General features: G+C 52.9%; 8 protein-coding genes and 1 long non-coding RNA gene across 52 annotated transcripts in view; 2 read left to right on the forward strand and 7 right to left on the reverse strand.

The window, feature by feature from the left end:
• Positions 1–1,349: 1,349 nt before the first annotated feature.
• Positions 1,350–17,287, reverse strand: MED25 (mediator complex subunit 25). Of its 7 annotated transcripts, none has more exons than XM_082710253.1 (18): positions 17,084–17,278; positions 16,943–16,988; positions 16,580–16,704; positions 10,264–10,362; positions 9,776–9,896; positions 9,371–9,533; positions 9,116–9,246; positions 8,756–8,843; positions 8,470–8,663; positions 7,910–8,038; positions 7,442–7,527; positions 7,305–7,362; positions 7,076–7,183; positions 6,776–6,964; positions 6,351–6,422; positions 5,998–6,216; positions 5,510–5,690; positions 1,350–3,162 (listed from the first exon to the last, which is right to left on the reverse strand). In XM_082710253.1, the coding sequence occupies exons 1-18, from the start codon at positions 17,215–17,217 to the stop codon at positions 2,918–2,920; spliced, it is 2,388 nt and encodes a 795-aa protein (XP_082566379.1). In that variant the 5' UTR covers positions 17,218–17,278; the 3' UTR covers positions 1,350–2,917. The 7 variants fall into 7 exon arrangements, with proteins under 7 accessions (XP_082566379.1, XP_082566381.1, XP_082566385.1 ...); XM_082710256.1 differs by lacking the exon at positions 1,350–3,162 and adding an exon at positions 4,898–5,029 and having other exon boundaries at positions 17,084–17,287; XM_082710255.1 differs by lacking the exon at positions 8,470–8,663 and having other exon boundaries at positions 1,350–5,029; positions 17,084–17,283.
• A 669-nt stretch (positions 17,288–17,956) lies between these two features.
• On the reverse strand, positions 17,957–23,939 carry LOC309852877. The gene is made up of 3 exons (XR_014305438.1): positions 23,825–23,939; positions 22,821–22,974; positions 17,957–19,551 (listed from the first exon to the last, which is right to left on the reverse strand). It is a non-coding gene; the product is annotated as an uncharacterized lncRNA (long non-coding RNA).
• A 35-nt stretch (positions 23,940–23,974) lies between these two features.
• On the forward strand, positions 23,975–28,712 carry FUZ (fuzzy planar cell polarity protein). 3 transcript variants are annotated; one of them, XM_082710294.1, is made up of 11 exons: positions 23,975–24,277; positions 24,540–24,661; positions 24,946–25,030; positions 25,150–25,218; positions 25,416–25,520; positions 26,288–26,485; positions 26,622–26,717; positions 27,001–27,107; positions 27,183–27,247; positions 27,326–27,400; positions 28,206–28,712. In XM_082710294.1, exons 1-11 carry the CDS (start codon positions 24,167–24,169, stop codon positions 28,430–28,432), a joined length of 1,260 nt encoding a protein of 419 aa, XP_082566420.1. In that variant the 5' UTR covers positions 23,975–24,166; the 3' UTR covers positions 28,433–28,712. The 3 variants fall into 3 exon arrangements, 2 of the variants coding, with proteins under 2 accessions (XP_082566420.1, XP_082566421.1); XR_014305437.1 differs by lacking the exon at positions 27,001–27,107; XM_082710295.1 differs by lacking the exons at positions 27,001–27,107; positions 27,183–27,247.
• AP2A1 (adaptor related protein complex 2 subunit alpha 1) lies at positions 28,468–58,530 on the reverse strand. Of its 3 annotated transcripts, XM_082710268.1 has the most exons (24): positions 58,302–58,530; positions 47,227–47,295; positions 46,964–47,106; positions 46,621–46,814; positions 40,755–40,884; positions 40,233–40,334; positions 38,683–38,791; positions 34,984–35,134; positions 34,487–34,655; positions 34,224–34,361; positions 33,913–34,095; positions 33,351–33,448; positions 32,886–33,117; positions 32,629–32,796; positions 32,385–32,548; positions 32,028–32,093; positions 31,660–31,716; positions 31,470–31,552; positions 31,260–31,351; positions 29,964–30,085; positions 29,740–29,856; positions 29,577–29,646; positions 29,217–29,351; positions 28,468–28,907 (listed from the first exon to the last, which is right to left on the reverse strand). In XM_082710268.1, the coding sequence occupies exons 1-24, from the start codon at positions 58,366–58,368 to the stop codon at positions 28,830–28,832; spliced, it is 2,937 nt and encodes a 978-aa protein (XP_082566394.1). In that variant the 5' UTR covers positions 58,369–58,530; the 3' UTR covers positions 28,468–28,829. The 3 variants fall into 3 exon arrangements, with proteins under 3 accessions (XP_082566394.1, XP_082566395.1, XP_082566393.1); XM_082710269.1 differs by lacking the exon at positions 32,028–32,093; XM_082710267.1 differs by lacking the exons at positions 28,468–28,907; positions 29,217–29,351; positions 29,577–29,646; ... (1 more) ...; positions 29,964–30,085; positions 32,028–32,093 and having other exon boundaries at positions 30,813–31,351.
• A 7,015-nt stretch (positions 58,531–65,545) lies between these two features.
• TSKS (testis specific serine kinase substrate) lies at positions 65,546–79,561 on the forward strand. Of its 23 annotated transcripts, none has more exons than XM_082710279.1 (11): positions 65,546–65,991; positions 66,405–66,630; positions 74,324–74,419; positions 74,590–74,673; positions 75,012–75,095; positions 75,647–75,933; positions 76,467–76,661; positions 77,105–77,278; positions 77,975–78,110; positions 79,128–79,284; positions 79,382–79,561. In XM_082710279.1, the coding sequence occupies exons 1-10, from the start codon at positions 65,822–65,824 to the stop codon at positions 79,254–79,256; spliced, it is 1,581 nt and encodes a 526-aa protein (XP_082566405.1). In that variant the 5' UTR covers positions 65,546–65,821; the 3' UTR covers positions 79,257–79,284; positions 79,382–79,561. The 23 variants fall into 23 exon arrangements, 20 of the variants coding, with proteins under 20 accessions (XP_082566405.1, XP_082566396.1, XP_082566412.1 ...); XR_014305434.1 differs by having other exon boundaries at positions 65,743–66,063; positions 74,985–75,095; positions 77,979–78,110; positions 79,085–79,252; XR_014305435.1 differs by having other exon boundaries at positions 65,743–66,063; positions 74,985–75,095; positions 77,979–78,110.
• Positions 79,562–97,570: 18,009 nt separating this feature from the next.
• Positions 97,571–116,029, reverse strand: CPT1C (carnitine palmitoyltransferase 1C). Of its 7 annotated transcripts, none has more exons than XM_082710261.1 (20): positions 115,453–116,029; positions 114,835–115,068; positions 114,570–114,724; positions 110,312–110,451; positions 108,510–108,681; positions 108,150–108,251; positions 107,911–108,048; positions 104,165–104,242; positions 103,825–103,932; positions 103,625–103,709; positions 102,886–103,081; positions 102,560–102,742; positions 101,864–101,969; positions 100,521–100,637; positions 100,074–100,238; positions 99,703–99,837; positions 98,924–99,076; positions 98,371–98,484; positions 98,140–98,232; positions 97,571–97,889 (listed from the first exon to the last, which is right to left on the reverse strand). In XM_082710261.1, exons 3-20 carry the CDS (start codon positions 114,708–114,710, stop codon positions 97,704–97,706), a joined length of 2,412 nt encoding a protein of 803 aa, XP_082566387.1. In that variant the 5' UTR covers positions 114,711–114,724; positions 114,835–115,068; positions 115,453–116,029; the 3' UTR covers positions 97,571–97,703. The 7 variants fall into 7 exon arrangements, with proteins under 7 accessions (XP_082566387.1, XP_082566388.1, XP_082566386.1 ...); XM_082710262.1 differs by having other exon boundaries at positions 114,849–114,912; positions 115,453–116,027; XM_082710260.1 differs by having other exon boundaries at positions 114,835–114,912; positions 115,453–115,950.
• A 412-nt stretch (positions 116,030–116,441) lies between these two features.
• On the reverse strand, positions 116,442–117,012 carry ADM5 (adrenomedullin 5 (putative); the record flags this gene model as incomplete). The annotated part of the gene is made up of 2 exons (XM_082711150.1): positions 116,442–116,697; positions 116,909–117,012. The coding sequence occupies 2 exons, from the start codon at positions 117,010–117,012 to the stop codon at positions 116,442–116,444; spliced, it is 360 nt and encodes a 119-aa protein (XP_082567276.1).
• Positions 117,013–118,392: 1,380 nt separating this feature from the next.
• PRMT1 (protein arginine methyltransferase 1) lies at positions 118,393–128,842 on the reverse strand. 4 transcript variants are annotated; one of them, XM_082710296.1, is made up of 11 exons: positions 128,598–128,696; positions 126,385–126,438; positions 125,741–125,842; positions 124,802–124,957; positions 124,598–124,661; positions 122,128–122,270; positions 121,294–121,381; positions 121,071–121,186; positions 120,038–120,188; positions 119,671–119,792; positions 118,393–118,694 (listed from the first exon to the last, which is right to left on the reverse strand). In XM_082710296.1, the coding sequence occupies exons 1-11, from the start codon at positions 128,631–128,633 to the stop codon at positions 118,611–118,613; spliced, it is 1,116 nt and encodes a 371-aa protein (XP_082566422.1). In that variant the 5' UTR covers positions 128,634–128,696; the 3' UTR covers positions 118,393–118,610. The 4 variants fall into 4 exon arrangements, with proteins under 4 accessions (XP_082566422.1, XP_082566425.1, XP_082566423.1 ...); XM_082710299.1 differs by having other exon boundaries at positions 126,092–126,438; positions 128,598–128,677; XM_082710297.1 differs by lacking the exon at positions 126,385–126,438 and having other exon boundaries at positions 128,598–128,842.
• A 4,642-nt stretch (positions 128,843–133,484) lies between these two features.
• Positions 133,485–135,115, reverse strand: part of BCL2L12 (BCL2 like 12) — a 6,460-nt gene continuing 4,829 nt past the window's right edge. For all 3 annotated transcript variants that reach the window (XM_082710450.1, XM_082710448.1, XM_082710449.1), the window contains one exon: positions 133,485–133,706. In XM_082710450.1, coding sequence (XP_082566576.1) covers positions 133,656–133,706 — 51 coding nt within the window. In that variant the 3' untranslated portion in view covers positions 133,485–133,655. The remainder of the gene's footprint in view (positions 133,707–135,115) is intronic.

Below are 135,115 nucleotides of genomic sequence, written 5' to 3' on the forward strand. Positions count from 1 at the left end.
AGGAACAGGTTTACTCACTACTCGTGGCTTCTAGGAGTACGTCTGGCCCATGAGGACAGCAGGGGCTAAGAGCAGCTCTCCTGTGCAGAGGCCTGTGCTGGGCCTGCCATGTGCTCAGCCCTTTGGGGGAAAGCTACCACTTGACATTGGGGGAAACTGAGGCTCAGGGAGGCAGAGACACCAGCCCAAAGCTAGAGCTAATCGGCGCAGCAGCTGGAGTTTAACCCCTGCTGTTCTAAGTTTTTCACTATTTCTTCCACCATTCAAGTGGCTTTAATAGTAGTACCTTGCATTCCAAGAAAACCTTTCCCAGATGTGCTCCTGGTGTTGGCTGGTTCTAAGAGGCACATTAAGCACATAGCCAACCACCTCTACCCAGCAGGACTGGGAAATGTGCAGCTGAGTTCTAGGTGCCTGGACATTTCTTCCCTCTCTAGGCATTCTAGGAACCCCGTGCTTTCTTCTGCCTCGCCTTATGAACATGCACCCGGTTCAGGGCAGTCCCTGAAGGGGACCTGAAGGTCCCTGAGGCTGGTCCCTTTGGTTCATCTACCCAGGTGCTGAGGTCCAGAGAGCCTCACTGGCCACAGATGGACAAACCAGCAACTGGAAACATTTCTTTTTAATCAGTTTTTCCTGGACTCAAACCTGTGTCTCTCCCCTCCTCACCCCCGCAGAGCTATTCCTACAGGTGGAAACCACGCAGGCTGCTCGCCCCTTGGCTTTTCCTTACAGCAGGTTTGCTGATCGCTCTCTCCTCAGAAATGCTCAGCTTCCAGAACACACTTGCCTGGTCTGCCTACCTTCTGGCTCCCTGCCCGGCCCGGATTTGTGGATCTATCTCACGGCTGTCCTTGTCCCCGTATCTTCTTCTTCCAGAGGTCGCAAAATGGCGGCCCAATGGCCTTGTCAGAGGCACAAGGGGATTTTGTTTGGTCCTCACAGTGTTTGTTGTAGTTGCAATGTGAATGCCACTAGGTAGGGGGAGCACTCTGCAAGTTCGCCACAGTCCCCATCACTCCCTACTGTCTTACACCCGTCTGCTTCACGCATTTCCATCACCTGCCTGGTCTCTGAAGCTGAGTTTTCAAAAACTCCTGCTCCACCACTGCCTGGGAAACGCCACCCACTTGCCCTGGGACCACCTCCAGCATCTCCTGCTCCATCTTTCGCCTACACGAGGGCCACCCGGGGGGCTCGTTAAAATGGCGATTCCCAGCCTCCTTCCCGCCCCCAGATTCTGTGCAGCAGTGCCACGGCAGGGACGCTAAACTCAAATGCCGACAGGAGCCAGGCAGGCCACATAAATGAGTGAACTAGCCAGGCAGCAGAAAAGTCGACGGCCAGAATTATCATCAAATTGTATTTTTACTGCACGATGGTGAATGCATGGAACAGAATACAAACATGGATGATACTGGAGTTTATATTTCAAATTCAAAATTGAAAAAATACAAATTGAAAAATAGAAATATTTAATTATTAAAATTTTCTCTTTCATAATTCTTTTGCCCCTTTGATTTTGAAGCCAGACCTTACCCCTTTCTACACCAAGAGGTCAGTGTCAGGCCTTGGTTGTCATGTTGGGATGAGCAGTTTAGAATTCAACCCTGAATCCTTAACTGGGAACGGTTATGTACTTTGAATCAATTCTGTAACGGAAAACAGCGGTTTACAAGCGCGGGCACCTCCAAAGCCCGTGAATCAAGACCACTGTAGGAGGCCGGGGTAGGGGCGTGACCTCCTGGTTGGGACCCCGCCCCCTTGCGCCCTGTAGTTCAGTGGGTGCTGCCTGTGGTCTGCATTCACACGATCGACAATAACCGACAGAGGCAAACTGGACAGTGCTAGTTCATTTTCATGAAGTCTGGACGTGGAGAGCCTTTGGGGGAATTTGGTCTCAAGCCCACCAGCTGGGTGAATATGGTCCAGGCCTCATGTTTTGTTTCTGAAAACCAACTGCAGCGAAGGAACTGTTCCTTGCCAGTGGCTTCCCTGTTTTTGCCAGGACCTGGCAAACATGGTCATACATTCAAGTAGCTGTTTGTGAACGTCTTTGCAGAGAACTAGTGTTCAGAAGGTGGGGGTGGGGGGTTGTAGCCTCGACCAAAAGTCTTTGACCGACCTTCTCAGGGGAACCAGGTGTGGCTTCTGTCTCATTGCAGATGAATCAAGTCGACAGATTTCAACAGTGCAGATCCCTTCCACACCATCACATGACGACCAAGTCACAAAGCTGTCAAATACATTGGGTCAAGGTCACCGTCCACCTGCCCATGGTTGAAGCACAGGAGCATGCTGAGGACGTCCGCAATGTGTTCTGTGTTCCTTCTGAACACAATTCAATTCCTGGTGATTGAGGCAACGAGCTGACTTGCGTCCTCGCCGAGCGCTGCCTCCTGGGATGGAGGTGTCCTGACAAGGTCCCCTGTGATGCAGATCGTTAGCTACAACGGCCTGCGACTGTGCTTAGGAGTTCTCGTCAGTCTGTGTGAGTATTTCTGTCAATACACACCCAAAATAGCCCATCTCCCAGTGTTGGGCCTGCCTGGGCACCGTGTCACAGACTTCTTCGGTCGCATCCAAATTCTTCATACCACAAATAAATAAAGCTAACCGGGTGGTCAGAGTTCATGAGCAACGACAGAGAAGGCCACGACAGAGTCGACTCTTTCAAGCGACTGGACTTGTAAATCTTCTGGTTTCATCTTCGACTCACGGCGCAGTGCAAATGCCCGTCAGGCCGAAGGGACAGTGTCAACGGGCGGGCACGTCCGTCCAGGAGCCGCCGTCCCGCTCCTTTAAAAACCCGCCATCGCTGCAAGGCTTTCGTGCTCGGGCTGTGCTGTGCTCGAGACTCAAACTGCGCTCTGCAGCCACACTGCCTCTCAGACCTGCGTCCTTCCCGGAGCAAACCCTACTGACCCTTGAGGCCCTTTTTCAGCTCACTGAGGATTGCGTCTCGCATCTGTTCTGTGTACTGGTCGAAGCTCTTACTGTGCTTTGATTCGTAATGCCGTCTCAGGTTGTACTCTTTCAACACAGATACGATTTTTTTGCATATTAAACACATAGGCATGCTCTTCACTTCCACAAAGAAATACGCTCGCTCCCATTTTTCTCGAAACACGTGGCCCTCTCGGTCTCTCTTTCGTTTTGCCACTTTTGATAGAGACATGGGTACAAGAAAGATTTCACTTGCCTCTGGATGCTACCAAGAACAACCACAGTGCAAGCCCAAAGGCAATGACCCTCTGCCTCCCGGTGGGGGAGCCAAACGGGAGTGATGGGGACTGCGGCGAAACTGGAGAGCACACGCCCCATTGTAAGGGGCAGCTCCAGCCCAGTGTTGCTAGGCAGAAGGGTGGGCCCAGAGGTGCCAGAACTTCTGACTTGTCAAGAGAAGCGAAGGCTGCAGATTGGGTGTGTGTGCATGTGTGTATGAGGAGTGAGTGTGTATGTGTGTGTGTGCGAGAGACAGAAAGGGAGAGAGAGAGAGAGAGAGAGAGAGTGTGTGTGTGTGTGTGTAAAGTATCCTGATTTTTACAACTAACTCGTTAGGAAAAAATGCTACGTATGCTAACACAGGGAAGGCCAAACAAAACATCATCTGCAGAGTGGCCCAAAGGCCACCAGATTGCAACCTCTCTCCTGAAATGGGTCTCGGGAATCGGATGTTAGCTGGCATCCCAAACAGTGCGGATGCTGGTGGTCCATGCTTGGACCACGTGCCAAGCGAAGCTAGTCTAGAGTCTGACAACAGTGAACTCCCTGCCCCCGGGTGGGACCGTCCCTGCACTCCACATCCTGCCCGTAGCCAGCTGCCCCCAACCCGGATGTCCCTGAGGACATTCTTGCCTTGCCACGTCCCAAACCTAACCCCTACCATGTTTTCTGTCTCAGGGACTGCCCCACTGTCCACCACACCCGAAGCCCAGGAAGGTCCATCTCTGGCACCCGGGGCCAGTCTCTCATCACGTGTGATCTTGTCCACTCCCGTGACTCCAACAATCAAACATACCCCATCTCCTAACAACACTTCTGAACTCCCAACACATCCTCTGTCACTTGGGACACTCCCCGGACCGTGTGCACTCACTGCCGCTCCCTCCTCCGGGCCCCTTATGCAGGAAGCTCCACCATCTACCAGCACCCAGGCCAAGACCCGACCCTGACCCCACCTCTTCACCCCCAATTCCTCTGCATGGCATGCCGAGTCCCCAGACTCGCCCCTCTTGCCCCCTGACTTGGTCCAGCTGTTCCACCAGCCTCTCCCCTCCCCAGGCCACCACCCTGGCCTCCCCCCTTGTCTTGTCCCACTGCACTCGACAGTCCAGAGGCCCCGCCAGCCAGCTAGCCTAGACCAGCGCCCTGCGCGTGGCCTCCCCTGGCTCTCTTGCGTCCTCAGGACAAACCCTGAGCCACTCAGTTTGGAACCCGAGCCTCCTCCCAACATGGCACCTGCCCGCCTCTCCGGGTCCCTCCTTCCTCCTGCTGGGCTTGCACCTCTGAACACCCCAAGCCTTCTCCTGCCCTCACACATTTGCTTCTGCTGTGCCCGCACCTAGATCACCACCTGCCTTCCTTCTCGGCCTCGTCAACTCCCGCATCTCCTCCCGGACTACTGAGCCCAGCTGGCTCAGAGGCCTCTTCTGGGCACCTGCCCTATCTCCTCGAGGGCGCACAGCCCTGTGAGCTCTGCCTGCCTGCCTCTACGTCCCGCCCACCCCGGCCCAAAGCCGGGCTGCACCAGACTGCCTGACTCACTGCGGGGGCCCAGGCGTCACCAGTCCAGAGCCTCAGGGACATCTGCTGAAGCAAGAACAAGGACAGAGAGGTCTCCCCCAGGTCTCCTCCTGCCCAGTCCTGGGGGACGTCAGTGACGGGAGCCGGGGCGTGTGTTAAAAGGAACTTTATTGGGTGTCGGGGGTTCAGATGAGATCCATGAGGATGTCGTCCTCCATGACGCTGGGCTGCAGGCCCGGCTGGGGAACCGGGCCCCGGGGACCCCCGCTCAGCAGCATCTGACCTGGGGGGCAGTGGGGAAGGGACTGCATCTCCCAGTAGTCCCTGGGGCCCTAGAGGGCCCTGGACCTGCTTCCTCCCTCTTCCTCTGGGAACCCAAGGTAATACCTTTCCTAGGAAGCCCCAGGGAGACCCATCAGAGGGACCTTCTGGCCCCGTCTGGTCACAAATGCGCTGATTCCCATGAGCCTTTAAGAGCCCATCCCCCAAATTACTTCTCTGACCCTAAGACTATGTTTCCCATCAACCCCGGGACACACAGGAAAGAAATCACAAAAAGATCTTGTCCCACTAGGTCTTGACCCCCTGGGCTGTATTTTCCAGGAGCCCTCAGAGCCTCCCAAGAACCCTGGGGTGGGGGGAACCAGCTACCATTCTTGAATCCCAGCCTTCAGTTCCCAGGAGCCCTTGGTCTTGAGGCTCTAGCCCAGGGTCTGCTGGGACAGTCGGTCCAGACCCCTGCCCTCCCCGGGGACCTCCTTACCTGGCAGTGGAGCTCTCGGGGGAAGCTGTGTGGGCCAGGACTGGGCAGGCGGTGGGTGCAGGAGGGGGGGCCCCAGCTGGGGTTGCCCCAGACCCTGGTGTGGTGGGGGCAACAGTGCAGGAGCCCCTGGTGGCTGGAGGTGGTGGAGGGACGCTTGGGGTGCAGGCACCCCAGTCTGGGGCTGCGAGAACAAAGAAAGTGGCTCAGAGTCCCCACCCCATGGAGCAACCTCTTGCACAGAAGCTACTCAGAGAACATCTCTCCCAGTGGCTATGGGAGGGGGGGAGGGGGTCTTTCTTCAAAGGAATCTTAGCAGAAGCCCATGTCAGACAAACAGAAGAGCCAGACTGCCTGGACCCCTTGGCAGGGCTCTATTCACACCCTCTGATCAAAGCCAACCTCCTTCTTCCCAAACAAAAGGACCAAAACCATCAGGGCCCAGGGCGCAGCCCCATGACTCCCATCTGCCCCCCACCCCCAAGTCTCACCGGAGGTGGGTTGAGGAGGAGACTCCGCAGTTGGGGGTTGGCCCCAGGGTTCTGAGGCCGGAGGATGGGTCCAGGAGGGGGAGGGCCGGGGGTTGCTCCAGGAGGGCCTTGGGGGGCGCCTGGGGGGGCCTGGGCAGCACCTTGGGGCTGGGGCTGTCCTGAGGCTGCGGAGGCTCCCACAGTGCCCTGAGGCTGGGGTTGTGGTGGGCGGAGCTGGAGCTGGTGGGGAGAGTTGGGGGTAAGGGACAAGGCAGATTCCCCAGACTTCTTCGCCTCCAAGGTCAGGTCAAAATGACAGTGTTCCTTGGGGGTCTCCCCCGCCCTGGCCCTGACCCCACCGGCCCTCTCCTCACCAGATTCTGTGAGGGTCTCGCTTGGTCCTCCAGAATGGGGCCCAGCCCAGGGGGTGCCTGCTGTGCCCCCATCTGTGTGGGACAGGGAGCAGGTCAGTGACTGGGGGTGGCGTTGGGAGTGGGGGCCCTGTTTGGGCAGGGGGAGCCTTCTGAACCCTGAAAGGGAACCCGTCGGGAGCTAACGATGTTCTTTGGGAGTGGGTGGTCTGGGAGGTACACCTAACTCTCCCAAGCCCCCAAGAAGCAGGGCTGGGCCTCAGAGATTCGCTGCAGACAATGAAAGGCATACAAAGATCGAGAGAACATGTGGGGAAGGAACTGAACCCAGGTGGCCACGTCTCAGCCCAGGAGGGACACTGGGGCTCAGGGGCCCAGGGGGTGGGGGCAGGGGCGGGTCCCAGGGGGAGAGGGCCCTGGTCACTCACCCCGCGCTGCTGCTCCAGCTTCTGCTGCTGGACTTGCTTGTGGTTGGTGATGACCTGCCGGATGCCATTGACGAAGCCGCTCTGGTCGTAGGGGATGAGGCCCATGAAGATCTTCTTCTTGGACGAGTAGAGCAGCATGAGCACGCGCACCTCGCAGGGGGCCGTGTGGGGGAAGTGCACGCAGCCGGCCTGGCGGAGGACGAGCCCCAGTCACCCCTCAGGAGGAAGGGGAGAGGCACCCCAGCCCTGCTGGTTCTAGAAGCTCCACAGGTGCCCAAGCCCGCCCTGTGCCGGACTCACAAAGCCATTGCCCATGATGCGGTAGAGGCCTTTCAGGGACTCCAGGTCCTTGTTGGTGAAGTGGAACTGCACCATCCTCGAGTTCCGGAACAAAGGGCCCAGGGTGGTCTGCAGGAGACACAGGGGCCGGCGTGTGGCGTGGGGAAGGGAGGAGCAGGGATGGAGGCAGGTGCGGGGCAGGGAGGGGACGAGGGAAGAGAACGCGACCAGCTGACCGGAGGCCACTCACCAGCAACTGCTGCGGGATAAGCTGCATGATCAGCTTCTGGGGCCACTGCTCCGTCTTCCTGGAGGTGAGGGGGGAGAGGCGTCAGCAGGCTGTAAGCCTGGCCCCACACAGCCCCGGCCCTACCGTCCGTCACCTACAAGTTCTCGCCGTGATTCACGTAGACCTGGCAGGGCAGTGACCGGGTCAGTTTGGTGTTGGCGTCCACGGAGGCAGGTTTGGGCTTCTGAGTGGAAAAGCAGCACATGTCACGGCGAGAAGGGCCCCAAAGCCTGGGCCCCTCAACCTCTCCTGTCCTACCCTGGGGGCCCCGGAGCTCAGGACCTGCCCCAGCTCAAGTCCCACGAGCCCTGGGCCCCTCCTCCAGACCAGCGGTCCTGCAACCTTTGTCCCCTCCCTGCCCTGATCCCCTCAAGCCCATCACGCCCCGAATCTGAGACTTTTAGGTTCTGAACCTACAACACAATCCTTACTACCTCCTTCATCCTGAATTCAAGGCTTCCTTGAGACTCTCCTCAGGACCCCAAGTGCCACAGTCCCACAGGGACCCAGCCCAGCCCCGCATCCAAACAGGCCGTGAGGTCCCCGCAACTCTTCGAGCTACTTACCTCCTGCCACTCGAGGACCCCGCTCCAGGCCAGGAGTTTGTTGGAGACCGACTGCTGCCCCCCAAGGGCCGGGGCCCCAAGCTGGGCCGGGGAAGGGCCACTTACCCCACCAGGGGCCACTGAGCCCGCCTGCCGGAGGGGAGCAAGGAGGGCAGTGGAGCTGGGTCAGACCGTCTCCTGGGAGGGGCAACCCAAGAGATAGACAGACCAGCAGGAAGACTGGAACTCAGGCTCCTTCTCGACACCACCCGACGGTGCCTGGGACCACAAATGCTCTGACTCTGGAAGATCTGAGGACTCTAAGGACCCGTGACGCTCCAACTCCCAGAATCTCCTGGGGTCCTCTGAACAGTCCTTACCCACTGGGAGCCAAAGCCCCATCATTCGGTCCCCAGACCTTCCTGCCTCAGTTGTCTGTGGCACAAGCCCCCAGAAGCCCCGAGGACCCAGGATGAGACCCATGTACCCTCACACCCTCCTCAGGAAGGCAAACTGCTTGGCCTTGTCTCTGTAAACAGCTGGGGGGAGTAAGGCAGCAGGGCAGGTGTGCAAGTGCCTACCATGGACGGTGCCCCAGGTTGTGCAGGGGGGGCCAGGCCTGGGCCAGGAGCCACAGTGGAGACCAGGCTGGGCTGGGAAGCAGGGGGTGGCTTGGGGGCGCCAGGGGGCCCCGGAGGCAGAGGTGGGGCCGGGGCCTGGCTGAAGGGGGGACCCACTCCTGGAGCAGCTTGCTGGAGAGGGTTAATGGGTGAGACTGCAGAAGAGACCAAGAGAAAAGGTGGGGACAGATGTGCAGAGAGGCGGGGCTGATCCAAGCCCACCCCATGTCCCCCCCTCGGGACTCACAGCGTGGGCCCAGCCCTGCCTTCTGGTTCTTGGCAGCTTCCACTGCATTCTGGGCCGCCACCTGAGCCGCACTCAGGTTCCCAGGGACCTGGGGGTGGAAGGTGATGAGGACCACGCACTCCAGTCTGAGTGTCCCATGGGGCCACACCACTGCACCCATCCAAGGGATAGCTATCCTGGCCATCACATCACGCAGGGTGACTCCCATCCCTGCAGAGGGATGTGATTCCCTGACCCTAAGAGTCCCACCCACCCTGGGGTCCCAGTGGAGACTCCCCATTACACCATAAACCCCAACATCCAGCTAGGTCTCTCCCACAAGGCCCCAGGAGCACGTCCCCTCCCTGGCCACGTCCATACCTGATACTGCTGGGGGACAGGGGGAAGAGACTGCTGAGGGGCTGCTGAGAGCGAGGTGCCCGAGGGTGCAGCTGGAGGCAGGGGGACAGGCTGCTTTGTCTGGAGGGGGCCTGGGGCCGAACCACCCCCAACTGAGAGCAAAGGATGGACGACCGAGTCCCATGTGGAGGGATTAGAGAGGGGAGAGAAATCTAAGTCAGAGGGAGCTGGGGGGGGGCACCCCCAGTCGCTCCCCTGCTGGCACTCGGGCCTCACCCGGCAGCACGAGCCCCCGCACCAGCACCATGTGCCGGGGGTCCTGGCTCACATCTGTTGGTGGCTGCAGCGGCTCCAGCAAGGCGGGGGGAGCTGCCTTCTCGAATAGCAGCCTCAGGGCAGGCAGCTTCCGGGGAGACACTATGGAGAAGTGGATCCCTTGCTGCAGGAGGAAAGAGGCACAGTCAGGGCAGGGCTGTCAGGAGACCCCCAGGCTACCACACCTGCTGGGCTCTGAAGCAAAATTCCCATCAGGCTCTGAGCCAAGGGACCCTGGGCCTGTATTAGCTGCCCCACGGGCCTCTGGGTTATAGATCTTCCAAAGGAGTAGCAGAGGGGCTCGCAGCTCCGCAGACCCCAGGCCCCTCCTCCCGGAGCTCCTCCCTCAGACTCCAGAGTCCTCACCTCCCCTATCTTCTGCACGAGACTCTCCGTCGTGTACCCAGAGTACGTGGTGCTCTCGACGGCTGGGAGCAGGTATGGGGGCGAGTTGCAGATAAGGAGGCAGACTCGATGTGTCTGGCCGCTGCCAGGGAGAAGAAAAGACTTGGAGCAGGTAACAACAGAGGCCCCGGAAAGGGACAAACCAGCCCCAGCTGAGGGCAAGTACTCCACTCAGGAGGAATGGCCCCACTTCACAGAAGAGAACATTGAGGCCCAAAGACATTCCTGACTCCCTCTGGGTTGCCCAGCAGGTAAGGAAAACAGGAGGCAGACCCAGAGCAGGTTCCTCTTCCCAGTGAGGACACCAAGACCAGGCACTGGCCAGGGGACACGGTCTGGCTCCCGCCGGGAGTGCTTTCCAGGGCAGGAGGCAGTGGGTGGAGTCCCGCAGCAGACAAAGCCAGATGGGAAGAGGCACTGGGGGCCCCCCACAGGCCGGGAAAACTCACATCTGCTCCCGCATCTTCTTGAAGTCATCGAAGAGCTGCAGGGCCGTGCTGAGGCCTTCTGCAATGAGGCTGCAGCTCTCGCCGCCCCCGCCCATGAACCTACAAGGGGTGAGGCTGTCAGCCCTGGGGTCCCCTGTGGCACCCAGGGCTGCAACCTCCCAGCCCCCCACTCCGCCACACCTAAAGAGCCTGAGTTCACATCACCCTCCTCCCCACCCTGCACCTTGCACCTGGGCATGGGGTCACCGAGGAGTTTCCTGCTCCGTCCCCAGCCAGGCCTACCAAATGTGGACAAGGGCTGTTTGTCATCTCCTCTGACGGAGTCCCTCCGGCAGGGGTGGGCGGGGGGGTGGGTCCTACCAGAGCATGGACAGGCGAAGGCCCAGGACACCTGGCCTATGAATTCGTCCCATGCACCTCCCCTCGGGGCTGTGTGTTCCACCTTTAAAGCCAGCTCTGGCCTTAGCCCACCCTCCCAGGCCAATATGGGGGCCTCCTCTGTCCTCCCAGTGTCAAGGGTTGAATTGTGTCCCCCTCCCCACGAGATATTGAAGGTTCTAACCCCCGAATAATCCCAGAATGTGACCTTACTTGGAAACAGGTATTTACAGAGGTAAGGACACTACACTGAGGTCACAGGGTGGCCCATGTCCTTAGGGTCAAAACAGGAAAACGTGGATACAGAAGCAGACATGCTCAGAAGGAAGAAAATGTAGAGAAAGAGGGAGAAAGCCATATAGAGATCAGAGTGACACTACCACCAGCCAAAGATTGTGTGGGGACACCAGAAGCTGCAAGAGAAAGATCTTCCCCTACGGGCTCCAGAGGGAGCATAGCCCTGCCCACACCCTGATCCTGGGCTCCTGGATCCTAAACTGTGAGTCACTACCTTTCTGTGGTCCTAAGCCAACCAGTTTTTTTTTCTTTTTTAACTTAAGATTTTATTTACCTATTTGAGAAAGTGAGTGCTCCTTGAGAGAGTGAGTGTACCCTCTGCCCTTCCCCCTGCACACGAGCAGGGGGAAGGGCAGAGGGAGAGGGAGAAGCAGGTTCCCCACTGAGCGTGGAGCCCAAGGTAAGCCATGCTCGATCTGGGACCCTGGGGTCATGACCTGAGCCCAAGTCAGACGCTTAACTGAGACCCCCCAGGTGACCCTAAGCCGATCAGTTCTTACTACTTCATTTTGGCATCCCCAGGACAATCCTACAGTGTCACCAGTGACCAGCCCAGCCCATGTGGAACATGGCAGGGGGACAGCCTCTGAGTGGTGCAGCTGCTGCCACCGGGATTCTTCCCGTCACAGGGCTGTGAGGCCAACTCTCGCCACAGGTGCATGTGTGCAGTGACTGCAAGCTAGCAGAGCAGAGCAGGAGGAAAGATGGTGAATAGGGGCACCTGGGGGGCTCAGATGACAGGTTAAAGCCTCTGCCTTCGGCTCAGGTCATGGTCTCAGGGTCCTGGAATCGAGCCCCACCTCCCCCCACCCCCCCGCCCACCCCCGCCTGCCTCTCTGCCTACTTGTGATCTCTGTCAAATAAATAAATTTTTTTTTTTAGATTTTATTTATTTGTTTGACAGACAGAAATCACAAGCAGGCAGAGGCAGGCAGAGAGAGGAGGAAGCAGGTTCCCCGCCGAGCAGAGAGCCCAATGCGGGGCTCGATCCTAGGACCCTGGGATCATGACCTGAGCCGAAGGCAGAGGCCTTAACCCACTGAGCCACCCAGGTGCCCCATAAATAAATAAATCTTAAAAAAAAAAAAAAGGCTAAAGGAGAGGGTGGGGCTGGCTCAGTCGATAGAGCACACAGCTCTTGATCTCTGCGTCAGAGTTCGAGCCCCGTGCGCTGTATGGAATTTACCTACGTACGTACACCGTATGTACCTAACAAAGAGCTGCCAACCCAACCATGTCCGTTAACATCAGAATAAAGCCAAGCTCTCAGCTGGGCATCTGGGGTCCTCCACGCACAGGGGCTCTGCCCACCTTCCTGTTCCATCCTCCTCTGGTACAAGCCGTCCAGAATGCCTCCCATTTCCCTGGTCTCCGCACTCTGCCACATAATCAGTCTTCTGCCTGTGCTGTTTGCTGTGACCACACACACCCCTCTTCTGGCCCAGGAGGAAAATCCCTGCTTATCTATCCTATGACTTCCCCAGCCCAGCATCCCCTTCTCCGGGAAGCCTGCCTCAGCGACCACCTGGTTTTAGGGGCCACCCTCAATCATATCCCATGTCACTGGAGGCCGAGACTGTCAGGCTTCCCTCCACAGCGCACCTGATGCCCGGAGCCAGGGAAGCCTGCAGTGAAGGGGACTAAGTGGTCAGTCCGAGGCGTCTCCAGCTTGTGTGCAAGGTGCTCGAGGACACACGGGGCCTCCTGGATGCACGAGCCACAGCAGCTTGACCCTCTGCTCCCTTCCCAAGTTCTCACGCCAATTCTTACCAGCTCAAGGCTTCTGCCCCCTTCTCACTCTAGGCCCTGCGACCCCGAAGCCTTCGTTCTCCCTCTCCGGGCACGCAGGCCCCACTGCTGCTCCTTACCTCCACCCCTGCTCCCAGCCCTGCTCTTCCCTACCACTGAGATTGTTCCGCACGGAAGGCCAGTGTTGGGAGGCAGCCCCCAGTGACGGAATGAACCCCGTACCCGCCCTGCCACAGCTTCCTGCTCCCGAATAAATCAAACTTCTATCTTCACGAGGCTTTTGGAGCCAAAAGTGTCCTGGCTGGGCCTGGCCAGAAGGCTGAGTGGGGGGGGGGGGGGGGGGGGGGGCGCCGCACACAAACACACACAGATACAGAGCAGCTGCTTCACGTGTACAGATCTCCCTTTAGGGGCGTGAAAATGTTTTGGGGCCATGTGACTGCCCAGTGTACACACACTAAATGCCATGGAACTGCTCACTTCAAAATAATCAGCTCTGTTATGCAATTTAAAAAAAGCAACTTATGAGGGAACGTGTGATCAACCAATCACTTTGAGATCCTGGAACTTGCTTTTCTCTTCCAGAGCTAGGCTGCCTGTTACCCACTCAGAGAGCTATGGAAAGCATCTTTTGTCCGAGAAACGAGAAAGGCTGGAAAAATGGGGAGCGGAAATAAAACCCGGTCCATTCCAAAATACGTTTTGAATACCATCAAGTTTACGATAAGCCTTAATTCCAAACGAAGCCCTCACCGGTGCACACGCGAAGTAAGACGGCAGTGCCTGGTGCCAAGGGTGGGCTCGGCCTCTTACTGCTTCCCACACCTCTTGCCAATCCCATCCCCCACACCCCAGTCTCCACTGCCCACCCTCACGGGTAATGAGCCTTTGGAGGCCCCCCTAAGGTACTGGTCAAAATGAGTGACTGAACAGCCACCAGGCTTGACCCGCCTGGCCAGTCACACTGCTGCGAACACCACCAGCTCCAAGAGGGCCAGGACCTGGCCTGCCTTATATCCCCAAGACATCAGCGCCCAGGACAGTTTGCTCCACAAACACCTGTTCACCTGTTGAAGGAACGAATGAATGAACGAACACAGGGTCACAGTGCTAGGGAGAAAACACTCAGGGCTCCTTTTCCTTCTATCCTATTCTTTCTGATTCTGGGTCATTTGCTATAGGGGAGGAGATAAAACAAAAAAACAAACAAAAAACAACCAACCCTGCCCCTCTTGAAAGAAAGGAAATGGAACAGCAGAAATAAACCTTCCCAAAGCAAGGACGTTTCACAAATCACACTGCATGCTTTGTTCCTTAAGTTACGGACGTTTGGGGGAAGATAAGATTTCTTCTCCGAGTGTGATCAAAGCCCACAGTCTTTCTTTGTGATCTCTGTGCCAGACCAGCCGGTGAAGTCACAGAAAGTGAATTTAGATGGTTACACAGGACTTGCTGAAACAATGAGCACTGCCAACGTTATCAGCTGACTGGGAGGATTCCGAGGTGAGCACACAGCCTACAGAGCTCCTTCATTTGGATAAAGCTGATTGTAAGTTGATTAAGGAGGAGGCATGGATACGTGCCACATGTGCTCAGAAAGCATTCCCCTCTTCTCTTCCACACGCTTTGGAAAGACTTATTTACTTAAATATTTTTAAGATGTTTTTAAAGTTTTTATTTACTTATTTAAGTCCTCTCTACGCCCATCACGGGGCTCAAACTCAACCCGGAGATCAAGGCTAGCATGTTCTTCCGAGCCGGCCAGGCGCCCCGGAAAGCTGTAAATAAGGAGGTTTAACTGCGTGTCCTGACAAGTCAACACCACCAGAATGTTTGGTTTCTTGGTGATTACCTTCTCCATGGCTTTCACTCATTTATTTACTGTCAAGATCTCCTGAGGCCTTTTGGGTGCCAGGCCCCAGCTGGCAACAAAAAAGCAGAAGGGACACCAGGGACCTAGACGTTCACGCTTCAGAGTCATGGGCAGGGCAGTGTGACAGGGAAACAGCCAGGAGTGGCAGGCGCAGAGGAGGGAGCGACTGGGTGCCTGCCAGCATACAGGAAGGGACACCGGAGCTGGGTCTTGCAGCTTCGAGGGTCACCAGGAAGAAATCAGGCCAGACCCTGTGCTCGGAGCTAGGCACCTAAGGGTCATCACACTTGAACTTGGGCCTCAAAGAGCCCCCCAATTACCATTATCCAAGTCTCACAACAATCTATCTCAGTACTTCTCAGCTGGGGTGGGTTGTCCCCTCAACTCGCCACTCAAAGGACATCTGACATGTCTGGTGACATTTTTGTGTGTCACAACTTGGGAGGTGGCTCCTGGCACCTGGTAGCTAGAGGCAAGGGAGAATACTGAACTCCTGGGAGTGTGCAGGACAGCCTCTGCAACAGTGAATCACTTAGCCTGAAGTGTCAATAGTCCTGAGATCAGGAAATGCCAACTCTGTCCCGATTACAAGCTCCAGTGACCATGCGGGGTCAAACTTGGGTATCAACTTCCCAGGAAACAGGCAGCCCCCAGTCCAGCACATGCAGTCTGGAACCAAGCAGGCACTCAGCAAGCACGTGCTGAACAAATGTAGGAAGAGAACAGCAGCCACGAACCGGCACCGTTCAGTGAACTCAAACCACAGACCAGACACAGAGCCCGGCAGGATGAAGGCACTGCAGGAAGATGAGCTCCTCTGATCCTCTAAGACCACAGAGATCCGGACTGCCATCATCCACTCACCGACCAAGAAACCGAGATGTGAACCAACAGCGAACACGAACACAGCACTTAATACATCCCAGGTGCTGTCTGAAGGGGTCACCAACTCATTTAATTCCCAAAGAATGCCTATGAAGTCCTGGTAGCCAGTGCCCCCCAGTGACCCCCACCTCGTGGTATTTACACCCTTGGCATTCATCTCCGCGCACACTCCCCGCACTGAACAGGACTGACTTCCATACCCAACAGAATGCGGCAGAGGTAATGCTGTGTGACTTCCAAAACTTGATCATAAAAACCTGCATAGCCTCCTCTTTGCTCCTTCTGTTGTGCTGCTGAGGGAAAGCCTGCTGCCACGCTAGGAGGTCACTCCGTAGCCACAGAGAGAGCCACCTTGACAACAGATGGGCCAGGCCCCTGTATGACAGCCACCTCAGGGGACCCTGAGCCAGAACTATCTGCTGAGCCAGTCCTGAATTCCTTACTTACAGAGCTGGCACAGAATAATTAACATTTACGGTCTGGACCCACTAAGTTTTAGGACAATCTATTAAACAATTGAGAATAAATAATACAACAAATAAGTATGTACTATAACACCCCCCACCCCAAAGGGATAGGAGGTAAACTACATTAGCAGACAGAATAGGGACTCCTCTGAGTCCGGGAGTTTTGTCGTGGTTTAGCTGTGATCTGACCCGTTTAGCTGTGATCTGACCGCAGGCTGTCTGCACCCTCTGGGCCGGCAAAGGGAACATTCCACGTCCCATCCCAAGCACAGAAGGATCTGTCCTAGCCTAGGCCCACCCCGCCTCGCACTCAGGCTTCAAAGGGCCCAGCTGAAAAAGGAAGACTGGAGTACAGATGAGAAACACCCAAAGAATGTGGAGAATCACGCAGAACGCAGAACGTGGAGGACCCCACAGTACCAGATGGGCGCTGGAGCTCAACAGGCCTCCCAAACTGGGAAGATTTTTCTACTTCTACACAGGATGGCAAAACCGCTGAGCACGCAGAACCCACCGCGGAAGCGACTTATGGACAAAAACAATCCCTCTCAGCCCTTTCAGCCACCCAGTGTGAGGGACGGTTCCTGAAGCTCAAACCAAGGCACCATCCACTCATGATCCCTCGCAGGGTCCCCCAACCCACCGCAAGCACAAAAAAAAAGCTCACTTAATGCCATCGAGCCAGGTGACAAACTCATAGGCGCTGCTGGTGGGAGCATGACACTGTACGTAGGACTCGGGAGCGCAGTCCACCGTGTTGAACACCACGAGGCTGTACTGGGTTCCCCCATACTGGGAGGAGAGGACAGAGGAACTTTTCACCCGGGACCCCAGTCCACTTCCCTCCCCCCTCAGACCCAGAAGTCCACCCCCAGCTCCCTCCTCCCTCAAACCCAGGAGTCAGATCCCCGGCTCCCTCCTCTCTCCTCCCTCGGACCCAGGAGTACGGTCCCGGCTCCCTCCTCCCTCAGACCGGGGAGTCCCGTCCCCAGCTCCCTCCTCCCTCAGACCCAGGAGTCCCAAGACTCACGTCTCCCCCGAAGTCCGTCTCGGCAGGAGGACCACCATTAAAATACCTGTGAGGGTCGGAGGCAAAAGGTCGGGGTCAGGTAAGAAACCGTGGAAACTAAAGTCGGAGGGCCTGACTGGAAGTCGCGGAAACGGGACTCACTCGATGGCCGGAAGCAGGTAGTGCTTGCGCAGCCCTTCAAAGTAAGGCCCCAGGTTGGCCGTGCCCTCAATCACAAACACCACGTCAGCCACGAGGCCCCCGGCGCGGGCCGGGCCCTCCGACCCGGGGACCATGCCCCTAGCCGCAGCCGCCACCGCTGCCGCCGCCGCCGCCGCCGCCGCCGCTGCGGGATGGGCGGAAGTGCGCCTGCGCTGCGCGTGCAGCGGCACCGGATGTCTTTGTGCCTCCGCTCGACGCGCCTGCGGCCATGTTTGTGCGGGGCACTCAGGGCGCGCTGGTTCTGTGTCCATCCTCGTTGATACGCACCGCGTGCAAGATTAAGAGCACAGCGAACACCTTCGGGGGCCTTACGGGGAAGACTGAATCATTGTCAGGATGTGGAGTGACATATATTGAGAGAGGAGCAGTCAGCCGCCATCTTTGAGCGAGGCGCCAGTTCCGACTCAGGTCTCAGTGGGAGGGTCAGGGGACCTGGTTGCTATGCAACGCACACGCTGCCCTAGTTTTCTATCGGAAAGATTAGGTTTCTAGTTAAATTTTTTCTGGCGCAGGGAGATTGGAGGGGGAGGGTCGTGTGAAGGGTCCAATCACGTCCTCTGAAAAGGGTTACTAGGCAACGCTCGAGGTTGCTTTCCACGGGGGGCGGAGTGTGCAGCTGTTTTTCCCCCTCAAAGAAGCCTAATTCCAACCCAAGTGGCGGTTGCTAGGCAACACCTGATTGTTGTTTTCTGGGAGAGCGGCCAGAAACTGGCCTAGAACATAAATACATTCCAGGTGGATTAAAAATGTAAATGCAACAAATGAAATCTTAAAAATAGCCGAAGGAATAAAGAAACACACTGTACAATCCTGAAGCCTGGAAAAAAAGTTTATCATCACAGCAAAGCCAGAAAACGTAAAATATTGATCAATTTGTCCAAAAGACTATAAACCGAGTTGGAAAAAACACGATAAACTGGGAAAGTCATTTGTAACATATATGTTCACTGAAATTTACTACACAAATATATCTTACTCATCAATAAAAACTTAGGAAAATAGAAATATATATTTTTTAGTGGTAGGGAGACTCTCCCCCCACACAGAACCATTTAAAATGGCAAGTAAAAATCTGAAAACTGCTTATCTTCACCAATTAAAAAGCATTTTACCTTTGTCATGCTAATTAATATCGGAAAGAATAATGTCCGTGAGGGCGGAAGAGTGGGCTCAGACACAGTCTAGAGGGGCTATGAATCAGCACCACTTGCCCCAGTGTATTTTGGCAATGTACTTTAAGATAAAAGGGTGCCTTCTTCTCACATACAGTCGTATTGCCATTTTGTCACATTTACCTTTTCCAACCCTTTTTGCTTTTATTTTCCTTGCTGAAGCCTTTTAAAGTAGAACCCCAACATCCTATCATTTTACTTCTATATCCTTGGCAGACCTCTCTAAAAAGTTACAGACATGGGCACCTCTGTGGCTCAGTCCTTAAGCGTCTTCCTTCAGCTCAGGTCATGATCCCAGGGTCCTGGGATCCAGTCTCCAATCTAATCTGGCTTCCTGCTTCTCCCTCTCCCAGTCCCCCTGCTTCTGTTCCCTCTCTCAGTGTGTCTCTCTGTCAAATAAATAAATAAAATCTTCACACACAAAAGAAAGTTACAGGCATTTTCGCATACAACCACCATACACCCCCAATAAAATTATTTCTTAGTGTCATCTAACACTAAATCCACAATCAGATTTCCCCAGTTCTTTCAAAATGGCTTTTTTCCATTGTTTATCTGCATCAGAATCCAAAGACCAAACACGTATTTAGACATTATATCTCTTAAATTTCTTTTCTTTTTTTTAAGATTTTATTTCTGTGACACCTGGGTGGCTCAGTGGGTTAAAGCCTCTGCCTTTGGCTCAGATCATGATCCCGGGGTCCTGGGATCGAGCCCCCCATTGGGCTCTCTGATCAGCAGGGAGCCTGCTTCCCTCTCATTCTCTGCCTGCCTCTCTGCCTGTTTGTGATCTCTGTCTGTCAAATAAATAAATAAACTAAAAAAAAAAAAAAAGATTTTATTTATTTATTTGAGAGAGAGAGGATGAGAGGGGAGGAGTCAGAGGGGGAAGCAGACTTCCCGCCAAGCAGGGAGCCAGATGTGGAACTCCATTTGGAGACGATTCCAGGATTATGACCTGAGCCTAAGGCAGTCGCTCAACCAACTGAGCCACCCAGGTGCCCCTCTTAAATTTCTTTTCATCTAAAGCAGCTCCCATATTTTTTATATCAGTGTAATTCAATTTTAATAAAATTATAAGGAAGGGGCTCTTGGATGGCTCAGTTGGTTAGGTGTCTGTCTTCATCTCAATTCATGACCCGGGAGTCCTGGGATCCATGCAGCATGGCCTGCCTGCTCATCTGGGAGGCTGCTTCTCCCTCTGCTGCTCCTCCTGCTTGTGCTCTCTGGCTCTCTCTGTCAAATAAATAAATAAAGTCTTTTAAAAATAATAAAATTATGGGACGCCTGGGTGGCTCAGTGGGTTAAGCCTCTGCCTTTGGCTCAGTCCCCCTGATGATCCCGGGGTCCTGGGATCCAGCCTCTGCTCAGCAGGGAGCCTGATTCCTCCTCTCTCTCTGCCTGCCTCTCTGCCTACTTGTGATCTCTCTCTGTCAAATAAATAAATAAAAATCTAAAATAATAATAATAATTAAAAAAATTATAAGGAAGATTAAATCGGAGAAAGAAAAAATGATCAACAGGTAAGAAGATTAAAATGCCTCCTAGGGGCGCCTGGATGGTTCAGTGGGTTAAGCTTCTGCCTTTGGTTCAGGTCATGATCCCAAGGTCCTGGGACTGAGCCCTGCATCGGGCTCTCTACTTAGCAGGGAGCCTGCTTCCTCTTCTCTCTCTGCCTGCCTCTCTGCCTACTTATGATCTCTGTCTGTCAAATAAATAAACAAAAATCTTTAAAAAAAAAAATGCCTCCTAAAATTGGGTGCCTGGGTGGCTCAGTGGGTTAAAGTCTCTGCCTTCAGCTCGGGTCATGATCCCAGGGTCCTGGGGTCAAGCCCCAAATCAGCTCTCTGCTTGTCAAGGAGCCTGCTTCCCCCCATCCCCCACCTGCCTCTCTGTCTGCTTGTGATCTCTGTCAGTCAAATAAATAAATAAAATCTTTTAAAAATAATAATAAAGGGGCGCCTGGGTGGCTCAGTGGGTTAAACCTCTGCCTTCGGCTCAGGTCATGATCCCGGGGTCCTGGGATCGAGCCCCACATGGGTCTCTCTGCTCGGCAGGGAGCCTGCTTCCTCCTCTCTCTCTGCCTGCCTCTCTGTCTACTTGTGATCTCTCTCTGTCAAATAAATAAATAAAATCTTTAAAAAAAAACTTTTAAAAATATAATAAAATGCTTCCTAAAATTAAAATCTGCCCTCTTAACCAAAAGGAAGCCTTTCTTTAGATAAGCTGAGTGTATGACTGGTTGTATTAACTGATTTTTTTTTAAGATTTTATTTCTTTATTTGAGGGGGACACAGCTCAGGGGAGAGGGGCAAAAGCAGAGGGGGAAGCGGACTCCCTACTGAGCAGGGAGCCCTACTAGGGCTGGATCCCAGGCCTCTAAGATCATGACCTGAGCCAAAGACAGACACTTTAATTGACTCAGCCACCCAGACACCCCTAACTGATTTTTAATACATTTCTTTTAATGTATTTAATATACATTTCTTTTAATACATTTACTTTAACGTATTACAAATGATAAAAATGAACAAGTGGATATTTTAGCCTGGACTTCGGCTTCTGGCATTATGATGGATTAGATGTAATAATACTGTTTTGCCAACACTGGTGGTTTCTTAAAAGATAGACTTCATGGGGCACCTGGGTGGCTTAGTTGGTTGAGCATCTGCCTTCGGCTCAGGTCATGATCCCAGGGTCCTGGGATTGAGCCCCGAATTAGGCTCCTTGCTCAGCGGGGAGCCTGCTTCTCCCTCTCTCGACCTCTCCACCTGCTTGTGCTCTCTCATATATATACATGTGTTTTATATATATGTTTTTTTAAAAAAGGTAGACCCCATGAAAGGTCTTCAAGAATCCCTCCCCTATCCCCCCCCCAAACAGAGAGCCAATAATTAACCAAAAAAAAGGGCATTGGAATAGAACCACCTGCCCAGGGGCTGCGTTGGCATCACCTAGAGCCCAAATGTAGCTGCGAACTCGAAAATGGTACTCTTTTTCTCCAGGTAAACCAAGGTCTCCCGGGACAGCTGAAGTGGTTCCAGGTTGCTAACACTCCTGAAAATCTGTGGAACTAGAAGTACATACTCCTGACAGGACTCAAGTCAACATCAAGTAATGAGTTCAGAGTCAAAGACCACCAGCACAGAGGCAAGGGCTGTAAGTTAGAATCCCAAGCAGACTCAACACTGAAACCACTGAAACTGAGCTCCACACCGAAACCACTGAAACTGAGCCCACCATGGGATTCCATCCCACAACCCGGAGATTATGACCCAAGCTGAAATCAAGAGTTGGATACCTAGCTGCCTGAGCCACCCAGGCGCTCCTAACTCATTTTTTTTTTTTAAGATTTTATTTACTTTTTTGACAGAGAGAGAAAAAGACCACAAGCAGGCAGAGAGGCAGGCAGAGAGAGGGGAGGAAGCAGGCTCCCTGCTGAGCAGAGAGCCTGATGCTGGGATCCCAGGACCCTGAGATCCTGACCTGAGCCGAAAGCAGACGCTTAACCCAGGCTGAGCCACCCAGGCCCCCCAATGTAACTCATTTTTTTTAACATTTTATTTATTTATTTGACAGACAGAGATCACAAGTAGGCAGAGAGGCAGGCAGAGAGAGAGGAGAAAGCAGGCTCTCCACGGAGCAGAGAGCCCATTGCGGGGCTCGATCCCAGGACCCTGGGATCATGACCTGAGCCAAAGGCAGAGGCTTTAAACCACTGAGCCACCCAGGCGCCCCTGTAACTCATTTTTAAAAAAGTCATCTCTAGGGGCAGGACCCTGGTCCTGGGATCGAGCCCCATATCGGGCTCTCTGCTCTGAAGGGAGCCTGCTTCCCCTCCTCTCTCTCTGTCTGCCTACTTGTGATCTCTATCTGTCAAATAAATAAATAAAATCTTGAAAAAAAAAAAGTCATCTCTACACCAAACATGGGGCTCAAACTCATGACTCCAAAATTAAGGGTTGCATGCTCCTTGGACTGAGATAGCCAGGTGCCTCTGGACTCATATACTATAGTATTCACATTTTTTCCTCTAAAAGTTTGATGCAATTTAGTGTGTGACAAACATCCTAATATTATCAGCTACTAGAAATCAAATCTAGGGACGCCTGGGTGGCTCAGTGGGTTAAAGCCTCTGCCTTTGGCTCAGGTCATGATCCCAGGGTCCTGGGATAGAGTCCTACATCAGGCTCTCTGCTTAGCCGGGAGACTGCTTCCTCCTCTCTCTCTCTGCCTGCCTCTCTGCCTACTTGTGATATCTGTCTGTCAAATAAATAAAATCTTAAAAAAAATAAAGATAGAAATTAAATCTAGGGGCGCCTGGGTGGCTCAGTTGGTTAAGTGAATGCCTTCAGCTCAGATCATGATCCTGGAGTCCCACACTGGGCTCCCTGCTTCTCCCTTTGTCCCTCCCCACCTCAGGCTCTCTCTCTAATTCTCTGTTTCTCAACTAAATAACAAAAATTAAAATAAATTTAAAAAAGAAATCAAATCTAGAGAGGCACCTGGATTGCTCAGTAGGTTAAGCCTTGTCTGACTCTGGATTTTGGCTCAAGTCCTGTTCTCAGGGTTGAGAGACTGAGCCCCTTGTTGGGCTCTGGGCTCAGCTGGGAGTGTGCAGGACATTCTTTCCCTCTGCCCCTCCTGTTCATGCTCTCTCTGTAAAATAAATAAGTGAATCTTAAGAAAGAAAGAAACCAAATCTAGAATGCAGGCAAAACATGTATGAAAGGCAGCAATTTTTTTTAAACATTACTATATATTTCATAAATACATTTGGTTGAATGAAGGCCCCTGTTCTCACAAAAGAGAAAAGTTCTAGCTCATTATATTCAGAACTAAATGAAATTTTACTTTATCAGTTTAAACACACAGAAGAAGGAAACTAATGTATGTCAATCTGGAATTGGCTAAATTGATTTTGTTAGATCCATAATGTTGATTATAAAAAGACATTAAAAAAAACGACATATATTTATTTGGTCTAATGAGGAAAAGTTTGAAGGCAACATTAACATAGTGATCATATTTGTCAAAATGTGTTAATATTCTGGGTTAAACTGTCAAATTTTTATTTCGGGAAAGGGCTTGGGAAAGAGTATTTTCACGTTCGGCATGCTGCACTAAAGTGCATAAATTTATTACAGAAAGAATCTTATTTTTATGATTCTGGAAAATAAAGGATTTCATCCTTCTTTTTCTAATAACAAAAACAACCATCTCATTTGGTGGTTACTAGGCAACGTTGGCCGGACCAAACCATCCCGCAAGGGTGAAAGGGGAGATGGTATTTCTCTCGGTTTTGTTTGAGATTCGTCTTGCGGCCATCTTTGAGTGGGGCACAGCTCTCTGTACCTTGGACTGGAAAGTGGACGGAATGCGGTTGCCAGGCAACGCCTCGGTGGCAGCCGCCATCTTTGAGTGGGGCTCAGCTCTTTATCAATTTAAAATGTAAAAACATCTTAGCTTACCTGACGCTCGCCAGACAACGCCTTGGCGCCGTCCTTACCTTCAATCCGGGCTCTTCATTCTCTTCTTTAAATAAATGAACAATTAGGGAGAAACTACGAAGCTTTACAAGTACGATGGTTGCCATCTTTCTTAGGGGCATATGACTTCCGGTCGAGGCGGAAGAGCACCTAAACGGCTCGAGGGAGGTACTGAAATAGAGACTGAGGATGGGTTTGAGTTGGGTGAAGAAGGCGGGAAATCTACTTCTCTTCCAATCAGTTCGCCATCTCGCCCTCCGGCGGCTTCGGACCGCCAGCTGGCAGCCCGACTTAGTGTGACCACGGGCATGCTCCAAGGTGGTCGCTGACTTCCCCCACGAGGGGACTGGAGAGGGTTCCAGATGGACGAGGAGGGGACCGAGGGCACCGTACATCTGCTTTGCCTTGCGGCCTCCAGCGGAGTCCCCCTGTTCTGCAGAAGCTGCCGCGGCGGTGCCCCCGCCCGCCAGCAGGTGGGGCTCTGGACCCCTGGATCTTCAAAATAGAAGGGGGCTAGGCACTTGGACTCTGGGTCGTCAGGGGAGTAGGATCTGGAGAAGTTTCAGAGTCGAGTTTAGAGGGCCAAGGGTGCAATGACTGGTCTTATAATCTTGATTTCCAGAAGAGGAGGGCCAGGGGATGTAGAAAGAGGAGGGGGCTGGGACCCTGGACACTTGGGTCCCAAGGTGGAGGGGATTGGGGGTTCCTGTCTAATGTCCCCCAACTTTCCCCCAGCTTCCGTTCTCTGTCATCGGTTCCCTCAATGGAGTACACATGTTTGGGCAGAATCTCGAGGTGCAGCTGAGCTCTGCAAGGACAGAGGACACGACCGTGGTGTGGAAAAGCTTCCATGACAGGTCTCCAAGCTGTAGCTTTTGGGGCAGGGCCAGGGGCTGGGTGATGGTCCCTGTTGAAGATGACCCTGAGGCCTACCAGGTCTCCAAGGCCAGCTGTTTACTTGGCTGTGGAATCTTCGACAAGCCAGTTACCCTGTCTGATCCCTGAGTTTCTCAGTATGAGAAGCAGGTTGTGCCAGCTGGCGAAAGATGTAGCTTGCATCCAGGGTCAAGGGCAGACTCTCCTTATGGTCCTGCTTCCCTGGCCTGGAATCATTCTTTCTTCTCACCTTCCTTTCTCACAGCATCACCCTCATTGTGCTGTCATCTGAAGAGGGGGCCTCGGAGCTGAGGCTGGAGAGGCTACTCCAGATGGTGTTTGGGGCCATGGTGAGACTCCCCAGCCCTCTTCCCCAAACCTGGAAATCTGAGCTCTTAACATCCTCCTCCCTCACACCAGGAGAGGAGTCCAGATCCCCAGCTCCTGCTCTTTTATTTGGTTCTTCTAGGTTCTTCTTGTGGGACTCGAAGAACTGACCAATATTCGCAACGTGGAGAGACTAAAGAAGGAGTTAAGGGTGAGGCTGCAGTACGCAAGCACGGAAGTTAGGATCCCAGGTCACGGATATTCAGAAACTAACACTTCCCAGCTGCCCCTGGGGCAGCCTGGTCAACTGACCCTAGAGCCATGCCCAGCAGGGCTAGTTTTCTGAAGGGGAGGCAGCAGATCTGGAGCCCACCTGGGTCCTAAACTCATCCTTCCTCCCATTCCTAGGCCAGTTACTTCCTCATTGACAGTTTCCTGGGGGACTCTGAACTCATCGGGGACCTGACTCAGTGTGTGGACTGTGTAGTTCCTCCAGAGGGGTCTGTCTTGCAGGTACTGAGAATGCATTGGGGAACCCTTCAGCTTGTCACTGGCCCTGGCTCAGTCCTCATCCTCTTACCCCTGGATCGTTGCCTCAATCTTTTCTCATCCTTTGGGTTCCATCCCAACCCCCACTTGGCCCCATAAGGGTCTTTCTTCACGGAGAAATACCCCACTCCTACCCAGCTCACAGCCCTTCCATGGCTTCCATCGCCCCCAGAACAAGCTCCCGTCCCCCCAGCCTGGTGTTTGAGGACCTGTGGAATCTGAAATCCTCCAACGTGCTCACTCTGACTTCTGCTAACTCCACAATCCACCTTCACCCAACTGCCTTGGGGGTTCCTTGGACCCCAACAACTTCCCAACTTCTTTGCCTGGCACATGCTGTTCCTTTCGCTGGTGAATTTCCATCTATCCTTCCTTAAATACTGCTCTTGTCGATTCCCCTGGCATGGGCGCCCCTCCTGTGACATGACTAGGGGCAGGTGGCATGACCTCTCCCAGCAGGAGTAGGTGGTTGATTGTGCCCACCTGGCTCATGCTGTTGGGATTATTAACTTCAGTAACACGTGTCAGTCTAGGGAGCAGCCACAATAGCTGTTTAAATTACAGTGTGACTTGGGGATGGTACTTGATTGTGAAGGTGAAGGAACCCTGGCCCAGGGAGAGTGAGGCACGTGAGCATGCCAGCAGGCCGACTTTGAATTGTCTGCCTGTCTCTTCCCACTCCTGGCCACCTGGGAAGTCACTGCCACCCCTGTTCATGTCTCCTGACCCAGGAAGCCCTCTCTGGGTTCGCTGAAGCGGCGGGGACGGCCTTTGGCAGCCTGGTCGTGTCGGGCCGGGTGGTGGCAGCAACAGAGAGCTGGTGGCTGCTGGGAACGCCGGAGGCCGTCCTGCTCCCCTGGCTGGTGGGGTCCTTGCCGCCTCAGGCCGCTCGCGACTACCCGGTGTACCTGCCGCACGGGAGTCCCACGGTGAGCTGGGGGAGTCGGGGCGCGGGGTACAGGGGGCTGCGAAGGGACCAAGAGGCCAGAGGCCGGAACGTGAGGAGGCGGGGCTTCGGCGGGAAGGGGCGGAGCTCCGGCCAGCCCCTGCTGCGCCCCGCTTCAGGTCCCGCATCGGCTTCTGACCCTGACGCTACTGCCGGGCTTGGAGCTGTGTCTGCTCTGCGGGCCGCGCCCTCCCCTCAGCCAGCTGGATCCACAGGTGAATCCGGGCCGTGTCCCCGCTTTTCCCCCTGTAACACCCTCTGCCCGCCCGCCCAGTCCCTGGCTAACCACCTCTCCCGGCCAGCGTTCTCTACTCCGCACTCGGCCCTCGCCGGCCCCGCCCCCCATGGACTACACTTTCCCACCAGCCCGGTCCCTTTATCGCTCCCATCCCCTTTCCCTGGTCCCCTGGGTCCCCCGGCCCTTGTGGGCCCCGCCTCTCCACCCTGGCCACGCCCCCCGGTATCGGCCCCTGACCTCACCCACGGGCCTCGCCTCAGATTTTGGACCGCTGGTGGCAGCCAGTGCTGGACCCGCTGCGGGCCTGCGTGCCGCTGGGATCCCGAGCGCTGCCCGCTGGCTTCCCCCTGCACACGGACATCCTCGGGTAGGGCTTGGACGGGGGTGTGGGCTGGGGGTCCTCACCCCCTCTGCCCCGGCCACAACACCCGCTTTCTCACAGACTACTGCTGCTCCACCTGGAACTGAAACGTTGCCTTTTCACAGTGGAGCCCTCTGGGGTTCAAGGTGACTGACAGGAGGGCCAGGCCGGGAGGGGCTTGAGCCCAGGGGTGGCTCTCTCTCATCCTCTCTTCCCCCCTCCAGAGCCTTCTCCTGAGCATCGTCGTCGCCTCCTGCGTTCCTTCTACACCTTGGTTACTGCCACGCACTTCCCACCAGGTGTGCCCCCTTTGCACACTCGAGGACACTGAATCTCTGATCACATAAGGGAGGATGGGGCATCCACACCCGCGGGGAGGTTCAGGGGGGTCGCAGCCTGGAGACCGCAGAATCCACTGGGCAGCCCTAACAGGTAACGCTGAGACTTCCTCTCTGGCCCAGTGGATGCCATGACTAACTTCACCCTCACAGGTGAGGGGGAGCTCCTGTCACATCACTCTGCTGCTGCAGAGGAAGAAACTGAGGCTCGGTTATTAAGTAGTGGAGAGCCATGAGTCACACATGGGTTCTCAGAGCCACACTCCACTGTATTGCTGCAAGCACACACTTTGCCACCATCTTTGCCCCTTGGGGTGCAGGGTGTCACAGAGACTAGGTTAGGAGGGAAAAGTTGTCTTAGAACCCACGAGGCCCTCGGGAGACAAAGGAAGGGACAGAGGACTGGCCCCTCCTAGCTGCGTGACTCCACCTCCCCCACCTGCTTCCCTGCCTAATGTGTCGGGAGGGGTGGGGAGGGTTCCAAGGGCTGGGCCTGTATCTGCTCAGCATACCCGAGTGTTCATGATCTGTACTGCTAGGCAGACTGCACCCCTGGTGGGCTGCACACGGCATCCCCAGTAGAGAGGGGGATGGAGGCTGACTGGGAAGAAGGGGGAGAAGGCCCATGTCCTTCAGGCGACTGACAGCCAGCTGAGCTGCGAGGCCCTCACCTGTCAGGCCTGGGATGTGTGTTGCTCCTGCAGGTTCGCCTACTAGTTGTCTAGGGCCCCCCTGGTCACCTCGGCCCTTCCTGTCGTTCCTCCAGAGCCGGGGTCAGCAGAGGACAAGGTGGAGGAAGAGGCCCAGAGGACCCAGGTGCCAAGAGCCTGCTACCTGGTGTCTGGGCCGGAGGAGCCGGGCACAGGCTGGCGGCTGGTGGCTGTGCAGGTGGGCCCGCGGCGGCTGCTGCTGCTGCTGTCTGCCCAGTGTCCCACCCACGCGCTTCGGGGCTTGGCCACCCACACTCTGCAGGCCCTCAGCCCGCTCCTCTGACCCCTGTGCCTCAGCCATTCACGCAGACACGGCTGTTAGCGTCTCTCTGTTTATTCGCTCACAATAATACACAGCCCCTGGACGGGGAGGGGGCAGGAGGGGCTACAATGGGGTGGGGTGGGAGGGGAGGAGGCGCCCACTTCCCTGGCCCCTCTCCCCTCTGTGCTTAAGGGGGAAAGGGAGGGAGGGGGCTCCCCCTTACCCCCCAGAATGTAAACAGCAGCAGATGAACAAAAATAAAAATACAAAAGGCCGGAGGAAGATTCCAGGCATCCCCCCACCCCTGGGGTCTTCCCTGTCTCCAGTGGAGGTCCCCTCGCTGCCCCATCCACCACAGCTGCCTCAGTCCTAGGGGCTGCCCGGCACCGGCCACATCCCCGGGGGCAGAGTCCAGGGCTCAGAACTGCTGGGCCAGCAGCTCACACAGGTGACGGGAGACGGGTTCCTTGCTGGTGCGCAGGGTCAGCCGGTACATCTGGGTGGGGGACATGGCAGCACAGACTCAGGGAGGAGGAAGAGGAGACAGAGAGCCCAGGGGGAGGGGGTGGTGGTGGTGGTGGTGGAGGATACAGGGAGATAAGAGACAAAAAGGACAAAGGGATTAGAAAGGAGGCAGAAATAAAAACAAGGAGGGAAAGGGTGAAGGGTGAAAGTGAGACCCAGAAGCGGAGAAAGGATGTGGCAAGGAAGACAACAGAGGACTCAGGGACATAGCTAACAGCGAACACAGTGAGGCAGGGGGTTATGTGTCAGTCTCAGGGGCGCCTCCCAGACCACTGCTCACCTGAGCCTGGGCATTGGGCTCCAGCCGGAGCAGACAGCCCACCTGCAGGGCTTTAGTCTGGATGATTCCAGCCCCCACGAAGTTCTCAGGGTTGGGGTCCACATTGTCCAGGAGAGCAGAGCCAAACCCCAGGAGCTGAGGAAGAAGGGTAGCTGTCGGAGGGGGCCAGATCTGGGAGCCACCAGGCAGTAGCAAACCAGTTTCCCCGAAATCCTTGTGAGTGGGACCTGGCCCCATTTTACAGATGGGAAAATAGAGGTATGGAAAAATGGGAACTGCTACCCAAACCCCAGTTAGGGAGAGGCAGGTCTGGGCTGTGGGTCCAGGGCCCCCACTCCTGTTTGTGCAGTGGTTACTCACTTTTGCCTTAGTGACTTCCGCATCCATAGGGTGGTTGGCTTTGAAGATTTTCTGTGCCTCCTGTTGGGGGCTGGGGGCAGGGGAAAAGGTTCAGGTCAGGTGCTTGGAAGGCCCCACCCTGCACCCCCCTAGCAGCTGCAGCTCACACCCCCTTGCTGCTCACAGGCTCAGCTGCTTCCAACGCTGGAAGAAGTCCTGGGCCGCCATCTCCGTGGGCTGGAAGAACTTGTTGATGGTCACTGGGAGCTTCAGGGTGAGGGACTGGGGGGCGCCCCCGTACCTGGTGGCGAGGGGAGGGAGGGGCGGCATGGAGGCTCCATCAGATCCCAGACCCCCTCTGCCCCCATCAAGACCGCAGCCGCTTGGCAGGGCCCCCACCCCACTCACCGGAAGCGCACAGACAGGAGCGGGGGCGTCAGGAAGTCCCGCAGACATTCGATGTTGAGCACCTGCTGCACCTGTGCCCCACCGTCCACCTGTGCGGCCACGCGCTTGGTCTGCACTGCCAGCTGTGCCCACTGGGGGTCAAGGAAGCCAGAAAGAGGCGACAACCCCCTCCTCCTGCCTCCTCTCCCCTGTGGTCTTGGCCACGAACTCTGATGGTTCTGAACCCCAGCCTGCAGGCCTCCGAGGGGCTGGGCCTGCCAACCCCGGCACATGGTAGGCAGCCCCAACTCTGAAGCCCTTCCTGTGAGCCCTCTGGCCTCCCACGAGGGGCTCAGGGACCTCCATTATGGCACAAGTCACATGGCACTAAGGCAGAAGCCCTCCTAGGGCTGGGATGGCGGACTCAAGTTTGAATCCTGGGATCGTACCACCTTGGGGACTCTGGGTGAGCTACTTTACCTCTTAGCCTCAGCTACAAAATGGACACGGTGTCCTTAGCATTCAGAGAAATAATCTAGTACGAGTACTTGTCCGTGTGTCTGGCACACAGTCAGGGCACCAAAAGTGGCTGCAGTGTGATCACATCTACCTTTAAGTTGGCAAGGACGGCATCTTGGGCATCTCCCGCCCCTGCCTCCTACCCATGCCTAACACAGAGCTGAGCCCGCCGGGCGCTCTGGAGATGCTGCTGTTGAGGGCTAAACGCAGCAAAGGACTGAAAAGGCCCTCAAAACTTTTGGGCCTAACTGCTGTCATTTCATGGGCATGAAAACGACTATCAGAGAAAGAAGGGAGGACTGACACCTTCCTTTATGCCAGCCACCCTTCCAGAGTTTTCCAACCACACTGCCCTTCAGAACAATGCTATGAGAAGGAAGAGGGTCTACACTTCAGACATGGGACAAGAAGACACAGAGAGACCAAGTGACCGGCTCAGATCACACAGACAGCCCTGCTTGGGCATCCAGACCCGCAGGCCTGGCTCTTGAATGCAGGAGACGCCGGAATCGTGGTGTGCAGCCCTTGCAGAACAAGCTCAGGACACGGAAGCAGCCTGACGGGGACAAACGGAGGCACCCCTCTCCCATCACTTCACTGTCCTCAGGCTGTCCTGGGGAGAAGAGGCCCACCCCGTCTCACAGAAGACACTAAGCCTCGAACATGTAACCATACGCTGAGGCTCTGAAGAGAACTGAACATGGTTCTGGACCAGGGTTCATCTGCTTCCCTGTGGCCAGGAAGGCAGACCAGGAGGGTCAGGGCTCAGGGGAGGGGGCTGGGCCAGGCCGGCAGGATATGAGTCTGGAGGTCTCCAGGGTGGACGACAGTGGGTGAGAAGTTCTGGAATTGCACGGATGTCTTGTTGCCATAGAAGAGATACATGCGGCCTGCGGAGGGTGGGGAGGGGCAGGGCTCCATCTGACTTCCTTAACCTCCTCTCCAGATGCCACCCAAACCCAGGTGTCCCCGAAACCCCATCCCCACACTGCCCCTCTCCGGACGCACCCAAGTTCTGCCGGAACTCTGACTTCACTCCAATCTGCAACAGTTGGTTCTCAAACAGGACCCCGTTGTTCTTGCACACGAACCTGGGTGGGGGCAATGGGGAGCTCAGGATGCCAGGGGCGCCTGTCTAGGCCCTGCTCGGTGCTCCCCACCTGTCCCCATTCCCTCCCTGATTCTTTCCGTGACTCACTTATTCAGCAGCTCATCGGCTTCAGGGATAGGTGGTCCGATGTCCTCAGGACCTGGGCTACAGGCGGGGAAAACAGTGAGATGAGAGGAGGTTGGGGGCTAGAGAAGACCCGAGCTAGAGGTGGGAGACTGTTACCCCTCAAAAGACAGAACCCCAGAATCCATATACCCAGATTCCCCCAAAGAACCCCAGAATCAGACTGATGATTGTCTCTAATGGGACTAGGACCCTGGTGTGTGCTGCCACCCCTGCCCCATGTCAGAGGACCCCGACTTTCACTCCCCTCCAAATCCTTGCCTCCGCAGCTCATCAGGAACCCCTGGATAAGAGCTTGAAGTCCCCTAGCCCTCCCTGGGGACACCCCTTACTCAGCAGCTGGAGCTGGGTCAGCCAGCAAAGCCATGGGGCTCTCAGGGGCAGGCGGCTCCAGCTCGCTGGGCCATCCAATCCCAGAGCAGACAAGAGAAGACAGGCGTGGCAGGCAGCCAATCCCAGAGAGGCAGCAGAGGGCCGGGGAGAGAGAGAAAGAGGGAGGAGGGAAAGAGAGAAGGAAGAGCAGGCTGAGACATGGCGATGGGGGAAGGACTACACAGAGTGGCCAGAGGGAGAGAGGAGGCCAGGGGAAGTGGCAGCCACGGTAACAGAGGCACAGGGACGGGGGGGGGGGGGACCGTGAGGGGGCAGATGGAAAAGGGGCAGCCTGGGGCCCCGGCAGGCAGCTGTACCTGAGGAAGGCCTCCTCTGGGGTGGGCCCCAAGCTGGGCTGGGCCGCTGGGCCGTCGGAGAAAACGTCCACCAGGAGGTTCCCTGCACCAGAGGTCGCTGGGGCTGCCGCTGGGGGAGGGGCTGCCCGCAGCCCCAGGAGGTCGGCGGAGGGTGAGGGCGTTGACTGCAGGGAGGTGCAGGTGGAGGTGAGCCAGGGTAGCGCCTGGCGGCCCAGGCCCAGACAGCCCAGCCCCTGGGACTCACCACAGTGCTAGGGGTGGGCTCCACGCCCCCATTGATGTCATTGCTGCTGGGGTCCCTCCGGCCGTCATCCAGGGCGCTGCCGGCCCCAGGCCCCTTCTTGCGTTTCAGCTTGGCCAGGATGGACGACTCTCGCTCCGGAAAGGGTGGCATCTCTTCCAGCACTGTGGCCTGTGGGGCCAGAGGGCGAGAGCGGATAAGGGACAGCTCGGTGGCCGAGGCACAGGGGTGGAGGGGCACGCGGGGGCCGCGGCGCTGACCAGGACATCCGTGCTGGCCACCGAGCTGAGAGTGAGGTACTCGACAGCGCGCTGCTGCAGCTCCACATCCGCGTTGCGCAGCTGGGAGCCGGCCCGCAGCACGCCCTGGATGGTGGCCTTGGTCTCCGGGAAGAGGTTGATGAACTTGATGTAGGTGGACAGCAGCAGGGCCCGGGTGGCCACGCTGCACAGGTGGAACTTGGAGTGCAGCAGAGAGAACTGCACCGGGGGGCTGGGGAGGGCGGAGGGCATCAGCACGCGGCTGCCCGGCCTCCTCCCGGAGCCCCCCCGGGAGACCACCCCACACGGCAGCCACTACAGCGCTCTGTCCCAGAGGCTCCTGGGAGCTGCGCTGTCTTGCAAGCACCAGATGGTTGTGTGAGGGCCCAAGAGGGTCCCTGGGGGCCCCATCACCATCACCACCAGCCCCAGACCCCTCCAGGATGCAAGTGTTCACCACCTCACCTGGAGCGGGGGTCCCCAGCAATCAGATTCCCAAACTCCCCGAGGATGTAGCCGCCAACCTTCACCATGTTCTCATGGCAGGCAGGGGCCTGGAGTGCCTGGAGGTGGGGACAGGGCAGGTGAGCACAGCAGGGAGCCGTGTGTTCTGAGTCAGGACTGCTCAGGGGTGCCAAGTGCAGGGCTAAGCCCGGGATGCCTGTTAACTCATAGAACTCTCACAAATGCTACGCTGTGGGTGGGACGATAGGTGGGGCAACTGAGGCATAGGCCAGTTATGTGACTGGCTCGCATTCACACAGGTGGTAAAACCAATAGCACCAGGCCCCCCTTTCTGGGGCAGAAGGCTGGGGAAACCAGCAGGATGTGCTGGTCAGTGACTCTGAGCTGGGTGGCCCGCACCCGTGGCCCATAGACCCTCATGCTGGCCTGTGAGTACCTGGCCCCCAGGGAGGCCAAGGCAGTGCTCTGAGGAGGAGGGAGCAAGACGGTGGTCACAGTGGGTGGGCCCCCCAGCCCCAGCTGTCCCTGCTCTGCCTCACCGTCCCGCTGTGCGGGCGCTGACCTCAAAGACGGTCTTGGCAGCGTAGCCCTGGACGTCGTCGCGGTTGGTGACGATCTGCAGCACGCGGTACCACACCTCCTCACTGACATAGTCGCCCGCGATGCGGATGAGGTTGAGGATGGTGTCCACGTACCAGCTGTAGTCCACCGCATACTTCTCGGCCAAGATGGCCACCTTCAGGACCTGCCAGCCGGGGAAGGCAGGTGTGTGTGTGCACGCAGTCCAAGCGTGGAAGAACCAGATCTGGGCTCACCACTGTCCCCAACCGGAGACCCCGGGGGTCCAGGCACCCAGCTCCTTCCGGGACTTACAATCTCCTCGCGGATGGCGTAGTCCGCCGTCTCCAGGTACCGAAGCATTTCTGACACGATCTGCTTGGCGTTGCTCCGGTCGCACATGGCATAGAGGAGGTCTGCCGCCCGCTGTCGCACGCTGACGTCCCGCTCCGTCTGCGGGAAGAGAGCCGGGGCGGAATGTTCTAGGCTCTGCGGTGGCTTCTGAGCCCTGCGCCTCTCCAAGAGAGCAGAGGCCAGTGTACAGGGCCTGGCCTGGGGCAGACTCCGCAGTGGTGTACCTTGAGGGCGTTGATGACAGTGTCGATGTGCGTCTTGACCGCCTCGTGGGAGAACTCAGAGCTGGCCAGCGTGCACATGCTCTCCAGCGCCAGGTAGCGCAGGTTGGTCTCCCGGTGCTGCAGGAACTGGCCCAGCTGGTTACAGGCCCGCACAAGAAGGTTGGGCTCGCTGGCAGCAAGAGGCAAAGACAGGAGGTCATGAGAAGAAGGTGGAGGACTCTGGCCCAGCTGAGCCATCTCATGTTCCCTTTGAGACCTGGGTCTTAACTCCTGCCCTCTGTCCCCGCCATGACTACTCCTGGCGGCTGTCTGGGCCGCTGGGCTCAAAGGAAAAGAGTCAGGAATTCTGCTTTTCCCAGGAGGGGTCCAGCACCACTCCGGGGAGGTAACAGTTCGCAGCTTCATCATCGTCCTAGCTAGCAGTCCTGATTCCCAGCCCCAACCTCCTAGGACACAAGAGTCCGGGCCCCCAAACCTCCCACCCCGCAGGCAGGCACCTGTCGTAGTGGATGATGAGGCTGATGGTCTCAAAGAGGATGGCGTTCTTGGCGTTGGAGTGCTGGACCTTCTTGGACTTGGGGGGCTCCTGGGCCTTGTTGAGCACAGTCTCCAGACACTCCACCAGTCGCCCCTTCACGGCAGCGTCCTCTGGGGACATGGAGGGCATGTCCCGGGATGAACTCTCTGCCAGCCCCACCCATGTGCAGGGCAGAGCCCCCCCCACCCCCAGGGCTCTCATCTCCACCAGGAAGGGTGGGCCCTGCAGCTGTGGGCTGGGGTCTCTGCTCCTTCTAGCTCATCCTTGGTCTCCAAGTGACCGGAGGAGGTGGAAGAGGGCCAACAGAAGAGACCACTCCAGGGCGCCTGGGTGGCTCAGTGGGTTAAGCCGCTGCCTTCGGCTCAGGTCATGATCTCAGGGTCCTGGGATCGAGGCCCGCATCGGGCTCTCTGCTCAGCAGGGAGCCTGCTTCCCTCTCTCTCTCTCTGCCTGCCTCTCCATCTACTTGTGATTTCTCTCTGTCAAATAAATAAATAAATAAATAAATCTAAGAAGAGACCACTCCAGGCCTTGGCTTTTGTCCTGCTCGGTGCTAACTCCCACCCCTGTGAGCCTCAGTTTCCCCTCCTGCAGCACTGATACCCTTTAGGTTTCTCACAGGAAAAAGAAACCTTCCCAGAGACGCTGTGAAACCAGGGTCGCCCCAAGAAACGGTCTGAACACCCAAGACAGACACATGCCAACCAGGAGCTCCTACCAACACCAATAACTGCCATTCCGTGGGGTGTGAGGTGACATCCTGTGCACAGATGGGCTGTCAAGCCTTCTAGGGGAAAATGTCACACCCAGTTGTATCAGGCGGCTCATGGGGTAGAAGGATGAGCCGCAGGACACAAGGCAACTCTGGGCCAAAACCAGAAGGTGGGACACGCCTGCAATGCCAAACTCCCAGTTTCTTCACAAAACTGGTAGTTTCTTCAAAAACTGGTGGGAGGGCTATTCTAGACTCCCCCCAAAAGGGACAAAGACATAAGGAAATGTAAATCGCGGCCCTCGGCTGAACTGTATTTTGTTTCAGCCGTACAAATAAGGCTGTGGACAGTGAGGGGGGTGTGAACGGTGCCTGGACAGCGGACGACACCATGACCTTGAAGCTCCTCAGGTGTGACAAGGGCACTGTAGTTTTGCACAGTGTTCCTGGGGCTCACGAAATGTGTGTGGGTGTATTTTGGGTGCGGGGGAAGCATGAGGACGTCTGCGACTTATATCACTTAAGTGAGCAAATGAGTGTGTGTTTGAGACAGCAAGCCAGCCAGGGCGCCAAGAGCAGCGTTCAGGGTCTCTGCCGGGTCTCAGGGCCTCACATGTTCGTGACACCATTCTCGCAGGTGATCTTTCCGTTTGAAATGTTTCATAATAAAAAGGTGGAGTGAAAGCCAATGCCCCAGAATAAAGGGGCAATTCCTCTAGATTAGGAGAAATAATTAAATTCTATACTTAGCTTTCTTTTTTTTCTTCTTTTTTTCCCTTACTTTTTATGTTTCAGTCATCTCTATGCCCAGTGTGGGGCTTGAACTCATGACCCTAAGAGCTGCCTGCTCCCCTGACTGAACAAGCCAGGCCTCCCTCGATCCTTGGATCTCAGGGCGTGCCTGGATGGCTCAGCTGGTTAGCATTCGACCCTTGATTTCAGCTCAGGTCATGGTCTCAGGGCCAGGAGATCAAGCCCCGTGTCAGGTTCCCTGCTCAGCAGGGAGTCTGCTTCTCTCTCTCTCCCTCTGCCCCTCTCCCTGCTCTCTCTAAAATAAGTAAATAAATCTTAAAAAAAAAAACAAAACTTGTATCTTGATCGGACCCCAGTCTGAACACACTGTGAGTATTTTGGAGCTTCAAGAGTGACCGTAGAGAACGCCCATAGTTTTTAGAAACGTGCAACAAGATATCCAAAGATTAAAAACATGATGTCTCTATGGGCGCCTGGGTGGCTCAGTGAGTTGGGCCGCTGCCTTCGGCTCGGGTCATGATCTCAGGGTCCTGGGATCGAGTCCCGCATTGGGCTCTCTGCTCAGCGGGGAGCCTGCTTCCCTCTCTCTCTTTCTCTCTGACTGCCTCTCTCTCCGTCTACATGTGATCTCTCTCTGTCAAATAAATAAATAAAATCTTTTTTTTTTAAAGATTTATTTATTTATTTGACAGAGAGAAGTCACAAGTAGGCAGAGAGGCAGGCAGAGAGAGGAGGAAGCATGCTCCCCGCTGAGCAGAGAGCCCGATGCGGGACTCGATCCCAGGACCCTGAGATCATGACCTGAGCCGAAGGCAGTAGCTTAACCCACTGAGCCACCCAGGCGCCCCAATAAATAAAATCTTTAAAAAAAAAATTAAAAAAATAAACATGATGTCTCTACACCAGTCTTCAATACTTCAGGAATAAAAAAAGCAAACTTAGAGCACACATGCACCGCCAAACGCAAGTCTAGACGATGGGTGTGCTCTATCTATCTGAACATTGGAAAATTTTCCGTAATACGGTATCAGAAACACTTTCCGTAGATAAATCAGGAGGTGGCCTCTCTGGCCCAGCACCACCTGCTTGGGGCCACGGCTACAATTCCTATGACACAGGGGGTGACAGGAAGCGAGGCACCTGCTCCGGGCACACCCCGAAATGATGAGGCGGGGCTCTTGGGACGGAAGTGAGGTTGGAGATCTGCCAGAGCGCTTCCTGGCAGGATGAGAAAGAGGCCCAGGAGCGGAACAAACGAGGCTTTCCCAAGGCCATGGGACAGAATTCACCAGTGGCCTTCACAGGCTGGAAGCGGCCTCTGCCTGTGTGCACATGCACGCACACACACACACTGCCATGCAGGTGCACACAGACATGTGGACACGCCCTGACTTGTACACGTGGTCATGTGTTCACATGCACGCTTGTGCACAGCTGCCCATGCAGACTCAGGGCCACATGTCAGTCCCTGGCCATAACAGGTGCGCAGTACTCTGGCCAAACGGAAGGGAGCCGGTTTATCAATCCCCTCCTGTGTGCTGAGCAACTCAGCACGGGCTCCCTCAAAACTGCTCTATGAGGCAGGCAAGAGGAAATGGGGCACTCAGCCCTATGGACCCAAGGCCTATAGGGTAGAGGGAGGGACTTGGAGCCAGATGCTGGCATCAGGCTCCTCCCCTTAGTCGCTGCCCAGGCCAGGATACATGACATCTCATCTCCAAGCCTCAGTCTCCCTGTCTGCATGCTGCAGGGAGGGCTCCCCTTCACCAGCTCTGTCGGGAGGGCACAGACACCCCCAGTGTGCTGCCTGGCTCATGCTAGGCTCATCATCCACACCATGGCCATGACCTTGAACAGTAAGGCCATGAAAACCTCTCACAGAGCTATGGTCATCCAAACAACACAGCCCGGGATCACCCCCAGATTGGCTGCGGGGACCGTGGGCAAGGGCCTCTCCTCCCACAGCCTTGGTTTTGTCCCAAGACAGATGTGACAACAGCCCCTACACTCCAGGGCTGAGCAAACCCCAGCACAGCATCACAGGGACCCTGGCCCAGAGCAGGAGTTCACAAGACAGGAGTGATCTGTCTGATCCTTTAGGCTGTGCCCCAGCACCCACAGCCTCACAGAAACCCTGACAGAGCGCAGGCCCAAGGCATCAGGGCCCGGCGCAGGCGGGGTTGGCAGCAGTACCTGGCGGTGGGTAGCACTGCAGCAGCCGCAGGAGTTTCACCGAGAGCCAGGGTGCCGGCACGAAGTAGTAAGTGTAGTCCTGAAGGTCGGTGGAGGCCGAGGAGACAATCTGGGGGGCGGAAGAGGGGGTGAGGCATGGACAAGGAAGGGCACGGGGCAGGGGTGGGGCACAGCCACACCAACTTCCCAAGCATCTGAGGCCCCGGGGAGGGGAGTAAGGAAGCCTGGAGCACGCAGTGAGCTTAGACCTAAGCCAGGGCTCCTGACTTTTCCATGTAATGCTGCTGTCAGGGGGCAGGAAGTCTCTGCCAACCCGCGTTCCCCTCTGCGAGCTGCTTACTCCAAACAGGAGCCTCGCAGTGCCCCGGGCTCCTCCATGAAGCACAGAACACATCAGCTCACTGAAGACTTCTGTCCCTATAGCTGTCCCCCATGGCTGGAAGCAGCTCAGAGGTTAGGAACTAGCTATGACCCTTTCCTGGGTTCCCAGGCCTAAGACAAGATTGGACATAAGAAAGGCTCTGGGAAGAGATGGGGAATTAGCAGGAGAGTATGTGACATTTTCCCCTCATGGCAAGTGCCTGCTCAACCTGGGAAATCCCTCCTCTAGGAAGCATTCCCCACCATGCGCTGTGCCATGACCATGATGGTGCGTGCCCGGCCCCCAGTGTCCCGGTCTGTCTCTCCCCGGCCAGCCCAGCGCACGCGAGTATTCGGGCGTATGGTGAATCGATGACAAAGTGACTGAATGACCTGGTGCATCTGTCCTCTCTGCCTGCGAATCTCGGCCTCCTCTGACTTGCCCGGGGAATATTGAATTCACTCCATGTCTTCATTCAGGGATCACCTCTCCCAGGAAGCCTTCCTAGACTTCCAGCCTGGGGTAAATGCCTCCTTTGGGGTCTACAATGTCCTGTACTACCTTCATGATAGCCCAGATCACCCTTTTTATGAAAATCTGTGCTGTCCAGCCTGCCCTGCCACATTTCTCCCCACCAACAGGACAGGGAGCTCCTGGAGGGCTCGGCTCTGACTCATCTGTGTCCCCAGAGCCTGGTACACCGGCAGCCTTGGGCATGCTCCCAGGACAGGGGCGAAGATGGTGAGACAAACAGAAGGAAGGAGGGGAATGGAGAGGTTCGAGAAAAAGGAACAGGAGACAGAGCAGGGAATGCAGGAGGAAGCAAGAGACAGTGGGGTAAGGGGGAGGAAATCAGGAGAGACACTCACACCTCGTGGGTGCTCAATGATGCCCAGGCCCATACTGACATTATACACACCGACTGACAGTAGCTACACTGTGAACCGGGCCTGGTATTGTCCCCAGTGAACAGATGGGGTCAGTGAGGACCAGAGGTGAAAGAAACCGCTTGTCCAGGCCACACAGCAGGAATGAGCTGTGTGGGCCAGGATGAGCCCAGCTCAGAGGCTGAGTTCATAACCACTGTGCTGGGCTGCTTCTCAGGGACAGTGAGGGGGACCAGGGAGTTGCTCCAGAAAACACAGGCGCCAGGGCCTCCTCCCACACCCCACAATGAGACCACACCCACCCGGCTCAGGCGAGACACGGCCAGGGATATGCAGGTCTTGAAGTCGTCCGGGTTCTTCTTGCAAAGACAGGTGATGAGACTGACAGCCGCCGTGACCACACCCTGCAGAGGCAGAGAAGTGGCGGGTCAGGGCTGCAGGGGGGGTCAGCCTGGGGACAAGTGTCCAGCCTATGGATCTGAAAGCAGAGACTCAAGGGCTGGGTGAATGATGGGTGCAGGGGAAACTGGACAGGATCCCTGGGTAGTTGGGGTGGGGGAGGGTATCAGGGATGGGCATGGGGGTTTCTGGATACTTGGGTGTGTGATAGGTACTCAGGACGCCAGACCAAGATCTCTAAGTACCTGAGTAAAGGCAGGGACAGAGGTGGGAGGCCCTGGGCGTCCAGGTGGGAATTGGGGCAGAAGTGGGACATCCCCCAGGTTTCCACAATAAACGTCTAAGGCAGAAGGGTCTCTGGGTGAGTAGGGATGGCTCTGGAATGCGGCTGCCCGGGGCGTCCAGGCGCCAGGCCCGGGGCTCACCATGTGCTGGTCATTTAGCAGGTGCACCACCCGGGCCGTCCACTCGCCCATGGGTACCAAGTCGGGCGAGGCCTTGTACAGCCGCAGCAGGCACAGGGCCGCGCTCTGTTTCACACTGTCCATGCTATCCCTGTGGTGACACAATTGGGTGGGGGGAGGTCAGCGCTTCCCCAGCCCCACACAGACCTTCCTTCCTCTTCCGCTCGGAAGGGTGGCCAGCAGCAGGTGGGGGAGCCGGGGGACCAGAGATCCACTCTGGTGCTGGCCTTATCACGCAGCAAACCTCCGTTTTTTTATCTGCAAGATAGGCTCCATCTCGGCAGCATTGGGGTCACTGGCAGAACTCCGCCAACCACCAAGCCTGCCTGTGCACCTTCACTCGCTTACCGAATGCTTCCGGAGTACCTCCGGGCAGCAGGCTCTGCTGGAGGCACTGTGGAACAGAGGGGTGGACAGACTGGTCCAAACATCTGTCCTCATAGAGCTAACCTCCCAGCCAGGCAGCCCAGATCCCAGCACACGCACCAGACACCATCCAGTGTCAGTGCTACGGTGCCAATGAGCACAGGCACAAGGAGCACCACTTATGCTATTTTGCAAAAAGGGCTCTCTGACGAGGTGGGAGGTGAATGGAAAGCTGAGCTTAGTGAGAAAACCCCGAAAATCTTTGCACAGCCCATCTCGGGGAGAGGCCACAGCCTGTGTGGAGGCCACGAGGTGGCCGCAGGCTTGTGTGTGGCTGCTGTGAGCGAGCGAGAAGTGGGGGAGAGGCTGGGAGATGGGACAGAGGGACCGGGGGACAGGGCCAAACCATGCCAGGCATCAAGGGCCATGGTGCCAACCCTGCTTTTTACCCAGGGGGAGAAGGAGTCGCTGCAGGTGGCGAGCAGGGAAGCACCAATACTGGGGTGACAGCAGGAAAAGCACCAGCCAGGGTTCTCCCGCTCCTCCCAGCACTGAGCCAGGCACAGTCTGGGACTAACTCGTTTATCTCTCCACCACAAACCGAGGAACTGGGGCCAGACACGTATGCTTGAGGTCCTGACCGGTGGAGCACGCGCCTGCGAGAGGCCACTGACTCTCCGATGGGCAGTTTCCTCTGCAAGGGGACTTGGGGGGTGAAGAAAGAACACCATGGACCGGAAGCCAACACAGCCTCGGGCACAGAGGGGGCGCAGGGAGCTGTTCTGACCGCCTACGTTGCGGCCTCCAGGAGAGGACCCATCTGAAGCCTCGGCAAAGGACACAGAGGGAAGCCCCAGGAGGGGTGACTGAGCAAGTCAAAGGCCAGGTGAAAGGGGGTTTCGCTGGATTTGCAGGGGAAACACGAACGGTAGCGATGAGGCAGTGTTGTTTCCTCCCGCCAGCCAGGTGGACACGCGCACGCTGGCCAAGCCTCGGACACAGCAGCCCTCGAGGAGACGTGGGGACAGGCCCTCAGGAGAGGACCGGGGCCACCCGGTGTCAGCGTGTCACCGGGAGTGACGAGTGACGCAGACCCAGCCCAGCGAGGCTGCTCCTGGACACCCACCCTGGGGGCGGGCACACATCCATGTTCAAGGTCCCGGTGCCAGAACGTCTGACCATCATCAGCTCAAAACCAAAACCAGTAGAAGGTCTGTCCAAGAGCAGTAGAACGGTGCCCCATCCATCCCATGGCCTTTCCACCATTGTCACAGCACACAGCACGAGCCTCGACCCCGGGCCAGGCTCTCTATTCGAGGTGTTTCTCAAGCCCTTGAAGGAGATGACCTCTACCGTTCCCTCCAGCTACAGAGGAGGGAACGCCCACCAGATCCCCGGCTACGGCACTGGCACGCAGGGGCGTGTGTGCAGGTACAGAAGAACAGGGAGGTATGTGGGAATAACCACCATCGAATACAGGCCACGGGGGGCGGGGAGATGGAGATGCTGCAGGGGACGTGAAGGGGGAATTCAATTGTTCCCTTTCTTAAAAAAAAAAAAAAAAAAAAGAAAGAAAAAGAAAAAAAGTCATGGTACCACATGACCCAGCAATCCCGCGCGCAGGCGTCTGCCCGTAAGAGCTGAAAACCAGGTTCACACAATGTATTTGTACAATATTCCTAAGAGTCAAACAGAATCTTTTTGATGAGTGGGTAACTAAAACATGGTCCCTCCAGACAGCAGAAGGGTATTACTGGGCCATAAAAAAGGAAAGAAGCAGAGCAACATACTACATGAAAGAACCTCGAAAACGTTCCACCAGGTGGGGAAAAAGCCAGACCCAAAAGGCCATGGAGCACACGCCAGGGCTTAGCCTTAGGTCGCTTCTCATCCCTCACGTGTGGTGATGACATGAACAATTATACAGAAAATTTCAGTTAGATCCAGTGTCAAAATGAACATATTTTAGATGGATTAGGTTAAATTAAAATATTAAAAGAGGTTTCGCCTGTTTGTTTTCATTTTGATGTGGTGACTAGAACCACAGAGTGGGTGTGTGGCTCGAGTTCTATTTTTAGCCCCCTCTCGCTAGTTCCCTCCCTGGCCCCAACTCCCTGCCGTCCAGTTGCCTATGGGACATCTCTGCCCTGGTGTCCACCAGGCACCTCGCATCTAGCGGGGCCAAACCCGGCTTGGGGCCTGCCTCTCACTCCCCTGCTTCTCCCCAGGCTTCGTCATCCACCCACCTGTTCAAGCTGCCCCCCTCTTGCTTTCCTACCCCATGTAACCCGTCCTGTCAGCTTCACTTCCGGAATGTACCCAGTGACGTCTTCTACGGCTACTACCGGGGTCCCAGCCCCCATTAGCTCAGACCTGGACGGTAACAGTCTCAGTGGTCTCCCTGCCACCACCCACACCCCAGTCTCTAGTTCTGCTGCTGGGTTCTTAAGCTACTTGACTCAGAGGATCAGCTTCTTTCTTCGTTCTAGGCTATATTCTCCGGTGTTATCCGTTCAAACAACACCTCTGTTATATTCTCTCCCTCCCCTTCCTAGAGCTCTAAAGTTTTTTTTTGTTTGTTTGTTTTGTTTTGTTTAATTTTATTTATTTATTTGTCAGGCATAGAGGGAGAGCGAGAGAGTGAGCACAGGCAGACAGAGAGGCAGGCAGAGGCAGAGGGAGAAGCAGGCTCCCTGCTGAGCAAGGAGCCCGATGCGGGACTCGATCCCAGGACGCTGGGATCATGACCTGAGCCGAAGGCAGCCGCTCAACCAACTAAGCCACCCAGGCGTCCCATGTTTGTTTTTGTTTTTTAAAGATTTTATTTACTTATTTGTCAGAGAGAGAGAGAAAGAGCGAGCACAGGCAGGCAGAATGGCAGGCAGAGGCAGAGGGAGAAGCAGGCTCCCTACTGAGCAAGGAGCCCGAAGCAGGACTCGATCCCAGGTCACTGGGATCATGACCTGAGCTGAAGGCAGCCACTTAACCAACTGAGCCACCAAGGCGTCCCTCTAAAGGTTTTTATTTATTTATTTGAGAGAGAGACAGTGAGAGAGAACATGAGCGAGGAGAAGGTCAGAGGGAGAAGCAGACTTCCCATGGAGCTGGGAGCCTGATGTGGGACTCGATCCTGGGACTCAAGGATCATGACCTGAACCGGAGGCAGTTGTCCAACCAACTGAGCTACCCAGGCGCCCCCTTCTAAAGGTTTTTAAATAACCTCTAACCCCAGCGTTTATAACTGGAACTGGAACTCACAACCACCAGATCAAGAGTCACATGTTCTAGCGACTAAGCCAGCTAGGTGTCCCTCTAGATCTCTAAACAGCATTACATTAGACCTCTCCATCTTCCGTGATTCTTAATCTCTCTTGGAATCTTCCATCTCTGTTTCTCTGGGCTGTGTTTGGAATCATTTCTTCAGTTCTACCTCCTATTCACTCACTCTGCTTTGGCTCTGTCCATCTTGCCGCTAAGCTAGATGGCTTAAAAAAATGTCTCCATTTCTTTTTTGAATTTGCTTGCATTTCCATTTTCAAATTGTTTTCTTATTTATTGAAACATATTAAACATATTTATTTTACATCCTATATGAATATTCCAATTCTACTATTACTTTCCTTTTCCTTCTGCTGGTTCTCCCTCATGGTGTTGTGTGGCCTGTGTTTGGTGACTTTTGATTGCGCATTACTCACGTAACTTAGGGCTTCTGTAGTGAAGGCGGGTTTCTCCTGAAAAGGCTTGTTTGCCTCTCTCGGGCACTGGGCTACTAATTGCTTAAATCACTTTAAAGTTTGGCTTAAGAATTTGTAGACAACCCAGGTAGGGGAAAATCAGGCTGAAAACCAGTGTGTGGGCTGCTCTATGCCAAGGTCTGAAACAGGTAATTTTGCTTATAGTCCCCAAGCGGATTTATTTCTAGGTCACCCTCACTTTGAAGTGTAGTCTCTGGAGCTTCTCCTCAGACAAGCTTTGTATCCTGTTCCCAGAGGCTGCAGGGCCAATATCTAGGTTCGCCTTCTAGGCAAACTCTGGCTTTGGCCCTCTCCCCATCTCCCCAGGTGCCAGGCCCCTCTTAGCTTGTGGCCTGTACGTTCCTTAAATGCATTGAAGAGTACTTCCTTTCCTCTTTTATCCCACATTGTTAGGTTTCAGTGAGAGCATTAGTCAGGAATCTAGTCTACCATATTGCCAGAAATATAAGTCATACCTTCTCCCATACCAAGCTGAGTGATCTTCTAAAAATACAAAGCCCATCATGTCACGTGCCCACTTAACACACACCAACTCCTTCCATTTCAACGAAAATAAAATCCAAACTCCCCTTACTCTGTCTCTTGTTCACTGCCCTCCAGCCACAAAGACTATCTCTTGGTTCCTTGAATACAGAAGGCTCATGCCTCAGGGCCTTTGCACTTGTTGCTCCTTTCGCTTGGGACACTTGCCAACATTCTAAAATAACTATCTTCTCATCATTCCAGTCTCAACTGCAAGTCACCTTCTTGGAGAGATCCCCCCTGAGGAGTATATTTAAGTAGTTTCACCACACCCCGCCACCCCACTGCCCCCACTACCCAGTTTTATTTCCTTCATAGCATTGATTACTATCTGAACTCATCTTACTTTTTTATGTATATGTTTGGGTATCCTCTCCTGTAAGCTTCCTGTTAGATGTAAGCTTCCTGAGGGTGGGCATAACAGTCCTTGCTTCTCCCTCCTGCCACCCCAAACCCATGAGAGGGCCTAGCACATCACAGGGACTCAAAAAATATGTGACGAATGACCTCCTGCCTCAGGATAATCACATAGGCTGACCCCAGTACAGCCAACAACTCCTTCTCACCCAGGTCTAAGCCTGATGTCACTTCCTCCAGGAAGCCCTCCCTGATCCCCAAGACTAGGTCAGGCATCCAGCTAAATGTCCTAAAGGGCTCATGTGCCCCAACAGCATGGTTCCATGAGGTATTGTACATTCCACCCTGCAAGTATCAATCAGTCTTTGTTTCCCACTCTGGACCACCAATGCTTGGGAAGACGATGCCATGTCTACTTCTGGTCATGACTATATTCCCAGCAATCAGCACAACACGGTGCCTATAACAGATGCCCAAAAGATGTTTGCTGAATGAATGAATGAAAATACAGCAGTTCTGGAGGGCTGTCTCCAGCAGAACTACGGTTATCCCCTCTTCTATAGTAGATCTTAAAGGTTAGTTAATCAGACAGACACCCCATCAGATCTGCTGGGAGACTGCATCACACCGCTGAGTTGGCTTGGTGAAGTGACAAGAGAACCGTGGGGCCGCCAACAGACTCTCAGCCCCGCAACGCCCCCACTTCCTGGCCAGGACACCTTGCGCAGGTGACGCAATCTCTCTTACCCTCGACCTTGGCCTCATCCTTGTTGGGCCTCATCTATTCCATTCCAGATCCCAGCCCACCCGGGTCGCCAGTGCCTCACCCAGCCACCAGGATGCGTGGGATGTCGGCAGCAAAGGCCTCGCCCATCTCGCGGCTGCCCACATTGGCGATGCAGTGCAGGGCCAGGCACATGAAGGTCGGGTTGCGGCTGGCCAGGTCGTTCTTGATGGCATTGTTGATGAGCCGGATCAGCTCGGAGTTTGAGTTCACCAGAACCGAGATGAAGAGGTAACCCTGGGCGAGGAAGGAGGTGGGGGCTGTTGGGAGCCTTGTGGTTAATGGGTCGAAGGCCCCGATCCTTCCTCCCCGGAGTCTGTACTTCCAGCCCCCTCCTCTCTCAGACCCAGGAATTGAGGCCCCCAGTCCTTCCTCCCCAGACTCACTATCTGCTTCTCCGTGTACTTGTTGGAGCTGAGCAGGTTCACGGCTTCCATGTGCCCAAAGTCAATGTCGTGGCCAAGCAGGAAGATGAACAGCAGTTTACACACATATTTTTTCTTACTGTAGCCATCCAAGGCTTTGTCCCCTAGGGCCAGAGGAAGGAGGAAAGAGGGGAGAGAATGAGGAAGGATCATACCTATAAGTCCCAAGTATTCTAGTTCCCAGACCCTCCCCCCTCAGACCCGGGACCAGGCCTCCAGCCTACCTTTGAACTTGGAGCGGATGTTGGCTAGTTCCTTGTTGATTCTCTTAATCTCTGCCTCCTTGCTCTTACCTGGGGAGGAGAGGGCAGGCCAGATGACGAGGGTCCCAGACAGCTAAACCCCCTATGCTCTCTTTCCTTGGCAAGGCCCTGGGTCTGGGGCCAAGTCTGGGTGGGCCCCATCTCTAGCTGGGAGCCTCACAGAGGTGAGAACCATGGCTCAATGGTCTTTCCAACGCAGAGAAGACTGGCACACATTATGGGGTGATCTCTGACTTGCACCCTTCTTCCTCTCACTGCAGTCCCCGAACTGTACTGGCCCTCAGGGCTCCTGTGTCCACCCACAGAGCCACTTATGCCTCCACCACCAGCCCCCAGAACTGGTCTGGCAAGAAATATGTGATCAGGGAAGGAAGGATGGAAGGAAGGAAGGACGGACGGATGGACAGGCTCAGCTACCTTCCAGCTGTCCCCGGGGACTCTCACCCCCACGACATCCCCGAACTCAGCATCTTCTGAAAACCTGCTCTGGCGTTACAAAGGTCCCACTGCCTCCCAGTCACCAGGCCAGATCCTTGGGTGCTGAGATCGCCCCCTCCCTTCCTATCTCTCCTCACATCCTTCGGTCCTCAGCCGCCAGCCCCACACACCCACTTCTTCCATCTCCTGGCTGCCTACCTCTCCCCAGCTGGTCGTCAACATTCCTACACTTCTGACAAGATCCACTTCTGGGAGAGTCTAGAGGGCTTTCCCTGACCCCACAGGCTGGGTCCTGGGCCCCCTGATGCCCAGCACCTCCGTCAGGGCAATCTAACAGGACAGTGACCAGGTCTCGGGCACCCCCGCTGCTTGCCATGTCCCTCCCCATGTCCCCCAGTTCCCCTGGAGCCAGACTTCACCATCTTGTCCTTGACCAGCTCACTCAGCTCATCCAGACAGAACCCCGGGGGCTCTACCCCTTCATTCAGGCCGTTGCCGGGTCCCCTCGGCTTGACCATCAGGACATGGGACTGCCACCACGACCTCCTCACCCAGATCACGGCAGCAGACTCCTTTCTGACCTCCCTGCCTCCCTGCTGGGGGAACCCAGCCCATGGCTACCAAGCCCTCTGGCCCTGCCCTGGCCACCCACCAACGTCACCCCTCCCTACGTTACTGTGTGTTCTGCCCCACTGGCCTCCACCGCGTCCATGGACACACCACGTTCCTTCCTATCTCAGGGAGACTCCGCCTGGGCCCATCTCTCAGGTTCTCTCCTTGGCACTTGGGTCTCAGCTTTTGTCGCCTCCACTGAGAGGCTTTTCTGACCAGTTCTTTCAAGCCAATGCCTTATACTTGTTTCCATCATTAAAAAAAAAAAAAACAAAAAACACCCTCCCCAGGACATTTCACACCATGTTACTATTGTCTTTACATTTACGGTCCAACCCCGGCTCCCACTGCAGATTATGAGCACCACGAGCACAGTGCCTGGCATACAGCAAGTGCTTAATAAGTATGCGCTCATCTGAAGGGCAGAGGCCTGTTCAGACCCATGGCCGTGTCATCCGTGTCCCCAAGTGCGTGACCGGGCACCTGGGAGGCCATGTGCAACAAGTGAACGGGTGAACAGGCGAGGGTATGAGCTCTCCTTGTCTTTACAGATCCCGCCTCACCTCCAGTTCCCAACTTCCAGGGAAGCTTCCACAAGCTTCACTGCAGCTACCGCCTACTCCAGGAAGCCCCCCTGATTAGTACTTTCTGACCAGTGCCAAACAGGTCCTGAGTGGCACAGTCTAATACGGCAGCCGCCAGACAGGCAGCTCCTAAGCACCTGAAATATGGCTGCTCCGGCCTGAGAAGGGGTTTAGGCGGCAAAGACGTCCTGGGTTTGGAAGATCAAGTGGGGGCAAGAAAAAGAACCCAAAATATCTCATCAAAAGCTTAAAAATCCTGATGGCGTGTTGAAACGACCACATTCTGGTGCATTAGATTATGTAAACATGTTAGTAAAATGAAATTTGCCAGCTTCTTTCTCCTTTTACAAACAATGTGGCTGCTGTTAAAAGTTAAAACCACCCGTGTGGCTCCCACGCAGCCTGGATCACCTGCAGCAGAGCACCTGCTGTGGGTGTCAGGGGTCTGCCCCTGTCCCCCAGACCACACAAGGAACCCCTAGAGGGCAGGGCCACCACCTGCCACTCTTCTGGGTGGCCACTCCATGTTCCAAGGGCTTACCAAGTGCCAACCTCAGGAAAGGCACGAAGACGTGACTAAGGGCCTTAAGTAGTGTAGAGTGGCAGCTCTCCATCCTCAGGAAGGGGGTGGAGGGCCCAGGGATGAGGGAGGGAGAGGGCCTCTGGGACCCAGGTGAGAAAGGGCCATTTCTTCAGGGATGAGCTTAACTCCCCTCTGTGGCCCCAGAAGCCACCTGACCCTTCATTTATTAATGACACATTTCCCAAGGCGTGGGGGGGGCCGCATGGGGGTGATCTGGGCACCCACCCAGGACCCATACGGACCCCGCACTTCTGATCTGCTCCTGGGGGTTCCCGGCCCGAGAGGGCACAGGCAACCAGCCCTATCCCCACACCTGAGGGACCTGCACAGAGACAGAGGCTGCCAGGACCTCAGTGGCAGCTGCCAGGAGGAGGGGACATTTGAGGAGGCTCTCTGAAAGGTGAGGAGGGTTCAGGAGCAGTTCACCCGGTGAGTGTGGCCAGAAGGAAGCCACACTGCTGAGGACGGGCCTGGGGGTGGGGCGGGGTGCTGGGGGGAGCCCTGGGAACCAGCATGCAGGCTCTAGTCTATTCCTGACAATGACCACAGCTGCTTCAAGTGCTCGCCTGGAAACTATTCTGGAGGGACCAGGGGGAAAAAAAATCCTCTTTTATAAATGGACCATATATTACAAAGCACCTGCTTAAACTTCATCGCAGAGAGAGACATTTGAACAGCAATTGAATTTGAGGCCAGAGCACTCCCTGGGCTTCATTTAAACCACTATTAAAAGCTTCAAGACACAGGCAAAATAACCTATGGTGTTGGATGATGAAGCCACGGTTATCTCTGGCGGGGGAGGACAGGGGACAAGGACGGGGCTGGGGAGTCAGGGATGCCGTTTCGGCCTCCGGGGGCTGATTCTGCAACTGTACTCAGTCAGGAAGAGTTCATCAAGCCTGACATTCATGATCTGTGGGCTTTTCTGTACATGTACTATCTCCATATGTACATATACAGATATAAGTTATTATACTTATATATTAAGTTACATATAAATATACGTTCACAGATGAGCAGTCTGCTATGCAAAAGACCACATCAAGCAGATAGGGACAGTTTAAGGGATATTTAGAGAATATACATGTGTGTGTGTGTATTTTGTCTTTAAAAGAGTCTAGTCTTTAACAGTCCACACCTATTCGATACTGCTTCCTGCACAACTGATACACTTTGCTATAAAAAAGAATTCACAGGGGAAAAAAAAAATTCACAGGGGCACCTGGGCACCTGCTGGTGAAGTATCTGCCTTCGGCTCAGATCGTGATGTCAGGGTCCTGGGATTGAGCCCCGCATCAGATTCCCTGCTCAACAGGGAATCTGCTTCCTCTCTCCCTTTCGTGTTGCCACCAGCCCCCCGGCCCCGCTGCACTCTCTCTCTCAAATAATAAATAATCTTAAAAAAAAAAAAAAAAAAAAAGAAAAGAATTCAGAGAGAGAAAAAAGAAAAAAGCATCAGGTTTCCAGAAGAGAAGGGGCTGCAGCCTTGGAGGGAGGGCATCCCTGCAAGGGGCAGGTCTCTGCAGAGATCCTGAGGCAAGAGGTAGCCTGGGTGCCCAGAGATAGCACATGGGTGCTACTGAGGGTAACACGTGGAAGAGAGGGGATGAGGGGAGCTGGGCTAATGGAAGTAACGACTTTCTAGCACTCAGGCCCAGCCAGTGACAGAGAGATGAGCTCACCATCACAGGAGGCATGCAAGTGTGTCTGGGCATTTTAAAGGGATTTCTTATCCTCAAACAGTCCCTGGGCCAGGCTCAGGGATGAGTCACACGAGCCCTGTGCTAGGGGAGCTCCTGGATTGGAAAGGAGGCTGGTCGACGGGGACAAGTGAGTACTTTGACACAGGCAAACGCGATGGGGGCTGGGAGACGGGACTCAGACTAGGGGAGGAAGTCTTCCTGGTACACAGCTCCTGGGATTTGAGGATCAAAATTCGGAGTGGCACTGGACCAAGCAGAAGTAAGGGGAAATGTGCTCCAGGCGGTATAAAGGCCTGGAGGCTAGCACAGCATCCGGGCCCAGACCTCCCAGACTCTTCTGGGTTTTCTCAGAGTGCCTGGGAGCCATGGGAGGCTGCAGGGCCCCTTGTCCGCTGGTAGCTGTAGTTGTGAGGAGCATGCAGAGGGAAAAGAGGGCTTGCTGCAGGCCAGGGTAAGGAAAGGCTGAGCAAGGACCTGCCTGCCTACCTTGGGGCTTCCGCTAGTGACAGGAGCTCAAGTCTTCGTGTGCTGGCGCTAAGCTGCAGCAGCAGGTGGGCCTGTCCTGCCACAGAAGGCATCCTAAAACCCTGGCTCCTCCGCCCTGGCGGGACTGGGATACTTTTAGGGAGGTAGCAGGCCCTGGGGTCTAGTACCTCAGCGGGAGACACCTCCTGCTTACAATACAGGGTAACAGATGTTCCTCTCTACTAGGAGGCCCTGTGCTGCATCTCCCACAGGAGTCCCAACAGCCCAGAGTCCCACAGAGAGTTCTGGAAGCTGATGCCTGTTAACTCTGGGCCACTACAGAATCCAGAACATGTTGGCCCTGTGCTGCCCAATGCGGGAGCCACAGGCCACACAGGGCCACTTGGCACCTGACCCACGGTTGGTGCTATGGAGGGATGAAATTCGTATTTTCCATACATCCAAAATTAAAAACCAATTCTCAGCTCAGTCACCTCAAGAGGTAGGTTTGGAACAAGCCGGGCACTTTACGAATCTGTTTTCTCAACTCTCAAAGTTTTGAAAACTCTGAAATACGGAGCAAGTGTTTGCCTGTGAAAAAAAGCGACCTCATTGAGAAAGGCACATAAACCATCTCAGGAATAATTGCGAAAATACAGATTACACGTCCAGATAATCCAGTGAACATGCTGGTGTAAATAAAATGCATTAAAGCTGATTTTACTGGCTGTACTTTGGGAATGCGGCTACTGGAAAATTTCAGCTTCTATATCTGGCCAGCTGGGTTATGTGGTGCTCATGCTAGCAAAGTCATCACCACCCCTGAGGGAGAAAATAGTCTCCTGGAACAACCAGCTGCAAACTGAACACAGCTGCAAAGACCATCCCTAAGAGGCAGCCTGGCACGTTAAGGGTTAAGGGAAGGGTGTAGTCAGCCCTTGGGTCTGTACTCTGGTCAGAATGCAGCGCCCCAGAGCTGGGAAGAGTGGCTGCTTCATTCCCAGGGGGCATCCCCACGTTCAGAATAGTCTTGGCACAGGAAAGGTGGTGAATGCAGATTGTGGACCCAGCTCACTAGATGACACACAGAAGGGGGTGAGGCCAGGCCTGGGGCTGTCTGTCATCAGCATCTCAAGGACGCTCATAACCTAAAGCTCGTTCCTTAAAGTGCAGGGCCTGGGGTAGTGTGGGGACCCTCAATGGCACACCAAAGTGTGTGTGGTCTCTACATTCTTTCTGGTCTCTACACAGAGGCCAGAGGGATCCTGTCCCTTCTGGGCTCCGAATCCCTCCATGGCTCCCAGATGGCTCAGACTAAAGGCGAAGCCCTCATTGTCATCCTCTGGGCCCTACAGATTCACTAGTTCCCTCTCTAACCACAACTCCTAGCCTCCCGGCCATCAGCGGCCTCCTCTTCCAGCTGCTCCTCCTCCTCAAATTCTTCCTAGCACAGTCCTGCCTCAGGGCCTTTGCACAGGCTGCCAAGAATGTCCTCCTCCAGATTTGTGCAGGCCTAATTCACCCACCAAAGTTGATGCTTTGCTCCAATGTCACCTTTTCAGCAAGAAACTCTCTGAACAGCTTACACAAGAGCACTATCCCTAACTTTGTCCCCATACCCCTTTCCTGCTTTATTTCCTCTCAACCCCCTGCCCCCCCCACCTGCCGGCACACCTGAATACTATATGTTTACTTGTGTACTGATCCATTTCCTCTAGAATATGAGCACCACGGAGAGGGACTTTTGTTCACTGTTGAAATCCCCTTACTCAGAGCTGTGTCTTGCACTCTATCAGTGCGCAGTAAAGACCGTTCTGTTTGCTCATTCATTCATTCATTCGTTTGTTCACTTATTCTTTCAACTAGCAAATGTCTCCTGAGGACCCAGAGAGGGATCAGAGCAGGGCCTGTGCTTGAGGGCCTTGGGGAGAAGTCACAAAAGGAATGGGTCACAATTTGGAGTAGGATGTTACCCTAATGGAGGAGCTCAGGGCACTGTGGCAACCCAGGACCCCCCTTCCGGTTCACTCCCTCGCAAACTTCCCCCAGGCCTGCGGGGGAGCTGGGGCCCCAGAGACGAGACACCCAGACAGCCCTAGCTTGGGCCCTGGAAGCTCCCAGATTAAGTGGTTGAGAGGCAGATTCCCGCTCAAGACCATGCCCTCAGGCTGGACCCAGCCCAAACCTTTCCCGTTCTTATCTGCACAGTTTGCCCTTTCTTGCCCTCGGTTTTCAAACCCTTTCACCTCCTTCTACAGTCTTCCCGCTGAACTCCCGAGATGTCTTCAGGTTCTCTCCAGCAGGAGGACTCCATAGCCCTCCCCTTCCTCCCCCTGCTCATTTCTGAGCCGTGGCTCACACACAACCTGCAGGCCTTCTTTTCCCTCATTCCTGCTTGAAACCCTCCCTAGTGCTCTCAGGACAAACACCAACATGGCCTCTGTCCACCTGTCAGGTGCCACCCCACCCTCCTGTGCACCAGGCACATAGGCCTCAGCTCAGTTTCCTCTGGGCCTCAGGACCTTTGCATGGCTGCCCCTCTGTCTTCAGAGCTCTTCCCCACCTCCCTTGGCCTGGCAAACCCCGCCACATTGTCCGGGCAATGCAGCCAGACACAGTCTTCATTCTCTCAACAGCGTGGCCTTCTCTCTCACCGACTTAGGACAGTTCAAGGTTTTTCCACTTAAAACAAAAAATTGAGATACGATTCACATACCATAAAGTTCACCATTCTAAAGCGTGCAATTCGGCGGTCTTTGGTATATCCACTGTCTCATGCAATAATTACCATAATCTACTTCCAGAACATTCTCATCACCCCCAAAAATAAACCCTACATTCACTGGCAATCACTCCACCTTCCATCACCCCCTATTCAGGCCTGGGTGGCCACTAACCTACTTTCTACCTCTATGGACTTGCCTGTTCCGGGCATCTCATACAAATGAAATCATGTATGTGGCCTTTTGTGTCTGGCTTCTTTCATGTACAATGAGGTTTTCACCATGGTTCATCCATGTTGTAGTGTGCGTCATTCTTTTTTTTTTCCCTAAGGTTTGGTTTTTTTTTTTTTTAATTTGAGATAAAGAGAGAGAGAGAGAGAGCGCATAAGCAGTGGGGAGGAGCTGAAGGAGAGGGAGAAGGAGACTCCGTATTGAGCGCAGAGCCCAACATGGGGCTCAACCTCAGGACTCTGGGATCATGACCGGACTGGAAGGCAAACGCTTCTTCAACTGAGCCACCCAGGTGCCCCATGTGATCGTTCATTTTATTTTATTTTATTTTTAAAGATTTTATTTATTTGACAGAGAAGGAGAAATCACAAGTAGGCAGAGAGGCAGGCAGAGAGAGAGAGAGAAGGAAACAGGCTCCCCACGAAGCAGAGAGTCTGACGTGGGGCTCGATCCCAGGACCCTGGGATCATGACCTGAGCCGAAGGCAGAGGCTTAACCCACTGAGCCACCCAGGCGCCTCTGATCACTCATTTTAATGTCTTGCTATGTCACTGTGTGACGGACCCCATCTTGTACACCCATTCATCCGATGACGGACATTTGGGTGGTTTGCTTCCATTTTCCGGCTTCAGTGACTAACCCTACTATGAACATCTGTATACATGTTTGTGAGAAGGACGGCTACGGTTTCTGGGAAGTACCTGTCTCCTTCATGGGGCTGGGAGCTTCCCAGGGACACAGACAGATCTGTCCTGTTCACCACTGTGTCCCCAGCACCTTCTATAAGGTTTGAAACACATCAGCCATTCGACATTTACTGATGAGAAGACGAAGAACAAGAAGAACACCTGGTTCTCTAGCCCCAGCTCATTTGGCCAAAATACCTCTACCGGCCCCAAGTCAGTCTCCCCCTCTGTGGTCCTGCACTGACACTGACCCGTTTTCTCTTTCCTTCCCTGCCCCATCATCCGATCCCCTTGCAAATCCTTCAAAATTTGTCCCCAAACCAACCACTTCTCACCATTGCCTTCTCACCCCAGTCAAGTCAACACCATCTCTCACCTGGATGCCTGCAGCAGCCCCTAATTATCTGCCTGCTTCCACCACTACCTCCCGAGTCTGTCCTCTTCATGGCAGCGGAGGAATTATTTTAAAACATCAATCAGCTCACGTCCCCTCTGTGCTCTAAACCTTCCCGCCACTCTCGTTTCACCCAGATAAAGGCCCACATGGCCTTCCACATTCCCTGTCCCCTCTCTGCCCTCATCTCCTGCCCTCTCCCAGTCAGCTTCAGCCACACGGGTCCCCTCGCTTTTACCGGAACACACACCACGCATGCTGCAACCCCAGGACCTTTGAACGCACTATCCCTCTATCTGGACCCTCCCTTCCCTCCAAAATCTGCAGGGCCTGTTTCCTCACTTAAATCAAAAGTCTACTCACGTGTTACCTCCTTGGTGAGGCCTACCAAAACACCATCTCAATCCTGGTCCCTCCTCACCTTTCCTTCCCACTACCAGTCACCCTCTGGCATGGTATCATTTATTGTGTTTATTTTCTATGTCCCTCACGGCCTGGGTGCTCCCAACCCAGGGATTCTTGTTCACTGTTATTGCCCGGTCCCAGGTACAGTGTCAAAACGTAGTGATCAGGGGTGCCTGGGAGGCTCAGTGGGTTAAAGCCTCTGTCTTCAGCTCCGGTCATGATCCCAGGATCCTGGGATCAAGCCCCACATGGGCTTTCTGCTCAGCAGGGAGCCTGCTTATGATTTCTGTCAAATAAAGAAATAAAATCTTAAAAAAAAAAGTAGTGATCAAAAACTATTTGCTGGATGAACAAATGAATGAGCCTTCAGAGAGAAGATGCTATTATCAGGGGAGTTTGCAGACAAGAAAACTGAGCCTTAGGGGTGCCTGGGTGACACAGTCAGTTGATCGGCCAACTCCTGATTCCTGATTTCCACTCATGTCATGACCTCACAGTTGTAAGACTGACCCTGGTGTTGGGCTTGGAGCTCAGTGCAGAATCTGCTTGAGATTCTCTCTCTCTTTCTCCCTCTGCCCCTCCTACTCATGATCTCTCTCTCGCTCTAAGATAACCAAATCTTTAAAAAAGAGAGAAAACTGAGCCTCAGAAAGGTTAAGTGACTTGCCCAGTCACACAGCTTCACATGGCTGGCAATGCACACCCACTACTGATAGCTGGCCCCCCCACCTGATCTACAGCCCCTTCTTACTCACCTCTTTCCATAACAACCATAACATCTCTCCGCCACCTGACACCCAATGGCTTCCACCCCCCTCGTTCACTGAGCACCTACTACGTGCCAGGTTCTTTCATTCCTACTAAATTCTAAAATAATCTCTGGGCATCTAACAGAGAGTCCAGGCGTCAGATCCACTGAATGACAAAAACAACACCCAAGACCGTCCAGTGCCTGGAATGTGCAAAAGGCCTCAGTCACACACATTATCACAACAACCTCATCAGGAAGGTGCAGTCAGCAGTCCCTCCTGACAGATGAGGAAATCAAGAGGTGAGGTACCCCATTCAAGGTCACATGGCTAGGGAGTGACAGCGCCCAAACCCAGGTCTGGCTGACCCTAGAGCCCATGCGGATACAGCCTCTGAAGCTCTTGGCAGTGCCAAACACCAACACCCACTCCCAGGAATTGGGAGCTGACTTGGCACCAGGTCTCTCCTCGTCACGACAACCCCTCCTCCTGATGATCGCTGTGCCCAGATTGATGTGGTCAGATAGGAGAGGGCTCCAGATTCAGGACTGGCCTGCTCCCTGACCTTTGACCTCTCTCTGGGACCAGGCCTCCCCCAACCCCCTGATTCCAGATCTTGTCCCTGAAAATTCCTAAGGCTCCTGAGCTCGTCTTTGAGCTCTGGGCTCTCCCCATTCTGGCACATTCCCCAAACCCCCACTTTATAATGTCTTCTTTTCCAGGCCCCCAACTTCCTGTCTCAGGCTTTCCTAAGACCCTTCATCTGCAGCACCTCTCTATATTCTTTGATCCATTGTCCCCGCCTAGTGTCCCTTCTAGCCCACTCTCCATCCTGGAGCCCCTCTATCCTTCATCAGGGTCCCACTATAGTACCCCACCTTCCCATCTCTCCTCCCCAAGCCCCTAGGACTTTCTATTACTCCCAGGCCCTCTCTGTGTACTAGCCAGGAGCCCCAGTGACCTACCTAGCCCCTTCCCCTCTGTGACACCCCCTCAGCCAGGCCCTGGAGGCCCAGCCCCATATGCTTCCCGTGTTTTACGTTCTCCCGGTCCCCTCTGGTCCTCTCCCACTCTATCGCTCCACAGGGTACCCCCCCACCCATGTACCTCCTTCCCTTTATACCGACATCGGGGTTTCTCTAACCCCCTCGCTAATACGTTCCCCAAGCCTCTCTAGCATTCCCGGGGGACACTTCTATGTCCCCAGCCATGGGACTGTACTAGCTTCCTCTGCTTTAAGACCCTCGCGGACGCCTCTAGCCACTCCGTGTCGTCACCTCAAGGGGCACTCTATGACACCCTAAGTCCCTCCATTCCTCCCACCCTAAAGTTCCCCCCGGGGCCTCTCTATCCTCTCCCTCTACGACCGAAATGGCTTTCTATGCCCCGGGCCCCTCTGTAATCCCCGAGCCCCTCAATTCCACGCTCCCCCTCCCTCTAGGGTCCCCCGGCAGCGCTCTCACAGTTCCGGATGTCGGAGATGAACACCGCGAGTCCCCGCATCCCATCGCCCTTGGAGACGGCCGGCATGACGGCGGTGGTGTCGGCTCCAGGCCTGGCCGGGCAGGGAACAGCGCGGCGGGAGCTGGCAGGCGGGGACCGGGAGGAAAAGACCCCAAGCAGCGCTGAGGAGCCTAGCCGGCCGCGGGGGGGGGGGGGGGCTGGCGGGCGGGCGGGCAGCAGGCCGCGGCTCCGCCCCCCGGTCCCGCCCCTCCCGTCCGCCGTCCTGAGCTATCAGCCTTCCATTGGCTTGGATTACTGCCACTCAGACTCGGGCTCACCCCTTCCCCCCGCTTCCTCTCTCATTGGTTGCTGGACAAAGGCACGCTGCTACGATTGGCCCAGCGGCCCGCTATTTCCGTTCGCAGGAAGCGGGGGGGGAAGGGGCGTTGCCCGAGAGACGGGAGGAGTTCGGTTACGTGCAGTGGGACCGCCTCCTCTGTGCGGCCGGGTCCGATGCTGATTGGATCCAGCTAAGGGAGGGATTGACATGAAGGAAGGCGGGGGAGTGGGCTCGAGGAGGCGGGACTTGTGTCGAATATGACCAATGAGGGGGTAGATCGCCCACGCAGGCGCCGCGGACTCGCCAGTGTGCCTTATTCCCACCCCCGACTGGGCAGTTGTGGGGGAGGGAGAAGGGCGACCATAGGTAGAGAAGGAAGGGGAACGGGGGTTGTCACTCAGCTGGGCTAGGATAGGTGGAGCGTCGCCTGCAATTCCCTGCTGCAGAGAAGTGGTTGGGAGGGGCGAGAAAATGTGAGGTGTTTACTGCGCAAGCGTCCCCTTGTTTCCTTTTCTCCCTCCTCTCTTCCACCCCCGACTCCTAAAATCTTCTAACAGGAAGTCTTCCCTTACCCCTCCTCCTCCCGTATCTAGTGGCAGAGATGTCGAAACCTAATATCTCAGAGCCCAGGAAACAGAATTTTAATTCTAGCCCCACTAAGCGGACCTTAAACCTGAGGTCCAGAGAGGTTGCATGACTTGCCCAAGGTCACACAGCTCAGCATGACAGAGCGGGGAATTACTATATTTTGTTTTTTAACCATTTTCCACAATACAATGCTTTTTGGGGTGGGGGCAACCATAGCGCCATTCTACAGATACCATAGCAAATCGTGAATCTTTCTTCCACCAAACCTGGAGTTCCTCCTGAGCAAGAGTGGGACCTGGTATTGAAGAACGCTGGTTAAAAAGAAGGAATAGATGAATCTGCTTGGTTTGGCCCAAGAGCTACCTCTTGGCACCCCAAGACCCTCTTTGATTTTGGGGAAGGCAAAGCCACAGGAACTACGATGCCCCAGGCTATTAATAAATTTGGGGCAAAGGGAACTTGAAGAGTACATTTCTGTTATTTAGAGGAACTAAACCCCACATCACATTTCTAATCTCAGTACTCCAGTATTCTTGGAACTGGGCTTGAGGTAGTGTCCTGGATCCTGTGAACTTCCACGCTGACTCCAGGAGTGGGGGTGGGGACAAAGTGGGGGCATGGGGACCAGGACAAGAGCTGGGGTGTGACTTCCAGGTTTAATGGATCTATCCATTTGCGTTTCTGGGAATGGGTCTTGGGAAAATTATTCTGGGTTCTAGGAGAAAGGGCATGCTCAGCTGTTTTAGAACCCGTTCCTAATATGCCTCTGAAGAACAGACAGCAGCACTGTTAAAAACAACAGACAAGGGGCGCCTGGGTGGCTCAGTAGGTTAAAGCCTCTGCCTTCAGCTCAGGTCATGATCCCAGGCTCCCGGGATCAGCCCCACATCAGGCTCTGTACTCCATGGGGAACCTGCTTCCTCCTCTCTTTCTGCCTGCCTCTCTGCCTACTTGTAATCTCTGTCAAATAAATAAATAAAATCTCAAACAAATATATTGTATTTAACTTAATATACCCAAATATTGCCACTGCAACATATTTGCCATTCTAATTTTCCTAAGTCTTTTTTTTTTCCTTTAGATTTTATTTATTTATTTGTCAGAGAGAGAGGGAGCACAAGCAGGGGGAGCAGCACGCAGAGGGAGTAGGCTTCCTGCTGAACAAGGAGCCTAATATGGGACTCCATCCCAGGACCAGAGCCAAAGGCAGACCCTTAACAGAGAGCCTCATAGGCATCCCTAATTTTCCCAAATTTCCAAAATCTGTATTTTCTATTTACAGCACGTCGTGGCTGAGACTAACCACACTGTAGGCACTCAGCAGCTACAAGCCATTGATAGTGGCTGTGAATGTGGACAGTATAGAATTATAGGACCATTAAAAAAATAATTACAGAGCTGACTTGAGAAAGATCATGATGGGCTCAGGGGCTCATGGGCTTACCCACTGTTAGGTTTTAAGACCAGACTATGAATAAGCCTACATTTGGGGGCATCTAATGAGCTTTAAGTAGACCCTTTTTGCCTTTAGGATGGAGCGTAAGAGGAAACCCCACAGGCCATCAAGGATCTCATGGATTGAACTAGCAATAGCTTCTACGAATCTGGCCCCAGCAAACCAACTCTTTATTTTCTTCAGAAAAACTGGATTCATCCCCAGTCTTCCCATTTGGGCCAATGGGCCCTCCATCGATCTCTTGGGCACTCTTGCCAGAACCCCTCTCTCCCTGTCCCTCACCCCAAACTACAGGCAGAAAACATCTGAAACCGGCCACCTCCCTCTGTGGGCACTGTCTCACCCATGCAGACCACCACCACCCTCATCTTTTACCTGGAATCTTCCAGTGATGCCTCTCACGGCTCTCCCTGCTTCCATCCTGGCCACCTACAGTCCATCCCCCATACACACCAGGACACTTTTTACAACATCAATCAGCCATGTCCTTCCCCAGCATAAACGCTCCAGTCACACTGGCCTCCTCTTGACCATTCAGACCCTCTGGACCCATTCCTACACCCGACAACCCACGCCTCCCCCAGCCTCAGATCTCAGCTCAAGAGAGAACTGCTGGTTGTAGGGGAATTAAATTAGCACTCCCTGTCATTTTTTTTTTTAACACATTGTGCAGCATTTGAAGAAGTCTGTTACTGGGGCACCTGGGTGGCTTAGTTGGTTAAGCATCCAACTCTTGATTTCGGCTCAGGGTATGATCTCATGGTCATAAGATTGAGCCCCAACTTGGGCTCCACGAGATGAACAGGCTCTGCTTTAGATTTTCTCTCTCAGGGCACCTGGGTGGCTCAGTGGGTAAAAGCCTCTGCCTTCAGCTCAGGTCATGATCCCAGGCTCCTGGGATCAAGCCCCGCATCCGGCTCTCTGCTCAGCAGGGAACCTGCTTCCTCCTCTCTCTCTGCCTGCCTCTCCACCTACTTGTGATCTCTGTCTGTCAAATGAATAAATAAAATCTTCCTTTCTTTTTTTTTTTAAAGATTTTATTTATTTATTTGACAGAGAGAGATCACAAGAAGACGGAGAGGCAGGCAGAGAGAGAGAAAGGGAAGCAGGCTCCCCGCTGAGCCGAGAGCCCGATGCGGGACTCGATCCCAGGACCCTGATATCATGACCTGAGCCAAAGGCAGTGGCTTAACCCACTGAGCCACCCAGGCGCCCCTAAATAAAATCTTTCTTAAAAAATTAAAAAATAAATAATAAAAATTAAATAAATAACATCTTAAAAAAAAAAAAAAGATTTTCTCTCTCGCTCTTCCTCTGCCCCCCACCCTCATGCGCATGCGCTCTCACACTCTCAGAAAAAAGCCTATTACAGAAAATTTCAAATATACCCCAAATTGGGAGGGAATAATGCACCCCCACAGAGCCAGTTCCAACAATCCTCAATGTATGATCTTGCCTCTCATCTGTAACCCCTCCACTTCACTTCCTCACCTCCCACTAGATTACTTTTTGATTTTATTTTTAAGTACTCTCTACACCCCAAATGGGGCTTGAACTCACAATCCCAAGATCAAGAGTCACACGTTCTGCCGACTGAGCCAGCCAGGCCCCCGTCCAACCCCCTACTGGATTATTTTAAAGCAAGCTATCCATATCAATCTTTTCGTGCCCATCACCAAGTTTCTACCCCAGTATTTTATTACGAAAATTTCTAAATATTCAGAGAGTTGAAACCATGGTAAGCGAACATGCATCTTGACCTCCTTCTGTTATTAACGTTGTATGCCACTTGATCTAGCTCATATCTCACCATCTGGCTTTCCCTCCCTCCTTCCATCATTTTGTGTTTTGATCTATACAAAATATGAGTTTCGGACATCAACGCAGTTCATCTCGGTTGTGGGTTGAGCTGTGTCCTAACATCATCCTGTCTCCATGTTTAAGTCCTAACCCACGGGACCTGTGAATTTGATTATTTGGACATAGAGTTCTTGCAGATGATTAAGTTAAGTTGAGGGGATTTGAGTGGGCCCTAATCCAGGATGACCGTACCCTTATTTTTTTCTTAAGTTTATTTATTCATGCATTTAAGTAATCTCTACACTCAACATGGGGATCAAACTCACGACCCTGACATCAAGAGTTGCACGCTCCCCTGACTGAGCCATCTGGGCACCACACAACCGTGTCGTTTTTTTTTAATTTTTTAAAAAGATTTTACTTATTTAGGGACACCTGGGTGGCTCAGAGGGTTAACCGTCTGCCTTCCGCTTGGGTTCCCTGCTCCGCAGGAAGCCTGCTTCTCCCTGTCGCACTCCCCGTGCTTGTGTTCCTCTCTCGCTGTCTTTCTGTCAAATAAATAAAATCTGTTTTTCTTTTTTTTTTAAAGATTTTATTTATTTATTTGACAGAGAGAGATCACAGTACACAGAGAGGCAGGCAGAGAGAGAGAGAGGGAAGCAGGCTCCCTGCTGAGCAGAGAGCTTGATGCGGGACTCGATCCCAGGACCCTGAGATCATGACCTGAGCCGAAGGCAGCGGCTTAACCCACTGAGCCACCCAGGTGCCCCTAAAATCTGTTTTTCAAAGATTTTATTTGTTTATTTGAGAGAGTGAGACCCCACAAGCAGGGGGAGGGGCACAGGGAGAAGCAGACTCCCTGCTAAACGTGGAGCCCAACACAGAACTCAGTCCCAGGACCCTGAAATCATGACCGGAGTCAAAGTCAAACACTTCAGTGACCCAGGTGCCCCATGACCATGTATTTAAAATGGAGGAGGCTTTGGGGCGCCTGGGTGGCTCAGTGGGTTAAAGCCTCTGCCTTCGGCTCAGGTCATGATCCCAGGGTCCTGGGATCGAGCCCTGCATTGGGCTCTCTGCTCCGCGGAGAGCCTGCTTCCCCCTTTCTCTCTCTGCCTGCCTCTCTGCCTACTTGTGATCTCTCTCTGTCAAATAAATAATATCTTTAAAAAAAATGGAGGAGGCTTAGATACAGAGACAGATAATGTGAAGAACTAGGAGATGAACATCTACAAGCCAAGTCATAACTGAGCTACCAGAAGCGAGGAGAGAGGCTTGGACAGACCCTCCCTGCAGCCTCCAAAGGAAGCCACCCTGCGGACACCTTGATCTTGGACTCCTGGCCTTCAGAACCAGGAGACAGTAAATGTCTGCTGTTGAAGCCTCCTCGGTCTGTGATTCTTTGTTATGGCAGCTCCAGGAAACAGCTACAACCCCAAATTCTTCAAAATGCCTGTCATTGACTATAGTTCAATGTCTGTTGAGTTTCTTTTTCTTTTTTTTCTAAGACTTTATTTATTTATTTGACAGAGAGAGAGAGATCACAAGTAGGCAGAGAGGCAGGCAGAGAGAGAGGGGGAAGCAGGTTTCCTGCTGAGCAGAGAACCCGATGCGGGGCTTGATCCCAGGACCCTGAGATCATGACCTGAACCGAAGGCAGAGGCTCAACCCATTGAGCCACCCAGGCGTCCCGAGTTGCTTTTTTTAATAGGCAAGAGCCACATGCAACAAAAGGCTCACATCCCAAGTTCGCAGATGGAGGGGCCTCCACCAGCATAGGCACCACCATCTCCTCATGCTGATTCTCATATCACTTACAGACATCTGGTAGTTTGGTTTGTTTTGGCCTGTTGCCTGCCTGCCCCACCCCCAACCCGAAATGTTGACTGACTCCTGCAGCACTGGGACTCAGTCCTCATTCACCACGGTCTCCCAAATCCCACAAAGTGCCAAGTCTAGAAAACTGCATGAAGAATCAAGTATGAATGGCGGGCTAGGGGTTGGGTGACTCCACAGTCTCAAGGGAAGGGAAGCTGAACCCCTCCCAAGAACCAGTGGCCCCGGAGCGCCTGGGTGGCTCAGTGGGTTAAAGCCTCTGCCTTCGGCTCAGGTCATGATCTCAGGGTCCTGGGATCGAGCCCCACATCGGGCTCTCTGCTCAGTGGGGAGCCTGCTTTCACCTCTCTCTCTCTGCCTGCCTTTCTGCCTACTTGTGATCTCTGCCTGTCAAATAAATAAATAAATAAATCTTAAAAAAAAAAAAAAAAAGAACCAGTAGGCCCATCCAGACAAGAATAAATAAATCCAGGGCACCTGGGTGGCTCAGTCGGTTAAGTGGTTGCCTTGGCTCGGGTCATGATCCCAGGGTCCTGGGATCGAGCCCCTCATCAGGCGCTCTGCTCAGCGGGCAGTCTGCTTCTCCCTCTCCCTCTGCCTGCTGCTCTGCCTACTTGTACTCTCTATCTGTCAAATAAATAAATAAAATCTTAAAACAAAAAAATGAATAAATCCATTGCCATTCTAATGGAAGGGACTTATTTGGTAGAACTAGAAGGTGTTCAGGGCCCCTGGGTGGCTCAGTAAGTTAAGTGTCTGCCTTCGGCTCAGGTCATGATCCCAGAGTCTTGAGATGGAGCCCCATGTCGTGCTTTCTGCTCAGTGGGGAGTCTGCTTCTCCCTCTCCCTCTGCCTGGCACTCCCCCTGTTTGCAGGCTCTCTCTCTGTCAAATAATTAAATAAATAAAATATATATATATATTTTTAAAAAGGGGGCTGCCTGGGTGTCTCAGTGGGTTAAGCCTCTGCCTTCGGCTCAGTTCATGATCTCAGGGTCCTGGGATCAAGCCCTGCATCAGGCTCTCTGCTCAGCAGGGAGCCTGCTTCCCCCCTTGTGATCTGTCAAATATATAAAATCTTTTTTTTTTAAGATTTTATGTATTTTACAGAGAGAGAGAGATCACAAGTAGGCAGAGAGGCAGGCAGAAGGGGGGGGGGCGGGGATCGGGCTCCCTGCTGAGTAGAGAGCCCAATGCAGGGCTCGATCCCAGGACCTGAGATCATGACCTGAGCCAAAGGCAGAGGCTTAACCCACTGAGCCACCCAGGCACTCCATAAATAAAACCTTAAAAAAAAATAAATAAACAACTACAAGAAGACAAGGAATGGTTCACAGAAACTCCCTGGGGAACGTGCTAGCCAGTACCTTTCTCTACTCCTATGCCCCCCCTTTACTGGGGCCCAGTGGTTGGGTCCTTTATGAGGCAGGCTGTGGGGACAGGGACTCTGAGGGTCCCTGCTCAGAGTAGGTGGAGAGTCTCAGAGGAAGGAGCCCCTGGGAGCAGGGCCCCCCACACGCCATGGCGAGCGTGGTGGTGAAGACAATCTGGCAGTCCAAAGAGATCCATGAGGCTGGGGACCCCCCTGCGGGGGTCGAGAGCCGCTCCCAGGTGGTCCCTGAGGCTCCTGGGGGGGTAACCACCCCGGCCAAGGGGATCACGAAGAAAAAGAAGGCCGTGTCGTTCCACGGGTGGGTTTGTCGCACCCTGTCGGGGACGGTCCTAGCGCCCAGCAATGCCTCCAACAGAGCACGAGTCCCACCGTGGGTGCTGGAGGAAGGGGAGGTGGAGCAGAGAAGGGGGCAGAGGAGGGGCAGACAAGGGGATGGGGATAGTGGCAGGGTTTGGGAGGCAGAGAGGAAGAAGGTAGTGGGGATGAAAGGAGGAAGGAAAAGGTCAGTGGGGAAGGAAAAACTCAGGAGAAGGAGGGAGGACTAACGGATGGAGAAGGAAGAGGACATTAGGCAGTGGGGGCAGAGGAGGAAGAAGAAAGTGGGTGGTGAGGTGGGAGTCAGAGAGAACAGGGGTGTGGAGACAGGGAGGCGGGAGGGGCCCAACCCACTGGGGCTGTACCTAGAGCCCCCTGCCCGCTTCTCCTCCCCAGGGTGGAGCCCCGGATGTCCCACGAGCCAATGCACTGGTGCCTGAACCTCAAACGGTCCTCGGCCTGCACCAATGTGTCACTGCTCAACCTGGCTGCCATGGAGCCCACGGACTCCTCGGGGACAGACTCAACCACGGATGACAGTGGCCCGCTTGCGCTGCCGGTGCCACCCGCCTCCCCCACCCAACCCTGGGCTTCAGATGACCCAGACATCACGGAAATACTGGTGAGGGGCTCTGGCTGGGCACAACGAGCGTCTTCACCCTGGGGGCAGGCAAATACTGGGGGTGGGGGGTGGGGTCTTCTCGACTTGGAATGAGAAGGTTCTGATGACCCTTGAGGCCCAGAGAAACTCCCTTCTCCTCCCGGAATGGCCAGACATGACTCAGTTCCATCCTGGGTGGAATGATGCTTGTTGCCTAGGAATCAGACTTTAGTTCATCCACTCATCTCCACATGTCCTGGGTGAGGCTGGAGTCAGAGATGGGAGTTAGGCCAGGTTCCTGAACTTGGGGAGCTTCTGGTCTGGTGGGTGCAGGGACAGAGACAGACTTGGGTGAAAATTTACCATAATGGAGATAACACCGGGTATCCCAGAGAAGGGCCACTCAAACCAGGCTGGGAAAATCAGAGAGTGCTTCCTGGAGGAGGCAGTGCTGGGCCTGGGCTTTAACGGTGTAGTAGGAGTTCTCTGAGAGGATCACCTAAGCATCTGAAGCAAAACTGGGAGGTGAGCAAGAGCCAGGGGGAATTTAGACAATTCCTGGCTAGAGCATGGAGTGCTATGGTTTGGCCCTTTAACTTCCCTGTCAACCTCTACCCCGGCCAGGCTTCCACTGGGCCAGGCCCAGAACTGGACTTGACACTGACTCTGAGAATTGCATGAATAACAACCATGGTCATAATGATGCCAATAAGATTCAGCAGCACTTACTGAGCACTTTCTATGTCCCAGGAGCCCCAGTTTCCATGTAGAAATGCACGTGTTGGTTCTTCCAAATATGTCTTGAACACCTACGATGCGCCAGGCCCTGGCATAGGAAGCTGAGCAAGATGGAGTTCTGGACGTGACCACACCCACTTCATGAGCTCGTCATGACAATGAAGCAAGGCTCCTTCATGGAGAGTTTTTATTTAGCACAGTAGCTGGCTGTGAGCCTAGAAGTATTGCTTATGATTATTTGTCCCCATTTCCCAGATGAAGATATTGAAGAAGGAAAGGTCAAATAGCACAGCCAAGGTCACGCAGCTTGTAAGGAGTAGAGGCAGTCTGAGGAGTTGAGGGGACACCCTGCATGCATTGATGGGGCAGCAGAGGTCACTGTGGGAGCCCTAAAGAGGGTGGCCTTGGCCCAGTTGGCCATGACCGAGGGACGCTTTCCCGAAAAGGCAATACATAAGCTCGATCTTGGGCATTCCCAAAGCCGAAGACGGAATGGTGTTCTAGCTGGCTGGCACAGTTAAGTGCAAAAAGGACAGGGGTTTGAAAGAGCCCAGAGAAGAGGAGAAACTACAAACTGGTCTTTGGGGCTGGAGTGTGGTGTGTGAGAGAGATAAGGCTAGAGTGGGGAAGACAGAGGCCACACAGGCTAAGAAACGTGGGTGCATTGCCTGGGGCAATGGGGAGCCATTGAAGGTTCCTGGATAGGGGGAGAGGAACAGTTCGGGAGTTTGGACTCCAGTCCCATTTACTGAGCACCCACTATGTGCCAGGCACTGTGGTGGGGTTTCCTTTTCTTCACTTAGAAGTTCTGCCAGGGAACTGGTTAATTACCAATTTAAAGAAGAAAACAAAAATCACAGATACAGAGAGGTGAAGTGATCTTTGCAAGGTAGGAGAGCCTGTAAGAGTCAGGGCCAGGACCAGAAGCCAGGTGATGTGAGAGCAAAGGTCCTTTCTTTCCCTAGAAGACTCTTCTGCAGCTGGTGTGGGGATGTTTGGAAGGCGGAGGCTGGAGGCGGGGAGGCGGGACAGGAGGCTGGGCTAGGTTCCAGGAGAGAAGGGCCAGATGGAGAGAAGAGAACTGGGCAGAGAGACATCTCCCCCGGCCAGAACAGTGTCCTCCCTCCGTGTGAACATTGCTCAGACTGCATCTGCAGAGGTCTGCCTCCCACCAGAGCGGTTTGAGTCATGTCCCCCCGTGGATCGTGACACCCAGGGGAGAGCTCGCTGTGGGGCTGCAGGGATGCCTCAGCCTCCAAGGGGGTTGAGGTTCCTTCTCTGTGAAATGGAAAAGTAATGATGGCCAACACCCAGGGGTATGTGCAGAGCAGCGGGGGAGTGTGGACAGCAAGAGCACATCCTGGCACTTGGCATCTGGACCACATCAGGAGAGAATGCTGGAGACAGGCAGAGAGGAGGGAGTGGAAAACCAGCAAGAGGGGGAGAGAGACCCGGGAAGGGGGACAGAGACCAGAGGGAAGGGGCAGAGATCCAGGGAGGGGACACAGTGATCCAGAGAGCAGGGACAAAGACTCAGAGAGACGGGGGTGGGGGAGGGGGAACAGAGATCCAGAAAGACATGGGACAGAGAACTAGAGAGAAGGAAGATAATTGGATGCCTGGGGACCATGGTTGAGATGACAGATCCCAGACTGGACAGAGAACAGCAGAACACGAAGCAGGCAGCTTTGGCTCCTGTCTTAAGCTTTGACAGATTTATGAGGACAGAGGACGAACTGAGATGGTGGTATTGCTTTTTGAGAAGGTCAGTGAATCAAAGCAAAGATGCACAGGGGAGGGCTTGTGACCTTTGCTTGGGACTTGTCTTGCTGCCTGCAGAATCCCTGGAGGCTGCTGGGAGATCTTGGCACTAAGCCTCTTCCTGGTAATTCCTCCCCTGCTGTCATTATTTTTAACAACTCTGGCACTAATCACTGAGCTTGCCTTATCGATCATACCATTTAAAAAATATTTTATTTATTTGACAGAGATCACAAGTAGGCAGAGAGGCAGGCGGGGCAGGTGGGGGGTGGGAAGCAGGCTCCATGCTGAGCAGAGGGCCCCACGTGGGGCTTGATCCTAGGACCCTGGGATCCTGACCCAAGCCAAAGGCAGAGGCTTTAACCCACTGAGCTACCCAGGTACCCCTCGATCATACCATCTTGTTGACCCTTCCTCACTGCCATCTGAACCAAAGTAACATCATTCCCATTTTATGAGAAAGGAAACTGAAGCAGGCTCAGAGTGGAGCTTAAATCGCTGACTTACAGCCTACAGATGGTCATGGAGGGATCTGTCCCCATCTCTGCCCCCCCCCCCACCATCATGCCACTCACTTCTCAGCCAGAGCTGACAGGCTCTGCCTTCACCGCCTCCTGATCTGCTCTCAGGGAAGCTGCAACTCACCTCCAGGGACCCAAACTGACCCTTGTCAAGAAGTATTGACCATGAGCCTTTCTGAGCCAGCCTGTGTTCCTCCCAACAGCAGCCCTGGGAGGGTAGCTATTAGCTGGATCTCCATGTGACAGGGAGGGTAATAGGCACAGAGCCGTGAAGTCCCCCACTAAGGTCCTACAACTACTAAGTGAGAGAACTGAGTTGACCCCAGGACCTGCTTTTCTTGTTTCCCAGAATGGCAACAGGAAGCCCAAGACCTTCTGGGTCTTTGGTTCAAAATATCACTTTGTGTCTTGGTTATCTATCACCGTGAAACAAATCATCCCCAAACTTCAACCAACCAACTGGAAAGGCTTAGCTGGGTGGTTTTGGCTCAGGATCCCTCAGGAGGCTGGAGTCAAACTTTCAGCAGGGGCTGCAGTCATCTGAAGGTTTGACTGGGGCTGGAGGTTCACATCCACATTCACATGGCTCTTAGTGGGAGACTCACTTCCTGGCCCCATGGGCCTCCTCAAGTGGCTGCCTATGACATGGCAGCTACTCCCCAGAGCAAGAGAGAGCAAGCAGGAAGCCATGATTCCTTTCATGAACTTGTCTCTTAAATCACACACCATCACTTCTGATTCTGTTTACCAGGTGTGAGAGTCACCAAGTCCAGCTTACACTCAAGTCAGGGGGAATAAGGCTTCTCATTTTAAAGGGATGTCAAGGAATCCATGGACATATTTCAGAACAAGGTATTTTGTACAAGGCACTCATCAGGACGAGGAAGTTCCCTTCTATTTCTAGTCGATGAGTGTTTTTATTATGAAAGAAGGTCAGATTTGGTCAAAGCCTTTTCCTATTGACACAACCATGTGTGTTTTCTCCTTTTATTCTATTAACAGTATCTATTACACTGGTTTTCATATGGATTTAAAAATTTATTTTCGTACGTTAACCAAACTTGCATTCATAGGAAAAATCCTACTTGGTCATGGTGTAAATTCTTGTTTTTATGCTGCTAGACTTGATTTGCTAGTTTTTTGTTAAGGATTGTGGCTGTATTCAGAAGGGATATTGAGTTCTAGTTCTATTTTCTTGGAATGTCTTTGGTTCTGGTACTAGGGTAACATTGGCCAGACAGAATGAGTTAGGAACTGCTCCCTCCTCTTCTATTTTTGTTTTTGAAGAGTTGGAGTTCCACTGGTAGCAGTTATTTCCTAAATAACTGGCAGAATTCACTGGTGAAGTCATCTGATACTGGGCTTTTCTTCGTTGGAACTAATTCAATTTCTTCATTTCTTAAGGGTCTATTCAGATGTCCTATTTCTTTTTGAATCACTTTTTTAAAAGTTTTTTTTTAAAGATTTTATTTATTTATTTGACAAAGATCACAAGTAGGTAGAGAGCCAGGCGGAGAGAGAGGAGGAAGCAGGCTCCCTGCCGAGCAGAGAGCCTGATGTGGGGCTTGATCCCATGACCGTAAGATCATGACCTAAGCCAAAGGCCGAGCCACCCAGGTGCCCTTTTTTTGAATCACTTTTGATAATTTGTGTTTCTAGGAATTTCCCTATTTCATCAAAATGATCAAATTTGATGGCACACAAGTGTTCATAGTATTTCCTTTTTAAAAAAATATTTTGGGGGCATCTGGGTGGCTCAGTTGCTTGAGCAACTGCCTTCAGCTCAGGTCATGATCCTGGAGTCCCGGGATCGAGTTCTGCATCAGGCTCCCTGCTCAGTGGAGGCTCGGCTTCTCCCTCTGACCTTCCCCCTCTCATGCTAGCTCTCTCTCAAGTAAATAAATAAAATCTTAAATAAAATTAGACAAAATATTTGGGGGTTCCTGGCTGGCTCAGTCAGCTAAGAGTTAATCCAACTCTTGATTCTGGCTCAGGTCATGATCTCAGGGTCATGGGGTCAAGCCCCACACATCGGGGTCCATGCTCAACATAGTCTGCTTGTCTCTCTCTCTCTTCTCCTCCTCCCACTTGCATGCTCTTTCTCTAAAATACAACAAAAAAAGATAAAATAGTATTTTATTTTTAAGCAATATCTACATGCAATGTGGGGCTTGAACTCACAACCCTGAGATCAAGAGTTGCACACTCCATTGAGTGAGCCAGCCAGGCGCCCTGTTCATAGTATTCTCTTATAGTCCTTTCTTTTTCCCTAATCTTGGTAGCAATGTCCCCTCTTTCCTTCCTGATTTTAGCAATTTGAGTCTTCTCTTCCATGGCCAGTCTTGCTACAACAGATCTGTCAATTGTGTTGATCTTTTCAAAAAACCAACTTCCAGTTTTGCTGATTCCATCTTTCTCGATTTCAAAGTTTCTCACTTCAGTTTATTGCTTCCTTCTGCTAGTTTTGGGTTAGTCTTCCTCCTCTTTTTCTAGTTTCTTAAGGAGGAATGCTAGGTTATTGCCTCTGAGTTCTTTTTGGAAGGGTTTTGGACCTCTAAATTTCCTTCAAAGTACTGCTTTCATTGCATCCCATATGTTTTTTGGCTGTTGTGTTTTCACTTTTTCATCCCAAAGTGTTTTCTATTTTTTCTACTCATTGGTTCTTTATGAGTGTGTTTAGTTTCTATTCATTTGTTAGTCCCCCAAATTTCCTATGTATTGACTTTTTTTTTTAAAGATTTTATTTATTTATTTGACAGACAGAGATCACAAGTAGGCAGAGAGGCAGGCAGAGAGAGAGAGAGAGAGAGGGAAGCAGGCTTCCTGCGGAGCAGAGAGCCCGATGCGGGGCTGGATCCCAGGACCCTGAGATCATGACCCGAGCCGAAGGCAGCAGCCCAAACCACTGAGCCACCCAGGTGCCCCAACTTTTTTTTTTTTTTTTAAAAAGCTTTTGGGGGGGGAGCAGAAGAAGAGGGAGAGAGAGAGAATCTTTTTTTTTTTTTAAAGATTTATCTGAGAGAGAGAGAATGTGTGTGTGCGCGTGTAAGCTGGCAGAGAGGCAGAGGGAGAGAATCTTCAAGTAGACTCCCCATTGAGTGCAGAGCCTGACAACAGGGCTCAATCTCACCCCTCGTGAGATTATGATCTAACACCAATCCAAGAGTTGGGCACTTAACTGATTAAGCCACCCAGGTGCCACGTTTTCACGCCTTTCAAATCTCTGTTCAGTGCATATGAATTTATAACGTTGTATCTTCTCAGATATCTGAGAAGTATCTACATACAGTATCTGTATCTTACAGATTTGGGCCGTTTTTTCCATTGTTTTTATGGAGGGGTGGAATTTTGGGGTTCCACTATTTTCCTTACATCACCTTAATACCATATTTCTTTTCACGCCTGTTCTCCAGAGCAATCATTCCAGAAACGTGATCTTGTCCCTATCTTACAATGGAGGAAACTGTCCTCTCTTTTCTCTTCGTGTATTATTAATTCAGCAACCATGAAGGAAACCAAAGTAACTGGCTAAAGTAAGATAGTTTATTTCTCATATAAAAGTCTCAACAAGCATAGCAGTCTTGCTCTTCAAATGCAGCAAGTTACAGGCTCCTGTGTTCTGGTGGTTCACAAATTAAATCACAAGTTGGCTGCCATAACAAAAAGACACAAAATATCAGCGGTTAAACAAGATGGAAAATGTCGTCTCTCATTTGTAAGTTGAGTACACGGATTCCACAGTGCTGGGGATTCAGGCTTCTATCTTGTTGCATCCTCCAACTGGTCCAAGATGGTTGCTCAGCCTTTAGTCATCAACTTTGCATTCCAGCCAGTAAGATGAGAGAATGCAGGACGTTTCCCCTCATCTCTTTTTAATAAAAGCATGACTTAGATATTGCCCTCATCATTGCTACTCACATCCCATTGGCAGAAACTTTGTCATATGGCCACATCTACTTGCAAGGGAGTCTGGGAAATGTAGTCTTTGGCTGGACAGACCCAAGCACAGCTGACTCCTCTGTAAACGTGAAAGCGCAGAGTGGATCCTGCCACATGCAGCAGTCTTGAGTTAAGTTTTGCTTGACATGAGTCACAAAGCACTTTCTGGTGATATGAGGTGGCGATGATCAGAGGCTGCGTGGTGTCATGGTTTAAAACAAAGGCTCAGGGTTTAAATTCCAAAGGGGCATTGCTTCTCTAAGCCTCATTTTCCTCACTTGCAAAATGGACCAAATAACCTCAAGAGGTGTGTCTTTGAGGGATAAAAGGGGAAAATGTGTGTGTGTAGTCTGGTGCACAGTGAGTGCGTATATCTGGAAAGTGGGTTCTCTTAAAATGTTTTTCCAGTCTTATTTATGTCTGTGGATCCCAGGGGCATTTGTCTCTGGTTGAGACCATTCTTCTCAATCAATTCCGAGTGCACCCCCTACCCCCCACTCCCTCCTGGATTCTACTTATTTTCCTTCCATCCCACCAAGCAGAAAATGAGTTCCTCCCCCCCGCCCGCCCCCCGGGTTTTACAGAGCAGGAACACCAAGAATCAAAGAGGGGCAGCCCTGGCCCAAGGTCACACAGCCACTCCAGGGCAGAATCGAGGTGTAAACCTGGCCTCCTCCAAGTTCTGGACCTTTTTCTTGGGGTTGTGGTTTGCTTCAACACATCCACTGAGCTGTCTTCTCCCCTTCTTTCCCCAGAGTGGGGTCAACAGCGGATTGGTCCGTGCCAAAGACTCCATCACCAGCTTGAAGGAAAAGACCACCAGGGTCAACCAGCATGTGCAGACGCTGCAGGTGAGGGGACCCCCCCCAACACCTCTTCTTCCTCCACAGCCACATTCCCCTCTTATATAGCTCTCCTCCAACCCAGTGTACCCACTGCCCAGGTTGGGATGTTTGAGGCTCAGAAGGGAAAGGACCTTCCGCGGGGCCCTGGCTAACCTCTCCTCCCTTCTGTGTGCCAGAGTGAGTGTTCTGTGCTGAGTGAGAATCTAGAAAGAAGGCGGCAAGAAGCCGAAGAACTGGAAGGGTACTGTAGTCAACTCAAGGTGAGCGGCTGGGGGACAAGAGCAGGGTGGGGAGAAGGGAGGGGAAGTAGGAAGAGTGAGGGCAGGAAGGAATGTAAGGAGGCATGGAGTCATAGCCAGGAGCAAGGTGGAAGTGGACAAGTAGCCTGGGGGTGGGGGGGGTCTAAGGAGGAAGCCATTCCTTAGGTCAAGGGGACCAGGGGTAAGGGACAGATCAAGGAGCAAAAGGCAGGCCTCCAGGAAGAAGCAGGTGTGTCTTGTCGGAGGGGTTGGAGCCTATATGAAACTAGCGAGGGTAGGGGTTGGAAGTCGGAACTGGAATGGGAAGGCAGGGCTCCCGCCCTGGTGTCCTGACCCAGGAGAACTGCCGGAAGGTGACCCGGTCGGTGGAAGATGCTGAAATAAAAACCAACGTCCTGAAGCAAAACTCTGCCCTGCTGGAGGTGAGGGGGGACATGGGGAAGAGGAGCAGAGGCACGAGGTACTTGAGGTAGACTTCAGGTGGGACTTCCCCCCACCCCACCCCCAGTCCCACCACACTTGCTCCTTCATGTTCATGGTCATATTCCTCCATGCACAGTCACATTCCGTAGGGATTCGTGTGGGACTCTAGAGAGGAGGAATGCCTGTTCTGCCCAGATTCCCACTCACTTTCCAGCAAAATGTTGGAAAATCTTCAACTGTCCTTCCTAAACTAAAGGGACTGGAATTTGACACCACCGAGACCAGGAGTGGGGTGGAGGGCTGGATGGAGACAGAGAGGCAGGCAGTCAGGGGTTAAAGGGAGCTGGCCTCCAGCTAGGCTGCACATGGCACAAGCTTCCCTAGTGGAAAGTCCACTTAGACTTGAAGTGGGACTTCCCGATATTCTATTCCACAACCATTTACTTTCCAATCTCGGAGGTTCCGTGGGCTGCTTTGCGGGTGGAGGTGGCCGTGGGAGGCAAGCGGTGGGACGCGGCAAGCGGCAACCCTGCCTGCCTTCCCCGCCCAGGAGAAGCTGCGCTTCCTCCAGCAGCAACTGCAGGATGAGACCCCGCGGAGGCAGGAGGCCGAGCTGCAGGAGCTGGAGCAAAAGCTGGACGCCGGCCTCTCTCGACACGGCCTGGGCCCTGTCGCCCCGTCTCCTGGCTGCTCTGGCCCCCCAGGGAGCCCCGACGAACCCCCACGACCGCGCAGCATGGCCCCAGGCGGCTGGGGTATGGGGCCCCGGGCAGGGGAGGGCCCCATCATAAGCGAGCAGGAGCTGCAGAAGTTTTCTGCCGGCCTTGAGGAGCTGAGGTGAGTGGAAAAGGGGGGTTGGTGTGAAGCCTCAAGGAGCTAAAATGGGTGTGCCCAAGGGTGGAACCTCGAAGATCTTAGGGGACAGGGCCCAGGCAGTGGAGCCTTCAAGAACTTAGGAGGGAGTGCTTTGGGAACGGTGACCTGGAAAGGCCGGACTTTGAAGAACTGAGTTTGAGCCTAGGGTTGGCAGAAAGGAGGTCCGCGTCTGATGAAGATAGGGTGGGCGGGTTTGGGTAGGGGACAAGTCGTTGGATGCTCCAACTTCACGCGGACGAAGTTGGGGTGAGCGGTGCCTTAACGAAGCAATGTCTGCTGGAACTGATGTGGGGTAGGGGGCAAGACCAGGGAAGGGCCAGGGTACCAGATAGGGGGATAGAGGCAGGGTCCTGTAGGACATGGGAGGATTACAAAAGAGGAACAGGACAGGAGAATTTGGGGGCTGGATGGGTTCAGAGTCTGGGGCGGAGCAGCGCTGCTGGGCATGCGTCTAAACCTGAGCCTTGACCTGATCCTTACCTCTGCCTCTGCAGGAGGGAGGTGTCCTCGCTGACTGCCCGCTGGCATCAGGAGGAGGGGGCGGTGCAGGAGGCCCTGCGGCTGCTTGGAGGCCTGGGCGGCAGGCTCGACGGCTTCCTGGGCCAGTGGGAACGGGCGCAGCGTGAGCAGGCGCAGGCTGCGCGGGGCCTGCAGGAGCTGCGAGGCAGGGCAGACGAACTGTGCACCATGTAAGAACCAAGGCGCGTGAGCGTGGCTCGGGACGCTGGGCGCGGGGCGGGGCCTTAACCGAAAGGGATGAGCCAATCAGCTGGGGCCTAGCTGTAGAGACCATGGACTGGCAGGAGGAAGTTCTAATTAGAAGGTAAGGGGCGGGGGCGTGCTATACCCAATAAGGACTAAAGGGCGGGGCTAATTAGAGAAGGGTCGAGTTCCGTACCTAAAAAGGATGAGGGGAGGAGTTACGCCTGAAAGAGGAAAGCCCATTAGAGAACAGGGAGAACTTAAAACACAAAGGAAGGGCCAATCAGAGGCAATAGGGCGGGCGTGGTGGGGGTACTGCAGTCTAGATCGGAACAGAGGAGCTGGGCTGATAATAGGTGGATGGCGGAGAGGACAGGGATGTTGGAGAGGCGACCTCGACCTTGCAGCGCTGGTTACTCTCACACCTCAGGGTGGAGCGGTCAGCAGTGTCTGTGGCTTCACTGAGGAGCGACCTGGAGGGGCTGGGTCCAGTGAAACCTATTCTGGAGGAGCTGGGGCGGCAATTTCAGAGCTCTCGAAGAGGGTCTGACCTCTCCATGAACCTGGATCGGCCACCCCAAGGCTCCTGTGCCCGCTGTGCCAGGTAAGGGGATGGGCCCGGCGGGGCCTGGTACATTCTGGGTCATGCTGAGGGCGGAACATTGAAGGAGATGGGGCTCTGGCCAAGGGAGGGGAGGGGGCGGAGTTCACTTTAGGAGATAGGATATCCCGTGCATTTTAGGACAGGAAGTCCTACTGCGTTGCAGCAGCCAGACTTTTCCCCCTCCCTACAAAGTGAATTCAGTGTCTTGTGGAACACAAGTTTTGATACCTTTCGAGGATCCTGGATTTCCAGTGCATTGTGGGAAGGTTGGGATGTGGTACTTGGTGGGAGGCAGGGTTTCTCGGAGCATTGTGGGAAAGGTGAGACCTTGGTGCACTGCAGAACCAAGGGATACCATTCTTGGTCCGTATTGTGAAGTGACGGACTTCCAGCACAATGTAGGATCACATGTAACTAGTGCATTGTGGGAAATGTGGTGGTTTGGTTTTGTTTTATGAACCAAGGGCTGTCTGGTACCCTTTGGGAGTAGGAATCCCCAGGCATTGTAGGAACTACTCACATAGTGAAAACAAAGGAGACCTGATGCACTGTAGGTTGGCCCCAGAGCATGGAGGAAGGTCACATGGGTGTCTAGTGTTGGCAAGATCTGGGTGGAGGTGGGGAGGCTGGGCAAGGGGCATCTGGGAATGGAGCTGGTACTAGACTTCTTACACCTGGTGACTGCCCCTCTCTCAGCCAGGGGTCGCAGCTGTCGTCAGAATCCCTGCAGCAGCTGCTGGAGCGAGCACTGACCCCACTAGTGGATGAGGTGAAGCAGAGGGGCCTGGCTCCCGCCTGCCCCAGCTGCCAGAGGCTACACAAGAAGATTCTGGTACCAGGAACCATAGGCCATCATGGCCCACTTTTCTGTCAGGGGAGCGGGAGGGGAGCCCTGGACACAAGGATACTGTTGGTGTATGGCAGGACAGGAAGCAGTAAGCTATGGGCAGCAGGTGTTGGGGAAACACTTGGCCCTGATGCATGGGGTCAGGGGAGGGGGAGGCAGTCTGGTGGTAAGTCATAGGTCAGTCACTATGGAACCCAAAGCATGATGACACACTGGATGTGGGGTGCAGGACACAGACACCAGACTGTAGCTTCATAAAATACAAGCCTGATTTTCTACAGACCTTAAGAGAGGCAATACAGGCTCACTGAGGTTAGACAGGGGACCCAGCGAACAGAGATCACTGGAAGCGAATGCATTATGAGAAGTGGAACTAGAGCTTGCGCCCAGGAACTGATGGGACTTGAGGCCTGTGTACATTCAGAAATCTAGATATCTAATGAATTATGGGATACTGGCCTCATGTATGACAGGGTACAGGTCCGCAATGAGTGAGACAGACATTGATGTGGCAGAGCTGTAGGACTGATCCACAATGGGACATGGCACCTGGGACATTGGGGAATATGAGGAACCAGGGTTCCGAGGACTATGACTATAACTGAGATGCTGGTCAAATAGATAAAGAGAGGTGGGCTCTTCTGAATTAGGGGATGCAGAAGTTTGCCACATGATGGTATACCGGGGCCCAGACACATATCCAGTGCATGACGGTTCCTGGGCATTAGGCGATAGTATGTTAGGTGCTCAGTTAGTGCTTTCCAGGACATGGGGATCCAGTACACTAAGGCACAGACAGTCGGTTAGCACACGATGGGAATTTGGAAAGCCCAGCACACTGTGGGATGCTTGGGTCAGTTTCAGGCCCAGAGTATGATGGGATGCCCTGTGGGAGGAACGTGGGCCCCTGGGCCCCATGCCCCCTGCCCTCCACGATCCAGCTCCCCCTCCACCCCCAGCCCAGTCCGGCAAGCCCAGCTGCGCCTACACTCCTCTCCCCAGGAGCTGGAGCGCCAGGCCTTGGCCAAACACGTCAGGGCAGAGGCCCTGAGCTCCACCCTTCGGCTGGCCCAAGACGAAGCCTTGCGGGCCAAGAACCTGCTGCTGACGGACAAGATGAAGCCGGAGTGAGGAAGGAGGCTGAGGGCATGGGAGGAGGGTGAGGTCTTGGGGAATGGGCCTGAATCACCCTCCTCACTGCAGTCCTGTGGCATCTGGCCTTGACAGCACCAGCTCCCCACCCTCTGTCATTACAGGGAGAAGGTGGCCACTCTAGACTATCTACACTTGAAGATGTGCTCCCTCCACGATCAACTCAGCAACCTGCCACTTGAGGGGTCCACAGGGACAATGGGGGGAGGAAGTGGGGGGACAACCCCCCCAAAACGTGGGGGCCCAACCCCAGAACAATAAATGGCCTCTCATGCCGGCATGAATTCTGGCTCGTTTTTGGCACCAGAAGGGGGCTGGGAAAGTGCACACGTCCCAAGCACTAGCCTCTGCTCACTATGACTTGATCCTTGGCCAGTGGGGTGTCCTGGTTTCTACAGAGGAGCTGATGATGGTACAGTTCTTTGACGAGTCAAGAAGGGGGAAGAAATAAAGTTCTGTAGTAGAGTTTGGGTCTGTCAATCTAAATGTTTTTAGAGTGATTTTTTATATTTATAAATTTATGTAATTATACAATTATATAAATTATATAAATTTATAAATCTATACATTATTACATATATACTATTCATATATATTATGTATTAAATTATATTATAAATTATTAAATTTATAAGTGATATAAAGTTTAAGTAACCTCTATACCCAACATGGGGCTTAAACTCACAACCCCAAGATCAAGAGGCACATGCTTTCGGGACCCCTGGGTGGTGCACTAAGTAAAGCGTCCAACTCTTGGTTTCGGCTCAGTTCGAGATCTTGGAGTCATGGGATATAGCACCACGTTCAGCACAGTCTGCTTGAGATCCTCTCTCCCTCTCCCTCTACCCCTCTTACTCATGCTCTCTCTCTCTAAAATTTTTTTTTTAAAGCCACATGCTCTACTGACTGAGCCAGTCAGATGCTCCTAGAATGATTTTTTTTTTAACCAGCTAATTATATTGTCTATTGGTGGGTAAAAAATTATCCCTCCCCAAACTTAATGGCAAAGACAATAAACATATATTATCTCACACAATTTCTGAGGGTTAGGAATCTGGGAGCAGCTTAGCTGGACAGTTTGGGCTCAGGCTCCTTACAAGGCAGTCAGAGGCTCAGCTAGCTGGGGCTGCAGTCATGTGAAGAAGACTTGACTGCGGCTGGAAGTGGTACTTTCAAGATGGCACCCTCACGGGGCCCTCAGTTTCTCACAGCAGCTAATGCCCCAAGAGCAAGTGGTCTCAGAACAAGCAGGAAGCTATGTTGTCTTTGATGACCTAGTTTCTGTAGTTGTGTACTACCATTTCCCCCATTCATATTCATTAGAATTGAGTACTAAGTCCTAATCATACTCAAGGAGCTTGTCAAAGAATCCGCAGACACTTAAAAGATTGTATAGTATGGGGCGCCTGCATGGCTCAGTCAGTTAAAGCCTCTGCCTTTGGCTCAGGTCATGATCTCAGGGTCCTGGGAGAGAGCCCCGCATTGGGCTCTCTGCTCAGTGGGGAGTCTGCTTCCCTCTCTCTCTCTGCCTGCCTCTCTGCCTACTTGTGATCTCTGTCAAATAAATAAATAAAATCTTAAAAAAAAAAGATTTTATTTTATTTTTTAAAGCAAACCCTCACCAATGTGGGGCTCAAACTTACAACCCCAAGATTAAGAATCCCACACTCCACAGACTGAGACAAACAGGTGCCCCTGCAGACATATTCTGGAGAGCATGTCAGTTTGTGGACATTGTTTTTTTTTTTTTTTTAAAGATTTATTTATTTAATAGAGAGAAATCACAAGTAGACAGAGAGGCAGCCAGAGAGAGAGAGAGAGGGAAGCAGGCTCCCTGCTGAGCAGAGAGCCCGATGCGGGACTCGATCCCAGGACCCTGAGATCATGACCTGAGCCGAAGGCAGTGGCTTAATCCACTGAGCCACCCAGGCGCCCTGTGGACATTGTTTAAACCACCACAGTAATACTATTTTTAAACTTGTAGTTGAAGTGTAACATAAATAGAAAAGTTCACAAATTAAAAGTGCATAATGAATTATAATGAAATAGAGTGCCTGGGTGGCTCCCTGGGTGGTGGGGTTAGCATCTGCCTTCAGCTCAGGTTATGATCTCAGGGTCATGGGATCAAGCCCTGTGTCTGGCTCCACACTCAGTGAGGAGTCTGCTTGAGATTCTCTCCTGTTTCCTCTACCTTTCTTTCACTCTCTCTCTAAAATAAATCTTTTTTTTTTTTTAAAGGCCAACATAATGGAGTGCCTGGGTGGCTCAGTCATTAAGCGTCTGCCTCCAGCGCAGGTCATGATCCCCGGGTCCTGAGATCGAGCCTTGCATTAGGCTCCCTGCTCAGTGGGGAGCCTGCTTCTTCCTCTCCAGCTCCCCTATTCTTGTGTTCCCTCTCTCACTCTGTCATAAATAAATAAAATGTGTTGTTTTTTTTTTAAAGGCAAACAGGGGCACCTGGGTGGCTCAGTGGGTTAAGCCTCTGCCTTCGGCTCAGGTCCTGATCTCAGGGTCCTGGGATCGAGCCCCCATCGGGCTCTCTGCTCAGCGGGGAGCCTGCTTCCCCCTCTCTCTCTGCCTGCCTTTCTGCCTACTTGTGATCTCTCTCTGTCAAATAAATAAACAAAATCTTTTAAAAAAATAAAAAAGGCAAACATAAAAAAAATCAACTTATTTCTGTAAGCCAGTGATAAAAATTTAGAAAATGAAAAAAAAATTTTAAAGGTACTCTTTCTAGATAACATAAAGCTAAAAAAATTCTAGGAATCTAACAAAAGATATGTCATGAACTCTACAGAAAACACATCATTGAGAAAAGTTACCTCAATAAACGGGGCATTATCTTCATGGCTTACAAGATATTACTATAAAGGGGTGCCTGGGTGGTGGTGTTAAGTGTCTGCCTTCAGCTCAGATCATGATCCCAGGGTCTTGGGATCGAATCCCATATCAGGCTTCTTGCTCAGCAGGGAGCCTGCTTCTCCCTCTGGTGGCTGCTCCCCCTGCTTGTGTGTGTTCTCTCTCCCTCTCTGTCGAATAAATTCTTTGGGGAAAAAAAAGATATTACTATGAAGATGTTACTTCTTTCTAGTTGATTTATAGATTAAATGCTTGAAGATTTGAGGTTTATTAATGTGGCTTCATTTGTACCCACAACATGATGGGAACTGGGGGTTCTGAAACCTTCAGAGAGTGAATAATTATTCTTATTTTACAGAGTGCTACAGACAATATGCTTGTATCCACCAAAAGTCAGATGTTGATGCCCTAATCCTCACTGTGACTTTTGGAGATGGGTCCACTGGGAGATTTAGATGAGGCTGTAAAGGTGAAACCCCATGATGGGATTAGTACCTTTACTTATTTATTTATTTATTTATTTATTTATTTTTTATTTGTTAAAGATTCTAATTTTAAGCAATCTCTGTATCCAAGTTGGGGCTCAAATCCACAACCCTGAGATCAAGAGTCACATGTTCCTCCAAATGAGACAGCCAGGTGCCTGGGGATTACTGCCATTTCAAGAAGAGACACAATCTCTCCTCTCTCCCTCTCTATCCCTCCCCCTCTCTCCCTCCCTCTCTCCCTCCCCCTGCAGCATGTGAGTACACAGTAAGAAGGCAACCATCTGCAAACCAGGAACCAACACCAAATCTGCCAGCAGTTTGATCTCTGACTTCCTAGCCTCCAGAACTGTGAGAAATAAATGTTTGTTATTTAAGCCGCCTGGCCTACGGCATTTTGTTATCTCAACCAGAACTGACTAAGATACAGAGGAAGAAATAAGGCCAAAGGGGTTCCTGGCTGGCTCAGTCACTGGAGCATGTGACTTTTGATCTCATGGTTGTACGTGTGAGCCCTATGTTGTGTGTGTAGTGATTACTTAAAAATAAAATCTTTAAATAATATTTTAAACAAGAGAGTCCAGGGACACCTGTGTGGCTCAGTTGGTTAAGCAGCTGCCTTCCCCTCAGGTCGTGATCCCAGCGTCCTGGGATCGAGTCCCACATCAGGCTCCTTGCTCAGCAGAGAGCCTGCTTATCTCTCTGCCTCTGCCTGCCTGTGCTCGCTTTCTCGTTCTCCCTCTCTCTGACAAATAAATAAATAAATAAAATTAAAAAAAAAAAAAAAAGGAAGAGAGTCCAGAGGGGATGTTGTATACATAAGAACGTGGTCGTTAAGAGTCCAAGAACTATTCTCATTGCGACACATCTGTCGGCCCCCAAGCCTCTTCTACATTCCTCCGAGAGACAACATATTCTAGAAAGAACTGGAGTCCCCTTTTCTACCTGCAAAGATATCATTTCATTAAAGCACACACGGGTGAACCAGCTAACCCCAGAACCCCAGCTGGGGGATCTGTCGCCTGAAGCCACTCTTGACACGGAGAACAACTGTAGTAATCAAGACCGAACCAACCAACGGCAACTACTCTGAACGGGTGAGGCAACTACTTGGAATGGGTGAGGTAGGTGTGAGGTAGCATTGAACGTGTGGTTGCCTGGGTAATGGGAGACCTGAGGGGCCAAAAGGGGATGGTGAGGGAAGCCAGAGATCAGCATCAGGAGGAAGCCACAAACACTCCTAGGCTGGAAGGACAAATGGAGGAAGTGGTGATGTTCAGGGACTGAGGTCACCTGATGGAAGAGGAACCACAGCGGGTCTGTCTAGTGAGAGCTACAGCCACTGCCACAGAAGCTCCCTGAGGCAGAGAGGGAGCAGAAGAAATGTTCTGTCATCTCTCCATCACATCAGTCTCTCTCCTGCAGTGGCTGGGTGGTACGGAGAGCTGGGGAACAGTCTCTGAGGGCCCCCTCCAAGGTACAGGGCAGATACTGAAAACCGTAAAGAAACAGATCGGATGTCAGACAAGACCTGGTATGTGAATGTTGTCAGAGATGCTTCTAGATACCCAAAAGGAGATACTGAGTGGACTACTGTGTCTTTTTTTTTTTTTAAAGATTTTATTTATTTACTTGAGAGGGAGAGCATAAACGGAGAAGGGGCAGAGGCAGAGGAGGAGAGAGAGGCAGGTTCCCACTGAGCAGGGAGACTAACCAGGAACCCGGCATCATGACCCAAGCCAAAAGCAGACACTTAACTGACTGAGCCATCCTAGGCATCCTGTCTGTTGGATCTTGAGTTAAGGAGAGAGGCTGGGATATATAAATCTGAAAACCATTGACATAGAGGTAGTAGTTAAAGAAAATTATTGGAACAAAAAGAGTAATCTATATATATTTATTTTTTAAGAAAGACAACAGGGGTGCCTGGGTGGCTCAGTTGTTAAGCATCTGCCTTTGACTCAGGTCATGATCTCTGGGTCCTGGGATCAAGTCCTGCATCAGGCTCCCTGCATCATTCCTCCCTGGGGAGTCTATTTCTCCCTCTACTCTTCCCCCATGCTTGTCATCTCTCTCTCTCTTTCTCTCAAATGAAATCTTTAAAAAAATTTTTTTTAAAGTAGTTTCAGTGGAGTGGTGGCAGGGAAAGCCTGGAGGAGTGTACAGATTCCCCTTGGTATCTGAAAAGAGAGCATTCATATGAAAGCTTTCATGAGCAGAAATGGCATAAAGCAGAGAAGCAGTTTGCATTTCGTAAGAGCAAAAACCCTCTTTGGATGTCTTTTGATTAGCGTCAATAGGTACCAATGTGGGTCCTTGGTAAAAATGAAGTCGTGTAAAATGAAATTTTGGATAGTGGGGGGTGGCTGTGTTTTTGTTTTGTTTTAAAGATTTTAAGTAACCTGTACACCCAATGCGGGGTTCAAACTAACGACTTGGATATCAAGAATTACACACTCTACTGACTGAACCAGTCAGGTGCCCCAGGAAATCTGTGCTTAAGAAAGGATGGGTGGCATAAAATCTTTAAAAAGGAGGGGGCACTTGGGTGGCTCAGTTGGTTAGGCAGCTGCCTTCAGCTTAGGTCATGATCCCGGAGTCCTGGGATCAAGTCCCACATGGGGCTCCCTGCTCCGCATAGAGCCCGCTTCTCCCTCTCCAACTGCCTGCTGCTTCCCCTGCTTGTGCTCTTTCCCTGTCAAATAAATAAATAAAGTCTTTAAAAAAAAAAAAAAGAAAAGAAGGATGGAGAGGCAATGATTTAGAGATGGTAGGTATAGATCACTCTTTTGATGACCTGATGACCTTGGTCACAAAGGGGAGTGGAGAAATGAAATGGCAGCCAGTATGGAAAAGTAGGACAGAGAAAGTTCAAGATACTTAGGTTTATCTGTCTCCAACTAGACATCCCCACTGTAAGTCTCAGGATCCCACTCTTTCCCATTCAATGCCCAAACCTTTATATTAGAGACCTGGAGAGGGTTTAAGTTCAATGGGCTACGTCATTCTGCAACCCACACAGCCACAATTTCTGTTGGATTTTCAGTACTGCTAACCTTGTTTATTGGGGCTTCCACAGAAGCTAGCTGGCTCTCCAAGTATAATTGGAGCTGAGAGTTTAAAGACCTGAGCTTATAATGTTTGTTCAATAAGCATGTCGGGCACTCAGAAGAAGCCACCGAGTATTGGTATCCTGTTGCCATCATCATATCGTAATGATCGATTGATCGAAGCAGCCATTTGATCTCCCAAGTCACTTGCTCCAGTTGGAACTCCATCAAAGTCAACCCAGGTGATAACATATGATTGACCTTGATGCCGCCGCACACCACGGATCACTAGCATCTCATTTCTCATTGGCAAGGAGCTCCTCACTGGGTCCAACCCCTAAACAACAATGAAACCACCCCTCAAACCCTGCCTTTGAGAATCGGCCTCCTGTTGCAAATACTGGTGCCAGTCAAGGTATATCGGGTGACAGAAATCACACCATGATCATCACAGAGCTGACTGCATATAAATGTTACTTAGATTATAAAGGATTGGTGAAGCAGGTAACGGAAAGGCAAAAAGAGAATCCAATGGTATCACGGTAGTGGTTAAGTACAGGAAGCAGCTATTAACCCTGCGACAGAAAAATCAAAGGAGAAAATTTAGAATTACTGAAACTAAAGATTTGGATGAGGGGTCCGTAGCGGACGAAGCTCAGGTAACAGAAGGGGACACTGCTCATTTGATGCAGGCATGTCTGAGCTCAGGGGACCACTAGCGGCTGGGGCTCTCTTTGGAAGCACACTGTGAAATGGTGTTGGTCTCTGGGGGCGTCCAAGATTTGGGAAAACTGCAAATTCTATCCAGCAGCTGCTACAGGAAGGAACTGCCTCACCCCGGGGCAAAATAGCTGTGCTGGGTAATGCTGATGCTGATGGGAAAAAGCAAGGGACAGGAAAGAAGCAGAGAGCAAACAGGAAGGAGCACGGTCCCTACTGCTTCCTCCAGGCTTCCACAGTCTCTCTGGCGCCCCCTGTTGGCAGAGTCCAAAGCAGCCCATGGGCAAAGTGGCTGCGTGGTTACCAGGGCGTCTATCTCAGGTACAGGAAGCTCAGAACCCGGGAATGGATCTGGAGTCAAAAGGTAATAGCTTAGTAACTGGCACACCAAACAGCAGCGTGTGCCAAGGGCCAGTGACTATGAGTAATCCTGTCTATACCGCTTAGGCCCAAATACACTTTCAAAAGAGTACTTGAACGCACGACGGACTAATTGTTTTCCTGGAGAGAGAGTCTGAATGCTATAGTGATGTGAATTCTATCCAAATTATATCGTGATTTTAGTACAAGTTCAATCAAAATTCCAGTGAGATTATTGTTTTTAAAGATTTTATTTATTTATTTATTTATTTATTTGACAGACAGAGATCACAAGTAGGCAGAGGCAGGCAGAGAGAGAGAGGAGGAAGCAGGCTCCCCAGTGAGCAGAGAGCCCGATGTGGGACTCGATCCAGGACCCTGAGATAATGACCTGAGCCGAAGGCAGAGGCTTTAATCCACTGAGCCACCCAGGCGCCCCCAGTGAGATTATTTTTAAAGGATCTGACCCAATTCCTCTTAAGATCTTCTGAAGAAACAGATGAGAGAAGCAAAGATTCTATTTTCAACAGAAGAATAAGATGGGTCTAAAACCAATATATTAAACTATCCTGTAACACTTACCAGCATGGTCCTCAAAGATTAGAAAGATGAGAAACATTAAAACTTCGTAAATAGGGGCACCTGGATGGCTCAGTGGGTTAAAGCCTCTGCCTTCAGCTCAGGTCATGATCCCAGGGTTCTGGGATCGAGCCCCGCATCGGGCTCTCTGCTCTGCAGGGAGCCCGCTTCCTCCCTTCTCTCTCTCTGCCTGCCTCTCTGCCTACTTGTGATCTCTCTCTCTCTGTCAAATAAAATCTTTAAAAAAAAAAAACTTCGTAAATAATAACAGTTGACAAATATATTATTGTAAAGCAATCGAGAATAGTGAAATTCTTCAAAATCTTTTTTTTTAAGATTTTATTTATTTATTTGACAGAGAGAGAGAGATCACAAGTAGGCAGAGAGGCAGGCAGAGAGAGGAGGAAGCAGGCTCATTGCTGAGCAGAGAGCCCAATGCGGGGCTCGATCCCAGGACCCTGAGATCATTACCTGAGCTGAAGGCAGAGGCTTAACCCACTGAGCCACCCAGGCGCCCCGAAATTCTTCAAAATCTTATTTTGTGGGTTGAAAGGTTTCTTTTCCTCCGTGACATCAAATACATCATGTTTTTCCACACCAACTAATTCTCAGATTCTCTGCCACCAACTAAATGTCCAACAGGTCAGTTCAATGTCCATGCTAGCGATCCAGAGTTAACCCAGACCCCAAAGGTTAAGGGCTCAGTCCCACAAGACTGCCCGCTTCGGATGCTGGTGGCAAATAGCGTGCCCAGGCCACGCACATCTTTGCCCAGCCGACCACAAATTCAGGGGATCCCATGAAACCTACCTCTCAGGGTTAAATTCATTTACTAGAACAACTCACAAAACTCAGGAAAGCACTTTAGTTACTATGACTGGTTTATTATAAAGGATACAGCTCAGGAACCACAAACAGAAAAGAGGTGTAAGGCTAAGGGTGGGTAAGAGGTTTGGAGCTTCCGTGCCCTCTCCAGGCACACCACCCCCACAGCACCTTGATGTCTTCGTCAACTGGGGAAATCACTGGACCTGATGTTTAGGCCTTTTTTTTTTTAAAGATTTTAAAAATTTATTTGAGAGAAAGAGTGTTTGTGGGCCAACTGAGAGGAGGAACAGAGGGAGAGAATCTTTAAGCAGACTCTGCTGAGCAAGGGAGCCTGACGTGGGGCTCCATCCCAGGATCCTGGGATCATGACCTGAGCCAAATGCAGACGCTTAACCAAATGAGCCACCCAGGCACCCTGCCCAAACATTTTTGTCATTCAAGATTCCAAATATCTCCTTTTTCTTCCTTCCTCCTTCCCTCTGTCTCTCTCTTCCTCCCTTCATCTCTTCCTTCCTTCCTTTCCTTTCTGTTTAAGATTTTATTTGTCAGAGAGAGAGAGAGAGAGTGCGCACAAGCAGGAATAATGGCAGGCAGAGGGAGAAGCAGGCTCCCGTTGAGCAGGAGCCCAATGTGGGACTTGATCCCAGCACCCTGGGATCATGATCTGAGTCGAAGGCAGACGCCCAACCAACTGAGCCACCCAAGAATTCCCTGTTCTTTTTTAAAAAGACTTTATTTATTTATTTGACAGAGATCACGAGAGAGAGGAGGAAGCAGGCTCCCTGCGGAGCGAAGAGCCTGATGCGGAGCCTGAACCCAGGACCCTGGGATAATGACCTGAGCCGAAGGCAGAGGCTTTAACCCACTGAGCCACCTAGGCGCCCTGCATCCCTCGCTCTTAAATGGATTTTTAGGAGTTCTGCATCAATGAAGGGGATCAGAATATGCCACCCCAAAATATACCACTTGGGCATAAGGACTTTTTTGAGCTGGAGGCAAATGAGTATCAACAGAGGCAGAAAGAAGCCTTCTCAGAGTTTCTTTTATCTGCCCACAGGCAGAAATTCCTGAGAAATGAGGACTTCTGTAAATACCCCAGGGGGAAGATTAAGGCTGTGGAGAAGATGGAAAGTTGGCACCCAGAGGGTTCTTCAAACAAGCGTTTCTAAGATAATCCTTATCTCCAGCTAGTTCCCTCTGCATATTTCTCAGTCACTTCCCCGCAACTTAACCACCCCTAGCCTAAAACCCTTTTACTTTGGTCCCGTGGCTTCTTCAGAGTTTGTGGCTTCTTCAGAGTTTATCATTCGTTGTTAAAAGGTATAGAAGTATTGGGGGGGGGCACCCCTGGCTGGCTTACTTGGTTAAATGTCTGCCTTCAGCTCAGAGAGGCAGGGAATAGAGTCACTCTCACAGCTTTGGAAGGAACCAACCCCTGAAGACACTCTGATCTGAGACTTCTAGGCCACCTGTCAGACAAGGTTTGTTACTGAAGTCACCCAACAGTGGTACTTTGTTACAAGAATCCCAGAACACTAATATATCCCTTGCTACCAGGATAAGCCCTCATGGCAATGTTTGCCTATTAGCCAAAATACAACTGAAGGTAAGAGAGGCTGCTTTCCTTGTTTTAAGCCCCAATCATTTTAAAGATTTATTTACTTGAGAGAGAGCGTAGGAATAAGCCGGAGGGGCAGAGGGAGAGAGAGAGAGCATCTCAAGCAGACTGCACTGAGAGAAAAGCCCAATTCAGGGCTCGATCTCACCACCATGAGATCACAACCTGAGCCGAAACCAGGAATCAGAGGCTTAACCAACCACGCCACCGAGGCGCCCCATAAACAGGAAGGATTTAATACGAGGAAATAAACACAGGAAATGTCAGGAAGGGTTGGAGGAGTGGACTCTGGGCTACACGTTCAGGAAAGCCCCCCGGAAGGACACTGCTGAAGCATCCCCTCCAGGGGAGCTGGGACCCCTGACTATCCTGAGGGTGGAAACTAGGGAGCAGGTTGCTGCAGGAACACACACAGTTCGCTGCTATGGTAGTCCGTCTCATCAGAGGCCCAGTGAGCGGTAAATCCCAGGGGTCACACCCTGTGTAGGCCCCGCCCCTTCAATCTAGCCTCATGACTTCCTTTCACCAGTTGGACAAGACGGAAGCGAGGTTCTGCCTATTCTGGATTGAAGCTTTACAAGGCCAGCAGGTCTGTTTTTGCACCCTGGGCAGCCCTGGGCTACCATAAAATAGGTCAGGCTGCCTTGCTGGGGAGATCTCTTGAAGAGATCCCGGGAAGGGGGAGGGTCCTGCCCACTTCCCAGCGGAGTAATGCAGCCACTCCGGTGACTGCTGCAAGACAGACAAGACCAACCCAAACAAGGTCGCAGGATCGTGACCAAATGGAACTGCCAGCTTTTCAGATTGTGGCTAAAACAAGCATGGCATAAAAGTTCCCATTTTAACCATCTTTACGTTTACAATTTAGTGGCATTAATTACTCTCCCAATGTTGTCTAACCATCGCCACAGTCTATTCTCCTGGAAGAACCTTTCATTATCTCCAACAGAAACTCTGTGCCTATTAAACAAAACCGCCTCATTCCCCATTCCTCCCTCCTCCCAGCTCCTGGCAACCACCAGGAACATCTTTTCATGTGCTTATTGGCCATTTGTGTATCTTCTCTGGAGAAATGTCTATTCAAGTCCTTGGCCCATTTTTGAATGGGGTCATTTGTTTTTTGTTTTTATGGAGTTGGAGGAGTTCTGGATATTAACTCCTTATCAGATAGATGACATGCAAATATATCCTTCTAGTATGTGGGCTGCTTTTTCACTCTGTTGGCTGTGTCCTTGGATGCATGGAAGTTTATTTGTGTTCTTTTATAATGTATTTATTTTATTTATTTTTTAATTTTATGTTTAATTTTGTTGTCTGTGCTTTTGTTGTCACATCCAGGAAGTCACTGCCAACTCCAAAGTCATGAAGCTTTTGCCCTGTGTTTTAAGAATTTAATAGGGACACCTGGCTGCCTCAATGGGTGGAGAATGAGACTCGATCCTGGGATGTGAGCTCAAGCCCTCTTGGGTGTGGAGATAACTTCAGAAAATAAATAAATATTTCTTTAAAAAAGTTTTAATAGTTTTATTTCTTACATTTTGGCCTTTGGTCCATTTTGAGTTAATTTTTGTACATGGGATAAGGTAAAGGTCTTATTTTGTTCTTTTGCATGTGAATATCCCTTTTTCCTAATATAATTTTTTTTAATATTTTATTTATTTATTTGACAGACAGAGATCACAAGTAGGCAGAGAGGCAGGCAGAAAGAGAGAGGAGGAGGAAGGCTCTCCGCTGAGCAGAGAGCCCAACACGGGGCTCGATCCCAGGACCCCGAGATCATGACCCGAGCTGAAGGCAAGGCTTTAACCCATTGAGCCACCCAGACGCCCCTCCTAATATCATTTTTGAAAAGACTGTCCTTGGGGTGCCTAGGTGGCTCAGTGGGTTAAGCCTCTGCCTTCAGCTCGGGTCATGATCCCAGGGTCCTGGGACCGAGCCATCCATCAGGCTCTCTGCTCTGCAGGGAGCCTGCTTCCTCCTCTCTCTCTGCCTGCTTCTCTGCCTACTTGTGATCTCTGTCAAATAAATAAATAAAATATTTTTTTAAAAAAAGAAAAGACCGTCCTTTCTTCATTGAGTGGTCTTGGCACACTTGTCAGAGATCATTTGACTACATGTAAGAAGGTTTATTTCTGACTTCTCTATTCTTTTCCATTGGTTCCCATACCTTCCTTTATGCCAGTACCATGCTACTATGATTACTGAACTTTGTAATCACGAGCTCCTTCTGCTGGACCCCCTCAAGCATTTTAGGTTGGGTAGACCAGAAGATGGACCTGGGGTCAGACAAGCAGAGCCTGTGGACACAAATAAACTGCATAAGCAGGTGGGCTAGACCCCTGTTGCACAAGCCCCTGTCCTTGAGTCGACACTTAAGACTACACTGAGCAGGGCTGAAATGAGGAGGAGTTCCCTAAAATCAGCTGACAGAGGTAGAAAAAGTCTGGGCAATATTTTTATTCATTTAACTCTTCGTTACAGAAATTCGAAGCATATACAAAAGTAAAATAATATGATGAAGTCGAGACACCTGAGTGGTTCAGTCATTAAGCATCTGCCTTCAGCTTGGGTCATAATCCCAGAGTTGGGGTTCCTGGGTGGCTCAGTGGGTTAAGCATATGCCTTCGGGTCAGATCATGATGTTAGGGTCCTGGGACTGAGCCCCGCATTAGGCTCTCTCCTCAGCGGGGAGCCTGCTTCCCCCTCTCTCTCTGCCTGCCTCTCTGCCTGCTTGTGATCTCTCTTTCTCTGTCAAATAAATAAATAAAATATTAAAAAAAATAATCCCAGATTCCTGGGATTAAGCCCCATGTCGGGCTCCCTGCTCAGCAGAATCTGCTTCTTCCTTTGCCTCTCCTGCTCCCCCTGCTTGTGCTCTCATGCGCATGCTCTCTAACAAAATCTTTTAAAAAAAGGAACAAAAATGGATACGTATTTTAAAAATAATATGATGAGGACGCCTGGGTGGCTCAGTGGGTTAAGCCGCTGCCTTCGGCTCAGGTCATGATCTCAGGGTCCTGGGATCGAGTCCCGCATCAGGCTCTCTGCTCGGCAGGGAGCCTGTTTCCTCCTCTCTCTCTCTCTGCCTGCCTCTCTGCCTACTTGTGATCTCTCTCTGTCAAATAAATAAATAAAATCTTTAAAAAATAAATAAATAAATAAATAAATAAATAAATAAATAAAAATAATATGATGATAATGAAGTCTCCACCCCCCCATGACCATCCCCTAGCTTTACTACTTATCAATTTGTGTCCAAGCTTGTTTCACTTTTGCCCCTCTGGTGGGCTGAAGAATGCCCCCCCACAAAGATGTCCACGTCCTGATCCCTGGAACCTGTGACGGTGTTCTGCTACATAGCAAAAGGGAATTAGGTTGCAGATGGAATTAAGGTTTCTTAACAGCTGGTTTTAGGATAGGGAGCTATTCCTGGATTTTTCAAGTGGTCCCACAACATCACAAGGGTCCTTATAAGTGCAAGATGATGGCAGGCATCAGTCACAGGAAGATATAGAACAGAAAGGCACAACGGGGACAACAATGCTGGCAAGGAAGAGGGAAGAAGCAGCCCGGACCCCAGGAGTGTGGGTGGCTTTTAGAGGCTTTCTAGAGGACAATGATATGGATTCTACCCTGGAGCCTACAGGAAGAAACCTGCTGACGCCCTGCTTTCAGCCCAATGAGAACCATTATATACTTCTGGGCTTCAGAGTGTAAGATAGTAACTTAGCATTACTTAAAGTGCTGAATTTGAGGCAACTAGTTACAGCCACAAATAGACAGCAATGTAACGCCTCTCCACGGGATCCCTGGGAAGATCACCCATACAGTCTTATTTTATCCCTAAACACTTCAGTGTGCATTTCCTTAAAGATAAGAGTTCTTTTTAACATGACCACAAGACCACTATCACCCATGAAGAATTAATTATTTCCTAATATCAAATACCCAGTCAAGAATGGAACTTTATAAACTATATATATATATATGACACTTAATAAGGTTTGTTGAATGAATACACGAACGAACTGGTCTTTGACAAGATTTAAGCTAGTCATACGAATCTCTGATCCACACTTGTTAGCCTCGCCGTTGAGAATCCCTTAGCACATATGTCCAATAACCTTAAAAATGGTTATTTTAGGGGACGCCTGGGTGGCTCAGTTGGTTAAGCGGCTGCCTTCGGCTCAGGTCATGATCCCGGCATCCTGGGATCGAGTCCCACATCGGGCTCCTTGCTCCACGGGGAGCCTGCTTCTCCCTCTGACTCTGCCTGCCACTCTGTCTGCCTGTGCTCGCTCTCGCTCTCTCTCTCTGACTAAATAAAAAATTTTTTAAAAAATGGTTATTTTAGGAGCACCTGGGTGGCTCAGTCGATTGAGCAGAGGACTCTTGGTTTCCACTCAGGTCATAACCTCAGGGTCCTGGGACAAGCCCTCCTTGGGCTCCATCCCCAGCGGGAGTCTGCTTGAGGATTCTCCACCTCCCCCCTCAAATAAACAAATAAAAGTAAAAAATTACAATACAAAGAATAAATGGTCACTTCACCTTTCCAAAGAGCTGAAAACACGGCGGAAGCAAAGCGGTGAAAGTAGAGTGCCCTTATGTGAATTCATCTAGAGGAGGGTGGTCCTCCACCAGCTGCTGATGCCGCCCATGAGCGTCAGACGCTCCTGACACATATGACGCTCCTGACGCACCAGACGCACCTGACACACCCGCCCAGCGCCCCGCGGGAAGTGGCGCTCACTGCTAAAGTGCCTGTGCAAGGCCAAGAGGGGGGCTGTGCCCTGGAGAAACCCCAGATGGTTGAGTTGCCCCTGCGGGATGTGATCACCCTGCCCGAGGTGGTGGCCCTCCTGGCGGGTGTCTCCCAGGGCAAGACCTTTCCCAGGTGGGAATCAAGCCCAAGATGACTGGCCACCACCCGGGCGAGTTCTCCATCACCAGAAGCCTGTGAAACACAGCAGGCCTGGTATCGGGCCACCCATTCCTGCCGCTTCATCCCTCTCAAGTAGCCTGTTTGGCCAATAAAGGCACAGCCTTCTCTTAAGAAAAATTTGAAATAAATTTGGATTAGAGAAAGTTGCAAAAGTGATGATGACGTGTCAGTGTTGGTTCCTGAATTGTACCAAATGTCCCACTCTGGGGTTGGGGGTGGTGGTGGATGGAGATAATGGGGGAGGCGAGCAAGGGGGTAGGAGGTATATGGGAACTCTCTGTGACTTTCATCAATTTTTCTGTGAACCTAAAGCTGCTCTAAAAAATGAAGTCTATTTTATTATTATTATTTTTAGTTGTCGATTACAGAGAGCATGAGCCCAAGTCGGGGGCAGGGCAGAGAGGGTGGGAAATGAAACGGGATTGTGTTCATTGTTGCTGCATGACAAATTACCCCAAACTTAGAGGCTTAAAACACACATTGATTATCTCACAATCTCCATAGATCAGAAGTGCAGACAGAGTTCAGTTTTTTTTCTCCACTTCGGGGGCACCTGACTGGCTCAGCTGGTGGAGCACGTGACTCTTGATCTCAAGATTATGAGTTTGAGCCTCTTGTTGGGTATAGAGATTACTTAAAAATAAAACCTTAAATAAATTTTAAAAAAAGATTCTCCATTTCAGGGTCTCCCCAGGGTAGAATTCACGTGCTGTCCAGGGCTGTGTTCTCATCAGAGACTCTACTGAGGGGACAGCCACTTCCAAGCTTCCTTAGATTGTTGGTGGAATTCATTTTCTTTTGACTGTATAGCTGAGGCCTCCAGAGCCTTCCAGGGTGTTGGCTGGTGGTGACCTCTACTTGGCCACCCACAGTTCTTTGGAAAGGAAGCTTTCTCAACATGGTTGCAAGCCAGCAAAGAGAATCTCTCACCCCATGGAGAGATTAAGGGGGTGACATGCCATTCTTTTTACCATATACTGTTGATTGGAAGTAAGCCACAGATCTGCTCACACTCAAGGGACTGACACAAAGGTGTGGACATGAAGAGGTAGCAGATCGTGGGGGTTCACCTCAGGGTGCGTCTCCTATAGGGATGGATTTGGAAATGGGATTTGGAAGGGGGGTGAGGTTAGGGATATGGGGTTGAAGCTGATGTATTGGGAGTTTGCATTACTTTTTATTCTGTTGCATAAAAAAAAAAAAAAACCCAAGACATAACAGCTGAAAACAACAAACATTTATTATCTCAGTTTCTGCAAGTCAGGAGTCTGGCTCAGGATCTTACATGAGGTCACAGCAAAGAAGTCAGTTGGGCTGCTGTCATCTGCAGGGTTGACTAGGGTGGGAGATCTGCTTTCAAGATGGTTCCCTCACTGGTAGTTGGCAGGAGGCCTCAGAGCCTCAACATGTGGGCCTCCCCACAGGCTGCTTGAGTGTTCCCACGACACGGCAGATGGCTTCCCACAGAGCAAGTGATTCCGAGAGAGAGTGAGAAGGAACCAGAAGTCTTTCATGTCACAGTTACTTCTACCATATTCTTTTACTTAGGGGAAAAGAGTCACTAGTTCCAGTCCACACTCAAGGGTGCGGGGTGAGGGGGGAGGATGAAGGGATGAAGGTCCACCTTGTGAAGGGAAGAGGGTCACAGCACTTGTCAAAAATTTTTTTTTGATTAAGTGAACTCGATCTCCAACACAGGGCTTGAAATCATGCCCCTGAGATCAAGAGTTGCAAACTTTACTGACTGAGCCAGCCAGGCACCCTACTTGTCGACGTTTTTCAGAATCACTAGAGTTAGTAGTGGGTTAGATGTGGAGGTTGGAATGGTGGCAGTTAAGGTGTTCAGGATTTTAATGTGTTGTGGGGTTTGGGTTATTATGCTCAACTTGATGGAAAAAAGGGGCTTGGGATCAGAGTATGGAAATTATGGCAGTAGTGGATTGGATCATTGGTGTGGTTAGATGGGGTTGGTATTGATATGACTACGGCCGAGCTGGTGGGGGTTGTAGGGGTAGTAGGGGTAGAGTGGAGGTGCAATCAAGGAGTGTGCTGTTTAAAGTCGTAACTATGGGTCAGGTTCAAGTTTGGGTTATGATGGGGATGGGATGGAGTTTTAGTGGGGTGATGGGAGTTTAGGGTTGGACATTTTCATGCTGGTCGTATGCTCTGAATTGTGGTTGAGGTTTTGGGTGTAGTGGGGTGTGGTGTTTTGGAATTGTTGGTTATTGGAATTGACAGTAGTGCAGGGGGAACATTAGTTGGTGCATTTCCTGGTTATGGGAGCTGAATCCCTCACCGAGGTAGAGGTTGAAATGGCTGGGGTTGGGGTTGAGTAATAAGAATCTTGAGTGGATGGGGCGCCTGGGTTGCTCAGGGGGGTAAGCCTCAGCCTTGATCTCAGGGTCCTGGGATTGAGTCCCACATCGGGCTCTCTGCTCAGTGGGGAGCCTGCTTCCCCCTTTCTCTCTGCCTGCCTCTCTGCCTACTTGTGGTCTCTGTCTGTCAAATAAATAAATAAAATCTTAAAAAAAACGAATCTTGAGGGGTTCATTTGAGGGGTGTCAACTAGATGAGTGGAATGGTGTCGATTTTTACTTTTGGGGCAGGCAGTGGTACTGGGGCTGCAGGAACTGGACTAATGAGAGTTTAGGGGATTGTTTGGCTGGGGTGGGCCTTGGATGCTTGGCTTTGGTGTGCAATGGAATGGGCAGGGTTGGGGGTTGGAGCTGAAACTGATTGTAACTGAGAATTCAGGTTGGGCCTGGGGATGGAGGGGAACTCTTCTCCTTCTCCACCCTGATCCTCACCTTTCCCACCCCTGCCCAGCCCAACAGCACCGCAAACACCACAAGCCCAGCTTACGGATCTTTATTGGACCAGATGTGGGATTTTCCAAACCCAAAAGGCCACCTCTGTCCTGCACCAGCCCAGTTGTAGAGACCCTCTCCCTAGTTCTTGGGGAGACCAGCTCCCTGCAGGGAGGGGTCAAAAGTTGGTGGATTTTGTGGTTGCCTTGGAGCCCCTCTTGTGGCAGGGGAGACAGCTACCCCCATGCCCCGAGTCCTCCTCCGGTAACCCTCTGCATCTGGGCTTAGGACGCTGTCCCTCCTGGAAGAGGGAGGCTACGTCCAACAAGGCATCCTCAATGTGCTGTCCCAGTCGGTGGGAGTCCTGGAAGGAGAAATACATCATGTCCAGGAGAAACTGGGAGAGGGGCTCCTCGGTGCTGGAAAACAGGAGGGCTGGTATCCCCGATGCCCCGGTCGGAGGGAGGAGGGGGCTGGGCTTCCTGGATCATAGGGGCAGCAGGGAGCTGGGATTCTAGACTGGTTGGTTTTGTAAGAGCGAAGGGAATTAGGAGTCCAGACCCCTGGGTCCTGAGGGAGGAGGGTCCAGGGGTGTGTGTTCAAGTCTGTCTCACCGTTTTTGTGCTAGATTTTTTGCTGGAGATGTGGAAGGTAATGGTGTCATCCCCCATGAAGATGTACGAAACGCCATAACCGTGGTCATCGGCCTGGAGAGGGACAGAGGGAGGGGAACCAACTAGACTCCAAACTCCTCCTCCCCCACTAGGCCGGAGTGCAGACCCCAATGCCCTTCTCCCTCAGGGTCTAGGGTCCAGGGAGGTGGGATCAGGCCCAGTTTCACTCACAGGCCCGAATCCACCACCAGAGGAAACGTAGTCAGGGTAATTGTGGACGTCAAACAGGTGGATTTGCTGAACAGGGATCTGGCTGGTGGCGAGCTGCCACTGCTCCGAGTGAACCTGAGGGGCAGAAGATGGGCAAGCCTGCGATAAAGACAGACAGACCCACCAGTCCACGCCCCCTTGGCTCAGCTCCCTGCCCCTCTGGCCCTTTCTCACTTCTAAATCATCAAGTTTCTCCGCCCTTCCCCTCCCTGACACCAGCCCTTCAACTCCTTTCGGACCACACCTCTCGGCTTCTGCCTGATTCCGCCCTTTTCTCAGGTCTTCCAGACCACACCTCCTTTAACCCCGCCCCCCGCGGGCCACGCCTCTTCTTCTCCCTGACCACCCCCCCACCCCGTCCCATCCCCTTCTCTTTTCCCCTTTTCCCTCTCTGCGCCCCCTACCGACTCTCTCCTCTAACCCCCTTTCCCCACCTCACCCTCCTTGTCCTGAAGTACCCTTCTCCTCCCATGGTTCCCCTCTTCCATCTCTAACCCTTTCCCTGCACCCCAACCTGGTCCAGAAAGGGTGAGCGCAAGTGGAGAAATTGGGACACGATGTAGAGCGCGAAGAGGTGGCGGTCAACTCCCTGTCCGCTCATCGCTGCCTTCAGCAGAGCCTGGTGCTTTTCCACCGCCAGGCGGAACAGAGCACGGCGCTGGGGTTCCTGGGGGTCCCCCAGGGGGAGGTGACAGGTCATGGAAAGACAGGAAGTGGGCTTACTGCTGCAGTTTGTCACATACCCCTGGCCTCAACCCAGCCTGCAAAATCCCTGCAAGGCAGAGATATCAATTCTACTTTACCAAGGGGAAACAGGCTCAGAGAGGGGACGTCACTTGCCCAGGGTCACACAGCAAAGCAGAATCAGGTAGGTTCCCAGGTCTGTCTGATCTAGGGCCCCAACTCCTTCCACTGATCCAAAATAGGTAGGGGGAGAGGGAACAGAGGTACCCAGGGGGGTTCTGAGTAAAGAGGTTACATAGGGACTACATGGGAGGGTACCAACGGAAGCCACAAGGTCACCTAGAGGTTAAATAATCAAAGAGCGCTACATTGTGGAACCCAGAATCCCTGTTGGGTACTCCCCCATGAAAGCATATATCACACTCTGCTGAAATATCTCTGTCTCCCCCCACCAGTGAGTTCTTAGAGGTCAGAGACCAGGTCTGGTTCCTCTTTTGTCCTTAATGCCCATCATGGGGTCTGGTCCTATGAAGGTACTCCAGAAATATTTGCAAATGTAGGAATGAGTGTATGGAAATGACCAAAGCCTCAAACGAGGTCTTCACCCACTGTTTTCTCTTTGTCCTCCATGGCTCTCACGAAGTTGCAGGCCTCCCTTGTACAAGACCGCACCGTTTCTGTCCGACCTTCCAGGAACAAGCGAGTCATAGTCGACTCATAAGTCAGGCAGAATTCACCCCTGTCCTGGGGGACAAGGGAGGAGCCTGTCAGCTGGTCTCTGGAAATCTTCACAGACTTGACCCGCCTCTGTGTAGGCCTCCTGCCTCCTCCCACTCAGGGAATATGTGGTCGGGAGAGAGAAATCAAGATGGCGGACCCCCAAGGGCAATGACCGAGAGGAGTCATTAAAGGGACTGACAAGGCAGGCCCAGGGGAACCAAAGTCCTGGCAAGGGGCTGAGGCTGAGGGCCCCGACTGACCCGGAAGTGGGCCAGCTGCAAGGCCACCTGGGTGAAGCTATCTGAAGAGAGATGGCAGCGTTTGATGAAGCTCTTGCCAAAGTGGGAGAAGGGGAAGACGTGGCAGTCAATGTTTCCAGACAAGGTCTTGGCTCCCCTCAGGGCTAGAGAGATGGACAGACGGATCTGCCAGAGGAAGAGGGAGGGACGGATGGCTGGGGTTACAGATGGGGTAGGGTTAGAGCTGGGAGTGGGGCTGGAAGTGGAGGTGGGAATCGAGTCAGAGTAGGGGTGAAATGCAGAAATGAGGACAGAGATGAACATGTCACTGAAGGTCTGCATTAAGGATGGGGGTCAGGGTGGGACTGGGGTCGGGGTTGGGGTTGAGTTTGGGGGTAGGGATGAGCTTCGAGTCAAAGCCAAGGGGGCTGTGGGACTTGGAAGAGAGCCCCCAAAGCCCAGTCTCACCTTTTCTGGAAGGTCCCAGTGCAGCCGCTGGGGCTGGGGCAGTGAGGGCTCAGGATGGCCCTTGCAGTGGCCGTCTGCCGAGTAGCCCAGCTGAAAACATTCCGTGGCCAGAGTGAACTGTGTACAAACAGAGGCTGTCAGAGTCCTTTCTTCCCTCTGGGCTGAGAGCCGTCTAACCAGGGACTTCTTTTCATAAGTCCCTCTGGGGTTTGGGGGTGGGAGGCAGTCCTTGGGAATCAGAAACCTCTGATATTCACAGGTGGGTTCTCAGGGTCAAGTTCATTGAGAGTAGGACTAATACTAACACTCAGAGGGGCCTTACTGACCCTTTGCTTCTGACTGGTAGACAAAGAGCCATCAACAGCTGCCCCCGCCCTCCCAAGACACCCCACTCCCACCACTCCCACTACCCCCACCAGGATCCTGAGACAGCAGAGGAAGAGCCCAACACAGCATGGACCTCCAGAGGGGGCCGCCTCCATTCTGATTGTTAAATATATACATTTTTTTAAGATTTTATTTATTTATTTGAGAGAGAGAGAGAGCATGAGCAGGGGCAGAGGGAGAAGCAGACTCCCCTCAGAGCAGGAAGCCTGATGCAGGGCTCCATCCCAGGACCCTGAGATCATGACCTGAACTGAATGCAGAGGCTTAAATCCACTGAGCCACCCAGGGGCCCCTTGTTTCAATATTATAAACCAGGAGTTGGGGCACCTGGGTGGCTCAGTGGGTTAAAGCCTCTGCCTTCAGCTCAGGTCATGATTCCAGGGTTCTGGGATCGAGCCCCACGTCGGTCTCTCTGCTTAGCAGGGAGCCTGGTTCCTCATCTCTCTCTCTGCCTGCCTCTCTGCCTACTTGTGATCTCTGTCTGTCTAGTAAATAAACAAAATCTTAAAAAAAAAAAAAAAAGGGTCTGAGGGGTCTGAGGTTTAACTGTCAACTGAATTGACAGTTTCATTTATCAGTACCACCAAAGGGGGAAATTCTCATTTGTGAAACAGTGCTTACTGGGGACTGCTCTTATGACCTGAGAATGGCCTCCCTTCCCCACATACATGCCAGATCTCACCCTGGGCCCCATCCAACACCCCGTGTAACACTATGGAACAGAAGGAACCTGATAGGGCACAGATATCACCCCCTATGATTTAGGGACTACATAAAATAGAGATGCTAAGGTTCTTAGGATTGGATGGGAACTTACAGATCAAAGAAAATCCAACCCTTTCAACCTGATGAAGGAAGAACCGAGGTTCCTGGTCCCCCTGAGTGTAACACCCTGGAGAGGAAGGTCTTTGGAAGTGGGGCTGATGGTCCCCAAGGTGGGGGGTTGGCTCTCCTACCTCCCACATGTGTCCCGAGATGGGGCAGTCTGCCCACGAGTGCTCCACGCTGAGGCCCAGCTTCCCATTGGAGAAGACAATCAGAGTGAAGGATTTGTCAAACCAGCTGCAGGGGGAGAACTCAAAGTGGTCACCAGGGAACCAAGAAGGAACTCAGGTGCTCGAGTTCTGTGGGACATAGGAGTGTCAGGGTGGATGGATTTTTCCGGAACCAGGGTTGATCTGGGGCTCTCTGAGAGGGTGGGATCTCTACCAGGTGGTCTAGATGGTTTCTGGGCACGTCTAAGGTTTGTTAAATTGGAAGATTTGGGGGGGAACATGCCCAGAAAGGGTCAAGGCTCCCAAGTTGCTGAGAGGTTAGGGGGCCTCTTCTGGGAACCTCAGAAATCAGAGTGATGCCTGGGGGTGCATCTAGGTTGTTGTCTGAGGATCTCTAGGTAGTAAGTCCCACAACTGAGGTCCTGAGTCTGGGATGCCTGGATGAAAATCGAAGGATTCTGTGGTTCTGAGCCTGAGGTCCCCAGGCTTGAGGTTCTGGCTTTGGGGTCTCTAGGTCTGTAGGTCCAGGTGTGGGGTTCAGTGGTCCTCAGATCTGGGATCCAGGGTCTGCTTGTCTAGTGTCCAGAATCCTAGGTCTGGATACCAGGTTCTGGGGTCACTGGTTGGGGTGGGGTTCAACTCCAGGGGCTGACTCACCGGTCATGGCCCCTGCCAGCCAGGAGGGCACGGGCATAGGCATCCAGTGAAGCTGCAGGGTCCTCCCTGGTGAGCCCCGCAGGCTCGGAGTCCAGTGATACAAAGAAAGCTGCTCCTTCCACGGCCTCCAACGCGTCCTCGGCCTGGATCTTCAGGGAACTCCGCACCTGGGCCCACATATCCCTGGAGGGAGAGTGGGGAAAGACACGTGCCTGAACCCAGGCCACCCCTGCACCCCACCCAGCTTCTGCCCGGCCCCCCACCTTGCCTTTCCCCAACCTCCAGAGGGTGTTTGGGCCTCCATGACCCTGACCTCTTACTCTCACCTGGGTGCAGCAGTCAAGGCGGCCAGATGCTCCTCCTGGGGGCAGGCGGGGGAGGGGTCGTCCAGGATTCGCTGGAACTGCTGCTCCAAGGCCCGTGGGGAGAGTAGGCCGCTTGGGGAGTGGGTCCCCACACGGAAGAATCGGCCTCGGTGGAAGACAGCCACATGTCGGCTGTCCCGGAGGTGGCGGATGTGATCTGGGGGGAGTCGGGGGGACAGAAGGGCGGAGGGCAGGAAGGTCAGATACACTGCAAGAATAAGAACCATTTAGGGTGCCTGGGTGGCTCAGGCGGTTATGTGTCTGACTCTTGGTTTTGGCTCAGGGCATGATCTCAGGGTGGTGGGATCCAGCTGTTCCAGGCTCCCTGTTCAGCTGGGAGTTTGCTTGGGATCCTTGTCCTGCCCCTCCCCCTCCTCCTCTGCTCTTCCCTGTGCCACCCCGCACATGCACACATTCTCTCCAAAATAAATTTTAAAAAAGAATAAGAACCATTTATTAAGCCCGTCCTGTATGGCTCGCACTGTTCTAAATACTCATAGAATCCTCCCGACCCTATGTACCCTTATTTTCCCATTTTAGAGATAAGAAAACTGAGTCTCAGAGAGGGCTACAACCTACCCGAGATCACGCAGCTAGGGAGCAATGGTGCTGGGATTCGAACCCAGGAGAACATGCGCTCAACCCTAAACTGTATGTATACTGTATGCCTTGCTCAGCGAGAACGCCAGAGAAACCTCACCTTTTTGGAGGCCGGGAATGCGCGTGGTATTGAATATCTTCTCGTACTGGGCGGAGCACAAGGGCCGCATTCCCATCAGTAGAGTCTGCAAGAGACCATGGGCTCAGGATGACGCGGCCTGCCAGGACCCACATGGCCACACAGCCACAGGACCACAGCCTCCGACCCCAGCCCATGGGTTGGGGAGAGGGGGCTCTCACAGGCAAGATCTCCTGGCGGTTCAGCCGGTGGCGGTAGAGGAGGAGGGCATGGACGGCGTTCCCTGCACGAGCAGCCTGCACTGGTGTGGGAGTGACGTACAGGAAGTCCTGGGGGCCAGCCGAGGGGATGGCAAAATGCCTGGGATCAGGTCGGGCCCCTGCTCGGGGCACAGATCCCAAACACAGATGCTGACCCCAACAGTCGGCAAGATGGTGAATTAGACTCTGATGGGGGTCACTGACCCTAAACCCCACTTTTTATAGAGACATCCCAACCCTAGACCCGGGGAGCTAAGAACCCAGCCCCTTCCCAGCTCCTAATCCCGTTCCCCCATCTCACCATCATGTAATAGTTACTGTTCACCATCAGCGAGTGCCGGGAGCGCAGGTATACGAATTCTTCCCACCAGTCACTGACCTAGGAGTGGGGCAGAGAGACGCAAGGCTGGGGCAGCTGTGGCCAAGGTCGGGGGGTGGGTCAGTGGGAGCGGCAAGATGCCCCAGACTTTGCCTTGTCAAACAGGAGGGTAGAGCTCAATGCAGGAGGCCATCATGATCAGTAACTAGCAGTAACCTATCAGTCTTACAGTTGGGGAATCTGTTAGCTAACCCGTGCTACACTCATGTCCTAGAATATCATCAAGCTCTCCAAACAGATCAAGGTGCACCTATCTGACTGCTGCGGAATGAGCGAGCACTGAGACAGCTGCCGACTAAAAAAAGCTAGGTGCACAATAAGATATGTGAAATGATATCATATAAGATTTGACTTATTTTTTTTTAAAGATTTTAAAAATGTATTTGTTTGGCAGAGAGAGAGTGTGCACAAGCAGTGGCAGCTGGCAGGCAGAGGGCAAGGAAGAAGCAGGCTCCCCACTGGGCAGAGAGCATGACCTGGGGCTCAATCCCAGGACCCCAGGATCATGACCTGAGCCAAAGGCAGATGCTTAACTGACTAAGCCAGCCAGGCACCCCACATAGGAGATTTTTTAAAAATACCACTGAGACCGAAGTATCCATCAACAGATGAATGGATAACGAGTGTGGTCAATCCATACATAGAATGGGTTGGGGTTTTTTTAAAAGATTTTATTTATTTATTTGACAGAGAGAGAGGATACAAGTAGGCAGACAGAGACAGAGAGGGGAAGCAGGCTCCCCGCTGAGCGGAGAGCCCGACGCAGGCCTCGATCCCTGAGATCATGACCCGATCCCTGAGATCATGACCCGAGCCGAAGACAGAGGCCTAACCCACTGAGCCACCCAGGCGCCCTAGAGTAGGTTTTTTTAAAACAAAAGATTTTATTTTTAAGTCCTTTCTACACCCAATCTGGGACCCAAACTCACAACCCTGAGATCAAGAGTCGCATGGTCCACCCACTGAGCCAGCCAGGTGCCTCTGCGATGGAATGTTCATATAAAAAGGAATGACAATGGGGCACCTGAGTGGCTCAGATAAGTGTCTGCCTGTGCCTCAGGCCATGATCTCAGGGTCCTGGAATCGAGTCCCACATCGGGCTCCCCGCTCAGCGGAAAATCTGCTTCTTTCTCTGACCCTCCCACTCACTTGTTCTCTCTCTCTCTCAAATAAATAAATAAGAATTTTAAATAAGTAAAAAGGAATGGAAACCTGATGTGCACTATGACATGGGTGGACCCTGAAAACATCAGTCCAGGTGAAATGAATCAGACACAAAAGGACATATCATGTATGATCCTACTTACACGAAAACTCCAAAACAGACAGTTTCCTAGAGGTAGTAAGTAGACTAAAGTTTACCTGGCACTCTGGGGAAGTGGGAATGGGGATGTGTACAGAGTTTCTCTATGGGATGTTGAAAGGTTCTGGAAGTAGATTGTCGTGATGGTTGCACGACATTGCAGATGTACTTAATACCACTGAACTGTATACTTAAAAATGGTTAAAATGGTAAATTTTGTATTTTGTCCATTTTATCACAATAAAAATTATATGTTACATATATTTTATATCATATATTTAATATGTTTCTGTAAGTTATATAATATATAATCATGTTATATATTATATAACTTAAAAATTACACATAATTAGGGGCACCTGGGTGGCTCAGTGGGTTAAGCCTCTGCCTTTGGTTCAGGTCATGATCTCAGGGTCCTGGGATGGAGCCCTACATCGGGCTCTCTGCTCAGCAGGGAGCCTGCTTCCCCCTCTCTCCCCGCCTGCCTCTCTGCCTACTTGTGATCTATGTCTGTCAAATAAATACACAAAATCTTTTAAACGATTATACATAATTATATAAATAAAATTTATATTATATATAAATACACGTTATATATATAATACACATATTATATAAATAAAATTTATATAACATAAGTAAAAAATAGATAAAAAGTCTGATAAGATAGCACTGTATCAGACTTTAGTTTGCCTTGGTTTTTTTTTTTTGTTTTGTTTTCTTTGTTGTATTTAAGATAATGGGGTATGTTATAATGGGCAGTGCCTTAGAGATACAACAAAATATATACAGTGTGTGTGTGGCTGTCTGTTCGTCTGAACACACATGAGCATATGTACTGGCACAGAACCTTGCCCAAACAGCTTGAAGGGAAAAAAGTGTAAAAATTAAGGTCTGGCTTTCCTCCTACCCCTCCAGACATGACTCAGTCCCCTCCATGGAGTTTGTCTGACTGACCTTTCCATGCCGCTGCCCCTTGGGGGACAATGTTTCAATTTCCTTCTGCCCATGAAGGTTCCGTTTGCTGTCACCCAGGCCTCTTTCCTGAGCCCTCACTCAGGGGTCAGGCTGCCCCAGGGCATCTCCCCACCATCCCCCAGGCACTCCCATGGAGCTCAGTGGCTTCACCCCAAAGCTGCTCCCCTTCTCCCCATCTCAGGGAGAGCCCTCAGGGGAGGCCCGTGGGTGCCATCCTCACCATCTCCCCACCCCCAGCGTGGCCCTCCCCTCCTGCCTTCGACTCTGCCTCATCCCCCACTCAGGCCTTGTCCTCTCCCCCTTGTCCTCCCCCCCAACACCCTCTCCAGCCCCCCAGGCTCCACTGTCTTCCCTCCAGTCTTTCCCCGACAGCAGAGGTGATCCCGCCCCACCCCTGTGCAGAACCCTCCCATGGCTCCTTGGCATCCCCTAGAAAAAGTCCTGGGTCCTCAGCTGGAGTTCAGGCCTCTCCCCACCACTCCGCCGTCACCTCTCGTGAGGATCATCCTTCAACCCTTTGTTCCAACCAGAGGAAAGCTCTCCTGGCTCCCAGCCCTTGCCCTGCAATCTCCTTACTTCCTCACCTCTCTCTGCTCAGCCCTTTCCCTCCTGCCGACCAGCTTGACAGATTCAAGTTCTGTCCAGTCCTCAGGGCTCAGCCCTAAGAACTTCTCCTCCTGGAGCCCTAATCCTCTCAGCCAGTGGTGGTGTCCCCAGACCACCCCATCCCTCAGGCACTCACACCACCCAGTGTGTCCCTTCACTGCTACCTCCACCTCAACCCACGCTGCCTGCGGCTATTTATGACTTCCCACAGAAAAGGACACCCATAACCCCTGATTTGGGTGAACTGCTGTCTTGTTCTGTGCCTCAGTTTCCCAAGAAACTCAAGTCAGAGTACTACCAAAAGCCTACTAGCTCCTCAACTCAGAATAGAAACCCATCTGGGGGAGGTGCCCTCGCGCAGAAGGAGCGGGTAAAACAAGAACATCTCCGAGGGCGGGGGCTCAAAATGTTTTTTGCCTCCTGCCAAGGGAGAGCTGAAATGTTGGGTAAGTCCTGGAATTGTGGTTCCAGTCCTGGAGGGTTGGGGGCGGGCTGTGGAGGTGGGCAGGCTGAGATTATTGAAGTCAGACTCAGAATGTCGGAGCATGGGGTGGGGAGGCTCAAAATGTCGGCCCATGACGGATGGGGTTCAGAATACTGGAGAGTAAGAGCAACTTCGAGGAGCATCTGGGGCTGGGTTTAAACTATAGAAGGGGGGGCGGGGCTCAGAGTATTGAGCAAGGGGTGGGGGAGTGGGCGGGGCATGGGGGCGGGGAGGGGCCTAGACCTACAGGGGCTTAAGGATCCCTCAGAACCCTGCGGATCCGAGTCTGGGACTCACGTAATTGGACGCCCACCAGGACTTAAGCTGCAGGTACCACTGCAGCAGCGACGCCTGCAGCCGCAAGAATTCCTGCGCAAGGACGGACGTCCAGTCGAAGTCCTCGTTGGAGAGGATGGGCCGGACCGATTCCAGGTACTGAGCGGCAAGAAAAGGGTAGGTCACGCCCCCTGCCCGCCCCCCGCCCGCCCCCGCCCATCCCAGCCCATCCCAGGTGGAGGTCCTCCAGGCAGACCCACCTTGCGCACAGTGTCCTGCACGGAGGGCACGGGCTGGCGTGGCAGGGAGCGCTGGTAACTGAAAAGCATTGTTTTCCGGCCGGAGAAGATGCGGACCAGGGCCTGGAGGGAAACGGGAATTAGTGGATCATTACACCCCTCACTAGGGTGGGGGACCAGGTTTGGGGGTGGTGTGGCAACCTACAGAGAGAATGGGATAGAGACCCAGGGAAGTGGGGGGACAGAAACTCAGGAAGAGGAATAGAGACCAGAGAGAGGTGGACAGGGTTCCAGAAAGGTGGGGACAGAGACCAGAGAGAAGGAGACAGAGAATTGGGTCCCCGAAAGGCCTAAGGAGGGAGGGCTCTGCCCCTCACATACCAGCCAGGTCTTAGTGGGTGAGGACATGGCTCCGTGGGGTTCAAGGAGCCAGCCATGGTAGGACAGAAGCAGCCTCAGGGCCACATGAAGCGTAAAGATCAGGGCTCCCCACAGGCACGAAGCAAACAGCGCAGCTGCCAGGACTCCCCGAAGCCTGTGGTGCTGCCCACCCCTGGGGGAGTAGAGAGAGAAGGGGCCTGGGTTTCCTGGCCCCTCAGCCTCGGGCTGTTCCTCCCCTCCAACCCCACCCAGCCCTTGCTTTCCTGAACAATGACACCAAAGCTACTAAAATCACTTCCCATGGAAACAGATAGGTACTTAATACGTGGGAGCTGGGTTTTTTTTTTTTTTTTTTTGGAGGGACACACACTTGGGGTGCCTGGATGGCTCAGTCAGTTAAGCGGCTGCCTTCAGCTCCTGCCATGATCCCAGGGTCCTGGGATGGAGCCCCACCTCGGGCTCCCTGCTCAGTGGGAAGTCTGCTTCTCCCTCTCCCTCTGGTCTGCCTCCCACTTATGTGCTCTCCACCCCCCCCTCCGCTCTCAAATAAATAAAATCTTAGAAGGAGAAGGAGAATAAGAAGGAGGAGGAGGAGGGGGAGGGAGAGGAAGAGGGGGAAGAGGACGAGGAGAAGAAGAAGAAGGGACACACTTCTCTCTCCCAGCATCAAATTATACTTTAAAGCAATGGTTCTCAAAGTGTGGCCCTTGGCATCTGCATCTGCAGGGCCTGGAAGCTGGTTGGAAATGCAAATCCCCGGACCCCACCCAGACCTACTAGGACAGACTCTCTGGGGGTGCCCCCGCCATCAGTGTTTGAACAAGCCTCCCAGGTGGTTCTAACACACACTCAGGAAACGCTGATCTGCAGATCGGAAACTATCACAGATCAGCAAGTTTGCAAAGCGGCATCAGACACACGAGCAAGGCCCACCTAGAGGACTTGGGTCCTCCGAGTAAGGACTTGGGGCCCTTACTTCCCCTCTGTAGACGGGGTAAATCTGGACTCCCTGGAAATTCCTACCTCTGATCCTGGTTCCTACCTCTGATCCTACCTCTGATCCTGTGTCTGCCTTTTGGGACTGTCTGTACAAAACTGGAACCTTCTTCCCCAGGAGGACCAAGCCAAGAATTAGAACCATTAGAACCTGTCACTTCCCCTGTACCTGGGTTCCAAATCTTTCCCCAAAATGACAATTAGGATAACACAACCACTCCCGTTTAGTAACCTCCTGGCACTGTACTGAATGGATCATGTGCATGCTTTTTTAAAAGGAATTTATTTGTTTATTTATGTATGTAGGCTCCATGCTCAACATGGGGCTTGAACTCACGACCCTGAGATCAAGTGTCTCATGCTCCACCAATTGAGCCAGCCGGGTGCCCCTCCAAAATGGGCATGCTTTTGTTTCTTTCTCCCAACCATCATGGGAACCAGTTATTATTACCTGCACTTTATAAATGAAGACTGACAAGAGAATAACATCTCTTGCCTAAGACTACAAAACTGGAGCACCGCATAACTCCAATTTTTGTCAGTACATAAATAACCATATCTGGACATTTTCTAGCTTGTCAGTGTCCCTCTTAGCAAGAAAGGGAGGAAATCACCTCCATTTTACTCATGCCATACCTTTATTAATCTGACCCAAAGTAAATCTCAGAGGTTACTTTTCTTTTTATTTATGTATTTGTTTATTTGTTTTTGAGGTTACTTTTCTTTAGCAGGCATTCCATGCTGAGAGAGAAACTCACTGGTTGGAGGGAGAATTAGGGATACTAGGCTCAGATGGGGGAGCTTACCAGTCTGGCAGCAACTCTTTGATCTTTTCCATCAGTCCTAGAGAAGGATCCAGCTGGAGGAACCAGGCGAGCTGGATTGCACTGAAGAGGAAGAGCCAGCTGAGGGGGCTGGCAGGGAACACACCTGTGAGAAAGTCATTCTGTGGGGAGGAAAGAGCACCCATTCAATCAATGATCACTCCTCTGAGCAACATTCTTAGATACTGTCAGAGCACCCAGCGTGTGCTGAGCCCCGAGCTGGGTGTTCAAGACCCAGGGGAGACCAGACAGATCTGGGTCCTACTCTCAGGGAGGTTAGTCAGGAATGAAGTGAGTTCTACTGGACATAAGGCACAGAAGCCCTGCAGAGGCGAGTTGCTCAAATTGAAGAAATCAGGGAGGGTTCCCTGGAGGAGGTTACTCTCAGCCAAAATGATCACCCATATGCCACAGGGTCTAGAGCTTGGTAGACCTTCTAGAACTATATGACCATGAGATGAATGAAAGTCCTGTGGTACTAACCAGACTCCCAGGGAAGTGCCATGGAGATAACTAACGCTTAACCAAGTCTGACGACTAAGCACCATCATTGTTCTAAGCACCACCTAAAAGAATGAACTCTGAAAATCCCCCCAGCAACCCTGTGAGGTGGTACTTAAGTGACCTCATTTTACAAAAGAAAACACTTCGGTCCATGGTCACGCAGAGAGTATGAGAAGAGCTACTGTTAGTGGGGGTACTGGCATCAGGGCTGAAGAAATCGAGTTCTCTCTTTTCTCCACATTTAGCCAATAGAAAAGGCTCAGGGTTCATGGATGAGAGCTTGGGCTCTGTCACTAACAAGCTAAGTGATCTCCAGCAAGTGGATTCTCTGTTTCAGTTTTCTCATCTCTAGAATGGGAACAATTCCAGTAGTGGGCTCACAGGGCTGTCACGAGTGTGGGATGAGAAAACGTCCTTGGGCAAATGCTGATCGCAGTCCTAGAGCAGTGAAGAGACAGTAAAAGTCCTGCTGTCCTGGGGGACAGAGACAGCAGCTACCCAAGAAAAGTATTTAGGGTAGTGTGAGAGAAGGTAATAGAGACTATGGAGAAAAATAAAGCCAAGGGGACTGCGGGGACGGAGGAAAACTGCATAGCTCAGAGCCAGGCACACAGTAGGTACTCAATAAACATGATTACCATGACCTGTTCTGTTGCTACTCTGCCTCTCCTTGGGGATTTATTCACTTGACGATCTTTCTTTGGTTCGGCCAGAAAAGCTTATAGGCAAACGTGGTGATTTCATTGTTTATGATTCCTTTTTTTTTTTTTTAAGACTTCTTATTTTATTTTATTTATTTGACAGACAGAGATCACAAGTAGGCAGAGAGGTAGGCAGAGAGAGAGAGAGCTGAGCAGAGGGCCCAATGTGGGGCTCGATCCCAGGACCCTGGGATCATGACCTGAGCCGAAGGCAGAGAGAGGCCTTAACCCACTGAGCCACCGAGGCGGCCTATGATTCTTTTTTAAGAGCAGCTATAGGTTCCTTTATCTGCTGCTCTGAATTGTCGTAGGACAGGGGCTTCGTAATAAGGGGAAATGTCTCCCGAGCACTTTCCAGGGACCAGGAGCATCAATAAATCATCTCATTGCCCCGCTGCTCAGTAAGATAGCAGTAAATATCACTATGCCCATTGCATGGGTGAAAAAAACTGAGAAGACAAAAGGTTTGAAGAACTTGTCCAAAGCCATGGAGGGGCCACTGTGAACCCCCTCAAATCATCCAGAGGGTCTCGGGACCCTAATGCGACAGATACAAAGCAAGGTATCACGTCCCATGTGCTTTGGGAAACCATCTCGGGAGTCACTCTGATCTCCTGCTGATGAACAGCCCACACGGACGCTGTCCCACATGCTTGGCCCAAATGACCCACTGCACGTGATGCACAACAGCCCTGTGACACAGGTCATTAATACTAATTAATTAATACTAATGAGAGAGTCTGGGGGACACAAAACTAGGGGTCCGAATAGTCAACAATGCAGCACCAGTCAAAATCCACCTGCAAGCCTAGAAATCGGAACAGTGGTTGCCTTGGGGGGGGGGGTGCACCGGGAAAGGGCTCAAAGGAACATTCTAGAATGGCCTGTCTTGCTAGGAAATTGGTTACACAGCTGTTGTCAAAATTCAAGGGCTGTGGGGCACCTGGGTGGCTCAGTGGGTTAAGCCTCTGCCTTCAGCTTGGGTTGTGATCTCAGGGTTCTGGGATCAAGCCCTGCTTCAGGATCTCTGCTCAGCCGGGAGCCTGCTTCCTCCTCTCTCTTTCTCTGCCTGCCTCTCTAACTACTTGTGATCTCTCTCTCTCTCTCTGTCAAATAAATAAAATCTTTAAAAAAAAACTTAAGGGCTGTACATATTAAAAATCTGTGCATTTTTCTGAAACTATATCTTAAATTTAAAAAATATATGTGTGTATATACATGTGTATCTAACCACAGGCTAATGGCCACATGGTAATGTTTTAATTTGATGAATTAGCCTGAGGGCAGGGGCGGGGGGGGGGGTTCCTAGCAGCGGCTGACAAAGGCCTTTGGGTGGGGGATGGCACGTGGCTGGTTCAGTCAGTAGAGTGTGTGACTCTTGATCTCAGAGCTCTGGGTTCGAGCCCCATGTCAGGTGTAAAGATTACTTAAAAATAAAATCTTAGGGGCGCCTGGGTGGCTCAGTGGTGGGTTAAAGCCTCTGCCTTCGGCTCAGGTCACGATCCCAGGGTCCTGGGATCGAGCCCCGCATCAGGCTCTCTGCTCATCGGGGAGCCAGCTTCCTCCAGCTTCTCCTCTCTCTGCCTGCCTCTCTGCCTACTTGTGATCTCTGTCTATCAAATAAATAAATAAAATCGTTAATAAAATAAAATCTTAACAACAACAACAAAAGCTCTTTAGAGGTCTGGGGTAGAGGCTTTTTGTCCACTGGAACAGATATATCTCTATTTTAACAACTCATAAGGCTATAGAGGTTCCATCTAGCCTGCCCAAACGTCTCTGCTTCAGGAGATCCTCCAGGCCCTGGCCACCCCCTCTTTTAGTGACAACACCCCCAGCCTCCCTCTTCCAGCCTGGCTCTACTGTTCTTCTCTGTTCTTCCAGCGCACAAGTCACAGGATCTGACATACTCCCCATCTTGCTTATTTGTCCCCTTATTGCCTTCTCCTCCAACTAACTCTAGAGTTCCACGAGGGCAGGATTCTGTCCTGCTCCCTGTCATGTCCCCAGTGTCCCAAGCAGTGGCAGACCCTTAATAAATGCTCCATAGATATCTGATTAATGAATTAAGAACAATATTATCAAAAGCTAACACTTACTCCGCACTTGACACAGGCCAGGTGCTTACGTGTAAGAATTCACTTAAACCTTACGACTGTCCCGTGGGGGGGGGGGCTGTTATCATCGCCCCCTTTTGACATGTGGGGAAACAGGCTTGGAGAGGTACCCTTGCCCAAGGTCACACAGCTGGTAAGTAGCTAAGCTGTGATGCTGTCAGGCTTGGCCAACCCCACAGGTGTTTAAGACTCGAGTTCACAGACAGGACATGACCACCAGGGGGACTCTGGATGCTCTAAAACTGGGGACCCTGGGGGCAGGCATAGGCTCTGGTTAGATGTTGGGCATGGGCATTCTAAAGCAAGGACAACGAGCCCAGACCAGGACAGCAGGGTCTGTAATGATGGAGAAGTGTGGATATAGACATTTGGAGGTTCACGTCTGGGAACCACAGGGAAGGTGTACCGCCTACTGGAGACATGTACTGGGGATTCAGAAGCAAGGGCAAGGAGATGGCCCCCAGACCTAGGGACAAGAGCTAGGGGGAAGAAGGGCCCTTCAAGACTGGCTGAGGGCTGATAAGATCTTGATCAGGTCACAGTGTTCTGAAATGAGCACCCAGATTAGAACCTGGAGATGAAAGGGGAAGCTGAGGGGAGCACCATGGAATATAGGGTATGAATTCTAGAAATTGGGTGAAAGTTGGGTTGGGGGGTGTGAGGAAAAAGGGAAGTGGTCCAGGAAATGTTATTAAGAGGTGAATAGAGGTTCCCAGTAGGTGAGGTTGAGGGTTCCCAAGTGAGCCTTAGAGAACCCAGAAACGGCTATTTAAGGGGTTCTAAAAGTCGACAGCAAAATTCCCAGAAGTGGGAGATAGGATCCCATTAGTGGAACCACCAAGATGCTGGAGTTGGGCCTCGCCCACCCCGGAGCCTAACTGGATTCCTGAAAGGAAACCAAGCCGTGGCCCTCCTCACCCAGAAACGGGCGAGGTGCCTTTTCCAGGAACGCAGTCCGGAGAGGTAGATCTCCTGCAACATGGGGGCACTGAGCTCCACTTCGGCCCCGTCCGAGGTCATCGAGGGTCGGAAGCCCACAGCCTGGTGCGCTTCAGCCATGTCCCGCTAGAGACCTGGGAGGTGGACAGAGAGTCATTCTCCATGTCCCCAGCCTCAGACCCAGGAGTCCGGGTCCCCAACCCCCTCCTCCTTACAGACCCAGGAATACAGGCCGGCGGCTCACCCCTCCTTAACCACCTAAGGGGTCTTGAAGGACTTGGCCAGACACCTCCAGTGTTAGAGGGACGTCAACTGAGGACCTCTGTGAACGCATAGAGAGCCAGGAGGAACAATTCGCGTTAATCCCTTTTGCGGTTCTGCTGAGAACGAGGTGCAAGGCAGTGCGCCCCTCCCCATGAAGGACTTTCAAGATTCAGGGTTGGGGGCGGGAAACCGGTCCAGGGTTGAGTTGCGGGGTCTAGAGAAAAACATCAGTCCGAGACCCATTTGAAATGAACATCTGCCAGACGTTGGCACCGTCCGCCCCATTTCCGCTTCCCATGCCGGGGCAAGGAGGGGGGATGGGGTGGGTGGGGAGTGGCGGGGGAGGAGCGGGGGCGGGTGGCGGTGGCAGGTGGGGAATGTCTATAAATTCGTCCGCTCTAGGGCGTCCCCCTCCCCCCGCGCTGGGAACTGGAGGGGATGAGGTAGGGAGCACCCTACTGCGCATGCCTCACAGCCAGGGATGCTGAGGCTGTGAGCGGCTGCGAGCTTCGAGGACGGGTGATGGAGACGCCCGCACGCCCAACACAAGCCACAGGCCTCCAGGCCCCGCAGGAGCTCGGGCCCCTCCGATACTTACCACGCTGAGTCAAAGGTCCGCCGATCCGATCCTGGAGACCCAGCCCGAGCACAGCCCCCCACCCTCGATTTAGAGTGCCAGACCCAAGTCTCCCACTTGCATATGTCCAATCCCAGTGCGATTAGTCCACGACTTGGTCGTCGGGCCTCCGGAGCTTCTGGTCGCCCCCGATTATCCAACATCCAGGAATCCGGGTTTCTGCCTCGCGTGCGCCTGGCCGGGTATTCCAGTCTCTGGTTTTATCCCCGCCCCCTTTTAACCCTCCGCGTTCTATCCCCGCCCCCTCGAATCCCAGCGTCCAATCCTCTCGCTCCGTTCGAGCCCCAGTCCTCGGTCGTTTTCTACTCGGCCGGATTTCTCCACCGTTGGCTTCCCGGGTTCTAAGCAGCTCCTCTCCTCCAAACCCCAGGCTCTTGGGCTTCCCACTCCGCCTTGTCTCACTCTCCTTCCTCTCTGCAAAACGAGGCTCAGCTTGGAATTCACAGCCCACATTTGGGCACACGTAAAGTCACGCGCGTGGGTATTGAGCCAGACCGAATCAAAGTTCTACCAACCCGAGGAGGGAGGGCTGTTCTGTGGGTTGGGTCAGCCTCCCGGGACCGCCCACAGAAAATGCAGCTGCGCGGACTTAGTGGTGCGAAGGAGAAGCTACAACGGGTTGGATTCAAGTTAGACAGGCAGAGGGACTTCTGTGTGGGGAAAAGGTGCATGGATAAAGGGAAAGATTACGTTAGAGACTGGGCTCTGACTGGGAGGCTGGAATGGGCACAGACAAGCGAGGCTGAAAGAGGAAACTCGTTTTATTAGGCTCCGGACTCTACGGGTATTCTAGTCCCGGTGTCCCCCTGGGTCCAGCCCAGTCACAGCGCGGGGAGAGTTTTTGAGTGAGGCCAGGATATGGAGTTAGGGGAAAAAGAAATCTGGGGTCGTGGCCCCAATACCGAGATGGGTAAGCCGAGGCTACGGGAGGGCCAGGGACGTGCCCAACGTCACGCAGCAAGCTGGGCACTGCGCTGGCCTCTTTTCTTCAGTCCTGGGTCCTGGAGACGGAGCAGGGCTCTGGCCTCGCGCCGACGGCGGCGTCCGTAGCTGTGGGGGTCCTGGGGCTCGCGGCCGGCCTTCCCTGAGAGCTCCTTGGTGGAGGCGGAGCTGAGCCAGTAGATCATCTCTGGCAGGCGGTGGGTCTGGCATGTGACCAGGGAACAGAAGCGCCTGCGGTGCTGGGCGACCTGGCGCTGGGGCTGCCTGGGGAGGGAGCAGGGGAGAAGGCCGCGCTCAAACAGAATCTTCTCGGGGAAGGGGTGTAGGTGGGGTCGGGGCCAGCAGAACTCCGCGACCACAGAGGCGCGCTTACAGTTCATCATCCCTCCACGCAGAAAGCAGTGGCCTGAAGGGGGCGCACGCTCCTCGCCGTGTCCTTCCCTCCCTGTCCCCGCTGCCGACCCGCCTTGCTCACCTGCCCACGGGGTCCGGATCCCCCAGGACCGTGGAGGCGAGAAGCAACAGAAGGATGTGAGGGGTCATCGTGGGGCGGGGCCGGGAGTGGTCCTTGAAACCCATGTGCGAAGCGGCCCTGGGGTGCGGCTCCGCCCTCTTCCCCGAGTGGGAGAGTTCCCTGGAGGCCCCCTTGAGATCCAGGAATCACGGCCAGTCCCCACTACCCACGCGGGGAAAAATGAGGCCTAGACGAGGAGGCCACACCACACCAGAATGGCAAGCTTAGAACCCGGATTCCCACGTCCTACTCGGCCTCTGAGCCCTGGCAGGCACAGTTAAACGGAAGAGCTATAACCCTGGGAGGCCTCTGGAGAGGGACCCCTTTAAGGCGGAGGGAGAGGGGCGGGGCAGCTGACACCTGCTAGTGGTGACACAGCTTAGGGCTTCCAGGAAAGGGAGGCGCTGGGTTCCTGCGACCTCGACCTCAACCCAACCCATCGGGGACCATGAGGTTTCGTGGGCCAGGCTCCTTTGTGGGTTGGACGATGCAGGGCCCACACGGAGCCCTCTTGAATGGTGGACAAAGGGAGTCTGGGGCCTAGCACGTCATCCCATAAGAGGACTTGGTGTAGTCGGGTGTGAAAAGCCACCGGGCCTAGGGCTCCAGCTGTACTGAAGCATGTGTAGCCAGCCAGGACTGTGGACAGCTTAGTCATGGTGGCTTAGGTGACCTGGGTCCTGTGGACAGCATCCTGGGGGACCAAGGACTCTGCACAAGGCCATGGGCAAGGGTCAAGTATATATGCCATGCCTGTAGCAGAGGGTGAACACAGTCCCTGGGGAGCTGTCAGTGGGGCCTCTGAGTCCATCTCTGTAAGGAAGGGAAACAGGCCCTGCTGCCCTCCAAGTCTCCAGCTAGACTAGGGAAGGAAGCCAACACACAAGGAATTCTCACCCCTTAACACAACCCCCCCATGACTCAGTTTCCCCAGCTGCAGAGGGCAGGACAGTAGTCACTGCCAGTCAGCCCTGGCCTGGCCTTGGAGGGTCCTGGACAGGAAAAAACAGCCAGACACTGAAACAATGTGTGTGCTGGGGGGGGGGGGGGAGATGGCTTTCTGGGAAACTTAAGGGCCCTGCTATGCTGGGAACCCACACCCCAACCCTCCCACAGCCCAGCAGGGCAACTAGGGCAGGAGCCCTGCCCAATGGGGACAAGAGGGAACAGGGCCTCAGGGGGCATATGGGGGGGGGGATGGGGGAGGTCGGGGAGAGACATGCACCTGAGGAGGGGGGACAGGGGAGCAGACCCTGGCAGGGGGCCATGGATGACAGAGACCACAAGAGGCCAGAGCCAGGGAGCGAGACCTGGAGACACAGCAGGGGCGACAGAGACCTACAGTGACCATCAGGCGCCCATCCCAGGACCGCCAGCTGCTCAGGCCGTCCCTAGCAGAACCTGCATGCAGAACCCCAACCCCACTACCCCAGGAAGCCGAGCCATCCCAGCTGAGGATTTATTGGCGTAAATGCAACCATATAAAAACATAAGTTATGAAAAACACAGTCACGATGTGCCCCGCCCCAGCCCAGACCCCTAAAACCCCCTTCTGAGGGAGGGAAGGAGAGGAAGGGGGCGCCCCCAAACTGCCTAAGAACGCCGCAGCCCCTGGGCCCATGCAGGGCCGGCCCGGCCGGGGTGGGAGAAGCCGGGTGTCGCCTCAGCGCATCCGGTAGTCAGTGGAGCAGGACAGCTCGCACAGCTGGCCCTTGAAGTCCAGGTCAATGGTGAAGTCCAGGTCGCGCTGTAGGGAAACGGGAGATGTGAGGGGGACTGGACACAGGACAGGCAGAGGTCTGGAATGGTCTGAGTCGGGAGGCCGCGGCAGGGGGTGTGCCCCCAGCCTCCTCCCATGCTCCCCAGAGACCCCATGTCCTGGCTGGGAGACGCCTCTTTGCTGGTCGCACCCTCAGCATCTGCCCACAACCCTGACTTGAGCCTTGGCTCCCGTGACACCCTCAGAGACTCTGAGATCCCAGCCAAGCCCGCCCCTCCAGACCAGAGCTCGGCAGCTGTCTCTTGCATAACGATTGTTCCTGCCATGAGAACCATTCCCACCAGTAAAGCAGTTACTCCTTCCCTCTTTTCTAAGAAGCAAACATCTCTTCCAGCACACTTTCCCACTCACTGGTCCCAACCCGACTGTCCGTACCTCCTCGGCTCCCTGGCTTCCCGAAAGCCAGGTCTCACTCTGTGCTCCCCACCCCCCAGCACTCTCTGGAAAAAGCTTGGGCCAAGATCGCCAGTAACCGTGAAGACTTCTGCCCTCAGTCCCACCACCTTGGCCCAGGCTTCAGGCTTCCTCCTGGCTTCTCTGGGCCTCTCCTTTGGTCTCTTTAGCCAGGCTGTCCCAAGCTCTGTACTACGGACATCTGGGGCTGGAAATGAGGCTTCTCCACAGTCCTGTGCTAGAGGCCACCAGCATCTTTCTCCAGGTATGAGCGCCCAAAATATCTCCAGACAGGGACAAATGCCCTCTGAAACGGGTGTACCCTTGGGACAACCCCTCTGGCCACAACCCCTGAGCATTACCCAGGCCCATACCCACAGATCCACACTTCTAGCCCAGGCCCTGGACTCCAGGCTCCAGACCCTGTGTCCTCCCATCCACTTGGGGTCTCCCCAGGGGTCGCACACTCAATCGAGTGGAGGGCTGCTGGGACCCCGGAGCAGGCAGTGGAGCCCCTCCCGAGCACTGCCCCGCCCTGGCAGTGTCTCACATTGTTCTTGGCATTGGGCCGCATGCCGATGGTGCCAAAAATCTCCTCTCCCGTCTTCACAGTCAGGTAGTCCTCCATGTAGAACACGGTCTGCTTCCAGTGTGTGTAGGGAGACTCGGGGCCTGGGGGTGCAGTTGGGTCAGCCAGGCTGCGGCCAGTCCCCGGGGCCTCCTGCCCAGCCCCCACCCTAGGCCTTGGCCTGGCCCTTCCCTCTGTCTGACCCCTCCACGACCCGAGTCCCTTTACCCTCATCAAGCCTGAGAGAGGGACTGTTGGGTATGGTTTTAGGGGTGGGGAAACAGACATGACAGGCCCCCGGCTCCCTCAACTGCCCCTGTCCCACACCCCGGCCCCGCCCCATGCTCACTGGTGGAGAAGCCCGTCCTCTTGTGGCAGCGCGTGAACTCGATGTTGAAGTAGGCCACGAGCGCATGCACGTAGTCGTTGCGCTTCACTTGCAGGCAGAAGGGGGACGTGAAGGTCAGGTCCTCCACCTTGACGGTATAGATGTCCACCTCCTGCGGGACAGGCCCCGTGAGCCCCATGCCCCAGCACCTGGCCAGCAGGTGGCGGAAAAGCCTAGGCTGCCACACTGCAGTCCTGCCCCCTTCTCTCCCACGGCCAAAGCCCACACTGGACAGGTCCTCGTCCTGGAGCCACTACTGCCACTTCGGAGAATCGCCCATTGTCCCTTCCCCATGGCCTCCGCCCTGTCCGGGGCCACCACCAGCACCTGACCACTGCAGGGGCCTCTTCACAGGGCTCCCTACTTCTGTCCCTGTCTCTCCCCACATCCTCTTACTCAACAAATCAGCCAGTGTGACGATTCTAAACATTGTCCATCAGATCACATCAAACTCCTGCTCCAAATCCCTCCACCAGCTCCCCGGCGCCCACCCTCCCAGCTGCCGTCTTCACTCCCTCTGGACTTCCTCCTCCTCCACCAGCTTTGGGCCGCCTCTCGCAGCCCAGCGCCAATTCTAGGGTTCACCCCAGTGTCCAGCTCAGTGCACGCACACTGGGGGCTCAGAACCGATCACTGGCCCAGCAGCCCTCATCAGCTCACTCGTGGCCTTGGGCTTCTTGCATCTGGGGCACAGCCAAGGGGCTTAGCTGCCTGGCTCACGGGTGCCCCCGTGGAACGCATCCCCCCAGAGCAGTCTATGCCGGTTGGGTCTTGCTCACCCTGGCACCTGGAACCCCACCCCAGCTTGGCTCATAAGCTTTTTAAAGGGATCCAGTGGCTTCTCCGGGCCTCTACCACCACCTCTGGCCGACTGGCCAGACTCCCAGGCCTCAGGCAAACACTGGGAGACCTCCTGTCTTGCTCAGGCTCAGGCTCAGCTGGTGGCCCTTCCTTGGTTCCACCCCTGGGGACACCGGCCACACCACGCCCTCACCTTTATGAGGCAGGCGTTGGTGACCAGCTGCTTGGGGTCCACCACATCCACCAGAGGCTCCTTGATGGCCACATCTTTGATGCAGGACATGTCAAAGCCATATACGTTCTCCCACCCTGGGGAGGCAGGCAGGTAGGCAGGAGGAGGGGTGAGTCCATCAGGGGCGCCCAGCCCAAGCCTGCCCTGCCCCCCGGAGTTCCTAGGGGGCCTCCCCCGAGCTCACAGTGAATCTTGTAGTCTTTGTACTGCCGGTCTTCAATGGCTGTCACATACAGTGTGGCTCGGTCCGGGAAGATGAGGCCATCGGGGGCCTGCCAAGGGGGAGGGGGTGTGAAGAATGTGGGGGGCCTTGGAACACTGCCCCCAAACCTTGACAGTTTGGCTCTCTATCCACACACACTATCCCCACACTGGTCTGAGCCACCCGGACTCCTCACTGGTTACTGGCTTCTGCCCTCACACCCACCTCTATTCCCCACATGGCTGCCGGGAGGCATCCAGGAGCACCTAAGTCTCAGACCTGTCCTTCACAGGTTGTAAAAGATCTGCAGCATCCTCCCCGGCTCCTCTTGAGACGGGGTGTGCAGGCCCTTCCACCCCCTTCCCTTCTACTGTTCTTCCTGACCCCTCCCCCCCAGTCCACTCCCTGCTGTTCCTCAACACCCAATAAGGAACACTCCTGCCCCAGGACCTTTGCACCAGTTCTTCTGCCCAGACGTTCTTCACCCCAGATCTCCTATGGCTCCTACCCCCTGTTCAGGTCTTAGTCACCTCCCCCTGGGAGGCCTGCTTGGATCTGAGCACCTGGAACCACAGCCCTCCAGCCTCTCCCCCATCCTTCTGCCCTGCTGTGGTCTTCTTCCCAGCACCACCCACCTCCTGACACTGTCTGCTTGTTACTGTCTAGCTCTGGGCCCTGCAACATCTGGGCCATCAACCCCCTACATGAAATCCCCGCTGGGGGAAATCTCTAGCCCAGCTTTTGGTTTTCTGCCCAGACCCCAGATGATAGGCGCTCAACCTGTGTGAGCTGTTCCCACCCCAGCGCGGGCCTCACCAGCCACTTGTCTCGGGCATAGAGCACGGTGTTGAGCATTGACTCGTAGAAGAGGCAGTAGCCCATCCACTCGCTGATAATGATGTCCACCTTCTCCACCGGAAGTTCCACCTCCTCCACCTTCCCCTTGATGATGGTCACCACTGCGGGGGGCAGAGACAGCCACATGCAGCTGGCCCCATGGCGACCCATTCGCTCGCCTCCCCTGCAGGGCCAGGGCCCGGGGACCCCGCTGGAGCTGCCCCTGTCTCCTCAAGGAAAGGCTGGGAGCTGCAGGTAGACATCTTCAAAGAACTCTGCTGGCTGAAGCCACACTCTCTGAACTCAGGGTTTTCTGCTTTGGGTTTTGTTTTTTTTTTTCTAAGTAATCTCTATGCCCAACGTGGGGCTCAAACTCACCACCCCAAGTCCAAGAGTCACACACTCTACAGACCGAGCCAGGCAGGTGCCCCTCTATTAACTCAGTTTTAAAATTCATTCATCTCTCTAGATGTTTTGTTGGCTCCAACCCACTGAGCCACCGAGGCACCCCATCTCTAGATGTTTTTGTTTTTTTTTTTTAAAGATTTTATTTATTTATTTGTCAGAGAGAGAGCGAGCGAGAGCAAGCACAGGCAGACAGAGTGGAAGGCAGAGTCAGAGGGATAAGCAGGCTCCCTGTGGAGCAAGGAGCCTGATGCGGGACTCGATCCCAGGACGCTGGGATCATGACCTGAGCCGAAGGCAGCTGCTTAACCAACTGAGCCACCCAGGCGTCCCTCTAGATGTTTTTAAGGCAGAAGCAGAAACGCATGGATTAGGCACCGGATGGTAAGACTGCGTCGTTAAGAGCATGGTCATGTTCTTTAAAAGGGTCTATCAGGGACGGACACGCACACACACACACGGTAGGATTTATAGGAGAAATGACATCATGTTTGAAACTTGCTTCCAGGGGAGATATATAAAGCTCAGTGGTATGTATCTGGGGGCTCACTATACTAATCTCTCTCTCTCTCTATATATACATACACATATATAAATATATATAATCTCTTTTTATTTATTTATTTTTTTTTAAAAGATTTTATTTATTTGACAGACAGAGATCAGAAGCAGGCAGAGAGGCAGGCAGAGAGAGAGAGAGAGAGGAGGAAGCAGGCTCCCTGCCGAGCAGAGAGCCCAATGCGGGACTCGATCCCAGGACCCTGAGATCATGACCCGAGCCGAATGCAGCGGCTTAACCCACTGAGCCACCCAGGCGCCCTATAATCTCTTTTTAAAAAATCACCTCATGGGGCGCCTGGGTGGCTCAGTTGGTTAAGTGGGTTAAGCCTCTGCCTTTGGCTTAGGTCACGATCTCAGAATTCTGGAATCAAGCCCCACGTCAGGCTCTCTGCTCAGCGGGGAGCCTGTTTCTCCCTCTCCCTCTGTCTGCCTCTCTGCCTACTTATGATCTCTGTCAAAAAAATAAAATCTTAAAAGAAAAAAAAAAGTCACTGCAGGGGCCCCTGGGTAGCTCAGTCAGTTAGGCATTCCACTCTTGGTTTTGACTCAGGTCATGATCTCAGGGTCAGAGGATATGACCCCGTGGTGGGCTCCGCGCTTGGTGTAGAGTCGGCTTGAGATTCTCTCCCCCTCCTCCTCCCTGCACTCACTCAATCAATCAACAAAATCTTAAAAACAAAAACAAAAACTTCAGTTTCTAGAATGCTAGGAGCCTCCACACACAGAAAACCCACCCATCTTCCCACATGAGCTGCCCCAGGAACCTGGCAGGTAGGAACTCAAAGGCCATGTGGCAACATCTGCACCACTGGCCTTTGTGACCTGAGCTACCCTCCTTTAATAACCCGGCCTTCCAGATGCACGAGTTCCTGCATGAGCGGACACTGTGGGGAAGGGGTTGAGCATCGCAGGGGCTACTGGAATGCCCGCCCCCAGGGGCCTGAAGAAGGGAGCTGCAGGACATGTGGGCCACAGTGGTCATAGGAAAGAGCAAGAACCTCTCACATCTGGAAACGTGTGCAACTACACGGTGAGCAGGTAGAGGAAGTGAGGGCAAAAGCCTCGTGTGAAATGCTATTTACGTACAAGACGAGCACGTGGGCGTGAAAACATTTACACATGTACAAGCCTGTGGGTGCAGACTCCTCCGGAAGGGAATGTGGGCTGAACTTAAAGGGGTGGCCAAGAGACTCCTCACCACAGACCCCGCACGCCTCTGCAAGCTACAGAGTGCTCCCTGCCCCAGGGTTTGATGGGTGAGGCCCCTAGCTCAAGACCTCGCCACTCAGTTTCTAAACCGGCAGAGCCAGCTCCTTGTCACTACCCGTTGTTGTGGGTTCTGAGAAGGGGGGATTCTTAGAGCCCATGGCGGGAGAACAGCTGAATCTGTTCAGTGACAATCCCTACCCCACTGCCAAGGGTCCCAGGGAAGCGGGAAATCACCCACTCCATCCCCACAAACCCATTCTCTTCCTGGGCTCACCATGGTCTAACTTGTTGGCTTTGACGATCTTCACCGCATAATCAGAGATACTGGAACACTCGATCTGGGGGCCCAGGAAGAAGGGAGGGTGAGACCCCCCCACTCCCACCCTCCACCCCCAATCCCCTCCATCCAATCCCTGAGCCCTGAGGGGCCCCTCTCCGTCCCCATGCCCTGACCCACCCGCCTACATGCGACACTCACCCCAATGACCTTGCGGGCTCCAGCCTTGGCAGCAAACATACAGAGGATCCCTGTGCCGGAGCCCACGTCCAGCACCACCTTGTCCTTGAAGAGGTGCCGGTTGTGAAACATGGAGTTCCGGTACGTGAGGGTGCGTACCTCATCTTTCAGCATCTCCTGGACAGGGACGTGGGGGCACAAGGTACAAACATGCCATGAGGGGACCTGCGTTCCCAGCTGGAAAACGGTGTGCTGGCCTCTGACACACTGGCAGTTTGGAGAGCCAGAGCTCAGTCCTCCCACTTCCCCAGTCCCCTTGGAACAAATCGTTTCCTTCCCACCTGCCTCAGTTTCCCTATTTGTAAAATCAGACTGGATAGGCTAAACTCCCTACTGCCTTGGCCTGATTTTACCACTGCCTCCCAAGTTCCATTTCCTTGGCTTTTCCCAGAATTTAGTGCCACTGAACTGTACTACGCCTTAAGGAAATTTTTGTTACGTATCTTTTACAATTTAGAAAAGAGGTTTCAGCAAAAGGAAAAAAAAAGAAAAAGAGAAAGAGAAAGAAAAAAATGTTCAGAATCCCATTCCCACCGCTTTCTTGTACGGGACCTCCCTGAGACAGGGTCCAGAAAGCAGGGGGCACGGCAGGCGGGAGCAGCTGGGGGACAGTTCCACCGCGAGCCACTAGAGGGCGGCGGAGACCGGCAGGCCCTGACCTCCCGCTGAAGTCGCAGGCAAGCTCGCCTGCGCTCCCGCTCCCACCCCAGCCTCCCGAGAGCTCCTGACGAAGCTTCGTCTCCAAGACAACGGCTGGGAGAGGCGACCCCGAGGTGTGTGCCTCACACCCAGAGGGGCGGCTGGGCTCGGTGCCAGAGGAGGCAGTGCGCATGCGTGAGAAACCCCCCCAAACATTAACCCCCTCAAGATCCAGCAGCTTTAGAAGCTGTTCACACTCACCTCATGAATACCGAAGTGAGCATAGGAATCAAAGTAGTAATCTTTGGACGTCATGTCCTCAGCATTGGGCTTCTCGCTGCTTTCTGCCTGGCCGCAGGAGACCTGGGAGGAGGTGGATGGGAGCATGGGTCAAATCTGAAGGCTCTCTAAGGCCTCTTAAACCTCCAGGTCCCTACTTCTCCCTGGAGAACAGACACACACACCCCAAATCATACCATGGCAATCCTACAGACCCCGTCTGCCATCTTGCCTCCCCAAACCCCAAAACCTACAACCCCACTCTTCTCTTCCAGGACCTCCCCCCCCAGAGCACCATCCAGGGGAGTACCCAGATACCTCAGCCACGCCTACCATCTCTCCAGTCTCTCTAGCTCAGCCCACAGCTGGGGAGGGGAGGGGAAGGCAGAATTGGGGCAGACACGGGAAGGGGAAAGGGGGGGCTGGAAATGGAGTTAAGGAAGTAGCCACAGTATTTGGGGAGGCCAGATGGGAGCCACAAACCTGGAGGGGGGTTGTACTAACAGTTTGGGGGCACAGGGTAAACTGATTTGAAGCAAGAGGAATCATGGTTAGACTGCCTGAAAGGGCCTGGGATGTGGCAAGATATATTTATATGGGGAAGGGTCTCACAAAAGGATATTTACTTCTTCAAGAGGCGGCTGGAGGCTCATCCCATTAGCCAAGGTGGCTACAAAATTCTAGGAGAGAGTAACAGGGAGACAGGATTAGCTACTGGGAGCGGCTAGGGGAGGGCCAGGCCAGGGGACCCCAGCTCACAGGGGAGGGGGTGTTTCTTGCAATTTTCCTTTTCCTTGGCATGGCAGGATGAGGCAGCAGAGGGAGCAAGAAAAGAGGCAGGGATGTTTTTAAAAGGGATGGGAGAAGTGGGGGGAGAAGAGATGGGGTTCTGTCCCAGCTATGGCTGGAGAGATGGTGGCCCGCCCCCACGCTGTCCTTCTCTGGCCAGACACCTGACCATACACACCTCCCCCAACCAGGACAGAGGAACTGGCACCCAGCAGGCACACAGGCACTGCCAGCTGTCGCTCCCCCTCATCATCTAATCCCCCCAGATTAGGTGACATTTCCTGACACACACCCCCCATCCTGGGGTGCCATGAGTAGCTAGGGGAGGGGAGGACTGGCAGGATGTGCCCACTGGGCATCTGCCACCTCTGCAAACAAGTCTCTTGTCAGAGGATTCCAGAAAGGAGGTGTGGCGCAAAGGCACCCCCACCAGAGTTGGCACCCTGAGCCCTCGCTCCTGCCTTGGACTCAGGAAGCCCCAAACAAAACCACCTGGAGCCACTCTCCTAGCTTAGCACCCTCTTCCCAGGAAGGTAGAATCCCACGGAGGAGGAGGCCAGACTTTGGACCCTCAAACCCCACGACACGACACCTTGGGGTGTGGGGCCAAGTCCTGAGGCAACCTCTAAGAAAGATATTTCCTCCACCCATAGGGACCCTGGTCCAGAAGAGAGTCAAGGTGGGTGGGAGTCATTGGAGTGACCCCTAGGAGCTGCCTGCCCCACAACACTACAAGGCAAAGGAGGGAGTCCGCAGGCCCCATCAGATTACATCTCTTCCAGATGTGACCACCCTCCAGGCGCCAAGAAGCACAAAGTCACAGACACGACCCACAGAGCTCCAAGCCCCGCCCCTATTCTCTCAAGCCAGAGAGGACACCTATAAAAAAGGGTGACTGGTAAGGGGATTTCCCACTGGGACACATTTCTCAATATCACTAATACCACGACAAGGCAAGTCCCAAGAGGTCCTGAAATAGCACCGGAGCCAACCCCACATGGCTGCACAAGAACCAAACCGCTCAGGAAACCATTTCAAGCCTTCAGGCTCAGGACTCTCAAACAGAGCTTCAGGAAGGGGGAGGTCATCTCCCACCTTCGCATATGCGCCCGGGAGAGACAGATCTCCAATAGGTAGTAAAGCTAGTAGCTCATATTCCCCATATCCTCTTCCCAGCAGAAACTCTCCCTCCCCTCGCCCGGGAGGGCTTCAAAGGGGAGATGGGCTTTGGGACACGCCCCATGAAAAAGATGTCCCTCCCACACACCCAGAAATGGCCACAAGGGGGTGCACGACACCTTATCGGGAAGGATCTCCTTCAACTAGAGGCCCCCCCACCACCCAGGGGGAGGTCACAGGGGCATGCCCCATCCCCCCAGCTCCCAAAGCCCCGAGCAGGGGAGAATCCAGGGACAGGAAAACGGGGGTCCGGAGGGAACCAATTTTCCCTCTTCCTCCAATCCCAAGCCAGGAGAGCACGAAACCTGGACCGAAGCCTAAGCAGATGCCTCGGTATCAGGGTTTTGGAGAACAGAGATACACTGCGCCTCCCGAAAGACTCTTAACTTCTCGTAGGGACCGAAGCAAGCCCTCCCCGAAGGGTACATCGCGAACCCGGGGGGAGAGGGCAGGGGGCCTCCTAGGGAGGGTCGGAGCCTCCTCTCCGCCCCCCCCCGGGGGGCCCCTCCCCCGGCCGGGGGCGGGGCCTTTGTCCCGCACGTGGAGCCCGCCGGGCCACCGGGCACGGCACACCCCCTCCCCACCCACCGTGCCTCGGCCACGTGGGGGCCAGGCCGGAAGCGCCCCCAGCCCTCCTCCACGTGGGAGGGGGCACGACACCCTCGGCTTGACCCGGTGCCGCAGGCCCTCGAAAGCCAGGAAACCCGCACCTCAGACTATATCCCGGGATCCGGAGCATGCAGCGTCCCCTCCTTACGGCTGAGAGCCTTCAGCCCCAATCCGCCCATTCGGAGCCCCTTCCCCACGACGGAGGCATACAACACCGACCAACAAACCGCCCCCCACCCCCGACGGCGCTCCAGGCGCTCACCTCCATGATGCAGTTCGCGGCCTCGGCTGCCGCCATCTTCACCCGCACCTACTCCTCCTCCTGCCGCCGCGACCCCCCCCTTTCTCCGCACTCCCCCGGGACCGCCTTATACCGGAGGGTCCACGTCCCGCCCACAACGACCCCGCCAGGAGATTTCATTGGCAATGGAGGCAGCCCGTCTGAGAATGTCGTTTACCAACTGGGCAAAGAAGACGCCCATCAAAGTTGAGGGTCCCGCCCAGTCTGGTGTGCAGAGCCCCGCCCCCTTAACTCGACCGGGATGGGAAAGACTGCCCGTCTATCGCAAGAACCACGACTGATGATTGGGCAAAATCTACCAGAAGTTCCCGCCCCCGTCCACCCCAGCACCGCCTCAAAGCTTCCCGACGGGCTCCGCGCTAAGCGGACATCTTAAAAAAGAGCTGTCCATCACCAAAACAACCCGCCTCTTAGTAGCTGCTATTGGTTTATCCTGGGTGTGACGTCACGAAGCCTTTAGACCGCCCTCGTCTAGCGGCTTGTCTCAAGGAGAATGCGGTGATTGGCCCACAAGGAGGGAGGAAGGCCGGCCTCTACACTCCAGCGACTGGCTCAAAGAATTGTCACTCCTCAGCCTTTCGGTGGATTCTCCCAGCCGGAGGGGAGTTCAGAAGGAATAAGGGAGCTTGTGCCCGTTTACCTGAGGGACAGACTGGAGAAGTGAGAGCCCCAAAGAAAAGAAGGCTTGTCTGGGGTCCGACACAAGTCAGTAATAGGACTCAGGCCTCAAGACATATAACTATCTTGCCCTCTACCTAACTGTTCCGAGTTTTTTAAATCCAACAACCCCACTCAAGCCACTTGGCCTTTGCCAGGTCCTGCCCCTGCTGGAACACTCGTCTCGCTTTGCCTGCAGACTTCTATGTATCAGCCTTCGATGCCACCTCTACCGGGGAGCCTCCCTCCTCTTGCAGAAAAAGTCGCTACAGATCTTCATGAGTTATGATGGGGTTACCTCCGACTCCCAGAAAACCCGCCCTAAATTGAAAATATCATAAATTGAAAATTTAATCCACTTAACCAGCCGAAAACCAGAGCTTGGCCATGCTTGGAACACTTGGGGCCAACACAAGTGCTGAGCAGCTCATGTAACTCATGAATACTGTGGCATGGTCCTATGGGTACGGAACGGATGTAGGTGTATCCGTTGTTTGCCCTTGTAATTACTCATCAAGAGAGAGTATCATACAGCATATCAGGAGCCCAGGAAAATGCCCAAATTCGAATTCAAAGTATGGTTTCTACAGAAAGTGTAAAGCTTCACATAAAAAATTGCAAGTTGAAGCATCTTGAGTCGAGGACATCTGTCATTAAATGAGGATGAACGCAACTGGTAGACTAGATCCATCACCCTTCATGACTCTTTCCAGTCAGTACCTCTCCCACCCACCCCAGAAGCAATCACTTTGTTTTCTGTCTCTCCAATGTAGCTATTTCTTTCTTTTTCTTTTTTTTTAAGCACAAAGCCCAGTGTGGGGCTTGAACTCACCACCTGGAGATCAAGACCTGAGCTGAGGTCAAGAATCAGACACTTAAAGGACTGAGCCACCCAAGAGCTCCTGCTTTTTCTTTTCTAAGATTTCACAGGGGGACATCTGGGTGGCTCCGTCCGTTAAGTGTCTAACTCTTCATATTCGGTCAGGGTACTGTCTCAGGGTCCTGAGACTGAGCCTCTCTATCTTGGGATCTCCGTGCTGGGCGTGGACCCTGCTTAAGATTCTCTCTCTCCCCCATCTCAAATAAGAAAATAAACAAATAAATAAAATTTCATATGAAAAATTCTACAGTATGTTCTCTTTTGTGCCTTTCTTCTTTCACTTAATATAATGCTTTTGAGATTCATTCCAAGTTGTTGCATATAATGTTGGTGTGATCCTTTTTTTTTAAAAGATTATATTTATTTATTTGACAGAGATCACAAGCAGGCAGAGAGAAAGGAAGGGAAGCAGGCTCCCCACTGAGCAGAGAGCCTGATGCAGGACTCGATCCCAGGACCCTGAGATCATGACCTGAGCCAAAGGCAGAGGCTTAATCCACTGAGCCACCCAGGCACCCCCCGTGTGATTCTTTTTATTCCTGAGAATTCCATTGTAGGGGTGTATTCACAGTTTATCCATTTCCCTGTTGATGGACACTCTGGACTTTTGGGGGGTTATTATGAAGAAAGTGGGTATCCCATGCTCATGTGTGAGTCTTTCTGTGGATGTACTTTTTTGTTTCAGGTAAACCTAGGAGCAGAGGGCTGAGTTGGACGCTAGGTGTATGTTTTAAATTTTATGAGAAACTCCCAAGAGGTTTTCCAGTACATTCTACCATTTTGCATCCCCATCAGCGATGCATGCCCCCACACGCTCCACATCCTCACCAGCACTCATCTTGAGCAGGCTTTAATGTTAACAATTCTGGTGGGAGTGAAGAGGCATCTCGTTGCGGTTGTCATTGCCACTGTCCTGACCTTAATGTTGAGTGTTTTCTCACGTACTTATTGGCCATCTTTGTATCTTTTTTTTTTTTAAGATTTTATTTATTCATGAGAGACAGAGAGAGAGAGAGGCAGAGGCAGAGAGAGAGGCGGGCTCCCTGGGAGCCTGATGCAGGATTCGATCCCAGCACCTCAGGATCACGACCTGAGCTGAAGGCAGATGTTTAACTGAGCCATTCAGGAGCCCTGTAGATCTTCTTTTATTAAATCCATTCAAGTCTAGTTTTACAAATGGTGTTGTTTTCTTATTCATGAATTGTAAAATTTTTTATAGAGGCAGAGATGCAGGTGTCTGTCAGGCATATCTACTTTGAATATTTTCTCCCAATCTGTGACCTGTCTTTCCAGTTTGTTTTCAAATATTGTCTTTTTTTTTAAAGATTTTATTTATTTATTTGACAGAGATTACAAGTAGGCAGAGAGGCAGGCAGAGAGAGAGAGAGAGAGGAGGAAGCAGGCTCCCTGCTGAGCAGAGAGCCTGATGTGGGGCTCAATCCCAGGACCCTGGGATCATGACCTGAGCGGAAGGCAGAGGCTTTAAACCACTGAGCCACCCAGAGGCCCCCAAATATTGTCTTTTGAAGAACAAACATGTTAAGGTGGTTTTTTTTAAGTTTATTATTATTATTATTTTTAAGGATTTTATTTATTTATTTGACAGAGATCACAAGTAGACAAAGAGGCAGGCAGAGAAAGAGAGAAGTGAAAGCAGGCTCCGTGCTGAGCAGAGAGTCTGATGCGGGGCTCTATCCCAAGGAACCTGGGATCATGACCTGAGCCGAAGGCAGAAGCTTTAACCCACTGAGCCACCCAGGTGCCCCAAGGAGACAATGGGCTACACCGGGAAATTGTAATCAACTATTTCCATTGATTTTCTCGTTGTTGTTACTCACTTGACAGAGAGAGAGAGATCACAAGTAGGCAGAGGGGCAGGCAGAGAGAGAGGGAGAAGCAGGCTCCCCGCTGAGCCAAAACCCCAGAGCTGGGCTCAATCCCAGGACCCTGAGATCATGCCCTGAGCTCAGAGGCTTCATCCACTGAGCCACCCAGGCACCCCTTATTATTATTAATTTTTAGTCATCTCTCCACCCTAAGTGGGGCTCAAACTCACAATCCTGAGATCAACAGTCCTATTTTCTTCCGACTGAGCCACCTACGTGCCCAACAAACTAGCTTTTTAATACTAGGAAAAACCTAATGTCATTGAAAAGGAGGTTGCATTGGGCAGGGGGATACACAGGTACAGAGTCCAGGAAAGTGGTCTGAGCTGAAATCAGAGATGGGGGAGGTATCCCCAAGGAACTATGCATCTTCCAGGGTGGCGGCCACTCCCCTCGTTGGGCTAATGAACACTGGACTGTGGCATATCAGAATGAGATGTGCTCCAAGCAGTGAAGACTTGCAGGGGCATCTGGGTGGCTCAGTTGGTTAAACACCTGACTCCTGGTCTCCACTCAGGTGATGATTGCGGGCTCTTGGGATCCAGCCCTGCATGGTGAGGGGGGAGGATTTTTTCCCTCACCCTCTGCTCCTCCCCCCCAACTCACATGATCTCTAAAATACAAGAAATCACCCCTAAAAGTACAAATATGCCAAGAAATCTGGCACCACATAGTTCGAGGAAGGGATGCTTATTTGCAGAGTGAGAGCGGAAGGAGGAAGGCAGGGTAGGACACTTGATTGAGCAGGAGCTCAATCTTAGCCAAAAAGGTCCACGCTGGGTGAGTCAAATCTTGCTTCTCTGGGCATTTGCATGCCAACCAACAACCACAAAAACCCAGTGAGTGTTAACTTGGGAGCTACAAATAAATTTTAGTAAGTAGGCAAATTCGCAAATATGGAATCCATGAATAATGAGGATCCATGGCTAAGTGGTTTCCTTTGTGATTATGTGCATCTCAGTTTATGCGCTTTTAGACATAATTTTGTGAAGTGGGGGTGACAGCCCTGAAAAGGTGATACCCCTGGTCTATATACAGATGGGGAGTAACCAGCCAAAAATGTTCAGAAGGAGCAGTGGGAGGAGAAAAACGAGAAGAGGGTGGTGTTCTGGAGGTCCTGTGTAGGAAGATCACAGCTTTCTTCTGGAACTAGCTAGAAAGACTAGCTAGAAAGACTTCATGACCGTCAACACAGGATAAGCTGGAAATGATGCAACAAGAAAAAACATGGAATTAGCTGGAACTGTATCCACAGATATCCTCAAGCAGGTTGTACGTTCAAGTGACAGGCACTTGAAGGTGCCCCAAATAAGTATTTCTAGAATGAATGAACTGGCTCTTTCCTCAATTCATAAACCAGAGAGAGAGATCTCTTACCCAAATCTCCTACTTAGAACTTAAGTTTTCGAGAGAAGGGACAAACAGTTCAATACCTGACAAAGTTTTTAATATGAAAAAAATCTTAATTTCTTTTTGGCAAAAACAGGGAGGGCAGCCACCACCCCACAACCCTGAGTGGAATAGGAAGGCTTGGACAAGCACACAAAGACCATAGAGACAGGAGGTTTAATCTTGTAGCAGCTTCTGAGGAAGATCTCAGTCCAGGGGTAAGTTCAAGTCCACAGGTGAAATGGCAAGGATGCCCTCCTGGAGGGGAAAAGTGGAAGAGCTCGTGAGCATTCACAGGTAGACCCTGTCCTCCATTCACAGTGGCATCCCTGCCAGCCCAATGACAGCAGAGACAGGGACAGGGGTGGGAGGAGGAGGATCCGAAGAATCAGAGACCCAGGAGTGGACAGGGACAGAGTCCTGGGAAAAGGGAGGAGAGATAAAGCCCCAGGGTGGAGGGCAGAGCACCAGTGTCATGGAGACAGAGAGACAGGGACCAGAGAGTCAGAGACGGGGAGCAGGGTCCCCGGGTTGTAACGATCAAGAGCACTGGCTTCATGTCAAAGTCCTGAGTCCAATCCTCTGCATGAGGGACAATCTCCATAAAATCGGGATAACATCCAATCCCAGAAGGTTGTCGTGGGGTTTTAAACTGAATCATTCCACTAAAAGTCCTTGGCTGTGCATGTGGCCGAACAAAAACAGAAACAAAAAACAAAACAACCCCCACAAAACCCCCAAAACAAAAGAACAATTTCACAAATAAACAAGCTTCTGCACTGAGCTCCAGACACATATATCTACTGTCCCCTCCTCATCTCCCTTTGAGGTCTCAAGGACGTCTCTCCCCTACCTGGACCACTTCCAATCATCCCTGACTCAACCTGCTCCTCCCCACCTGCTCCTCCCTGTCTCAGGGAGCAACCGAAGCAGCCCTACTGCATCAGGCCGGCATCCTTGATTTCCGTCTCCCATTCATTAGCACTCCTAAATGGCACTCGTAATCCACTCATAAGCAAAATCTGTCAATTCTACCTCTGAATTAACTGGGAGACTCCTCCACTACCGCCACTGCAGTACGATCCAACACCATCTCCTCCCTGAACCAGCGGACACCTCCCCACTCCCTACTTCCGCCTCGCCCTCTATGGTATCGCCCCATGGGGCCGCTAGAGGGCGCAAGTTAACACCTAAATCAGCTCTCGTCGCCCTCCGCTCAGAGAGCTCGCTCAGTCAGTGCCCAAGTTCTTACCTTCACAAGCCCCGCCCTCTCCTGCTCTCAACTCTCGCCCTCTCCCCTTCGCTCACCCTGGTTTAGCCCTACTGGCCTCTCTGCTCCTCAAACACCCCTGGCCAGCTCCTGCCACTCTGAAGCAATAGTTTCATCAGTACCCCGGAGCCCAATCCAGCTCTGAGCCTGGCCTTGAATTTAAAGCAGTGGTCTTCTGAAGCTGATAGGTCGGGGCCAAGAGACAACAAAAAGCAGAAAGAAATAAGTAAAGCAAGTCAATCCTACCATCTGGTAGAAGTTTGCGTTAGAAGGTGCAGGGTGTTATGAAGGAAGCAATGAAGAGGCAAAGGGAGTGGGTGGGAGGAGATGGAGGTGGCTCTGATTTCAAACAGGGACCAGGGGAGGCCTCACGGGAGGGTGACACCCGAATGGAGCA

Source organism: Mustela nivalis (genome assembly GCF_964662115.1).
Source record: "Mustela nivalis genome assembly, chromosome: 18".
In the NCBI taxonomy this organism is placed as follows: domain Eukaryota; kingdom Metazoa; phylum Chordata; class Mammalia; order Carnivora; family Mustelidae; genus Mustela; species Mustela nivalis.

Excerpts from the sequence above, each read along its gene's own strand:
- MED25 (XM_082710253.1), bottom strand. The coding sequence starts at position 17,217 with ATGGTCCCCGGGTCGGAGGGCCCGGCCCGCGCCGGGGGCCTCGTGGCT. Across the intron at positions 10,363-16,579 it reads ACCTGGCTCGATGGCATTAA|GTTCATGGGCGGGGGCGGCG; the intron begins GTGAGCTTTTTT and ends CACCCCTTGTAG. Across the intron at positions 9,534-9,775 it reads TCGTGCAGAAGATAGGGGAG|CAAGGGATCCACTTCTCCAT; the intron begins GTGAGGACTCTG and ends TTCCTCCTGCAG.
- FUZ (XM_082710294.1), top strand. The coding sequence starts at position 24,167 with ATGGACGAGGAGGGGACCGAGGGCACCGTACATCTGCTTTGCCTTGCG. Across the intron at positions 24,278-24,539 it reads GTGCCCCCGCCCGCCAGCAG|CTTCCGTTCTCTGTCATCGG; the intron begins GTGGGGCTCTGG and ends ACTTTCCCCCAG. Across the intron at positions 24,662-24,945 it reads TGGAAAAGCTTCCATGACAG|CATCACCCTCATTGTGCTGT; the intron begins GTCTCCAAGCTG and ends CCTTTCTCACAG.
- AP2A1 (XM_082710268.1), bottom strand. The coding sequence starts at position 58,368 with ATGCCGGCCGTCTCCAAGGGCGATGGGATGCGGGGACTCGCGGTGTTC. Across the intron at positions 35,135-38,682 it reads GCAGTGCTACCCACCGCCAG|AGGACGCTGCCGTGAAGGGG; the intron begins GTACTGCTGCCA and ends CCATGTCCCCAG. Across the intron at positions 34,362-34,486 it reads CTGTCATCAACGCCCTCAAG|ACGGAGCGGGACGTCAGCGT; the intron begins GTACACCACTGC and ends CTCTTCCCGCAG.
- TSKS (XM_082710270.1), top strand. The coding sequence starts at position 65,822 with ATGGCGAGCGTGGTGGTGAAGACAATCTGGCAGTCCAAAGAGATCCAT. Across the intron at positions 74,420-74,589 it reads AGCATGTGCAGACGCTGCAG|AGTGAGTGTTCTGTGCTGAG; the intron begins GTGAGGGGACCC and ends TCTGTGTGCCAG. Across the intron at positions 76,662-77,104 it reads GCAGACGAACTGTGCACCAT|GGTGGAGCGGTCAGCAGTGT; the intron begins GTAAGAACCAAG and ends CTCACACCTCAG.
- CPT1C (XM_082710261.1), bottom strand. The coding sequence starts at position 114,710 with ATGGCTGAAGCGCACCAGGCTGTGGGCTTCCGACCCTCGATGACCTCG. Across the intron at positions 108,252-108,509 it reads CACCCACTAAGACCTGGCTG|GCCCTGGTCCGCATCTTCTC; the intron begins GTATGTGAGGGG and ends GTTTCCCTCCAG. Across the intron at positions 103,933-104,164 it reads ACAGTAACTATTACATGATG|GACTTCCTGTACGTCACTCC; the intron begins GTGAGATGGGGG and ends GCTGGCCCCCAG.
- PRMT1 (XM_082710296.1), bottom strand. The coding sequence starts at position 128,633 with ATGGCGGCAGCCGAGGCCGCGAACTGCATCATGGAG. Across the intron at positions 126,439-128,597 it reads CCGCGAACTGCATCATGGAG|AATTTTGTAGCCACCTTGGC; the intron begins GTGAGCGCCTGG and ends ACTCTCTCCTAG. Across the intron at positions 124,958-125,740 it reads CTCACTTCGGTATTCATGAG|GAGATGCTGAAAGATGAGGT; the intron begins GTGAGTGTGAAC and ends GTCCCTGTCCAG.